This window comes from Somniosus microcephalus, chromosome 12 (assembly GCF_052327205.1).
Source record: "Somniosus microcephalus isolate GS21.2 chromosome 12, FLI_Smic_1.0, whole genome shotgun sequence".
Classification (NCBI taxonomy): Eukaryota; Metazoa; Chordata; class Chondrichthyes; order Squaliformes; family Somniosidae; genus Somniosus; species Somniosus microcephalus.
In genome coordinates this window covers 137,486,787-137,630,965 of record NC_140998.1, presented here as the reverse complement: position 1 = coordinate 137,630,965, position 144,179 = coordinate 137,486,787, and the positions used below count along the sequence as shown (strand labels likewise).

Below are 144,179 nucleotides of genomic sequence, written 5' to 3'. Positions count from 1 at the left end.
TGCACAGCCCATGTGGGCCGCGGGGAGCGCAAATTAAAGGGCACTTCCCCTGCACTATAAAGGGCAGCCTTTTTGCAGCACTCACTCTTGTGAGACGGATTTTTGGATAGAGACCAAGGTAGAGAGCTTACTGCTTTGGCCCAACACTAGGACAGGTATTTCTGGCTTCAGGCCACAGCTTTGCAATTCTCTTTTCCTTCATTGATATCTCATTGTTTGCCAGCATATTATGGGGGCTGTCAACGCTGGCTTGCAGCATTACGTCCAAAGGGCTCACAGACGCCGTGAGAGAGTGGCAGCCCTGGCTAGACGCAGAGGGGGCAACAGGCGTCGGCAAGGGAGGCCTTACCCACTCAAGGTATACCGCCAGCAGTTCTCCTATGTCAACATGTCTGACGAGCAGTGTGTTAGGAGGCTGCGATTCAGAAGGGAGGTGGTCACAGAGATCTGCCAGCTGCTTCAGAGAGATCTGCAGCCACAGCTGAGGTGCAGGACGTCTCTGTCGGTGGCAGTGAAGGTGACGGTGGCTCTGAACTTCTATGCCACCAGCTCCTTCCAATCCGCTGCTGGGGACATTGCTAACATCTCCCAGTTCGCCGTGCATTGCTGCATCCGCCAGGTGACCAATGCCCTTTTCAGAAGGAGACGTCAATTCATCTCCTTCCCCATGACCCTGGAGAAGCAGCAGCAGCGTGCAATGGGATTTGCAAGAATAGCGGCCTTCCCCATGGTGCAGGGCGCCATTGACTGCACGCATGTGGCTTTGCGGGCACCTCTGGAGAATGCCGAGGATTACCGCAACCGGAGGGGCTACCATTCCCTCAACGTACAGCTGGTGTGTGACCACAGGCAGCGCATCCTAGCTGTCAATGCCTGCTTTCCAGGCAGCAGTCACGATGCCTTTATCCTGCGACAGACAACTGTGGCTGACATGTTCCAGGCACAGCCTCACCCAAGAGGATGGCTTATCGGGGACAAAGGCTATCCTTTGTGTACCTGGCTCATGACCCCGCTCCGCGCGCCCAGGACCCCCGCTGAAGAGCGATACAACGAGAGGCATCAAGCGACCAGGAACATAATCGAACAAACAATTGGCGTGCTGAAGCAACGGTTCCGCTGCCTGGATCGTTCTGGCGGAGCCCTGCAGTATTCGCCGGAGCGAGTCTCCCATTTCGTCGTCGTTTGCTGCATGCTGCACAACCTGGCTATCCGCAGGACTCAGGCACTGCCACCTCAGGTTGGAGCACCACCTCAGGAGGAGGAGCAGGAGGAGCAGGAGGAGGAGGAGGAGGAGGAGGAGGAGGAGGACCAGCACAGGAGGGAGGCACAAGGTGCAAGGGCCACCCGTCGGCGGCTTATTGAACGTAGGTTCTAGGCCCCCTGTCAGGAAATGGCTTGTGCCAATGAAAGAACATGAATGCAGCCGCTCCGCAAGCCCTCAGCCGGTTAAGGCAACCAAAAATTATAAGTTCAAACATGGACAATCTGAATAAAGAAAATGGTTTATTCCACAAACTCAGTGCCCTTCCCGCATGAAAAACAAAAACAGAAGAAACCCCCAAAAAACAGTCAGACACATTACTCGCTCCCACAACCTGGGGAGGATTAACAAAACAGTGCAACAAAAATGGCCGTCATCCTCGGCCTTCGTCCAAAACAAACATCACATCCTCGGCCTTCAAAAAACAAACACAACTGCCCACACATTCTACTTGTCAGGCCGCGAGGGCGATGCCTTGGGCATCTTTGTGTGGCCCCTGCCCGCCCTACTGCTCCTCCTCAAAGTGAGCCCAGTGGCTGCAGCAAGGCAGGGGGAAGGCTCCTGAGGGGCACATGGCGTGACGGCAGATGCCCTTGGGGGTTGGCCTAGGCGAGCTCTGGCCCTCGAGGGGCCGGCTGGTGACTGCTGCAGCTGTGGCTGGGCAGCATCAGTCTGTCCAGCAGCTCGTGGCAGCTCCACTGGGGGAGTGGCAGTGGCGGCTGCAGGAATGGGGGCAAGCTGGCTGATGGCAGGCGCTCGCTGGTCGCCTGAGACACTGGCACTCGCCCGGGCCAGCACTGCAGCATGCGCAGCAATCTGCTGAAGGACAGACCGCTGTGCTGCTGCAGCGCGGCGGGTGCCCTGGCGATGCCTGGCTGACGCAGCGAGTGTGGCAGCAGTTAGTGCCCGTGTTGCCCTGGTCTGTGACCGCATCAGACCAGCCAGTGACTGGACGGCACCACTGATCATTTGGCTACTAGCTGCCTGAGCTGCCCCGACTTCCTGCAGACTCCTGGCCTGTGATGCCCCGAATTCCTTGACACTCTTAGCCAAGGACTCTATGGCGTCAGGCATCCATGCCACTACCCCCATGAGCTCCGTGTGCCTGCGCTCCGAGTCGACGGCCATTTCCTCGAGGAGGCGCACCTCCTCTGCGCTGACCGTCGCCGGACTGGAGGCCGCACTCACCCTCTGGGGAGAAGGCCGATGAGCTTCCTCACCCCTCCCGCGTTGCTGCAGGCCGCTGGGCCCAGGAAGTGGACTCCCCTCCGACCCTTCCCCCCGGCTCCCCTCCAGCGAAGACGTGTCCCCTACATCGCCATGGGTTGGCGCGGCTGAGGGTGCCACTGATGGGCCGCCTTCCTCTTCCTCCTCCTCCTCCTCCTCTTCCGAGGGGCTGACACTGGCAGCTTCAGGGTCCTCCTCCTCACCTGGCGCATCACCATCTGAAAGCAGGAAGGCACAAGAGTAGCTTTTGAGTGAGGACAGGGCGTCAGCGAGGGAGGCATGAGTGGTGCCATTCCCCGCATTGGTCGGACAGTGGCAAAGGATGTGGGTCTGATACGCAAGTGGAACGAGAGAGGTCCAAAAGGTCATGTCTTTACCATTGGTGCCCAGAACAGGGTCGGCATCTCCAGTGGCAACGGGGCCAATGACACGGACTCCCATGATGCGCTCCACGCGCTGGTCTAGGTCGGTGAGCTCCTGGTGCTGAGGCCCGCCTCCCCCGGTCGCAAGCTGGCTACGCTTGTTGGTAGCCAGCTTGGCCTGCAAGAGAAAGGATGGCCTCTAAGTACGGTGTGTAGCCCTGATCTTGTCTGCACAGCCTCCCATGGTGGAATAGCTTGGACAGTGTGTAAAGTGCAGAATGTGCAATTGATGGTCATGCCAGTCCCATAGCTGCTGGATGAGGGCTGGCCATTAGGGCTTTCAGCTCCCTTTGCCCATAATGTGAGGTGCACATGCAAGGATGAGGAGGACACTGGAAAGGGTACTTACCCTGACAATCCTAGTGAGGTCATTAAACTTCTTCCTGCATTGTACAGGAGTCCTGCCAACCTCACTGTTGGATGTCACCCTGTTGGAGACATCCCTCCAGGCTTTGCGGAAGACGCTGGTCACCGGCTTCTTGCCACTGTCTGGAAACAAAATATGGCGTCTTCGCTCCACAGCGCGAACCAGCAGCCTCAGGTCAGCTTCAGTAAAGCGTTGCGCTCTTTCCCGGGCCTTCTGCATCGTCCTGGTCGCTAAATAGGTGCAGCAGCAGCGCTCAGGCCTAGCTGGAGGGCTGCAGTGTCCAGGGCGTGGCAGCCAAACAACTCGACCCTTCCCCCTTTAAGAGATGGCCGGCGCCAGCGGGTCTGCCGTCAATCAAGAAATGACCGCACCTGCGCTGCGCCCGGCCTCGGCGGGATCGCTCAGCACCGCCGGCTTAGTGCCTAAAGATAGTCGTGCATCGCCAGTTTTAGCGCTGCAGCAACCTCTTAGGGCGATGCTACTGAATATCGGCGAAGTGGCCTCGACTTTGCGCCGGGCGCAAACTTTAGCGGCCGCCCGACTTTACCACCCCAAAAGTGGCTATACTGAATTTCTAGCCCCCATTCTCCTGGGTTTCCCGACCACTTCCTAGTCCCCGCCTCTGCTCCCTACCCACCTCCAAATTAAAATTCTGGCCAATGCCTTTTTCTAGAACACATTTCTTACACAGTTTGTTACACAACATGGCTTTTGCATGAAATAGTCTCCTGTAGACAAGAGGGGATATGAGAATAGAATGGCAGCTAACATAAAAGGTAATCCAAACATCTTCTATATAGTAGGCATATAAAGAGATAGTAAGAGGAGGGGTGGGGCCGATTAGGGAAATTAAAAAGCAGAACCACAAAGGTAATAATCTCTGGATTACTACCTGAGCCACGAGCAAATTTGCATAAGGTAAATAAGATCAGAGAGATGAACATGTGGCTCAAAGACTGGTGTGGGAGAAATGGGTTTAGATTCATGGGGCACTGGCACCAGTACTGGGGTAAGATGGAGCTGTTCCATTGGTACGGGCTTCACTTGAACCATGCTGGGACTAGTGTCCTGGCGAATTGAATAACTAGGGCTGTAGAGAGGGCTTTAAACTAAATAGTGGGTGGGGGGGAGGGTTCAGGTGAGCGGGAATTTAAAAGTCAAAGAGAAAGGAGAAGGCAATAGAGCAGGGTGGCGATGGGGGTATGGTAACCAGAGTGTGACAGGAAGGGACAGAACGTATAAAAATAAGAGTGCATCAGAAAGTGGGATCAAAGCATGGAAAAATAGAAAAAGGACAAAATTAAAAGCTCTTTATCTGAATGCATGCAGCATTCGTAACAAGATAGATGAGTTGATGGCACAAATAGATACAAATGGGTATGATCTGCTAGCCATTACAGAGACGTGGTTGCAAGGTGACCAAGGCTGGGAACTGAATATTCAGGGGTATTTGACATTTTGGAAGGATAGACAGAAAGGGAAAGGAGGTGGGGTAGCTCTGTTAATAAAGGATGAGATCAGTGCTGTAGTGAGAAATTATATTGGCTCAGAAGAGCAAGATGTAGAATCAGTTTGGGTGGAGATAAGAAATAATAAGGGAAAGAAGTCAGTGGTGGGCGTAGTCTTTAGGCCCCCTAACAGTAGCTATACTATTGGACAGAGTATAAATCTAGAAATAATGGAGGCTTGTAAGAAAGGTACAGCAATAATCATGGGCGATTTTAATCTTCATACTGATTGGACAAATCAAATTGGCCAAGGTAGCCTCAAGGAAGAGTTCATAGAGTGTATCCGGGATGGTTTCCTAGAACAATATGTTGTGGAACCAACCAGGGAGCAGGCTATCTTAGATCTGGTACTGTGTAATAAGACAGGATTAATAAATGATCTCACAGTAAAGGATCATCCAGGAAAGAGTGATCATAGCATGGTTGATTTTCAAATTCAATTGGAGGGTGAGAAAGTTGGGTCTCAAACCAGTGTCCTGATCTTAAATAAAGGCAATTACAAAGGTATGAAGGCAGAGTTGGCTAAAGTGGACTGGGAAAATAGATCAAAGGGTAAGACGGTTGATAAGCAATGGCAGACATTTAAGGAGAAATTTCATAACTCTCAACAAAAATATATTCCAGTGAGAAAGAAAGACTTTAAGAGAAGGGAAAACCATCCGTGGCTAACTAAGGAAGTAAAGGATGGTATCAAATTGAAAACAAAGGCATACAATGTTGCCAAGATTAGTGGAAGGCCAGAGGATTGGGAAATTTTTAAAAATCAGCAAAGGATGACTAAAAGAATAATAAATGAGAGAAGATGGATTATGAGAGTAAACTAGCAAGAAATATAAAAACAGATAGTAAGAGCTTCTACGGGTATATACAAAAGAAGAGAGTAGCTAAAGTAAATGTTAGTCCCTTAGAGGATGAGGCTGGAGAATTAATAATGGGGAACAGGGAAATGGAGACTTTGAACAAATATTTTGTATCAGCCTTCATGGTAGAGGACACTAAAAGCATCCCAATAACATATAATCAAGGGGCTATAGGGAGGGGAGAACTTAAAACAATCACTATCACTAAAGAAAAAGTACTCGGTAGAATAATGGGACTAAATGTGGACAAGTCCCCATGACCTGATGGCCTACATCCTACAGTCTTAAAAGAATGACTGCAGAGATAGTGGATGTAATCTACCAAAATTCCCTGGATTCTGGGGAGGTCCCAGCGGATTGGAAAACCGCAAATGTAACGCCCCTATTTAAGAAGGGAGGGAGACAGAAAGCAGGAAACTATAGATCAGTTTGCCTAACATCTGTCATTAGGAAAATGCTGGAGTCCATTATTAAGGAAGCAGTAGCAGGACATTTAGAAAATCATAATACAGTCAAGCAGAGTCAGCATGGTTTTATGAAAGGGAAATCATGTTTGACAAATTTGCTGGAGTTCTTTGAGGATGTAACGAGCAGGGTGGATAAAGGGGAACCAGTGGATGTGGTGTATTTGGATTTCCAGAAGGCATTTGATAAGGTGCCACATAAAAGGTTACTGCACAAGATAAGAGCTCATGGGGTTGGGACTAAAAGTTGATAAATCCCAAGGACCGGATGAGCTACATCCTAGGGTTTTGAAAGAGGTGGCCATTGGGATAGTAGACGCATTGGTTGTCATCTTCCAAAATTCTATAGATTCTGGAACGGTTCCTGCAGATTGGAGGATAGCAAATGTAACCCCGCTATTTAAGAAAGGAGGGAGAGAGAAAACGGGGAACTACAGACCTGTTAGCCTCACATCAGTAGTTGGGAAAATGCTGGAATCTATTATAAAGGATGCAATAACTGGGCACTTAGAAACTAATAGTGAGATTGGGCAGAGTCAACATGGATTTATGAAAGGGAAATCCTGTTTAACAAATCTATTGGAGTTCTTTGAGGATGTAACTAATGGAGTAGACAGAGGGGAACCGGTAAATGTGGTGTATTTAGATTTTCAGAAGGCCTTCGATAAGGTCCCACACAAGAGGTTAGTGAACAAAATTAGGGCACATGGAATTGGGGGTAATATACTAGCATGGATTGAGAATTGGTTAACAGACAGAAAACAAAGAGTAGGGATAAACGGGTCTTTTTCAGGATGGCAGGCTGTGACTAGTGGGGTACCGCAAGGATTGGTGCTTGGGCCCCAGCTATTCATAATCTATATCAATGATTTGGATGAGGGGACTAAATGTAACATTTCCAAATTTGCTGATGATACAAAGCTAGGTGGCAGTGTCAGTTGCGAAGAGGATGTGAAGAGGCTTCAAGGGGATCTCGACAGGCTCAGTGAGTGGGCGAGAACATGGCAGATGGAATATAATGTGGATAAATGTGAAGTTATCCACTTTGGTAGAAAAAACAGAAAGGCAGAGTATTTCCTAAATGGTGAAAGATTGGGGAATGCAGATACTCAAAGGGACCTGGGTGTCCTTGTACATGAGTCACTGAAAGTGAATGTGCAGGTGCAGCAAACTATTAGGAAGGCAAATGGTATGCTGGCCTTCATTACAAGAGGATTTGAGTACAGGAGTAAAGAAGTCTTACTCCAATTATATAGGGTCTTGGTGAGACCACACCTGGATTACTGTGTACAATTTTGGTTTCCTTACCTAAGGAAGGATATACTTGCCATAGAGGGAGTGCAACGAAGGTTCACGAGGTTGATTCCTGGGATGGCGGGACTATCGTATGAAAAGAGATTGAGTAAGCTAGGCCTGTATTCTCTTGAATTCAGAAGAATGAGAGGGGATCTCATTGAAGCATACAAAATTATTATAGGGCTTGATAGGGTGGATGCTGGGAGAATGTTTCCCTTGGCTGGGGAGTCTAGAACCAGAGGCCACAGCCTCAGGATAAAGGGTAGGCCATTCAGGACTGAGATGAGAAGAAATTTCTTCACACAGAGAGGGTGGTGAATCTTTGGAATTTTCTACCCCAGAGGGCTGTGGAAGCTCAGTCATTGGGTATATTCAAAACAGAAGTCAATAGATTTCTGACTAGCAAGGGCATCAAGGGATATGGCGATAGGGCGGTGAATGGAATTGAGGCAGAAGATCAGCCATGATCTCATTGAATGGCGGAGCAGGCTCGAAGGGCTGAATGGCCTACTCCTGCTCCTATTTCTTATGTTCTTATGTTTTAATATACTAGCATGGATAGAGGATTGGCTAACTAACAGAAAACAGAAAGTCGGGATAAATGGGTCATTTGCCGGTTGGCAAACGGTAACTAGTGGGGTGCCACAGGGATCAGTGCTGCGGTTTCAACTATTTACAATCTATATTAATGACTTGCATGAAGGGACTGAGTGTAATGTAACCAAATTTGCTGATTGAAACAAAGATAGGTGGGAAAGCAAGTTGTGAAGAGGACACAAAGGGTTGGATTTTGCCAGCTCCGAGGAGGCGGGTTTGAAGGTGGGTCAGGTGGAAAAGTTGCACAAAATGGCGGTGGGTTCTGATCCAGCCTTCAACCCGCCTCTGCGCAACTTTCCCGAATGCGGGCTTACAGACTCCGTTTCGGTCCCACCTCCAAGCGGCAGGGTAGGCCCTTAAAGCACTTAACTGCTACTTAACAACCTCTATAATCACATTTTGAGAGGCCTTTCAAAGTTTACCACATTTCCAGCATGCTGCATGTCTCTCCTGGAACATGCCAGCTAATCCTGTCGGGTTCACAAGTGGTTGGCTTCCTAACAGCTACAGCTCCACCATAAAAATGGAGTTTTCAACAAGGATCATTTGCAGGTGGCAGAACTTTCTTTTCTCAGGTCTTGGAGAAGTTTTTGCAGGTATACTGATTTTGGAAGTGTTGAAGCTGAGATCCATTTCTACTGTGACCTCCTGGGAAAACCCTCTCCCCATCTTGACTGAACGCTTCCTCAACTGAGGTATCTACCAGCAGCATGGGAACCATTTATTTCCTTTCCTCCTTGACCTCAGATTTGGACGAAGACCAGCCGTGGCAGCAGCAGAACCCTGAACAACAGCAGCAGCAACAACAGGAGCGCCAACTTGCTGCTCACCCACCTGAAGCTGCACAGGTCAGAAGGCGCCAGCGCAGGGAAGGACGTCGCCGCAGGAGATACCCCCAAAACAGGGTTTACAGACAGAGGATGAGCTACCTCAACATGACTGAGCAGCAGTGACAAAGGAGGCTGAGACTTTTGCGAGAGGTAGTGGGTGACATCTGCGTAATACTGCACCAACACCTGGAGCACAGAGGAGCGGGTGGACACCCCTTACCAGTGGCCGTAAAAGTCACCAGCACACTCAACTTTTTTGCTTCAGGCTCATTCCAGGGATCAACAGCAGACATCAGTGGCATCTCCCAGTCGGCCACACACACTTGCATCATGCAGGTAACCGATGGCCTCTTTGCAAAGGCGTACAATTACTTCAACTTCTCCAAGGATCAAGCAAGTATAACCGTGCGTGTGGTTGGATTTGCAAATATGGCAGGCTTGCCAAGGGTGCAGAGCGTCGTAGACTGCACACATGTGGCCCTTAAGGCGCCCCATCACATTCCAGCTCTTTTTGTCAATGGCAAGGGCTTCCACTCCCTCAACGTGCATCTGGTGTGTAACCACAAGAAGGAAATTTTGCATGTTTGCGCCAACTCCCTGGCAGTTGCCATGACTCCTTCATCCTGCGCCAGACTAGTGTGCCTCCGCTCTTCAGTCCGCCAAACCAACTTTGCGGATGGCTACTTGGAGACAAGGGCTATCCCCTGAAGACGTGGCTAATGATGCCATTCAGGAGGCCATCCAACGAAGCTGAGGCCTGCTTCAACTCCAGCCACATTTCGACCAGATCCATTATCGAGCAAACCATTGGCTTGCTGAAGATGCGATTCAGATGCCTTGATAGATCAGGTGGAGCCCTGCAGTACTCAGCAGCCAGGGTCTCCAGAATCGTCGTGGTCTGCTGTGCATTTCACAACTTGGCACAGCACCATGGCTTGCAGCTGCCTGAGGGACAAGTGGCTCAGTGCACAGCCTCCTCAGATGAGGATGAGGATGAGGAGGAGGAGGATGATGAGGAGGAGGAGAGCGAGAACGAAGACCTTGCGGAGGTGCATCAATCCGCAGCAGCAGCACGTGAGAACATTGCTGCCCGGGATGCAAGGGATGCACTCATCTTGGCCAGATTTGCTTAGGCTGCCCAATCAAACACATTTGGCTTGCACCTACTTACCACACCATAGACAATAGACAAGAACCCGTGGCTTCCTATCACTCTGACCACCATCATGACAAATCCAATTCGCCCTGAGCCCTCAATGTGGAACTTCCATTTGCGAAATGACACAGCCCAGAACTTCAGTGCGTCGGCGGGAATCTCGAGCGGCAGAGCGGGGCTATAAAAGGCCCCAGAGACCCAGGTAAGGCCTCAGTGTGTCGGCAGGAATCTCGAGCGGCAGAGCGGGGCTATAAAAGGCCCCAGAGACCCAGGTAAGGCCTCACAGCGTCGGCGGGAATCTGGAGCGGCAGAGCGGGGCTATAAAAGCCCCAGAGACCAGGTAAGGCCTCACAGCGTTGGCGGGAATCTCGAGCGGCAGAGCGGGGCTATAAAAAGGCCCCAGAGACCAGGTAAGGCCTCACAGCGTCGGCGGGAAACTCGAGTGGCAGAGCAGGGCTATAAAAGCCACAGAGACCAGGTAAGGCCTCACAGCGTCGGCGGGACACTCGAGTGGCAGAGCGGGGCTATAAAAGGCCCCAGAGACCAGGTAAGGCCTCACAGCGTCGGCGGGAAACTCGAGCGGCAGAGCGGGGCTATAAAAGGCCCCAGAGACCAGGTAAGGTTTACCAGTCTCCAGTCTGGGAACTCGGAGGGAAGGAGAGAGGTAAAAAGTAATCCAAGTGTGACGTCACCAGAAAGCGGGTAAGTGGTTGCTGAGTATTTCTCCCTTTTTAAGCTTAAATCTCTTTGGTTTATAGTTTCTAAAGTGTGATATTCACCATCTAGAATCGGGGCAGAGGGTATTTAAGAATAATATTAATAAATTTAATTAATTACATAGAATGGGAGATCAGGTGATGTGTTGCTGCTGCAATATGTGGGAGCTGGTGGACACCATTGATGCTCACGGTGATCACATTTGCAGTAAGTGTTGGCTGCTCGAGGAATTCCGGCTCCGTGTTGAAGAGCTGGAGTCCGAGCTTCAAACACTGAGACACATCAGGGAGGGGGAGAGTTACCTGGACTCTGTGTATCACGAGGTATTCACACCAATTAGATTAATTAATTCAGATGTAGTCCGTGGCCAGGGTCAGGATGGTGTGACTAGAAGTGAGGCAGGTACGGGGATCCAGGAGGTAGTGTTGGAGGAGCCGCAGCCCTTGCACTTGTCCAACAGGTTCGAGGCTCTTACTCCCTGTGAGGATGGGAACAGGGACTGCGGGGAGGATGAGCAACCTGGCCACAGCACCGTGGAGTGGGGGGCCATTCAAGTGGGGGGAGTTAAAAGAAATGTTGTAGTGGTAGGGGATAGTATCGTTAGGGGGATAGATAGAGTTCTTTGCAGCCGAGAGCGAGAGTCCTGAAGGCTGTGTTGCCTGCCCGGTGCCAGGGTTAAGGACATCTCCTCTGGACTGGAGAGAAACTTGGAGTGGGAGGGGGAGGATCCAGTTGTCGTGGTCCATGTTGGTACCAACGACATAGATAGGACAAGGAAGGAGGTTCTGCTGAGGGAGTTTGAGCAGCTAGGGGCCAAATTAAAAAGCAGAACCACAAGGGTAATAATCTCTGGATTATTACCTGAGCCACGAGCGAATTTGGCTAGGACAAATAAAATTAGAGAGTTAAATGCGTGGCTCAAAGACTGGTGTGGGAGAAATGGGTTTTGCTTCCTGGGACACTGGCACCAGTACTGGGGCAGGAGGGAGCTGTTCCGTTGGGACGGGCTTCACTTGGCCAGTGCTGGGACTAGAGTCCTGGCGGATCATATAACTAGGGCTGTAGAGAGGGCTTTAAACTAACTAGTGGGGGGGAGGTTCCTTGAGAGCAAATAATAAAAATGACAACAGAGAAGGTCATAGACTTAGGTAGCATTGGGGAAATTAAAAACCAGAGCATGTCAGGAAGGGGCAGAAGGTATGGAGTAAAAGGTAAAGTAATAAAAAGGGGAAAAGCAGGAACTAAGTGTCACAAAACATATTTGAAAGTTCTCTATCTGAATGCACGTAGCATTCGTAACAAAATAGACGAGTTAATGGCACAAATAACTACATATGGGTATGATCTTGTGGCCATTACAGAAACATGGCTGCAGGGTGACAATGCCTGGGAATTAAACATACCAGGTTATTTAATGATCAGGAAGGACAGGCAGGAAGGAAGGGGAGGTGGGGTGGCTATGATAATAAAGGAAGGAATCACTGTAATACAGAGAAATGATATTGGGTCAAAAGATCAGGATAATGAAACAGTTTGGGTGGAGGTAAGGAATAATAAGGGGAAAAAAACACTAGTGGGTGATGTAAGAAAAAGGAGTCTTACCATCAAGTAACTTTAAAGTAAGCTTTAAGTAACTTATAAACACACTATATACAAGAGAGGTCTTTACCATGCCTCTGGTAGAAGCCTCTTACAATACTGAACAGACCAGTATTTATACCAGTCCAACAGGGAGTGACATATGACAGGAAGTGAGGTATGTACACAGTTCATAGTTCATAGTTCACAGTTCACAGGAAGTGATGACATAACTTCCCGGAAGTTATTATTATTATCACATTCTTCCCTCCTGCAGGATTAGGAGGCTGTGGTCTACCTTTTGGTCCGCAGCCGCCGAACAAGGAAGAGTCGCACCCGTTTGGATTCCCGTCGTAGAGGGTCGCTGGTCCGCTTACATGCGGTTGGCCATTGGTCAGAGTCTGTGTGGCCTGGATTGCCCTGTGAAGGGTCGGGGAGATCATGGCTTCGAGTACGAGCCCCAATAGGTTCAAAGTCGGACTACCTCTGTTCAGAGGGAGGTGCAGAGCTGGTCTGTGGCGAATCAGTACTTTCATGCGCGGTACTGGGAGGGTCGCAACCTTGAGTACGGGGTTCTACCGGCACCAAGCTAGTTGGTGTCCGATCAGGATCCTGGAGAGGGGTACCCGATAGGTCCCAAGAGTTTCCTGGTGAAATGCCATCACCCGATGTCCCACTAGGTCCTGGTGGGCAGGGAGCCAGATCCCGTAATGATACGGTAGATTCTCGGCCGTCGGAATATCGTATGTTTGCATAGGTGGGGTTGGCATCGGTTAGTTCGACCTCGTCTACGAGAGGGTCATTTTTAGACGTCCGAACGTATCTTCGGAGTAATACAGGTCCAGGAGTAGTTAGCCATGACGGGAGTGATGTCCCATGAGATGAGCGATGCTGGAATCCAAAGAACCGCTCATGAGGTGTAGTATTTGTGGCTGTAGAAAGCAGGGACCGTATAGAGTGCAATGCATCCGGAAGCACTGTTTCCCATTGCTGGTCTGGTAGGCCCCGAGATCTTAAAGCGAGACGTACGGAATTCCAGATGATACCGTTATACCTCTCTACCTGCCCATTTCCGATGGGATGGTATGGTGTTGTTTTGCTTGTAGCAATTCCCCGTTCTGAGAGGTAGTCCTTGAGTTCCCTTGACATAAAGGATGGACCCCGATCTGAGTGAATATAAGCCGGCATGCCACAGAGAGAAAATACCTGCTCAAGGCAGCAGATTACTGTGGACGCCAGCATATTGGAGCAGGGGAAGGCAAACGGAAAACGTGAATATTCGTCGATCATGGTGAGCAAATATGTGTTCCGAGTTGAAGAGGGCACTGGGCCCTTAAAATCGACGCTAAGTCATTGCATCGGTTGGGTTGCATGTATGAGTATACCATCTGAGGGACGGAAGAACTGAGGTTTTAATTCCGCACAAAGCCGGCATTCTGAGCATATTTTCTTTACATCTCCAGTGGAAAAAGGGAGATTCCGTGATCGTACGAAATGTAGCATGCGCGTAACGCCAGGATGACACAATCCATTGTGGACATCCATGAGAGTAGAGGATGACATAGTGGAGCAGAATGCCCGTGTGAGGGTGTCCGGGGCCACATTCTCCTTGCCAGGCCGATAGAGAATGGTATAACCAAAAGAGGCCAGTTCCATCCTCCAAAGTTGTATTTTATTATTCTTAATTTTGGTTCGTTTTCGATTATCGAGCATGAAGGCGACTGATCGTTGGTCCGTGATCAATGTAAAGTGCTGGCGAGCTAGAAAATGGTTCCACTTCCGTACAGCCTCTATGATGGCTGTGGCTTCTTTCTCAACCGGAGGATAATGTAGCTCGGCATCTTGTAAGGTCCTGGACATAAATGCTACAGGACGACCTTCCTGATTCAGAGTAGCCGAGATCGCCACCTCCGAGGCATCACATTCAACCACGAAAGGGAGATTCTCATCGATGGAGTGAAGAGACACTTTCTCCAACTGTTTTTTGAGAAGGTTAAAGGCTGCAACAGCCGCTGTTCCCAGTGGAAATGATCTAGCATGCAGCAAGGGTTGGATTTTGTCCGAAAAATGAGGAATCCATTTAGCGTAGTATGCAAACAGACCGAGAGCCCGACGTAAAGAAGCCGGATTCTTAGGTGACGGGAGCTCTTGGAGCGGGCGAAGTCTTTCTGGGTCTGGCTTAATGATACCATTGCCTACGCAGTAGCCAAGGATGTTGATGGTCGGTTGCGACTCAACAGATTTGGATTCATTCAGGGTCAAATTACGGCAATGGAGGGCATCCCGAAATTTTTGGAGGTTGGCGTCGTGTTCCTGTTGATCGTGACCTGCAATGGTAATGTTATCAAGATAGGGAAAAGTGTTCCTTAGGTTTTCCTGCTTAACCAGGCCATCCATTGCCTGTTGGAAGACAGCCACTCCATTAGTAACCCCGAATGGGAGGCGACAAAATTGGTACAGCCGTCCATTAGCCTCAAAGGCCGTGTACTGCTTATCTGAGACCTTCAAGGGTACCTGATGATAGGCACTTTTTAAATCGTAAGTTGAGAACACTTTGTATTTGGCCAGTTTATTAACCATATCATCAATGCATGGCAATGGGTAGGCGTCCAAGTCGGTATATTGATTGATGGTTTGCGAATAATCGATGCATAGTCGCTGTTTGTGAGGTTTTAGAGGGTTCTTGACAATGACGACTTGAGCCCGCCAGGGCGACGAACATGGTTCGATGATATCCTCTGCTAGAAGTCGAGAGATTTCAGCCGCAATAAAAGATTGGTCTTCCTGATTAAAGCGCCGCGATTTCGTTATTATTGGTTTGCATCGAGGCGGAATACTGGCAAATAATGAGGGTTCATCAAGTGAAGCTGCTGACAATGCACAAAACGATAATTTAGACGGTATATTAGAAATAGTAAGTGCGGGTTTGGATCCACCAAACTCAATGGTGAGTTTCTTATGCTGTTTTTGGAAGTCCAGCCCTAAGAGGAGATCACTACATAAGTCCTTGAGCACCGAAAGTCGGGTGGAGGGATACATACGACCATGAAGTGTCATATCAACAACACAAAAGCCGGAGATTCTGGTATTAAGTGATGACTGAGCCATTGCAATTGCCTGGTCCGATGGGAAGACATGTAATTTCAATTTCGCAACAATCTGTTCCTTAATGAAACTATCAGTACTTCCTGAGTCAATTAAGGCATCTAAGGTATGCCCTATAATTGAAATTTTTGTGGCTGCATGAGACAGGTTCTGTGGGAAAGCAGCTGTAATTGGTGTCGTTGCACAGAGAGTGGCTAAAACTCTCGGTGTGCTTCTTCAGGAGAGAGCTCGAGAGGAAGCTTGATAGGTCCTAGCTGGAGCATCTTGATAGGCCCTAATTGGGGCAGTTCGGTAGGCCTTAGCTGGATTGGCCCTCGTAGAGGCCCTTGATAGGCAAACTTTAGCAAAGTGTCCTTTTTTTTTGCAATAACTGCAGATTGCATTGCGAGCAGGGCCGGTTTTCCTAGGGTGAAAAGCATCTCCACAAAAGAAGCATTCCTTCCTAGATTGCCAAGAGGCTGCTAAAGTGGGGTCATCCTCCTCTTCTTCATCAGAATTATCAGAATTAGATTCCCCCATGATAGGGTTCACCTGAGACCGCTTGAATTGTCTGGTTGCAGCTACAGCAGCAGATCGAGATCTGGGCAGCTGATAGAGGTCTGCATTTCTCTTTGCCAAATCCAGAGAACAAGCTAGGTCAAAAGCTTTTTGTAGCTCAAGTGTTTTACTTTCTAGTAGACGCTGGCGTATAAATGGAGAGGCAATCCCGCAGATGAAAGCATCACAAATCATTTCTTCGCGGTACAGCTCAGCTGAGGCTGCCTGAAAGTTACAATCTATGCTGAGCCTGCGAAGTTCTTGCAGGAATTCATTAATTGATTCCCCTGGCCCTTGTTGGGCTGTGGCCAGTAGATGTCTAGCATAGACCTCATTTGGAGTCTTGGCATACAGTTTCTTAAGGGCCCAAATCACCTCATCGTAATCCCATTCATCAACATATTCGAACACTTTTGGGGTCACATAGTTGATAAGTATCCTCAATCTAGCAGGAGCATCCGCTTTACATTCATCCAGAAAATTCTCAAAAGTACAGTACCAATGCTTCCATACCCTGCCAGCTGCTGGTGTATTCGGGTCCAAGTCCAGACGAATAGGTCTAAGGACTCTCTCCATGATGGGTGGTTCCCTGGATCCTTAACTCCGAGTTTGTCCGAAGGTCTAGTATTTGTGAGTGTAAATACTAAGTTACTTAAATTGATGTAAGAAAAAAGGAGTCTTACCATCAAGTAACTTTAAAGTAAGCTTTAAGTAACTTATAAACACACTATATACAAGAGAGGTCTTTACCATGCCTCTGGTAGAAGCCTCTTACAATACTGAACAGACCAGTATTTATACCAGTCCAACAGGAAGTGACATATGACAGGAAGTGAGGTATGTACACAGTTCATAGTTCATAGTTCACAGTTCACAGGAAGTGATGACATAACTTCCCGGAAGTTATTATTATTATCACAGTGGGCGTAGTCTATAGGCCTCCGAACAGTGGCAACTCTGTTGGACGGAGTATCAATCAGGAAGTAGTTGAGGCTTGTAATAAGGGAACATCTATAATTATGGGGGATTTTAACTATCATATTAATTGGACAAATCAAATTGGGCAGGGCTGCCTTGAGGATGAGTTCATTGAGTGTATTAGGGATGGGTTTCTTGAGCAGTATGTAACTGAACCGACCAGGGGGCAAGCAACCTTAGATCTGGTCCTGTGTAACGAGACAGGATTAATTAAAAATGTCCTAGTAAAGGATCCCCTTGGAATGAGTGACCATAACATGGTTGAATTCCATATTCAATTAGAGGGTGAGAAGGTTGGATCTCAAACAAGCGTGCTAAGCTTGAATAAAGGAGACTATGAAGGTATGAGAGCGGAATTGAGTAGAGTGGATTGAGAAAATAGATTAAAGGGTAAGATGATACATGATCAGTGGTGTACATTTAAGGAGTTATTTTACAACTTCCAAAAAATATATATTCCACTGAGAAGAAAAGGGTGTAAAAGAAAAGACAGCCATCCGTGGCTAAGTAAAGAAATTAAGGATAGTATTCGACTAAAAACAAGGGCATATAAGGTAGCCAAATCTAGTGGGAGGATAGAGGATTGGGAAAACTTTAAAAGACAGCAAAAAAATAACAAAAAGATTGATTAAGAAAGGGAAGATAGATTATGAAAGTAAATTAGCAAAGAATATGAAAACAGATAGTAAGAGTTTTTATAGTTATATAAAAAGAAAAAGGAGGCTAAAGTAAATGTTGGTCCCTTAGAGGATGAGACCGGGAAATTAATGGTGGGAAATATGGAGATGGCAAAAACACTGAATGAATATTTTATATCAGTCTTTACAGCAGAAGACACTAAGAATATCCCAACACTGGACAAACAGGGGGCTAAAGGGGGGGAGGAGCTAAACACGATCAAAATCACTAAGGAAGTGGTACTCGGTAAAATAATGGGACTCAAGGTGGATAAATCACCTGGACCTGATGGCTTACATCCTAGGGTCTTGAGGGAAGTGGCAGTAGGGATTGTGGATGCATTGGTAATAATTTTCCAAAACTCCCTGGACTCGGCAAAGGTCCCGGCAGACTGGAAAACTGCTAATGTAACACCCTTATTTAAAAAGGGCAGTAGACAGAAGGCTGGAAACTATAGACCGGTTAGCCTAACATCTGTGGTAGGTAAAATATTGGAGTCCATTATTAAGGAGACAGTAACAGGACATTTGGATAATCATAATTTAATAGGAAAAAGTCAGCATGGTTTTATGAAGGGGAAGTCATGTTTGACAAATTTGCTGGAGTTCTTTGAGGAAGTAACATATAGGGTGGATAAAGGGGAACCAGTGGACGTAGTGTATTTAGACTTCCAAAAGGCATTTGACAAGGTGCCACACAGAAGATTATTGCTTAAGATAAAAAATCACGGGATTGGGGGTAATATTCTGGCATGGATAGAGGATTGGCTATCTAACAGAAGGCAGAGAGTTGGGATAAATGGTTCATTCTCAGACTGGCAATCAGTAACTAGTGGTGTTCCGCAGGGGTCAGTGCTGGGTCCCCAACTCTTTACAATCTATATTAACGATTTGGAGGAGGGGACCGAGTGTAACATATCAAAGTTTGCAGATGATACTAAGATGGGAGGGAAAGTAGTGAGTGAGGAGGACATAAAAAACCTGCAAGGGGACATAGACAGGCTAAGTAAGTGGGCAGAGATTTGGCAGATGGAATACAATACTGGAAAGTGTGAGGTTATGCACTTTGGCAGGAAAAATCGTAGAGCAAGTTATTATCTTAATGGCAAGAAACTGGAAAGTACTGAAGTACAAAGGGATCTGGGGGTCTTGGTGCACGAAACTCAAAAGGTTAGTATGCAGGTGCAGCAAGTGATTAAGAAGGCCAATGGAATGTTGACTTTCATTGCTAGGGGGATAGAATATAAAAATAGGGAGGTATTGCTTCAGTTGTACAAGGTATTTGTGAGACCGCACCTGGAATACTGCGTACAGTTTTGGTGTCCATACTTAAGAAAGGACATACTTGCTCTCGAGTCAGTACAAAGAAGGTTCACTCGGTTAATCCCGGGGATGAGGGGATGGACATATGAGGAGAGGTTGAGTAGATTGGGACTCTACTCATTGGAGTTCAGAAGAATGAGAGGCGATCTTATTGAAACATATAAGATTGTGAAGGGGTTGGATCGGGTGGATGCGGGGAGGATGTTCCCGATGATGGGTGAAACTAGAACTAGGGGGCATAGTCTTAGAATAAGGGGCTGCTCTTTCAAAACTGAGATGAGGAGGAACTACTTCACTCAGAGGGTGGTAGGTCCATGGAATATGTTGCCCCAAAAAGCTGTAGAAGCTACATCGTTACATAAATTTAAAACAGAAATAGACAGTTTCCTAGAAGTAAAGGGAATTAAGGGTTACGGGGAGCGGGCAGGAATTTGGACATGAGTCTAGGTTCGGATCGGTCATGGCCCTGTGGGTAGCGGAGCGGGCGCAGGGGCCGTGTAGCCTGATCCTGCTCCTATTTCGTGTGTCTAATTCTGTTAGATTCAGGAGATGGTTCTGTGATAGTGGATTGGCGGTTAGGATCAGATCAACCATGATCTCATTGAATGGCGGAGGAGGCTCGAGGGGCCGATTGGCCTACTCCTGCTCCTATTTCTTATGTTCTTATGTTCAACAGTTTGCCATCACTTCATTTTATAACATTCAGTAAAGGATGGCATTTCACAATTAAACACAACAGAACACCCAAGTGACTACCCTTGTGACTACTTGTGCTTTATCTTCCTCTTACGCGTGCTCCTATATGGTGCTTCCCTTGTGGCTTCAGCAGATGTGGCGGCCCCTTGCTCACTTTCATGCTGCTCCTGCCTCGACACTTTTGGCGGGTGTCCTCTGGGGTTGCAAGCCTGTGAGGGCTCGCCAACAGTCTGCTGCTCCTGCGGCTGTGCAGGAGATGAGGTGCCCATGTGGGTGAGGACTCTGGTGGGGCTCTGACCAAGGGCTCCGCAGTGGCATGGGAGTGTGAGCACTTGGAGAGGAGCCCCCACTTCCTTGTTGTCTGCCACCAACATCCCTCCCATGGGTTAGCCCCACATCAGAGCTAGCAAGCGGCTTGACAGCACCTTGCTGCTCTTCAGGGGGGCCATGAGGACACGTTTCTGCATTGGCAGTCCTCCTCCAGAGGACTTCCATGAAGCTCTCGTTGCTCTGCTCAATAGCTGCCCATCGCTCCTCCAGAGATGTCAGTCTATTCTGAACAATGACCATGTTTTCCACACTCTGGCGACTTAGCACCTCCATGGCCATAGCCATCCTCTCCTCTACCGTAGCCATCCTTTCCACGGAGATTGCCATCCTTTCCGTGGTGATGCGTTCATGCACAAATGCCTCCACAGAGGCTCTGCTCATGTTAGCGATGGACTCCTCCATCCTCTCCACACTCGCAGTGACCCTGGAGACAAAATTTGCCAGAGACTCCTGCGCCTCTTCCTGGAGTTCCATCATCGCTCTCCTTCTGGATGGACCCGGAGGCACAGGGTCGACATGCAGCTGAGCCGAGCTAGGAGCGCCCTGCGGCCTCCGACGAGGACTCTCCACTGCTGTCCCTATCTCCACCATCTGCTGATGCCCACTTGTGAGCTGTGATACACCAGGTGACAACACTACTCTATGTCCCAAAGGCCCCACCGAGGTGTGAGTGTCTGCACTGGTGCTGGGTGCACTTAATTCTGCTGACGCTGCGCCCTCAGAGGTTGCAGCTTCCTCTGAGGAGTCTTCTGGCTCAGGCTCTTCCTCCTGGACAGTGGGGAGGGGGGCTGTCGATGGTCCTGTGGGGAAGTAAAGGAAAGAGTTAGACATGTGATATAAGCGTTGCATGCACATGGAATTGTGCAGATGATCATAAGTCAATCTGTTGGAGCATCAGAATCAATATCAGTCACTCATGCAATGTCAATGAGAGAGATACAAAACTATTCTGTCACCAGCTTGCTCTGATGCACCCGTCTGTCTGTCCCCCACTTGCACATCCTCCTCGGCTCCCACGATCTCGAGGGCCGCCTCCTCAGCCCTTTCCCTCAGCCCTTTCCCTCTTATTGTGGGCTCTCTTTTCCTGCAATGAGGGACACAAGTGGAGTTTGAGTGAGAATGATGGAGTGAGTGTAGAGAATCACACAAAGATGGAGTGAGGTCCCAAGACCAAGCGCCCTCCCTGTGTGTTGTAAGTTGTTTTCATAGCATAACAGTGATTGGGAGTGTGAGGGCAGCATAGTCGAATAGTTAAGTGAATGTGTACATAGCACGGTGGCATAGTGGTTAGCACTGTTGCCTCACAGCGCCAGGGACCCGGGTTCGAATCTGGCTTCGGGTGACTGTCTGTGTGGAGTTTGCACATTCTCCCCGTGTTTGCGTGGGTTTCCTCCGGGTGCTCCGGTTTCCTCCCACAGTCCAAAGATGTGCAGGTTAGGTTGATTGGCTATGATAAATGAACCCTTAATGTTAGGGGGATTAAAATGTGTGGGGTTACGGAGATAGGGTGGGATATGTGTTGGTGTAGGGGTTACGGGGATCGGGTGGGATATGTGTCGGTGCAGGCTCGATGGGCCGAAATGGCCTCTATCTGCACTGTTGTGATTCTGTGATAGAGAGAGAGAGCGATGGTTAAGGGTGCAGGGATGTAAGGGTAAAGTTGGATGTGGAGGAGGAGGTTGACAATACAGAGTGGAGGTGATGAGGAGCAGAATGAGGGTAAAGGTGATGCTATACTCACTTTTCCTGTGTGGAGAAGGTCATTGAACCTCTTTCGGCACTGCAGCCAGGTTCTGCTGCACATTGACCTGGAGCTGACCTCCTGAGCAAGTTGCAGCCACACAGCTTTGGTCTGTTGGGGAGATTTTTTCCTCCCAGATGAAGGAAAGAGCACCTCCTTCTGAGCTCTGGCTCCCTCCAACAGAGCATGGAGGGAGTCCTCATCAAACTGTGGTGAGGCCTTGGGCCTTGAAGTAGACATATCAGGAGCACAAATCCGTTAGAAGAATCGCAAATAGAAGTTCTGAGGCAGAAAATGAACCAAGGCTGCTTGCAGCCCTTAAATGCAGCTGCATAAATGACGTCATCAGAGGCGAGTTTCAGGGCTAAAAGACACGCTGGGAATCAATTGCCCAATTAGGGCAAAATCACTAAATTATTCCGCCTGACATCGGAGGCAGGAGCAGGAACCGCCAACCACCTGACCCGCCCCCAACCCGCCACCAATGGCAAAATCCAGCCCAAAGAATCTGCAAAGGGATATAGATAGGCTAAGTGAGTGGACAAACATTTGGCAGATGGAGTATAATGTGGGAAAGTGTGAGGTTATCCACTTTGTAAGAAAAATAAAAAAGCAAATTATTATTTAAATGGAGAGAGATTACAAAATGCTACAGTACAGAGGGATCTGGGGGTCCTTGTGCATGAAACACAAAAAGTTAGCATGCAGGTACAGCAAGTAACCAGGAAGGGAAATGGAATGTTGGCCTTTATTGCAAGGGGGTTGGAGTATAAAAGCAGGGAAGTCCTGCTACAACTGTACAGGATATTGGTGAGACCACACCTGGTGTACTGCATACAGTTTTGGTCTCCTTATTTGAGGAGGGATATACTTGCATTGGAGGCAGTTCAGAGAAAGTTCACGAGGTTGGTTCCTGAGATGAGGGGGTTGACTTATGAAGAAAAGTTGAGCAGGTTGGGTCTATACTCATTGGAGTTTAGAAGAATGAGAGGTGATCTTATTGAAACATATAAGATACTGAGGGGGCTTGACAGGGTAGATGCAGAGAAGATGTTTCCCCTCATGGGGAATCTAGAACTAGGAGGCATAGTTTCAGCATAAGGGTTTGTCCATTTAAAACTGAGATGAGGAGGAATTTCTTCTCTCAGAGGGTCGTAAATCTATGGAATTCTCTGCCCCAGAGAGCTGTGGAGGCTGGGTCATTGAATGTATTTAAGGTGGAGATAGTCATATTTTTGAACAATAAAGGAGTGATTAGGGTTATGGGGAGCAGGCAGGGAAATGGAGCTGAGCCCAAGATGAGATTAGCCATGTGTGTTCCCCAGGGGTCAGTTCTAGGACCAGTGCTTTTCTTGATATACATTAGTGACTTGGATGTGGTTGTCCAGGGCACAATTTCAAAATTTGCAGGTGACACAAAACTTGGAAGTATAGTGAACAGTGAGGAGGATAGTGATAGACTTCAAGAGGACAAGTGGTCCAACCGTGGCTAACAAGAGAAGTTAAAAATAGTATTAGATCAAAGGAAGAGGCTAAAATTTTGCCAAAAAGAGTAGTAAGCCTGAGGATTGGGAAGATTTTACAATTCAGCAAATAGGGAACCAACTAGGGAACAGGCTATTTTAGATCTAGTATTGCGCAATGAGAAAGGGTTAATTAATAACCTTGTAGTAAAGGGGTCTTTAGGGAACAGTGGCCATAATATGATAACATTTTATACTGAGTTTGAAAGTGATTTAGTTAAATCCGAAACTATAGTCTTAAATCTAAACAAAGCAAACTACATAGTTATGAGGGGCGAGTTGGCTAAGGTAGATTGGGAAACTACATTAAAAGGTATGACGGCAGACAAACAATGGCTAGCATTTGAAGAATCAATACATAATTTATAACAAATAAACATTCCATAAACAGAAACCCCACAGGAAAAGCGGTCCAACCGTGGCTAACAAGAGAAGTTAAAGATCGTATTAGATCAAAGGAAGAGGCTTATAATGTTGCCAAAAAGAGTAGTAAGCCTGAGGTTTGGGAGGATTTTAGAATTCAGCAAAGGAGGACCAACGAATTGATAAAGAAAGGGAAAATAGAATATGAGAGTAAACTAGCGAGAGACATAAAAACAGACCGTAAAAGCTTTTATGGTATGCAAAAAGGAAAAGATTAGTGAAAGTAAATGTGGGTCCCTTACAGGCTGAGACAGGAGAAATTATAATGGGGAATAAGGAAATGGCAGAGAAATTAAACAAATACTTTGTGTCTGTTGTCACAGAAGAAGACACAAAAGACCTCTCGGAAATAATAGAGAACCAAGGGTCTAGCGAGAATGTAGAACTGAAAGAAATTAGTATTAGTAAAAAAATAGTACTGGAGAAATTAATGGGACTGAAAGCCAATAAATCCCCTGTACCTGATGGCTTACATCCTAGGGTTTTGAAAGAGGTGGCTTTAGAGATAGTGGGTGCATTAGTTGTCATTTTCCAAAACTCCATAGGTTCTAGAATGGTTCCCATGGATTGGAAGGTAGTAAATGTAACCCCACTATTTAAGAAAGGAGGGAGGGAGAGGAGGGGAACTACAGACCAGTTAGCCCGACATCAGTAGTAGGGAAACTGCTAGAGTCTATTATTAAGGACGTGGTAACAGGGCACTTAGAAAATAATAATCGGATTGGGCAGAGTCAACACGGATTTATGAAAGGAAAATCATGTTTGATAAATCTATTAGAGTTTTTTGAGGTTGTAACTTGCAGAATAGATAAGGGGGAACCAGTGGATAGGGTGTATTTGGATTTTCAAAAGGCATTTGATAAGGTGCCACACAAGAGGTTATTAAACAAAATTAGGGCTCATGGGATTGGGGGTAATATTCTAGCATGGACAGAGGATTGGTTCACAGACAGAAAACAGAGAGTAGGAATAAACGGGTCAATTTTGGATTGGCAGGCTGTAACTAGTGGGGTACCACAAGGATCAGTGCTTGGGCCTCAGCTATTCACAATCTACATCAATGATTTGGATGAGGGGACCAAATGTAATCTATCCAAGTTTGCAGATGATACAAAGCTGGATGGGAATGTAAGTTGTGAGGAGGATGCAAGGAGGCTTCAAGGGGATATAGATAGGCTAATTGAGTGGGCAAGACCATGGCAAATGGAATATAATGTGGAGAAATGTGAAGTTATCCACTTTGGTAGGAAAAATAGAAAAGCAGTAAGTAGCCAAAAATGAAGGGTAAAAATAATTTGGAGGGCAAAACCAGTGGGTATAACAAGTGATGGAGCAATGCAGGAACCAAACCCACCACCCCCTTTTGATAGATGCTGAAGCATAGGAGCTTTTGCCTAAGGTGGGTATAAGACTTATTGTCTTGTTCGGCATGTCAAGGTATCTGTTCCGAAGAAAGCAGTGTAGCATATCTGGCAGGGGTGGTGGCCAAGGTCATTCTTATGTATTGTACTCAAAGGTTTGGAAGAAAATTAAAGACTTTACGAAGGCTGTCAAGATAAATTTGCCCAATAACACCATATAGCATGTATATGCCCCAATTATGCAGGCTACAAAATATAGACTGGAAACCGGCTACACATTTCCTGCTGGTCCATGCAAAGGCATCAGACTACCTTAGAGCTCCTTCATTGCTTATCACCCATCACCCAGCAAGGTACACATTCATGCTGCAACCTGCAGTTAAAACTTACGGCATGCTGGCATCTTAAAAGCGATTCACAGAGTAAATCATTCTAACACAACTTAATTGTATAGTGTATGGTTTATTTACTGATACACACACACACACACTGGGATGTAGGATGGGAACTTGGGTGTTACTGTAAATAGTTATGGAACTTTTAAAGTCTTAATAATGCTGCTCTGTTTGGAAGGTGCTTTAGCTCATAACATGAGGGAAAATGCATGTCAGGAGGACCCAGAAATTTCAATCGTTTGACTCCCATTGATGAGACCATGCTGGACATCATTGGCAATGAGAACATTGAGGGGGTGGGAAAGAGTACAGCTGAAGACATCCGCCCAAGCTCTGGGCTCGTACCATGCTGCTTTTTCCTCCCTCTCCTCCCTCACTCCACCCTGTCATTTGTTTTGTAAGGAATTTTTACCCCAAAATGCTTTGGCCGGTGTCATGTGGCAAATGTACAAAGAAATATTAGGGCAAATTGAAGGTGTGAAGTCAGAGTGTGAACACAACAAGATAAAAAGAGACCATCGGCCAGGTATTGAAAGAAAAAGTAACAAGGGCAAGCTTATGCCTGACTCAGAAAACAAGTTGTATTGATTGATTGATCAGAACTGTTGCTCTTAAAGAAAGAAAGAAAGACTTGCTTTTATATAGCGCCTTTCATGACCACCGGCTGTCTCAAAGCACTTTACATCCAATGAAGTACTTTTGAAGTGGAGTCACTGTTGTAATGTGGGAAACACGGCAGCCAATTTGCACACAGCAAGGTCCCACAAGTAGCAATGTGATAATGACCAGATAATCTGTTTTTGTTATGTTGGTTGAGGGATAAATATTGGCCAGGACACCGGGGAATACTCCCCTGCTCTTAAAACATAGAAACATAGAAGATAGGAGCAGGAGTAGGCCATTCGGCCCCTTGAGCCTGCTCCGCCATTCAATGAGATCATGGCTGATCATCCAAATTCAGTACCCTGTCCCTGCTTTCCCCCCAGATCCCTTGATCCCTTTAGCCTTAAGAAATATATCTAACTCCTTCTTGAATATATTCTAACTCCTTCTTTTTCGAAATAGTGCCATGGGATCTTTTATGTCCACCTGAGAGAGCAGATGGGGCCTCAGTTTAACGTCTCATTCGAAAGAGGGCACCTCCAACAGTGCAGCACTCCCTCAGCACTGCACTGGAGTGTCAGCCTAGCTTTATGTGCTCAAGTCTCTGGAGTGGGACTATGAACCCACAACCTTCTGACTCAGAGGCGAGTGTGCTACCAACTGAGCCACAGCTTACACTTACAAGGAAACCCACAGAAATAATGGAGATCTAACGTATGTGGGTCTCCCCTATTTCTTTGGGGGCTTCACTGGTCTCCCGCCAATGTTATAGCAGGAGACCAGTCGAATCCCAGACCAAAAGGCCTCTGTATGAAAAGCTGTCAATCAATTAAGTTCAAAGACATAATAATAGGAGACATTGACCTTCCATGCACACAAGCAAGTTGACTGTTGCCCAAGTCTTACTAATTTTTTTAATGTGTATAATTTAAACATCTTCTAGGACAAAGTCCTCTGATAGTTCAGTCATTTATAATTGTTACAATTCCAGGTCTGCTGTAGATACCTTCTAGAGTTCAGTGGTGTCAGTGAATTCCCTCTCTAAACCTCTCCAGCTCTCTCCTCCTTTAAGATGCACCTTAAAACCTACCTCTTTGACCCTCACCTGTCTTAATGTCTCCTTACATGGCTCGGTGTTAAAGTTTACTTGTGTGAAGCGTCTTGGGATGTTTTACTATGTTAAAGGCGCTGTATAAATGGAAGTTGTTGTTGTTGTCAGTCACTCCCATACAAGGCTCTCATGGCCCTTATATGCCAGAGTAGACTTACATTAACCAATATCTGTTTGTACAATAGCATAATCTAGGGGTGTAACAATAGGACTTCCTTGTGATCTGAACTGGATGTTGTGTTTTTCACATGTACCCACAGGAAGCCTCTCTAAGCTTTATGAAGGTGGACCGAGTAAACACCTCATACGATGAGGCCAAATACAAATCGTTAAGCTGCTTTATTTCACAGCAAGTTAGGATCAAACTCACTTAATTCAATGAGTACAACTTGTTTTCTGAGTCTGGCAAAAACCTGCCCTCCCTTGCAGCTTTCTCTTTCAAAGCCTTCGGGCTCGATTTTGCCAGTGCTGAGGGGACGGGGTTGGAGGCGGATCAGGTAGTAAATTTGAAAAAAATGCCGGCGGGTTCTGATCCTGCCGTCAACCCGCCTCCGTCCAACTTTTCCGAAGGCGGGCTTGCAGACTCCCTGTCGGTCCCGCCACCAAGCGGCGGGATAGGTCCTTAAGGCAGTTAACTGCTTGTTAACTGCCTGTGTAATCCTAATTTGCCTGGCCTTTTAAATTTTACCACATTTTCAGCGTGTTCCACGTCGTTACCAAACCACGCCAGCTAAGTGTGGCGGGTTGACAAGTGGCTGGCTTCCTGACAGCTGCAGCTCCAGCACAAAAACAAAACTTGCAACAAGGATCCGATGTAGGTGGCAGAACTTTGATTTTTCAGGTCTTGGAGAACTTTTTACAAGCCTACTGATTTTGGAAGTGTAAAGTCTGTGGGTTGTACAGTTAATAACGACACAGACTTCAGGAATAACAAACAAACAGGTCTTTACTATTCGAAGGTCAGGGCGAATCTGCCCAAGGAATCATGCCACAACACTTATATACCGGTGTGGTCACCGTCGGTATTACAGTATACAGAAGCCAAACAAGTAGTGCCACACCTAAAGTAGTTCTCTTAAAGGTGAACGGTTACATACAATAGTTCTCTTAAAGGTAGACGGGTACATACACTACAATCCTCCCTTTTTAGCTTATTACATACAGAGTCCCCATTAAACATAACATATCTTCAACTTCATATAAAACAATTTACAGACATAGTCTCGGTGGGAAACAGTTCACAGGTTCAGTCTCTGCGGGAACAGTCTCTGATCTTGACTCGGTCCGAACAACATCTCTTTGGTGTAGATGGTTCACATTGCTAGCGTGACTCCTCCATATCCTTTTCTTGACGTAACAGCTTGAACTTTCGTCCTGCTGAACCAGCAGTGCTGACTTTTACAACAACTGGGTTGCCTTGATATTTTCCTACTTCCCAACTGATTTAACTCCTTTCGTAGGGTCCACGCATGATCTGGTAGAAGCGATAATATTTGCAATAGTTATCATCTTCTGCTTCTTCTTTTTCTTTTCTGCTTTTTGGAGACTCTCGGGGCTCCCTTATCAGCTGCCAGCAGTAGCGCCACCAACTCTCTATGTTCCTTCGACTTTAAGTGCTTCATCCTGATTTCGGCACTTTGGGAGTTTTCATCACAAACTGGGCAGACCACATCCTCGTAATATTCAGTGTCACTCAACAGGTCATGGTAATATTCGGGTTCGTCCTGAGTTAGGCCAGCGAGAGGGCCTTCTACTTCCTCCTTACCCATCTGGACGTTAGCTGACTGTGGTTCCTTCCCTAGACATCTTTCTTGAAAAGACTTCTTCATGCATTCATCTTCATCCCGCTCTTCCTGGGTTTCCTGCAAATCCTTCACTAATGACCTCATTTGTGATTTCAACACTTCCCCTTCCCTCGGGGATTGATTGATCGGGCTATTCAATCCTTCTACTGGAGCAGCTGTTTCAACATTCTGTTGTTCACATAGACGTGATTCAGCGTACTTTTGGCATCCCAGTAAAGTCTGTTTTGCAACGTCAGCTATTTCCCAAACTTTTGAGAGCTCTGAACTCCTTCCCGTTGAAGATTGAAGCTCGTGTTCAGATTGTTCCCATTGCAGAGTCTTTTCCCTCAGCATATGAAGGAGTTGGCTGACCGTTAACTCTTCCACGGGAACACTGTGGATCAGAGTCTTCTCCATTTCATCCACCTTTTCCTCCAATGCTTCCACCTTCTGTTCCTCTTGTACTTTGGCTTTCAGCGCTCGGAAAAGTTGCGCCCTGATGCTCTCTAGCTCATGTTCAGGGACCATTCTTACAGTCTCTGTGTTTCTTACAGTTTCCTTTTCTTCCACTGAAAGGATTCCCAGTTGAATCTGTTCTTCAAGTTGTTGAACCTCGGTCATTGCCGCCTCATATTTGTCTTGGGTTTCCTTCAATATTTTTATGAGTTCTTGGACATCTTGTCTTTCATGTTCTGCCATGTCTTTCACCTCTAATTTCTCATCTATGGATGGAACTTCTACCGATGAGTCTGTCTTGGCCTTGAGCTCATCAAGAATTTCCTGCAGCCTTTGGACTTCTTGCTCATGTTCAACCTTTAGTTGTTCATATGTTTCTACTGAAACTAGCTTTTCGGAGGTTGCCGAGTTAACCCCCTCCAGAATTGTAGCCTGGGCCTGTTCATACTGTTCTTTCAACTTCTCACACTCTGCTTGTAAGGAGTCGTAGAGAAGAACTGGAATAACATCCTGGCTTCCTGAAGATTCCTCTTCATTTGCTTCTTTCGCAATTTCCTGTTGGAGTCCAGCCAAGGCTGCTATGCTATCTGCCTCTCGAAGTCTCACTGCCATCAAATCTTCTTTATTCTTGCAGTCTATCTCAGCCATTTTCCGTTTACTTTCATTTAACTGAGTGAGTAGTCCCTTATTCTGGGCTGAGAGATATTGCACCTTCTCATGTAGACCATAGCACTCCTTCTCTGCTCGACATAGCTGGTTACTGCTGATTTAGTTCTGTGTTTCAAGTTCCAACATCCTTTGCTTAGCTTCTTTCAGTTTCGCCCCTATAAGCTCCTCTTGCAACATGGCCACATTAATCACATCAAGTAAAGAAGCGTTTCTCTTTTCCATGTCCAAGATTTTTTTCTGCATATCTTTAAGTGCACACTGCGATTCAGCTTCTCTTAACCTTGTTGTGTATGTAATATGTGTGCTACTTTAAACCTATGGACAGGACTGCACTACTTGTAGGGCGTAGTGATACGCAGTACCACTCCTGGCCATAGGGGTATAAATAGTACTGTGGGTACTGATCTCCCCTCAGTTCCCGCCTGTGGGCATGAAGTAAAGACCTACGTGTAGTCCCTACCTCCAACCAGTAAAGACCTGTTTGAGTTATACGTTTAAGTCTTTGTGTTAATTGTTCAATACAATACACATACTTAACACTGGCGACGAGTCAGATTCTTACCCTGCGGCAGTTATTCCACGGCGGCTTCGTCCACAGACAGGACGTTGAAGAGAGGTTTCAAACCGCACCACCCCACTGGAAGCGACAGGCATTAGGACCCTGAAGCCTCCATCAGCGACTGAAAACTGGAGGACAGAAGACATCCTGCAGCTTCTTTTTCAACCTCGGTGGTGGGTAAGCCGAGCAGCGTTGGCTGCAAAGACAGGGCTGGGGGAAGTCGGAGGTACAAGGGCGATCGCGATCGGGAGATAAGGGCCATCAATCGCAATCCCTGATAAGGGCCGCACTCGGGCTGAAAGGCGCAGCGTCGGCAGACACTGAAGGCGCGAGAGCCACGGTGAAAAGCGCGGGCCATTGATCGCGGCGGAGATAAGGGCCGCACTCGGGGCTGAAGGGAGACGGCGGCGGAGGACGACGGCAAGAGCGGGAAGCTGCCATCTTTGATAACAAGTAAAGAAAATAAAATCTGAGAAATTGCAAATCTACAATGCCTAAACATGGGAATATTAGCACCTTTGATAGTGACCTCGAAGATTGGGCCATATATGTTGAAAGAGTAAAAAATTATTGTAAGGCCAATAAAATTTGTGACCAAGATAAAGCTCTAACATTATTAAATTTAATGAGTGCGAAGACATACGGGCAATTGAAACACCTGTTATCACCAGATGAACCGGCGGATAAGACGTTCGATGAGATTGTTACTGTCCTGAAAGATCATCTAAACCCCACGCCGCTGATGCTAGCGGAACGATTTAAATTTTATGACAGAAGGCAGCTACAGCATGAAAGCAATGCTGAATATTTGCTGGAATTGCGTAAATTAGCGAAATATTGCCAGTTTGGAACGGGACTGACAGATGCACTACGAGACAAATTTGTGTGTGGTTTATTTAAACAGGATACACAAAAGCGACTGCTCGAGGAGAATGAGCTGACGCTTGAGAAGGTGGTCACTATGGCAGCAGCACACGAAGCCGCAGCGAGAGGCACGGCAGTAATGCAGCTACGGTCACCGGAGCTCAGTGCACACAAATTGGGTGTGAGTTCTGGCAAATGTTATCGTTGTGGAAAGACAACGCATGATCAGAACCAGTGTTGGTTTAAAAACCAAGAATGTAGAACTTGTGGTAGGCTTGGACACATAGCTAGAGTGTGCAGGTCAGGGAAGAAGACCAGCAACAAGAAGTCGCCGCAAGGAAAATACGCAAAAGTACACAAGGTGGCCGAACAGGAGTCCGATTCAGACGCTAGCAGTAATGAACTGGCTGGCTTAAGCAGTATTGAACTGGCTAGCTTAAGGGTACTCAACGTGGGTAAGGGTGCAGACCTCCAGACAATTTGGGTCACTCTTCAGATAGAAGGAGTCCAAGTAAAACTGGAATTGGACACTGGATCGGTATTGACGGTCATAAATAAGAAAGATTATGGAAGGTTATTCCAACATAATCCCCTACAGGATACGGAGCTCATATTGAAAACATACACGGGGCAAAGAGTGTACCCCATCGGGAAAATTGAGGTCACAGTGGTCCACAAGGGCGAAGAAAGTCAAATAATGGACTTATATGTGATATCTGAAGGAGGTCCTCCACTATTAGGACGGGAGTGGATTAGGAAAATGAATATCGACTGGCATTTCCTACAAACAATAACGAGTGAGAACTCGGTGAACATAATCAACGCAGACTCTGGAACTGATGATGGTAAGACCAACCCGTGTGCAAAAGACAAAGTTTCAGCACAGAATTCCACTGAGATAGAGAATTCTGAGTCTGTCCAGTCTACTGACATGCACATTTCTGAGGGACACTGGGCTAGAACTAAACTCCATTTCAAACTGCAACAGCAATTAGAACAAATGATTCGCCGTTTTGAGCAAGAGATGAACGCGACGAAAGAGTTCTTTGATATAGAGTGGGAACATCTGGAAAGACAACAGAAGCAGCTGCTGGAGCAAATGGAGCAGGAGCACACAAAACGTCTGATGTCAGAGGAGTTAACGGTCAGCCAACTCCTGCATATGCTGAAGGACAGGACTCTGAAATGGGAAAAACTTGAACACGAACTTCAATATTCAAACGAAAGGGGTTCGGAGCTCTCAAAGGTTATTGTAAGAGCTGAGGTGGCAACACAGACTGAGATGACTGCAACAGAGCAGCCCTTGGATGCCAAAAGTACGCTGACTCACGTCAACGTAGAACAACAGACCGCTGAAACAGCTGCTACGGTAGAGGGATTGAATAGTCCGATCAATCAATCTCCAAAAGAAGTTGAAGTAGTAAAATCTCAAATGAGGTCATTAGTAAACGACTTGCTGAAAGCCCAGAAAAAGCTGGATGAAGAGGTACGCATGAAGAAGTCTCTTCAGGAAAGATGTCTGGACTTGGAACAAAAGCTGGCTAATGCCCAGCTGGGTATGGAGGAAATAGAAGACCCTCTCGCTGGCCTAGATCAGGACGACACCGAATATTACCATGACCTATTGAGTGACACTGAATATTATAGTGACCTGGTCTGCCCAGCTTGTGATGAAAACTCCCAAAGTGCAGAAATCGGGATGAATCACTGAAAGTCTAAGGAACATAGGGAGATGGTGGCGCTACAGCTGGCAGCTGACAGGGGAGCCCAGAGAGTCTCTAAGAAGCAGAAAAGGAAAAGACGAAGCAGAAGATGATAACCATCTGAACCATTATCACCCCTACCAGATCACACACGTGGTCCCTCTGAACGGAGCCAAATCAGTTCGGAAGTTCAAGCTGTTAAATCCATGGAAGGACTATTGAATGAGTCACTCCAGCAACGTGAACCGACTACACCACAGAGACTGAATCTGTGAACTATTTTCCGCAGAGATTGAATCTGTGAACTGTTTTCCGCAGAGACTGATTCTGTGATCTGTTTTGACATGAAGTTATCTATGTATCTATGTTATTCTGTTATGTAAACCTGAAGTTATATATGTATATATGTTATTACGTTATGTTAAATGGGGAGATGACTGTAAAGCTAAGAAGGGAGGAATGTTGTGTATGTAATATGTGTGCTACTTTAAACCTATGGACAGGACTGCACTACTTGTAGGGCGTAGTGATACGCAGTACCACTCCTGGCCATAGGGGTATAAATAGTACTGTGGGTACTGATCTCCCCTCAGTTCCCGCCTGTGGGCATGAAGTAAAGACCTACGTGTAGTCCCTACCTCCAACCAGTAAAGACCTGTTTGAGATATACGTTTAAGTCTTTGTGTTAATTGTTCAATACAATACACATACTTAACAAACCTTGCCTGCACTAGCTCCGTCTCCAATTGCAGAACAAAATCCTCAGTGTAGCGTGGTTTGCCTTTATGCTGTATCTCTAGATCATGCAAATATTCTAACTCCTGAACATCATAAGGGAGATGTGATCGGTACTTGGTCACGATGGCTCTATGGTCGCTCTTTGCTTGAGCTAGCTGCCTCTGCTGTCTTTCCAGGTTCTCCCATTCGGTGTCCCAGAACTTTTCCATTGTTTTCATCTCTTGTACGAGATGGTAACTCAACTGTTCTAATTGTTGTCGTACTTTGAAATAAGTTTGAGTCCGAGTTCGGTGTTCTTCCGTCGTGGATAAGTCCTTAACTTGAACAGGCTCAGAATTCTCTGTCAAACTGGAGTTCTGCTCTGAAGCTTTATTCTTCTCGGTAGCATAAGCCTTTATGCATGTCTTCGTTTTCTCCACCATAGTCGGCAAGTTCATTTTAGCCTTGTCTTCCATATTTGAGTTGGTCTTATCGTCATCCGTTTCAGAATCTGAGCTGATAGCTTGCACCGAGTCCTCACTCATTATGGCTTTTAGATAGTGCCATTCCATGTCTATTTTCTTGATCCACTCTCGTCCTAGAAGTGGTGGTCCTCCCTCAGATAATACGTACAAGTTCATTCTTGGGTGTTCTTTACCCCTATCTCTCACCTTGACTCTTATCTTCCCCATGGGGTATACCTTATGCCCCGTGTATGTCTGCAATACGAACTTGGTATTTCTTAAGGGTATGTGAGAGAATAGCCGGTGGTAGTCCCTTCGATTTATGACTGATAGAGCTGATCCAGTGTCCAACTCCATTCTTACTTGGACTCCAGCTATTTTTAGTATGACCCAGATAGTTTGTAGGTCAGCTTCCTTACTCACATTGTGAATTCTCAGACTACCCAGCTCCTGGCTGTTTGAGTCTGAGTCTGAATTCTGTTCGTCTGAACTCTTCTCAGCCACCTTGTGTACCTTGTTGTACTTTTCTTGTGGTGGCTTCCTTTGGTTGTTGGTCTTCTTCCCTGACCGGCATACCTTAGCGATGTGACCCAGTTTGCCACATTTCCTACATTCTTGGTTCTTAAACCAGCATTGATTCTGGTCGTGTGTTGTCTTCCCACAACGATAGCATTTTGTTGTACTTGAGGTAATTTGGTCCACCCCGAGTGCCGCTGCCTTTAGCTGCATTTCCGCCGTTCCTTTCGCTGCGGCTTCGTGCGATGCGGCTATAAGGACAGCCCTGTCAAGTATGAGGTCGTTCTCTTCGAGTAGTCGCTTTTGCGTCCCTTCCTTGGACAATCCGCATACGAACTTGTCTCGCAGTGCCTCTGTCAGATTCCCTCCGAACTGGCAGCATTTCGCTAGCCTACGCAGTTCGACCAAATATTCCGCGTTGCTTTCGTCTTTCCGTTGCGTTCTTGCATAGAATTTGAATCCTTCAGCCAACATCAACGGTGTGGGGTTCAAGTGGTCCTTCAGAACAGCCACAATCTCTTCGAAAGTCTGATCCGCCGGTTTAGCTGGTGCTAGTAGATGCTTCAAGAGCCCGTATGTCTTTGCGCCCATCGAGTTTAGCAATGTTATCACTTTGTCGTCTTCCTCTATTTTGTTGGCTTCACAATAGATCTCGATGCGTTCCACGTACGTGGCCCAGTCTTCTATCTCAGAATTAAAATCGTTAATATTCCCTCGCTTAGGCATCTTCCTTCCTTGGGAGCAGCACAAGTATTTCTTTAAATTCTTATTTATTATTTATTTATTTCTAAGATGGCGGTTTTTCCCGCGAAAATGGCGGTTTCCCGCTCTTTCCTTCTCTCCCCGCCCCTTCAATGGCGGTTTCCCGCGTCTGTCGTCTTCTCCGCCTAATGGCGGCTTCCCGCGTTTCTTCCCTGGTGGGAGGGGTACGCTTTCCCCACAGCGGACAGGTTCAGCCGCTGGGCTGGCTTCCGCACAGCTCCCCTTACTCGGCTCTGTCTTTCTCTCCCGCTCGCACGGCTCTACCGGCGCTGGGTACCCCGTTCACGGAGAACAGATCAGCCGCTGGACTGGCTCTCGCGCAGTCTCTCTCCCCTTGCTCGGCTCTGTCTCTCTCTCCCCCACGTTCGGCTCTACCGGCGCTGGGTACCCCGTTGGTGGAGAACAGTTCAGCCGCTGGACTGGCTCTCGCGCAGCCTCCTTTGGTTGGCTCTGCCTCTCCCACACGCCCGGCTCCCGTTCGCCTCCCAGCCCTCACGCAGTCCGGTGCTTCCCTCCCCGGCTGCGGCTGAGTTTCTCTCTTCCCGCGCCAGCTCCCGGTCTCAGCGCTTTGTGGCTTCGGTCGCTGCCCGGCTTTTTCCCGCCGATCGCGGTCCGGCTGTCTCACGACGCCGTTGGACCCGACTTTCTGACCGGCTCCACTCCCCCTCGACCGTGGTCAAGTGCACAGCCCTTATCCTCCGGATATTCTTTACACTTTCCCCTACTCACAGTCTCCGCGGCCGCCTTGTTTCCTGCTGATCGGCTCACTCCGCACCGTGGTAGAAGGGTAGTCAGTGCCTGTTGCTGATGGAAGCTTTTGTTGCTAAAGTCTTCCTCCTTTCGATTGCTGCGGCCTCGTGTTTTCTTCCAGCAGAACGACGAGGGCGGTTGCCTCTCTTCGACGCTCTTTAGTTGCTTTGGTAGTCTTGCCGCAGGGTACGATCGGACTCGTCGCCGCTGTAAAGTCTGTGGGTTGTACAGTTAATAACGACACAGGCTTCAGGAATAACAAACAAACAGGTCTTTACTATTTGAAGGTCAGGGCGAATCTGCCCAAGGAATCATGCCACAACACTTATATACCGGTGTGGTCACCGTCGGTATTACAGTATACAGAAGCCAAACAAGTAGTGCCACACCTAAAGTAGTTCTCTTAAAGGTGAATGGTTACATACAATAGTTCTCTTAAAGGTAGATGGGTACATACACTACAGGAAGTGGTGAATGTTATGTTCATAAATAAATAGACATGATCATTATGAACAGCTAGCTTGAGCTAGTTATTTTATTCAGCCATGTGGACTTCGTGTGCAGGCATCCATCTTGACTACTGCCTTGTGGGTAGTCTAGTGCATCGTGGGTAGCCCCACTCTTATATACATAAAGCTCCACCTAGTGTACCATTCTAGAATGACATGATCATTACATCCCCCTTTCTTTGAGGTTAAACAAAATCAATATCAATCAACTTTCAAGAAACACGATAAAGATGATATCAGTAACACTTTTGTTAGTGCTCTATAAACAAAAACATTTTCACAACAGTCAACACATTTTCAAAGCTTTACTTTATACTCAAAGATTAAGTCTATCAGGCTTTTTTACTTCACGTGTCGATCTTCTCAGCACAGGTAAGTCTGATGTGTTTTCATGAGAGCCTGTATGTGTGTTTGTGTTAGATTGTTTTGGTGGTGAGTGACAAGATTCAGTTGCGGCATTGTCATCGATCTGCTCTTGGATAGTTTCTTGTTTCTTCAGGAGGGAACGGCGGTTCCTCCTGAGAATCTGTCCTTCCTCAGTTCTAACAGTGTATGACCTTGGTCCTACTTCCTCAAGAACTGTAGCTTTCCTGTTCCATGCATCTGGATCCTCAATCCTGACAACATCATCCCTTGTCAATGGTTTCAGAGTTTTGGATGACTTGTCATAGTGTGATTTCTGTTTCAGCTTTAACAGTTGAAGTCTCTGTCTCAGTTCCTTACTCTGCTTTTCTTTTGCACAGCAGGGTAGCATGGTACGCAACTTGTGACCCATTAGGAGTTCAGCAGGTGAAGAACCAGAGTCTATAGGTGAGGCTCGGTAGCTCAGCAGGGCGAGATAAGGATCAGACTTGCTTTCTGATGCTTTCTTCAGTAGCTGTTTGAGAACTTGAACACCTTTCTCTGCCTTACCATTCGACTGAGCATACAGAGGACTGGATGTGATGTGTTGAAAGTCATAATGTGCTGCAAACTGTTGCCACTCCTTACAGTTGAAGCATGGACCATTGTCGCTAACGGCAAACCTGGGAATTCCATGTCTGGCGAAGATAGATTTAACATGCACTATGACACTGCTTGCTGATGTGCTTGAGAGCAGCGCCATCTCAGGATAGTTAGAATAGTAGTCAATCACTATTAGATAGTCTTTACCATTCAAATGAAAGAGGTCCATACCAACCTTTTGCCATGTTGCTGTTGGTAAGTCAGCTACTATCATTGGTTCCTTTGCTTGTTTGTTTTGGTGTTTCTGACATGTCTCACATTTGCCTATCATGTTCTCAATGTCCTTATTTATGCCAGGCCAATAAACAGTGTCTCTTGCTCTCCTTTTGCATTTTTCAATTCCGAGGTGTCCCTTATGAATCCTTTTGAGCATGCCTTGATGTAGAGCCTGTGGAATGACTATTCTGTTCTGTTTTAGTAATAGTCCACTTGCGACACTCAACTCTGACCTTATGTGAAAGTACTTTGGACAGGAACCTTTTGGCCAACCATGATGAATGTTCTCTATTACTGTTTGTAACACTGTATCTTTTACTGTTTCTTCTGCTATTTGCTTTGATTTTGTGTCTGACACGGGCAGCGCAGCAGTGACCATACTCACATGAACATCCACGTCTTCCTCAGTAGAGCTCACATGACTCATTTGGGTGCTCGGGATAGTGCATCTGCTAACACTATGGCCCCGATTTTCGGCTTGTGTGGGGAATGGTCGGATTTCCCCGAATGTGGGGTTTCTGACACACTTAAAAAAGTGTCAGCCAGCTCCACGCAATCTTCCCTCAAGTGGGCAATTAATTCCCAGCATGTGGGAAGCCTTGCTAATTGTCCAATTCGAGTCAGAAATCCCCACACTATGATGTCATCATTCGTGGTGCTTTCAAAGTGTCCAGCAAGCTTCTCCACCTCTGCAGGCTTCTCAACCCTCTTGCACAATGGCAGAGGAGCCTGCACCAGCTGCTGCCAGCGGCAGAGGCCGAGCTGCCTTCAAATTCGACGAGGCTTCACTGCAGGCATTATTGGATGGGGTTGGGGCCCACAGGGAGGTCCTCTTCCCTAGGTCAGGGAGGAAGAGGCCTCCCACTGAGACCAATGCTGCATGGATGCAGGTGTCAGCAGATGCCAACTCACTGGGAGTCACCAGAAGAACCTTAGCATTACATCTCTATCTCCTTCCTTTACTCACCCACAGTACCATCCAGAGCCCCCGTCCTCACTGTGGAGGAGGAAGAGGCTGTGCAGCCAGACTCCTCAGAGGAAGCTCCAACCTCTGAGGGCACAGCATCAGCAGAAGTAAGCGCACCCAGCACCAGCGCAGACACTCACACCTCGGGGGGACCTTCGGGACATAGAGTAGTGTTGTCACCTGGTGTTTCACAGCTCACAAGTGAGCCTCAGCAGATTCTGGAGACAGGGACAGCAGTGGAGAGTCCTTGTCGGAGGGCGCAGTACTCTACCAGCTCAGCTCAGCTGTGCTGCATGACGACCCTCTGCCTCTGGGTCCATCCGCAAGAGAAGAGGTGATGGATCTCCATGCACAGATGCAGGAGTCTCTGGCAGGTTTTGTCTCCAGGGTCGCTGCGAGTGCTGAGCAAATGGAGGAGTCCATAGCGACCATGAGCAGAGCCTTTGTGGAGTCATTGGCGCATGAACGCATCACCATGGAAAGGTTGGCAACCTCCATGCAGGAGATAACTCGCCAGGGTACGGAAAACATGGTGAGTGCTCATAAGAGAATGACATCTCTTGAAGAGCGTTGGCCATCTGTTGAACAGAGAAACCAGATCTTCATGGAAGTCCTTCTGAGTAGGACTGCCAGTGCAGAAACGGGTCCCACTGGCCCCCTAAAGCGCAGCAAGGTGCTCTCAAGCCACTTCCAAGCGCTGGCCCCTTCTGGCTTGTGCAGCTTCAGGTGAGTGAGCAGCAGCCTGGTGCTCCTGGTAATCATCCTACTGTTCCTGGTTCTGCTGCTGCCACCTCTGCCGTTGGAGATCCTCTAATGCCAGGAAGGGAAGGTGCCAAAGGCCTCCCATGCTTCTAGCAGATGCCTCGGTTGAGGAGGTCCTGAGTTAGTGTGGTGAGAGGGGCTTCCCAGGAGCTCACACTGAAGAAGTGTGTGAGGCTCCAACTTTCTGCAGCTGCTCCTCAGGCTTCAAATAGTTCCCCCAAGCCTTGATCAACAAGGCCCTGCAGCCTGCAAATGCTGCCTCTTTAAATCTCTTCAGCCCTCAGCGACCTGCTGCTGCAAGCAAGCAAGCCAGCTGTTTTCACGCCAGCTCTCATCGGCGGGGTTCCCCGCAGGCAGGTTTCAGGTGGGGAAAGCCCCAAAGTCGCAACGGCACGGGAAAATCGTCCTTAACAAGGTGATCATTGGTGATTAGTGCTCCGACGAGCAGTCCCGCCAGCGGCGGGCGGGACTGAAGCGGGGCGCGTGGAAACGGCGGTCCGAAAGTCGGACGGGGCAGGGAATCAGGCGGAGGGGGCCCCGACAGGCTGTCTTGGCTGACAAGTTAGGAATGAACTTTCCAATGAAGTTTATCTTCCCCATGATGCGTAGCACTCCTTTTTTGTCAGTGGGTCGGGGCATGTTGAGTATGGCGTTTTCTTTTTCCATATCTGGCTCTATTCCTTTACCAGATAGATTATCTCCTAGGAAAGTGACTTCCTGGACGCCAAACTGACACTTGGCTTTGCTGAGCTTCAGTCCATTCCGGCGTATGCTCTGTAGCACTTTAGTCAGTCTCTCATTGTGTTCTTTCAGTGTGGAGCCCCAGATGATGATGTCATCAACATAGACCCGAACTCCTTCCAGACCTTCAATTATGTGTTCCATCCCTCTATGAAAGATTTCAGATGCAGATATTATCCCGAAAGGCATTCTGAGGAAACAATACCTGCCAAATGGTGTGTTGAAGGTACAGTATTTGGTGCTCTCTTCATCCAGTTTTAGTTGCCAAAATCCTTGTGAGGCATCGAGCTTTGTGAAGTATCTGGCACCTGACATTTCACTGGTGATTTCTTCTCGCTTGGGAATCTGGTAGTGTTCACGTTTTATGTTTGCATTTAAGTCCTTTGGATCCATGCATATTCTTAGATCATTGTTCTTTTTCTTTACACATACCATGGAGTTAACCCAATCTGTTGGCTCTTCGACTTTCCTGATGACACCTAGTGTGGTCATTCTGTCCAGTTCTTTCTTGAGCCGGTCACGCAGGGGTGCTGGAACTCTCCGTGGAGCATGTACCACTGGCTGAGCATCCTCCTTTAGCTGGATCTTGTAAGTGAATGGTAGAACTCCAAATCCTTTGAACACATCCTGGAAATTACTCACTACAGAATCCACCGAGTCATCTGGTCTACTTATGGCACAGTTGATACAGTAGACTCTCTTGACCAGTTCTAAGTCCTCACAAGCTTTGTCACCTAGTAGTGAATCAAGCCCTTCAGCCGCAATAGAAAACATGAGATGATGCACTTTGTCTTTGACTGTCACTTTAAGTCTGCATACACCTAAGCTATCTATTTTCTGTCCATTATAGTTCTTCAGTAGTACTGACTTTTTCTGTATTTTGGGCTTTTCTTTCATATTTTTAATGTCACTCATACTGATTAAGTTTGCTTTTGCCCCAGTGTCTAGTTTCAATGTAACTAATGCTCCATTTACCTGCAGTGACATTATCCATTTGTCCTCTTTTACTGCATTAACTTTATGTTCAGCATTGTCCATTCCTGAGGGCTGCACATTTTCTGTATCCTTTTCTATATTGTCACATGACACCATTCCTACAGAAAATGTCTCACTTAAATCGGTGTCCTCATTCACATTGACTTGTTGCCCTTTCTTTGTTTTTACTTTTGAAAAGCATTGTTTGGCAAAGTGATTCTTTCCATGACATTTTGTCCACATTTTTCCAAACGCTGGGCATTGTCGTGACTGGTGTTTGTAACCACAGCATTTACAATTAAAAATTCCTTCCTCCGATTCCTTTTCATTTCTGTTCTGCCCACGTTTCTTCCCTTTGTAGGACACAGCACCGACAGCAGCACTATCACTTACTACAATTGCATTATTATTAATTTCACTGAAAGTCTTCGCGTGCTTTTGAGCTAGCTCACTGGCTTGGCATATTTTCACAGCATTTTCCAATGTTAGTTCGGTTTCTCTCAACAGACGTTCCCTGACCTTTTTATCATGAATACCAAACACAATCTGGTCACGAATCATAGATGATTTCAGTTCAGAGAAATTACATGTCTGTGCTTTCAGTTTCAGATCGGTCACAAAGCTATCAAAAATCTCATTTTGCTGCTGTGTCCATGAACGGAACACATATCTCTCATAGGTCTCATTCTTTTTGGGAGAACAATGTGTATCAAATTTCTTTAGCACATCGTCCAGTTTTTCTCTGTCCTCCTCTTGATCAAATACAAATGTATTAAATACCTCTATCACCTGCGGGCCTGCAACCATGAGCAGTAACGCTATTTTCCTTGCGTCTGGCTTCGTACCGAACCTGATGGCAGCAATGTAGAGTTCAAATTGTTGTTTGAAAGTCCGCCAATTGCAGTCGACATTCCCCATGAGTTTCAAACCCTCTGGTGGCTTCAAATTCTCCATGTCGCGTTTCACAATATTCAGCAGATTTTACCCCACTCCTGGTACCATGTTATGTTCATAAATAAATAGACATTTTCATTATGAACAGCTAGCTTGAGCTAGTCACTTTATTCAGCCATGTGGACTTCATGTGCAGGCATCCATCTTGACTACTGCCTTGTGGGTAGCCTAGTGCATTGTGGGTAGCCCCAACTCTTATATACATACAGCTCCACCTAGTGTACCATTCTAGAATGACATGTTACTGATCATTACAGTGAAGATGAGATCCATCTCCATTGTGGCCTCCTGGGAAAACCCTCTCCCCATATTGACTGAACGCTTCCTCAACTGAGGTATCTACCAGCATCAAGGGAATCATTTATTTCCTTTCATCCTGGTCCTCAGATTCTTTTTTTTTATTCATTGATGGGATGTAGACGTCACTGGCTAGGCCTGCATTTAGTGCCCATCCCTAATTGCCCTTGAGAAGATGGTGGTGAGCTGCCTTCTTGAACCGCTGCAGTCCATATGGTGTAGGTACACCCACAATGCTGTTAGGAAGGGAGTTCCAGGATTTTGGCCCAGCGACAGTGAAGGAACGGCGATACAGGTCCAAGTCAGGATGGTGTGTAGCTTGGAGGGGAACTTGTAGGTGGTGATGTTCCCATGCATCTGCTGCCCTTGTCCTTCTGAGAGGTAGAGGTTGCGGGTTCAGAAGGTGCTGTTGAAGGAGCTTTGGCGAGTTGCTGTAGTGCATCTTGTAGATGGTACACACTGCAGCCACAGTGCGCCGGTGGTGGAGGGAGTGAATGTTGAAGGTGGTGGATGGAGTGCCAATCAAGCGGGCTGCTTTATCCTGAATGGTGTCAAGCTTCTTGAGTGTTGTTGGAGCTGCACCCATCCAGGCAAGTGGAGAGTATTCCATCACACTCCTGACTTGTGCCTTGTAGATGGTGGAAAGGCTTTGGGGAGTCAGAAGGTGAGACTCTTGCCGCAGAATTCCCAGCCTCTGGCCTGCTCTTGTAGCCACAGTATTTATATGGCTGGTCCAGTTCAGTTTCTGATCAATGGTAACCCCCAGGATGTTGATAGTGGGGGATTCAGCAATGGTAATGCCATTGAAAGTCAAGGGGAGATGGTTAGAGTCTCGCTTGTTGGAGATGGTCATTGCCTGGCACTTGTGTGGTACGAATGTTACTTGCCACTTGTCAGCCTAAGTCTGAATGTTGTCCAGGTCTTGCTGCATATGGACATGGACTGCGTCAGTATCTGATGAGGCTCGAATGGTGCTGAACAGTGTGCAATCATCAGCGAACATCCCCACTTCTGACCTTATGATGGAGGGAAGGTCATTGGTGAAACAGCTGAAGATGGTTGGGCCTAGGACACTGCCCTGAGGAACTCCTGCAGTGATGTCATGTGATTGAGATGAATGACCTCCAACAACCACAGCCAACTTCCTTTGTGCTAGGTATGATTCCAGCCAATGGAGAGTTTTCCCCTTGATTCCCATTGACTTCAGTTTTGCTAGGGCTCCTTGATGCCACACTCGATCAAATGCTGCCTTGACGTCAAGGGCAGTCACTCTCACCTCACCTCTTGAGTTCAGCTCTTTTGTCCATGTTTGGACCAAGGCTGTAATGAGGTCAGGAGCTGAGTGGCCCTGGCGGAACCCAAACTGGGCGTCAGTTAGCAGCTTATTGCTGAGTAAGTGCCGCTTGATAGCACTGTCGACGACACCTTCCATCACTTTGCTGATGATTGAGTGTAGACTGATGGGGCAGTAATTGGCTGGGTCGGATTTGTCCTGCTTTTTGTAGACAGGACATACTTGGGCAATTTTCCACATTGCCGGGTAGATGCCAGTGTTGTAGCTGTACTGGAACAGCTTGGCTAAGGGCGCAGCTAGTTCTGGAGCACAAGTCTTCGGATGAAGAGCAGCTGAGGCAGCAGCAGAACCAGAAACAACAGCAACAGCAGCAGCAACAGCAGGAGTGGCAACCTGCTGCTCACCCACCTGATGGTGCACAGGGCAGAAGGCATCAGCACAGGGAAGCACGTCGCCGCAGGCGATACCCCCAACACAGGGTTTACAGGCCGAGGAGCAGCTTCCTCAACATGAGTGAGCAGCCATGCCAAAGGAGGCTGAGACTTTTGCGAGAGGTAGTCTCTGACATCTGTGTAATGCTGCACCAACACCTGCAGCCCGTAGGAGCGGGTGGATACCCCCTACCAGTGGCTGTCAAAGTCACCACCGCACTCAATTTCTTTGCTTCTGGTTCCTTCCAGGGATCATCAGCAGACATCAGCAACATCTCCCAGTCGTCCGCACATACTTGCATCATGCAAGTAACCAATGCCCTCTTTGCCAAGGCGCACAATTACATCCACTTCTCGACGGATCAAGCCACTTGGCTTTGCAAATATGGCACCCCATCACAACCCAGCTGTTTTTGTCAACCGCAAGGGCTTCCACTCCCTCAGTGTACAGCTGGTGTGTAACCACAGGAAGGACATTTTGCATGTTTGTGCAAAGTACCCTTGCAGTTGCCATGACTTGTTCATCCTTCGGCAGTCTAGTGTACCTCCGCTGTTCAATCCGCCAAACCAACTTTCTGGGTGGCTACTTGGAGACAAGGGCTATCTCCTGAAGACGTGGCTAATGACGCCATTGAGGAGGACATTGAATGAAGCTGAGGAGCGCTACAATGCCAGCCACATTTTGACCAGATCCATCATTGAGCAAACCATCAGCTTGCTGAAGATACGATTCAGATGCCTTGACAGATCAGGTGGAGCCCTTCAGTATTCAGCAGCCAGGGTCTCCAGAATTGTCGTGGTCTGCTGTGCACTGCACAACATCGTACAGCATCGTGGCTTGTAGCTGCCTGAGGAACAAGTGGCTCAGCACATAGCCTCCTCAGATGAGGAGGCTGAGGAGGAGGAGGAGGAGGAGGATGAGGAGGAGGAGGAAAACCTTACGGAGGCGGGTAAGCCAGCTGCTGCCACACAGCTTTGGTTTGCTGGGGAGGTTTTTTCCTCCCAGAGGAAGGAAAGAGCACCTCCTTTTGAACTCTGGCTCCCTCCACTAAAGCATGGAGGGAGTCATCATCGAAACATGGTGAGGCCTTGGCCCTTGAGCTCGACATTTCAGCAGTAGCACACACTTTAAGCAGTTGTCACTCTGGAAGAACATAGGCACAAAATGAAGCAATGCTGCTTGGAGGCCTTAAATGCAGCTGAATAAAGGACGTCAGCAGAGGTGAGTTTCAGACCCAAAAGACTAATTGGGCCAGGGGAGCGCACACACAGGGAATCAATTGCCTAATTGGGGCAAAATCGCAATTTTATCCCGCCCGACAGTGGAGGTGGGACCGGGACCCGCCAACTACTTGACACGCTCCCAACCCACCACCAATGGTAAAATCGAGCCCTTTGTCTCGGTCTCTTTCTTTTTATCTTCCTGTGTTCACATTCTGAGAAGAGGGTCTCTGCTAGACAACCACTGTTGAGATTCGGGGATCAGGCACTGCTCATCACAATGGGTGTGAGCTGTTTATCGATTGCCAAGACAGGATAACAAATTGTTTATTGTTTTTACTCTTTGGGGAAACAATATCATTGCTTTGGGGAAACAATATCATTACAGCAGTGACTACACTTCAAAAAAGTACTTCATTGGCTGTAAAGCGCTTTGAGACATCCGGTGGTCATGAAAGGCGCTATATAAATGTAAGTCTGTCTTTCTTTCTTTCTTAGCTCATTACATTTTAACCACCTTTTGTCTCATTGCTTTTGTGACTACAATGATGTATTCTACTTTTTTTTAGGAATCTCCCTTTGTCACCACTGCAATTACTCCAGTATTGCGAGAGGCGTTTGGCTACTTTTGTGGCACAAAAAGATCCTGGAACTCAGGTGGATCTTCGCTCATGACAGTTTGATCCTGAGAAGGACTTGCTGCATCTCTGTAGCTCCTGCCTGGGCAGCCTGGTCTTTCTTGCTTCCAATGTTCCACTTGTTAGTTGCTCTGAAGGGATAGGCTGGACGCCTGGTATTTGCTGTTCTGTGAAACGAAAACCTTGTTATGTAATTACCGTCCAGGTACAACTAACCCATCTGGGACAGTTTACATATATTACAGTGAATGGAGATTGTACAATGTGTGCAGGACTCCTTTCTTATCCAGTATGTAAAAAGCCCAACAAGGGAGGGAGCACTGCTGGATCTAGTAATGAAAAATGAACCCGAATAGATAAGAGAAGTAAGCATAAGGGAACATCTAGGCAATAGCAATCACAACATAATAAGGTTTAAGATAAAGATTGAGCAGGTCATAAGTAAGACAAAGATCAAAGTAATAAATTGGATGAGAATGGAACTGGAGAAAATAAACTGGAAAAATTTACTGACGAAAAAAGTAATAGATCAGTAGTGGGAACCATTTAAACAGTACAGTCCAGAAGAAATATATCCCACTAAAAAGCAAGAACAATGTAATGATACACCATGGATGAATAAAGAAATAAGGGCAAAATTGTAACTGAAGAAAAAGCCATACACTAAGTAAACAGACAAAAAAGGAGAGGATGACAAAAGGGAATATGAAAAGGTTAGGAAAGAAGCCAAAACAAATTAGGAAGACAAAGCGAATCTATGAAATTAAATTATCAAGGAATATGAAAAGAAATAGTAAAGTACTCTACAGACACATAAATAACAAAATAAAAATCAGGATAGGAATAAGCCATTAAGTTATACACATGATAAACTCACAAGTAATGATAGCGAAATGGCAGAAATATTAAATAATTACTTTGCCTCAGTTTTTATCAGACTAACAGGGTAGGCATGACATCAGAAGAAGAGATCAAAAAGGATATAAAGACATTTAAAGATAGAAAGAGGGGCGATAATTGATAAACTAATCAAACTTAGAGAGGATAAAACCCCTGGTCCGGATGAATTCACGCGTATTAAAAGAAGTTAGGGAAGAGATAGCAGAGGCACTATTACATATATATATATCACAGAAATCACAGAAACCCCACAGTGCAGATAGAGGCCATTTCGGCCCATCGAGCCTGCACCGACACATATCCCACCCGATCCCCGTAACCCCTACACCAACACATATCCCACCCTATCCCCGTAACCCCACGTATTTAATCCCCCTAACACTAAGGGTCAATTTATCATAGCCAATCAACCTAACCCGCACATCTTTGGACTGTGGGAGGAAACCGGAGCACCCGGAGGAAACCCACGCAAACACGGGGAGAATGTGCAAACTCCACACAGACAGTCACCCGAGGCCGGATTCGAACCCGGGTCCCTGACGCTGTGAGGCAACAGTGCTAACCACTATATAGAGAATAGTGCCAGAGGAATGGCAGGCAGCTAATGTAATTCCTATATTTAAAAAGGGAGATAGAACAAGTCCAGTGAAATATAGACCAATTAGCTTAACGTCATTGGTAGGAAAGACAATGGAATCCTTACATAGAGATGTAATAGAAAACATCTAGAAATTGAAAATATAATAACCAGTAGTCAGCACGGATTTCAAAAGGGAAGGTCATGCTTGACCAACCTTATTGAATTATTTGAAGAATTCACATGCCGGATAGACAAGGGTAATGTAGTAGAAAGACCTTAGATAAGGTACCACATACTCATTGGAAAATAAGTGTCTAAATGTGATAGAGGAGCAGAGGGATCTGAGTACAGATAAACAAATCACTAAAAGTAGCAACACAGAGGCCATGAAAATGCAACTAAGGTACTGAGGTTCATTTCTAGAGGTATAGAATTAAAAGGTAGAGAAGTTATGTTAAACTTGTATCAAACCTTGGTTAGACCACACTTGGAGTACTGTGCACAGTGCTGGTGTCCATATTATAAAAAGGATGTAGAGGCAGTGGAGAATGTGCAAAAAAGATTTACTAGGATGATACCAGTACTGAGAGGTTATACCTATCAGGAAATATTGAACAGGATGGAGCTCTTTCCTCTAGAAAAGAGAAGACTGATGGGTGACCTGATAGAAGTCTTTAAGATTATGAAGGGGTTTGATAGAGTAGGCGTAGAGAAGATGTTTCCACTTGTGGGGGAGACCAGAACTAGGGGCCATAACTATCAAATAGTCACTAATAAATCCAATAGGGAATTTAGGAGAAACATCTTTACCCGGAGAATGGTTAGAATGTGGAACTCACTACCACAAGGAGTAGTTGAGGTGACTAGCATAGAAGCATTTAAGAGGAAGCTAGATAAACAAATGAGGGAGAAAGTAATAGAAGGATATGTTGATGGGGTTAGATGAAGAAGGGTGGGAGGAAGCTCATGTGGAGTATAAACACTGGCAAGGACCTGTTGGGCTGAATGGCCTGTTTCTGAGCTGTAAATACTATGTAATGCTATTTAACTATGTAATACTTCACTGAAGTCAGTAACAGACTTGTCTGGCGTGTTTATTTGGTTTTGATGTGACTCAGGAACGGAAGGAGATTACAGCCTAGAAAATGAATCACCTATTTTTCAGGCAGAAAAAAGCTGCTGAAATCCCCAATATGTTGGGCGGTGTGTGCGTGATCATTCCGTGCTGGTTATGCAATGCACGCTATATTGGTTAGGGTGTCTTGTAGTCATTGAGGGTGATCGCCTGAAATAGGCGCTTCCTACCTTGCCTGTACAAATCAGGTGCCTAATGCCTATTTCAGGCAACTTTCCGATATTGGTGACTGACTGTGACATCCACAGGTGACCAGTAGTCAAACCAATATTTATTAAATGGACTGCTGGAGGCTGCCACTGAAAAAGTTTTAAAATATTTTACTTACCTGAATGTGGAGCCAGAAGGAGCAGGAGTGCTCCTTCTAACTCCATGTTACAACTGCAGGAAGCTCACTCCCCTCCCAATCTCCTCCCCACAGCCCGCCCCCCCTCCCCACCTCTATCTCCAGCACCCCCTCCCCCCCTTCCTGACTCATGGAATGCCCGGTGCTGGTGTTCTCCTAGACCAATCTTCATTGTCTTTGTGACCGGCATACTGCCTCTTGGGGCACGACTGGCATCCCCAACACACCAGTTGCGTCCTGATGACTTATAAGGACCAATTTTACATGGTCCTCTTCCTCATCAGTTTTGGCACAGTGGTTCATGAAGGCTGGTGAGTTCCCACCTGAAGTCCGTCATGAACCAATTTCCAGACCAAAGCCTCTAGGTTCTTTTACTTCTGAGTTTGTTTATAATCAGCATAACATTATAAACAACTTTCTGCTTGCTTTCCTCTGGAGAGATCCTGGGCCTTTACCTCTGAATGGCCGGTCAACTTTTCTATCCCTCGCCCAGTTTAACGTTTCTTTGGCATTCCTGATCGGCCACTGGCTCTTCTTTTCTGACAACAGCAATTTCACCTATTTTCTTTGGACTTTTATAACCCACTTGTTTACGACCAGTTTTCTTCCTTATCATATTTTTAGCCGTCTCAAAGTCTTTTTCCAATTTTGTTTTTAGCCAGCGTCAAGCTTACTACTTATGAACCGTTCATTACTGTCAGTCTTATTGAAGCTATTACAGCTGTGACCCACATTTTTCCTTTGCAGGTACATATACTTTTCTTTCCTTTAGCATGATATTTAACCCTTTCCATCTTGTTCAATTTCTACTTAATTTTAGTTACCATAGTGCAATGATTTATAATAAACACACATATATAATGATAATACAAGAGCTTCATGCAGGTTGACTCCAGTCGGTGTCCATCTACAGGACCCTAGATCTGTTACTAAGGAGTGGGATAGCTGGTCAGACATCTCCGGAAACCCGAGACAGTAGCCTGTATCCTAGCCCCAAGTAGCTGAAAGACACTTGTGTCTAATCTGTCCCCTACTGCCTTCAGGGTTGCAGTTTGTGCTTCTATGGAGGAGGAAGCACTGACTGAATCCCGGGCCATTTTTGAGGTGGGGTATATACCCTCAGCAACTAACCTCAATTACACATAGGTGTAATGTTCCTCAAACATCCTTCTTTTCAGGGAGTGCTCATGAGATCTGAGTCCCATGGTCAGCTGGCACATCCTCACCCGCTCCCCACCTCTTCAACTCCCTCATGTTCTGTGAATCACCTGGTGCCACATCCTCACCTTGCTCTGAGCTAGTGCGCGAAGTAAGAAAGCAACTGATGATATCGGGGCTGTTGGGCAGAGGGACATGGAGTAGGATCTTGGTCAAGGGATTCTTGTGTGTCCTGCTGTTTATGAAGCTCATCTTCCTCATCATAGGCATCATTATGGTCTATGAGGAAGATATTTCTCCTGTGCTACTCCTCCTCCTCCCCGTTGCTGCACTCTGCACCAATCTTGCCATTTTCCATGGCTAGAACGGTGTATCTCCCCAACAGCTCTATCACCTGATCCGCATAAGAAGTCTACACACTAATGTCTATGTATGTACCCTCCTGTCCCCTGCCTTTCACAGGCATTATGTGCAAATTTCTCCTGTGAAAGGATTGTGGGCATTAGGTGAGGGCTCTCATCTGAAGAGTGTCACCTAGGTGGCATCAGACAGCTGATGTAGTCGACCCTCCAGTAGCACCATGCTAAATTGGAAGAAGGATTTTTAAACCATGGCATACAAGTCATTCTTGCAAGCAGAGTTAGACATCGAAGATACAGAGTTAGTGAACCCTGTAGCAAAATGTCTTTTGCTGATTAAGATTGGCTGTCATTATGCTTGACTGAAATTTTAATGGACCAGCGTGCCTTAAGAGACTGAAGGCCGTGTTGCTGGGCAAATTCCATATTAACAGAACTGCTGCAGTTGCAAGCTATTTACAGATAAGGAAGAAGACAATGAGGTGTTGCAAGGCAAACATAATTAAACAATGACAGGGAACGTCTGGAGGACCCCTGACCGAATGAAGTAAGCCAATGTGTGCGACAAACTTAATTAAACAATGGAACTGTCTTCAGGACCCCTGACTGAATGAAGTAAACTGACGTGTGCAAAAGGTCGTCTGGTGGAAAAGTACCAGAACCAACCAACAGATTTCGACACATGCCAAGAAAAGCATATAAAAGGGGAGAGTTAACAACCAGAAGGGGCTGCAGTCGGAAAAAGGTGGCCTGGCCAGCCATCTCGCCTACGAGGACCTGCTGCAGTCGGAAGAGGGGTGTGATTTAATCGGTCGGCCCAAGGAACCTACAATCAACACAAACTGACCATCCGTGGGTGATCGTATGTCTATCCTATCCACAACATATGTTAGTGGTGATTTGCATTGTATTGCAATAAGTTTAGTTTTGACATTGTATTGTAACCCTTGATCTCTGACATCTCAATAAAGTTGAGTTAATTCGGTATCTGCGTTTGTGTCAATTACTCACTTATAATTCTTGGGTCAGAAACTTAAACCTGTGATGTCCTGAAAGAAAACATCTTACAACGCTGAACCACAATGCAGTGAGGAGGACAGCTTTGGCAGCAAGTCATACTACAGGGTGACCAGTGTGATGGTGTCCATAGTGCCCAAAAAAGAGAAAGGACAATGGCATCTACGTCACCTTGCCGCATCGCTGAACTTTTTCCAACACTGGTCTGCAGTTCTGGAGTTGAGACAGGTGGAACTCAGTGCACAGTTTAATGGACCCTGTGTCTGGGTTGAGTCAGGGGCTGTGTGATTCAGTTTAACTCTGATCACTGACAGAGCACCAGGACATATAGGAGTCAAAGATCAGGAGAGGGGAGGGATAAAACACCAAATGATGTGGCAGATGAATGAGATGACAGAGTATTAAAGCACTATGGTTATAGGCACAGTATTATCTGGGGTAATAATGTCAACAACAATAAACACAGAGCTGATCTGTGATATTCAGTGCAGTCTTGGATATGCTTCCCACAATACTTTGGATACAGTGGGCTGGATTTTTACTCGGAGGCGGGAAGGGAGTGAGGGAACTGGATTGAAGTTGGGAAACCCGGAAGAACGGGTGTGCTCAGTTCTTCAGTGCAGATTCACCACGCATTATAATATTTAAATTGACATCCCGCCCCCTGGCAGCGGGTTGGCTCCCGGCCCCCTGTAAGATTAGGATCACAGGCCACACACAGATTACCCAAAAGGTTTTAGGAGTTGCAAGGCTTTATTAAAGAGCTACAGTCTTAAAGCATAATCAGATATTACATATGGTTTAAGCTGAGTATAATAGACATACAACCCGTGACAGTAGAGAGCAATCTACGACTCCCGAATCGGAATGCCATGACCGGAAGGACGGGGAGGCAGTATGGTGGTCTCAGATTGGGTGGATTCCTGCAGTCTGCTACAGCGGTCAGTTCTGTTGGGTCATCCCTCGAGCTGTTGGAGGTGTTAGGCCGTCAGCCACCTCAGAGGCTAAACTTGACCAAGGTGTTAGGCTGTAGACACCTCGGGGAAGCCTTCGCCCCTGACTGCCTGATTTCCTCTCTCGGTCGTCTATATTTATAGTTATTTCGGTGGGCTGGTAATCACCTGGTGTCAATCATTTGATCCCCCATCCTATTGTCCAATTGTGAAGCAGGAAGGCATCCCTCGCTGTCCCTTTCTGCATGACTGACAAGGCCTCCCTCTTATCTTTCTGAGGAATGTTTTGTTATGTTTCTTTAAGGACATTTTATGACTTTTCAGCTTCATTTTTGTCTATTATCCCACCACCCTGTGTTGTTTTGCATTTTACGATTCCCTTATCACTTCTATTTGTCTTTTGATGCTTGCTATTCGACCTTGCTGGCATTTCTGCTATCTGTTCCCGGCTGCATGTTGTCAGTCTCTGTTCTAAGAATTAAAACCCATCTTTGAATCTAACAGCTATTTCTTACACCCCGTCCCGCCTCTGTTAAAACCGGAAGGGTTCAGGTCGGGAATCCTATTTTTAACAATTTAACCCCCACTTAAAATACAACACCAAATATGTTTGATTTTTTTACCTATGTATCAGATGATGATTGATGAGCATTTTATTTACTGAACATGATTATAAAATGTTTTGCACTACAGTGAATTCCATTTATAACAGAAGTGATTTGCCTGCCCAAAAACTAAATGAACTAACAGTAATGGATGTTCTGTCCAGACAGGGATTGTCTGAACGTTTCTTCGCTTTAACTTGATTGTAGTTCACCAGAATTGACATAACTTTGAGTGCACCCTAAACAACTTACAGACTGCCGGAGCTACACAAGAATGTTTGCACAACCCAAGGTTTGTTTGTTGGCATGTTGCTGTTGGTGTTCGACACAGTCCAATCAGCAGCTTCCACTGTTCTCAACCTCCGCAGACCATTTCTGTTTGGTTGCACCATATTGAGGAAAGGGTGAGAAGAAAAGCTATCTGAATGGTTTTAACTTGTTTTGAGCACAATAATGATCTCATGTAATAAAAACAGAAAATGCTGGAAATACTCAGCAGGTCAGGCAGCATCTGTGGAGAGAGAAACAGAGTTAATGTTTCCGTTAACCCTGTTTCTCTCTCCACGGATGCTGCCTGACCTGCTGAGTATTTCCAGCATTTTCTGTTTTTATCTCAGATTTCCAGCATCCGCAGTATTTTGCTTTTGTATTAATGATCTCATGTAAATGGCTGATATTTCTACAAGCTTCGGTTTAGTCTAAAAAACACTTTTATTCAGCTGCACCGATAAAAGCTGTGGCGAGGTCCTCGGGCTGTGCTCTTCTGGTGGAAAGTTGTTGGGACTTAAAGTGGAAGGGGAAAGAAGTAACTTAATTTGCCATATTAATGAACTAAATACAGGAAACTTTTTTTTATCCGGCACCGACGGGACTGACGTGGTGCCGGTTCATCAAAAATTCCGGATAACCGAAAGCTATAGTAAAAGACACGGAGCGGAGAGCTCCGTATAAAGCAACAAACTCTGTTGCTCAGGTTCAGAACAATGGCCACAATTTCCAAGCATCTCTGTAGCTTAGCAACAGCTGCAGCCACACCCTTGCACAGCAACAGATCGAGGAAGGCAAGTAATAAAACTTACCTGAACCTACTCCTGAATTTTGCCGGTTAACCGAGATTTCCGGTTATTTAGGTGCCGGTAAATCGAAAGTTTCCTGTAACAAATGCCCTGACTTATTACTACATGGTTGCATTTAAAATGCCTCTTCGGTCTGAGGGCTTTGTCCCTCACTGGTGGAGTAATGATCAATCAGTCGATCCGCCTCCCTCCACCCAGACAGCAGGGCTCCATGGGTGGTGCTGTGGTAGCTCCGATGTGTTGCTTCCCCAGCAAATAAAACCTGCAACATCTGGAATCAGAGGAAAGTGATTACAGTAATCTGCTGGGGAGTGCAGGGGCAAACAGTTTTTAAGTGTGGGAAATGATCACTCATCAAAGACAGAAGGAATTTGCATTTCTATCGCACCTTTCACAACCTTAGGATGCCCCAAAGTGCTTTAAAGCAAATGAAGTGTAGTCACTGTTGTAACGTAAGAAACAAGAGCGGCAAACTTGGGCACAGCAATGTCCCACAAACAGCAATGAAATACATGGCCAGTTAATCTGTTTTAGTGATGTTTGTTGAAGGATAAATATTGGCCAGGATACAAGGGAGAACTCCCCTGCTCTTCTTTGCACTGTACCGTGGGATCTTTTACGTCCACAAGAGAAGTTAAACATCTCATCCAAAAGACGACACTTCTAACAGTGCAGTGCTCCCTCAGTACAGCACTGGAGTATCAGCCTAGATTTTGTGCGCAGGTCTCTAGAGTGGGACTTGAACCCACAACCTTCTGACACAGAGACAAGAGTGCTATCACTGAGCCAAGGCTGAAATCTAAGGTGAAGGAAAGGCAGTGCTGGAAGATTTTTCTGCTTTTACTTTTCACCAAACCAAACAACCTCAAGTTAGGTGGGTGGGTACAGAACTTATCTGCAATGTCTTGGGAATGTAGCAGTACCCCAACACTTGAAAAAAGTCTTATTTACTTTGCCCATGTGTTCAGTACTGTAATAGTAATTTTACAAGTGGATATAGGCTTAGAGACCTTTAGAAATCAGGTTTTACCCAAATTCCACTGATAAATTGTCAGTGGAAATCTGGAACTCTCGCCCCCAAAAAGCTGTTGACACTGGGGGGGTCAGCTGAAAATTTAATAACTGAAATTAATAGATTTTAGTTAGGCAAGGGTATTGAGGGTTACAGAACCAAGGAGGGTAGATTGAGTTAAGATACGGATCATCTATGATCTCATTGAATGGCGGAACAGGCTCGAAGGGCTGAATGGCCTACTCCAGTTCCTGTGTTCCTATTTTTTAAACTTGGTGGATAGGTCAAAAACAGGTTCATTTCTGACCTGCAAAAGGAAGGATTACACGTGTATCCGGTGTCTGCTGATCTCCCACCGAAGTTATGCAGCTGATTGGGAGAATCTCTGAGGAAATTCCCAGTGAGTGCCACTTTTTCAGCTGCAGCTTGCAGAAGCCAATTTTTGAATCACATTTGCCCTGTCTATCTAAAACCATATAAAACAAAATGCCAACATTTTCCTTATTTGATACACAACAAAAAGTTTGCTTTTGAATTCCTGTCTAAGGTGTTTTAGTGAGCCGTTAATCTGTTTATTTAAATAAGTTAACAACTCTATTAAATAGTGCAGGCTAGAATTTAATGTGAATTAACCAGTTCATTAGGTACACTGTATAGAGGACATTAAACCACAATACATTTAAAGATGGCTAAGTCACAAGTTGCACCAACATCTCCAGAGATAAATGTATTGCCACAGGAAATCCTTGCTGCTAATTTTTTGTTTTCAAACTGCACAAAGATGTGGTTTGGAGCAGAGGCTGAACATTGTGAAGTGTACACTCAATACCGGCCCAGCCTCCCTGTTGTTTAAACCTTGCAGCTTAAACAGAATCCATACTGGTTGGTCCAGTTAAATGCAGCAGTCAATCACAACACTTAGAACCCTTTATCTTATCAAAATTGACCTCAAGTACAGTTCCTGTCCTTATGGTATAAAAATATTCATTCTCATGACTGAATTTAGCTTGCCCCTTTTACAAAATGGGAATGTCACCTCCCGTTGGCATGAAGCCTGCCCTTTGATACAGAATGTTACAGCACTGGTTGCCTTCACTTACCCTGCGAGGATATCCATCCCCTCCTTCCTGTGGTAGAGGTTCAGCCAACGTGTCAATCATATCTCCAGTTGAATTGATGGATATATGGGAGTAGGAGCCCCGAGTGTAAGGGTTACTGAACCATTTTGTTACAAAAACATTTTTAGGCTGTGGCACAGGTTTCCCTAGAGACAAAGCCAGTGGTGGTTAGAAACTAACAATGGGGAAGGAAGATTATCCAGTTGCTAATTTTTTTTACAGTAAAGTTGGTGTAAGTATAGAATGCAATTTTTTCAATCATGCCTGCAGTGACTGCTAAGACAGGAAATTTAACAAAAAAGCTCGTTTTATTACATGAAACAATCTCCACCTCCAATGTATATCAATTTTTAATTTCTTCATCAACCTCATCAGATGAGGCTGTTTTTATAGCAAATTAAAAAAATCTGGTAGAGATATGCACAATGTGTAGCCAATCTATAAGAGACCACCCGACTCTAAAATAATATTAAAAAAATAAGGAAAGTCTTTTATGTTCAAAGCATTTTTGTTTTCAGGACATAATCCAATAAAAAAAGTTTTTTGTCCTGTTGTTGTTTTTCAATGGTAGCATAGCCCCTGTGAAGATGCTGCTGGTAATTTGGAGGATTTTCTTCTTTACAATGGGAGGAAGATTATAGCGTACAACACACAAAGGGGTAGAATTTCTTCTGCTATAGTTCCATAGCATTCCACGTAAAGGATGATGTCTCAAAGTACTTCAGTCTGAAGAGCAAAATAAATGACTTTGAGCAGGAGGGAAAAAGGAAAAGGCAGAGACGGTGACTAGGTTGGGGGACTGTGGGATTGATGGAAGCTGGTTTGGAGGCTTTCTAACAGGACGTGGTGGGAAAGATGGGAGAATAGTGAAAGATAACAACATATTCCAATACTTTAAGGAAGAAAATGTTGGAGATAGGGTGGTAGTTAGAGTGAACGGTGGGTCTGAGATTTTTTAGGAGGGATGATAATGGTGGTTTTGCAGAAGATAGGGAGAGTGCCAATTAGACACACGTTGATAATGTTGGTGAGCTTGTGACTGAGGACACGAAGATGACCAGGAGCTGGGATGGGAAGGGAATCACAGGAGCAGGTGGCGGGCTTTATGGACAAAATGAATGTAACGAGGGTAGGAGATGATAGGGAAGAAGCCGAGCAGTGTGAAATAGGTGAGGGCTCTACTAGAAGGTGGGAATATAGAGCTGGAATTTGGGATGAGAGAAAAGAGAGATAGAAGCAACTGTGTGTATGGTCTCAATTGTAGACTTGAAAAAGATTACGATTTGCTCGTATTATGAGTTTGAAGTGAGGACGGTGTGAAGGAATAAGGTCAGAAGAGGAGTTTGGAGTTGGTTCTGCACTCCAGGATGTTACTGGACTAGTAAGAAGACTTGGCAATGGAAGGGGAGTGATGGTAAAACTTGAGGTGGTTATAAGCTGATCTAGTAGTGGACTGCCAGGTCAGTTGCTCACCGTGTTTAAGCTTACCCCCAAGAAGCGGGGATTGTGGAGGTGGTTGCGGGGTGGGGGTGGGGGGAACAAGGGCATTAACAGTAGATGTGAGACAGTTGTGGAGCAGATCAACTGAGGTGTCAATGTTGTCATGGCTGGCAGAGGGAAGTCAGAGTTTGAGCGGGTGCTTGAGAGACAGTTGAGGGTAATTTTCTCCAGGGTGGGAAGATTTGAGGGAGACAGGGGCATGTAAGGGAGATAAGGAAATGGTTGAAAGTAGCCCTGTCAGTGATAGAGACCTTGGCAGTCTCAAGACCATGTATGATATTGAGATCAAGAGGGTGGCCACGTGTGCGATTGCACAACATATGCATCCCATAAATTTACATTGCCTTCATGCACAGCTTCCTACTGGGAGCACAGCATCAGCGGACCTACCCTAAGAATTCTTACCAGTGAATTGCCTTAGAACCCTGGTGATGTTTGATGCTAGTTCCTCTTCACTGAGTGTTTCCATAAACTCTGCTTCTCTCCCTGAGGTCCAGCCAAAAATGATGTGCCCATATCTGCCAAACAGATCAAACATCAGCCATTACCCTAATCTACCAAATAAATAACAAATGTCAGGCAATCCTCAAACTTGCCAAAAAGAAATGTATAATATTTAAGGATTAGATATCCAATTGAGAAAGTGCTGTTGATCTATTTCTATCTCCTCAGTAGCCCTTCATTGCGCAAGAATCCCCAGTTTCTATTATGATTCAGTGTATTTCTCCAGAAAAGGTGAAATTAAATGTAGTTCTAAATGTGGGGTCCCATTGTATCCTGTCAGCATGACCCTTCCTTGTTTTCCTCAACGTTCACATCAATCTGCCCACCTACAACCCCTCTACCACCATATCCACTCCCAGAAAAAAATGACCTCTTCAGCTCCCTATTGAAAACCCCCTCAAGCTTCCAACTTCCTGTCCTTTGGCCCTCCATTGTTACAACATTATTGCTGCTCATGACCTGTTCTGCAGCTCGCTTGCTTCTAAGTTCAACGCTCGTCCCATCTGACCTCCTCAGTCCCCACTGGTGCCAGTTGCCATGGTACAATTCCTACCTCCTCATTCTTAAATCTGAGGCCCACAGACTTGAGTGCGTGATCTGGCATATGACTGGACTGGCTATTCACCATCAGCTCTGGCCAGATCACCTTAAGTAATACCTTCCTTTCCATGACCACAACCTCTGGGATGGTAAGGATAATCCCAAAGTCCTCAATGACACCTCCCCCCGCCCGAACCTGCTCTCACCCTCATCCTCTGCTCCTCCTATTATTTTTGGTATCAAGTGTGAGGGCCACGTGGAGTTTTTTCATCTCAATGACTGAGACAATCCGTTCAGCTGCCTCAGTCTCCTTCTCCTTACTATGTCAAAAGCATCATAGAGTGAGAAAGAGAGAAAACTAGTATTTATATAGCTGTTTATCACATCTTCAATTGTTCCCTTACTATTCAATACCTTTCTGCTGGTTGGAGCACATCAAGACTTTGCATGCGTCGCCACCATTCAGCTAGGTTTGGTTTTAGGCCAGACAATGGAGTTTCATCTTCCCAAACGAATCCAATCTGATATTCTGGACCAATATCTTGGTCCCAGAATGGAACCTCATACTCCAGGTAAACCTTATCTGTTGTGCCAAAGCCCATGTTTTTGATTGCGTGCAACTTCTCTTCTGGAAGACTTGGATGGAACAATGCCTTCGCTTCTGCTTTCAGATAGCCTAGTGAGCAAATACAGGGTAAGTCTTAATGTATTGATCATAATTTAAGAACACAGTGTTTTTAAGTTAATTAGAGTTCTTATAGATTTTACTACCTATAGACATTCTCTTCACTCCTGTTAAATGGAAAAATTAGAATTGCAAATTATTATTAAGTGAACAGTTCTTCAAGTTTTCATTTATTTACAGCAAGCATTTCAGACAGCCACATTGTACATTTTGTCTCAAATAGTTGCTCCGTAAATATGTTTTCACTTTTCATCATTATGTAGTGAGCTAATTGTTTTTTTTAACATTTTGTTGATTGTATTTAAGGAACTTAACACACTACAACAACAGCTTGCATTTATATAGCACCTTAAACATAGAAAAATGTTCCAAGGTACTTCACAGGAGCGTAATCAGACAAAACTGGACACCAACCAAAGAAGGAGATATTAGGAGGGGTGACTAAAAGCTTGGTCAAAGAGGTGGGTTTTAAGCAGGATCTTAAAGGAGGAGAGAGCTGGTGGTGGTTACGGGGTCGGGGGGGGGTGCGGGGGCGGGGGGTGGATGTGGAGAGGTTGAGGCCATGAAGGGATTTCAACATGAGGATCAGAATTGAACATTTGATACGTTGGGGGACTAGAACCCAATGTAAGTCAGCGAGCACAGGGGTAATGGGTGAGGAGGACTTGGTGCGGGATAAAATACAGGCAGCAGATTTTGAGATGAGATTAAGTTTATGGAGAATGGGAGGCTGGCCAGGAGAGCATTGGAATAGTTGTGTAGAGGTGATAAATGCACCGATGAGGGTTGTAGCTGCAGATGGGCTGAGGTAGGGACAGAGGTGGGCGATGTTATGGAGGTGGACTGGGCGGTCTTTGTGATGGAGAGGATATAGGGTCAGAAGTTCAACTCGAGGTCAAATAGACCATCAATCTGATTGAACCTGAGACAGTATCCGGCGGGAGGGGTGGGGGTGTTGTTGGAGGAGTCAGTGACAAGGGTACAGAGGTTTGTGGCAGGGACTGAAGACGATTACTTTGGTCTTCCCAATGGAAAGTAATATAACATGAATATTACACTTTTCTTTTGTATATCATCTTTGAGGTTATACTACTCACTGTTAGTACAATCCCTTTCCTATAAACCCCCACCCACTTCCTCAGCTCTGCCTTCCTGCAGCAGCACAACCCAGATCTGGAAATCAGCAGAGAGGGGGCAATCAAACCTGCATCCTACAGCCCTGCGGCACCACACATATTGCTCAAAGCAACCATAATGATTTGCCTGTGGGGGCATTCTCCCAATATATTGAATGACCACTCCGTCACCATGAGTTTCTAATAAAGCTGCTGTGCTTCCAAGTGATTTTTATTCTAACGCAGCCAAAATTTCCTACTTCAAAAATGTTCAGTTTTCAAACTCCTTTAACTGCAAAGTTGGTTATATTTGTCTTTATAGAGATTGGACCCAATTCTGTGTAAGCGGTTTTGATCCTAGCCCAATTGGTAGACGGATGGTTCGAATCACACTCGCCTTACGAAAGTTCTATACCCGGGAATTATTATTCAGAGTGTAAATGGAATAAGTCACGGGCAGGAATGCTTCGGTGAAAAATCATACTTATATTTATTTGGTCTAACATACACTGGCTAAAACATGCACTACTAAACGAAATCACTGTCTCTGTGGAGAATAAGATCCAGGTTACAAACAACATACATAGAGTACACAACTGGGGACTATAACATGCAGTAATTCCCTTGTTGCTATGGTGGACTCTAACTCCACCCCTACCAATGAATTACCCAGCCGCATAAGCCCCTTCGCCTGGCTGAATCAAACGAAGCTTCCACCCCGGAATAGCCCAAAAAAGCTTCACTTCTGAGAAAAACCTTGAGCCATTACACCTCACCCAGCTTGCCTGGGATATCTGGTTACCAGCTTGGGACACTCGAGACCATGCTTACCACCACACACAGTCGGTCTCGATCGCTCTGCTCAGCTGTGGGAAGTCACTGCCCGGAAGCCGTTCCCTGTGAGGGGTTTGTGGTTCTCAGTCTCAGCGGCTTCTTCCTCTGGTACTTCTTGTTAGGCCAATCTTGGTGGAGCGAGAGCGAGAGAGAGAGAATGGTGGAAAAGGATCTATCTTTATAGGAAATAACAACAGAAAATGCTGGAAAAACTCAGCAAGTCAAGCAACATCCGTGTGAGGAATTTGAGTTGACGTTTCAGGTTTCGACCTGAAACGTCAACTCAAATTTCTCTCCACGGATGTTGCCTGACCTGCTGAGTTTTTCCAGCATTTTCTGTTGTTACTTTGGATTTCCAACATCTGCAGTATTTTGTTATCGTATCTTTATAGGAGTCTTGCTACCACTATCTTTCCTGCCAATCTTTAAAATCCTTTTGTATCTAAGCACTCTGGTGCATAGTCAGTGATGGGCCATCCTCAGACCCATGAGTATTCCGTGATTGGACTAATGGCCCTAAGTCTGGGACATATCTTGGTCTTTGTGTTGGGAAAAACTGGCTCCTCTTCGGCTGGCTAGGTAAGTGGGTTCATTGTTCTGCTTCTCTTCTGAGATGGAGGTGAGAAGTGCTTTTGCATATTAGAGTGGCTTTCTAATAGGTTCAAGTTAACGGGTGCCTCAGGGTCCTCAGCCCCTTCGTCAATGGCCCCCCCTTCCTTTTTCCAGGACTGTCGGGCGAACCCATACATTCTGGATGACTGACAGTTCTTTTGTCACAGCCAACTGCCATGCGTTCTCTGGAGTTTTAACAAACCAGTTTTTCACATATCTGCACAGGGCGATCCCATCACAGGGAAAATACCCTCAGGAAAATCCCATAAAGTCCATAAAATATTCTCGACTGAGCCCATTCTTCAAACAGAGACTTTGCGATCTCTTCATCTGTTTTCACATCTGATTAATTTGAATAATGTTATTGCATGGTTATTTTATGAAGTTTTCAATATTTAGACTACTTTGAACATTAAGTTATCATTTAAAGCAGACACTTAAATGAGGTGTTGCTGCTTTTACCCAGTGAAACTGTCACAATGACGTGATCAGCGAGAATGTGATCTCCATCTTCACACACCACTCTGACTGGATACAGTGAGCCGTCCTCCGATTCAAAACTTCCATTCCACAGGATCTGTTTAACAGGCTTCTCCAGCAGCAGCTTCTCCCTCGGGATAACTTCCACCAGCTTTGAGATTAATTTGAGGAATACTCTGGAACAGCACAAGATTTACTTGCTAGCAAAATCTTAACTAAAATCAGGCCATGTGAATGACTCTAAATCAGTTGAATGTGAATTGACCTAGTGAATGCATCCATCAAGTATGATAGGTCCATTTAAATACCACCCAATTACTATGATGTTATCTATTGAAGACTACTTCTTGAATATCATAAAATTCATTCTACACTATCCATTACCTGTCCTGGAAAAAAATTAATGCTGTCTAATGAATAGAATAATATTATCTACTGAATAGAATAGGACATATTAAGTGTGATAGCACTTAGATTATCCCGTGAAAGTGGATCTGTCACCAATGTGATACAATATCTCATCCGGTAATTCTGCAATGTGGTTGACTCTGAAATGGCCTAGCAAGCCACTCAGTTGTATAAGGTGGCTCACCACCACCTTCTCAAGGACAATTAGGGATGGGCAATAGATACTGGCCTTGCTGGCGACGCCCACATCCCATGAATGAATAAAAAAAATAAGAATGGCATTTGTCTGGCCATATTGGCTCTACCAAAGCGAGTACCTCATGATGAGCATTATTTAAAAAATAATGACATATCTAAAGTGCTGCACTTTCTCATGGCATAAATTTATTATTGAAAACTCATCTCTATCACATAAATGTCTATTACCCAAGACATTTTGAATAATTTTCTTGTATAATTAGTATAATCAATCAGTACCCATGTGGTACACATTTTCACAGCCTAACATCTGATATATATATATATTATAATAAAATACACACAATTGTGACCTGGCTTGTAAAGGCTCCAGTTGCATGTATCACCCATTGAAACATTATCACAATAGGCGATAGATGATAGGAACCAGTCAATATGATGGAACCTCCTGACTATGAAAGAACCCATTAAACATTATCTACTACACAGTAATAGACATGTGCCCATCCTGTTTGATGGCTGAATGAAAGGAGGGTTGCTCAGTTTTGCACTCAAGGACATTCTTCCTAAAAGGATAGCAGTGCGCCATCCCTGGCAGGAGGTGGTGGCCAGGGTCAATGCCGTGTACTCTGCCAGGGAACAAATATAGGAGAAAACAGTTACCGAATTTGTATTTTCCATGTAAAATTTACTTGTTGCGCAAAGTACTGTAATCATCTATGAATAGCCTGTGGAATAGCTTAATTGAATCTTGTACAAGTACATAAATGTAAGACAAACAACAGACAGGTTACAGATCTATTACTAACCCTGGAGAATTGCGGTCGCCACCTTCAATATATTCATATTCAGTGAATTCCTGCAGTGACACACCGTCGAGGTCATATGATGCCATATCTATACAATCTCCCTTCATCATCATATTGAGGAAACCGAGCTTTTGGCTCCTGAGGTTAGTAGAGTCACCAGTCCAGTTTGTGATGAGCTTCTTTATTTCTTCCAAGTAGACACTACCAATGCTTTTAGCCTGTGTGAATCCCTTTTCTTGAGAATAAATATAAGTGCGGCTCAATATATAATTAAATAGATTCTTCATTTGTTCAATGAAGTCAGGGTCTAGCTGTTTCTGTGTGCTTGTGAAGATTGACCATTCATTGTCTGACGTATTGTGTGCTTGCTCCAGAAGGCCATGTTCTTTGGCCAGTTGAAAAATGGGGTTCTTCATGCTCGCCCCGTGAATGTACTGGGCTCCTTCATCAACCACTGATTTGCCTAAATGTAAAACAAAAGAAAAAGAATCTGCAAGGACTTATTTTACTTTAGAGGTAACTGTCAAACACTAGTAAGATTATCTTCCTAATGGGAAATTCAGTGTGACCAGGGGCTAAGTTTAATGCTGGATATTTCACCTATCACCAACTGCTGTGGGGTTCTTCATTCTCGCCCCGTGAATGTACTGGGCTCCTTCATCAACCACTGATTTGCCTAAATATATTTGAGAGAAAAACTTTAATTCAGATGTAATTACTGCGCCAAATGATTCCTTAAAAAAAATCACTGAAGGAAATATCAATGTGGATTTCCCAAGTCTTATTTTGTAATATTAAAAATAGACTATTTGGAAAGATCATAAATCTATACTCAGTAGCTGTGATTACTTTCTGCAAATGATCAAAACACCAGAGTTAGGCAGAGACTAGGGAAAGTGGTGTAATCAATGGCAAATGGTGCTGTTAATGTAAACTGCAGACCTCTGGTGGCTTTAAAGTGGAGCTGAAATCTTTGGGCTTTAGTTTCCTGGAGTACCTCAACAGTAGAAGTGTGGTGGAACTAGATCAGTTAGCATGACATCAGTAGTTGGGAAAATGTTAGAATCTATTATTAAGGATGTGGTAACAGGGCACTTAGAAAATAATAATAGGATTGGACAGAGTCAAAACGGAAAGGGAAATCATGTTTGACAAATCTGTTAGAATTTTTTGAGCTTGTAACTAGCAGAATAGATAAGGGGGAACCAGTGGATGTGGTGTATTCAGATTTTCAGAAGGCATTCGACAAGAGGATATTAAACAAAATTAGATGGGTTTGGGGGTAATATACTAGCATGGAGGATTGGTTAACAGAGAGAAAACAGGGAGTAGGAATAAACTAGTCATTTTCGGGTTGGCAGGCTGTAACTAGTGGGGTACCGCAAGGATCAGTGCTTGGGCCACAGCTATTTCCAATCTACATCAATGATTTGGATGAGGGACCAAATGTAATGGGCCAGAAATTCAGGTCGGGGGCTTCCCGCGGGTGCAAGCCTCCGACCTGCACTTACCTAGCACGCCGGCCGTTGTGCTGTGGGCCCGCGTGGGATTCCGATCCTGGGCCTCCTCCAGCTGCCAGCGCGCAGTGCTTGCGTATCCCAGGGGTGCAGTTAGTTCGAAGCGTCCCCTGGGATCACGTGGGCCATGGAGAGCCAATCGTAGCAGGGAATCTCTATTCATAGATTTGACAGGAAGACCTGTCAAATCTATGAAATAGAGATCGGCCCCAAAACATAACTAAAATTTCAAATAATTTTTTTTTAAATCACATTTTAAAAATAACTATAAATTACATTAAATAACTATTTTAAACAATAATTTAAATTTTTGAAAAAATTAATTACAGTTTTTAACGGGGCTAAAAATAAACTTACCTTTCTTTAAAGTATTTAAAAATAATAAACCTGTGGAAAAATGTTTTAATTTTACTTAATTCACCACTTACCTTGTTAAAAGCGTAGCTGCTGGAGACTTACCCTCCCGGAGAAACCTGCAAAAAAAATGAAAGTTCCAGGCATACGCTCTGCCTCTCCGGTGCATGCGTTCAACCTGTGAACCCCTTCTTTCAAGGGAACGGAAGTTCCGGTTTCCCGCACATGTGCAGTGCATGCACGAAACCGGCACTTTCGTTGGCCCTACGTGCGAGTACCCAGCATGTAGTCACCTGTGGGGACCCGAATTTCTGGCCGAATGTATCCAAGTTTGCTGATGATACAAAGCTGGGTGGGAATGTAAGTTGTGAGGAGGATGCAAGGAGGCTTCAAGGGGATATAGACAGGCTAAGTGAGTGGGCAGGAACATGGCAAATGGAATATAATGTCGAGAAATGTGAAGTTATCCACTTTGGTAGGAAAAATAGAAAAGCAGAGTATTTTTAAATGGTGAGAGATTGGGAAATGTTGGTGTTCAGAGACTTGCGTGTCCTTGTACATGAATCACTGAAAGTTAACATGCAGGTATAGCAAGCAATTAGGAAAGCAAATGGTATGTTGGCCTTTATTACAAGAGGATTTGAGTATAAGAGTAAAGGGGGGAAAAATTCAGTTGTTTGCGCCTCCCGTTAGCGCCGTAAGAGGGTGCCAAGTGGGGCGCAAAGCAACTAGCGCCCGGGCGCAGCAATGTTTGCGCCGCTCGCGAAATTAACTAGACATTTTGCGGCGGCGCTAAACACTACCGCCACGATCTCCAGCGCCGGCAGATCGTGACATTAGTCGAGTGCGCAACGCCCCGGTAGCGTCCCGGACCGGAAATTGAGTGGCGCCCCCTACCTTACCGCCTGCCACTAGCAACGACAGGTTGAGGGGAGCGTTATGCTGTCAGAAAGGGACTAGGGGAGCGCTATTTAAAGGCGACCACTTCCTGCCTTTTTTTGTCGGTGACATTTTTGCACCATGCATTCTGAGAGAGAGAGATTTCTGGAGAGTTTCAACACTGTGTGAAGGAATTTTGGGTACTGAGCAGCACTTTGCAGGTTGGTTTTGATTTGCCCTTCCTTGTATTGATTTAGAAGAGACTAGGGGGTCTGCACTCTGAGCTCTTCCCCTGGTTCTCTCCATTGCTCTTTCCAGCAGATTTGATGTACAGGTCTCTCCAGGCTGAGATTCAGGCCGAGATTCAAGGCTACAATGAGCAGGATGCGGATGGAAAGCAAGATCAACCCTCCCCTTTAAGATAAAAACAGAAAATGCAGGAGAAACTCAGCAGGTCAAGCAGCATCTGTGAAGAGAGAAACAGATTTAACATTTCAGGTCGATGACCATTCGTCAGAACTCCCCTTTAAGAATTGGATGGTGCCAGTGTGTCTGTGTTCCATTGCTGACTGAAATCACATGAGCTTCGCCAGTGCTGTGAGGTAACGCCTCGCTCCTCGGCCTTAGCGCCTTAAGAGAGGTGTGTAGCGCCTGATTTAGCGCTCCAATCACCTCCAGGGGCGATAAAAGCCAAGTTTGCTGTCGGAGGCGATAATTAGCGCCAGGTGCTAAACTTTGCGCTCCGCCAATAATTGCGCCCCAAATGGGGCGAGACTGAATTTTTCCCCCAAGATGTCTTACTGCAATTATATAGGGCCCTGCTAAGACCACACCTGGAGTATTGTGTACAGTTTTGGTCTCCTTACCTAAGGAAGGATATACTTGCCATAGTGGGAGTGCAACGAAGGTTCACCAGACTGATTCCTGGGATGGGGGGATTGTCCTATGAGGAGAGATTGAATAGACTAGGCCTATATTCTCTAGAGTTTAGAAGAATGAGAGGTGATCTTATTGAAACATACAAAATTCTTACAGGGCTTGACAGGGTAGATGCTGGGAGGATGTTTCCCCTGGCTGGGGAGTCTAGAACCAGGATTCACAGTCTCAGACTGAGGGGTTGGCCATTTAGGACTGAGATGAGGAGAATTGTCTTCACTCAGAGGGTGGTGAATCTTTGGAATTCTCGACCTCAGAGGACTGTGGAGGCTCAGTCGTTGAGTATATTCAAGACAGAGATCGATAGATTTTTGAATATTAAGGGAATCAAGGGATATGGGGATAGTGCAGGAAAGTGGAGATGAGGTAGAAGATCAGCCATGATCTTATTGAATGGCGGAGCAGGCTCGAAGGGCCAAATGGCCTACTCCTGCTCCTACTTCTTAGTTCTTATGTTCTTATGACTCCAGTCTGCCCTGCAGTAGACCACAGACCTCATTCCCAAATAACAGAGATGGGGTCCTTTACATGGTTGGGGAAGGCCACCAGTGCCTGCAAGGACACTTCAGCAGTGCCTACCCCAATCCACCACTGTAAGGCAGAGTGATCCACAGTCAGGCCATCTGAGGTGCCCTGAGGTCCTTCCAGGCTGCATTAATAATAGCTGCATAAGTTTTGAGCTCAAATATGCCTCTAGACAAAAGGTAATCAATCCTCTGCAGAGGAAAGCTAAACAGCGTAAGCAGCATGCTATAGGCAGAGCTAAGCAATTCCACAACCAACGGATCAGATCAAACCTCTGCAATACTACCACATCCAGTGGTGATGGGCAATTAAGCAATTAACGGGAGGAGCAAGCTTCGTCAACATCTCCATCCTCAATGAATGGTGGATCCAAGCATATCAGTGTGAAAGACAAGGCTGAAGCGTTTGCAACCATCTTCAGTCAGAAGTGCCGAGTGAATGATCCTTCTCGGCCTCCTCCTGAGGTCCCCACCATCACAGATGCCAGTCTTCAGCCAGTTAAGAAATGGTTCAGTGCACTGGGCACATCAAAGACTATGGACCCCGTCAACATTCATATTGTCCTGCTGAAGGCCTGTTTTCCAGAACTAGCCGCACCTCTAGTCAAGCTGTTCCAGTACAGCTACAATAAAAGCATCTACCCGACAATGTGGAAAACTGTCCACAAAAAGTATGACAAATCCAATTCGGCCAAATATCAACCTCGGCACTGGCTACAGACACGACAATGGCACACCCAGCCCAATCGACCCAGCAAAGTTCTCCTCACCAACATCTGGGGACTTGTGCCAAAATTGGGAGAGCTGTTCCACAGACTAGTCAAGCAACAGCCTGACATAGCCATACTCACAGGATCATACCTTTCAGTCAATCTCCCAGACTCTTCCATCACCATCTCTGGGTATGCCCTGTCCCACCGGCAGGATTGACCCACAGGGGTGGTGGCACAGTGGTATACAGTCAGGAAGGAGTGGCCCTGGGAGTCTTCAGCATTGACTCCGGACTCAGGTCAAGCATGAGCAAGGAAACTTCCTGCTGATTATCACCTACTGCCCTCTCTCTGCTGATGAATCAGTACTCCTCCATGTTGAACACCACTTGGAAGAAGCACTGAGAGTAGCAAGGGCATAGAATGTACTCTGGGTGGGGATTTCAATGTCCATCACCAAGAGTGGCTCGGTAGCACCACTACTGACCGGGCTGGCCGAGTGGTAGTGAGAGAACCAATACAAGGAAAAAACCTACTTGACCTCGTCCTCATTTTACCGAGTGTGGCATCAAGGAGCCCTAGTAAAACTTGGAATTGGGGGGGGTGGGGGAAATCTCTCCACTGGCTGGAGTGATACCTAGCACAAAATAAGATGGTTGTAGTGGCTGAAGATCAATCATCTCAGCCCCAGGACATCGCTGCAGGAGTTCCTCAGGGCAGTGTCCTGGGCCCAACCATCTTCAGCAATCCATGCCCGCATGCAACAAGACCTGGATGAGGTTCAGGCTTGGGCTGATAAGTGGCAGGTAACATTCGCACCACACAAATGCCAGGCAATGACTGCCTCCAACAAGCGAGCATCTAACCACTGCCCCTTGACATTCAAAGGCATTACTATCGCCGAATCCCCCACCATCAATATCCTGGGGGTCACCATTGACCAGAAACTTAACTGGACCAGCCACATAAATACTGTGGCAACAAAAGTCGGTCAGAGGCTGGGTATTCTGCGGCGAGTGTCTCACCTCCTGACTCCCCAAAGCCTTTCCACCATCTACAAATCAGGAGTATGATGGAATACACTCCACTTGCCTGGATGAGTGCAGCTCCAACAACACTCAAGAAGCTCGACACCATCCAGTCTCTAAGGGACCAATGCTTACTTTTGTTACTCTCTTCCTTTTTACATACTTGTAGAAGCTCTTATATTCTGTTTTTTATATTTCTTACTAGTTTACTCTCATATTCTATTTTCTCCCTTTTTATCAATTTTTTGGCCATCCTTTGCTGGTTTCTAAAGCTCTCCCAATCCTCAAGTTTACTACTATTCTTCACAACATTATAAGCCTTTTCTTTTAATCTAATACTATCCTTAACTTCTTTAGTTAGCCACGGATGGATCACTTTTCCCATGGAGATTTTATTTCTCAATAGAATGTATATTCGTTGAGAATTTTGGAATATTTCTTTATATGTGTGCCACTGCTTATCTACCATCATAACTTTTAATCTAATTTCCCAATCTACCTTAGGCACCTTGCCCCTCATACCTATGTAATTGGCTTTATTTAAATTTAAGACTCTAGTTTCGGATTTAAGTATTTTACTCTCAAACTCAATGTGAAATACTATCATTGTGATCACATTTTCCAAAGGATCCTTTACAATGAGATTATTAATTTACCCTGTTTCATTACACAATACAAGATCTAAAATAACCTGTTCCCTGGTTGGTTCCACATATTGTTCCAGAAAACTGACTCAAATGCATTCCATGAACTCATCCTCCAGACTACCTTTGCCAATTTGATTTGACCAGTCTTTATAAAGATTAAAGTCCCGCACGATTATGGAGCCTTGGTTACAAGCTCCTATTGTTTGTTGATTAATACACTGTCCAATGTTATAGCTACTATTAGGGGGCCTATAAATTATGCCCACCAGTGTTTTCTGCCCCTTGTTATTTCTTATCCCCACCCATGCTGATTCTACTTCCTGATCTTCAGCACCAAGATAATTTCTCACTACTGTCCTTACATCATCCTTTGTTATCAGAGCTACCCCCCCCCCAATTTTCCATTCTGCCTGTCTTTTTGAAACGTCAAGTACCCTAGAATATTTAGTTCCCAACCTTGGTCACCTTGCAACCACGCCTCTGTAATGCCTATTAGATCGAACCCATTTATCTCTATTTGTGCCACTAATTAATCTATCTTGTTATGAATGCTTTGTGCATTTAGATATAGAGCCTTTAATTTTAACTTTTTACCATTATTCTCTGCTTTCACCTTATTCACTATTACCATTAAACTTTCTGTCCCTTCCTGTCACACTCTGCTTATCTTTACCCAAATTGCTACACTGCTCCATTGCCTTGACTTTTCTCTTTAGATTTCTAAATTTCCCCTCACTTGACTCCTCCCCCCCCCTTTGTAGTTTAAAGTCCTATCTACAGCCCTAGTTATTCAATTCACCAGGACACTGGCCCCAGCCCAGTTTAAGTGGAGCCTGTCACAGCAGAACAGCTCCCTCATTCCCCAGTACTGGTGCCAGTGCCCCATGAATTGAAACACCTTCCTCCCACACCATTGTTTGAGCCACGCATTCAACTCTCTAATCTGTTTGTCCCTATGCCAATTTGTGCGTGGCTCAGGTAACAATCCAGAGATGATTAGCTTTGAGGTTCTACGTTTGAATTTGGACCCCAGCTCCTCAAACTCTCTCAGCAGGATCTCATTCCTAGTTCTATCTATGTCATTGGTTCCTGCATGACAACTGGTTCCTCCCCCTCCCACTCCAAATTCTTCTCCAGCCACAAAGAGATACCCTTAACCCTGGCACCGGGCAGGCAACACAGCCTTCGGAACTCCCAGTCGCAGCTGCAGAGAACAGTATCTATCCCTCTGACTATACTATCCCCTACCACAACTACATTCCTTTTCACTCTCCCCACTTGAATGGCCTCCTGTACCACAGTGCCATGGTCAGTTTGCTCATCCACCCTTCAGACTTTCCCCTCATCCACACAGGCAGCAAGAATCTCATACCTGTTGGATAAAGGAAATAGCCGACGCTCCTCTAGCACTGCACCTGGGGTCCTCTTACCTGCCAGAGTCACAGTCATACCCTCCTGTCCCTCACCACTAGCCAGACCTGTACCACTACCTAATACGCTCCATGCAGTCACTTCCACTGAAGGTGTGGAGTGTGCTGGCTGACATGTTTCAAGCTGGCTCAGGGACCGAGTGAGAGGGCACACAGCTCCTTGGATGTGACACTGGAGGTCCTGGTGGAGGAGGTCCAGAGGAGGATGGATGTCCTGTACCACAGGGGGGAGGAATCCACCTCGCCCTCCTGTCCCTCTCTCGTGCAGCAGCTGGCGTTGCTTTGTCTGGTCGCAAGTCCTCCTCCCATTCCTCCTGCAGACCAAGGGGCACCCCTAGCAAGGTGCCAATGACCAAGCACTCCTTTCTCCTGGTGACTCCTATAAGGTGTCCAATTAGGTAGAGTAGCCCAGCACTCACTCTGTTCAGGTGAAGTCCTCAGAGAATTTCTGGAATAAATGTTGAGTGTTGGTGAAGTCTTGACAAAGTGTCCCAGAAAGTCCCCTGATGTGTTTCAAAAGTCCTCTTCAAACCTCCAGCAGCAAGTGAACAGTAAAATGTGATAGACCTTTAAGTGGTGCTCAAAATCCTCAGCAACAACTAGTTTACTCCTATTCAGCTGGTCGCTGTTGAGCGAAGGTGTTATTTCAAGCGCTAGCCACCAAAATGCCATGCAACCTTCTTAATGAACACTAGCAGGCAATTTAAGTGACAATCAGCCCCTTAACAATCCTCTGGGCGGCTGTTACTAGTGCAAGCTTCAACTCCTTTACCAAGATGGCGTCTGTAGTGTATGTGCCTTTAAGACAGAACTACTTTTACAGCTCCTGTATACTGTAGTACCGACAGTGACCACACCTGTATATAAGCTTTGCGCATGCCTCTGTACCCCCCAGTCTTGAGACTACCCTCCTCCAGTAAAGACCTGTTTATTGTTAAGTTACAGCATCCATGTGGTTATTGAATAACAGCATACCCTCAGAATCACGGATCTAACAATGGCGACGAGTGTCGATTCGAATCTACCTGCAACTAAAAAAAAAAAGTCGAGGCCAGGAACACGGGCGTTGACCACGAGCAACCGCCCAGTCATCAGGCAGAGAGTGAACATCGCAGGGGAGGCTGTGGAGAGCCGGGCTTGGTTCCCTAGCCATGACGATCAGCAAGAGATTGACGACAGGTCCAGCGCAGACACTTCCCGGGCAACGGCGGCTGGAGCCGACCGACGGCGGAGAGAAAGCCGAGCAGCGTCGACGGGGTAAGACAGAGGGTGAAGCGCACAGGGCGCAGCCGGGGGTTGAACACCGAGCGGCGTCGAGAAAAAAAACAAACAAACAAACCAGAGAGAGAGAGGGTAAAGAAACAGCCGGGTTCAAGACCGAGCGGCGTCAAAAAAAAAAATAAAATAAAAAGAAGAACGCGCAGAGCACAGCCAGGGCTCACGGGCTGAACAGGGTCCACGGGGAGAAGAAGGGAGAGCGCGGGAGATGCCATTGAGCCGCGGAGAAGAAGGACGAGTGCGGGAGATGCCATTCTTAGAAGCCGCAGCGGAGAAGAAGGGCGAGCGCGGGAAGGAAGGAAAGCGTGGGAGACGCCATTTTGTGCCAGCGGAGAAGAAGGGGAAGCGCAGGAGATGCCATTTTTGACAGTTAACTCACACCCAGGGATGCCGAAGAGTGGCAGTATCTCTACGTTCGACAATGAAATCGAAGATTGGGCGACATATGTGGAACGTATTGAGGCGTACTGCAGGGCGAATGAAGTGCCAGATGCTAATAAAGCACTGGTTTTGTTAAATTCCATGGGTGCAAAAACTTATGGGTTACTGTGAAATCTAATAACCCCAGAGAAGCCGGTGAACATAATTTCGAAAGCATAGTAGAAATCCTACAGGACCACTTAAACCCCACACCGCTGCTGATAGCAGAACGATTTAAGTTCCATAAAAGGAACCAACACAAAGACGAAAGCAATGCTGAGTACCTAACGGAACTGCGCAAGCTATCGAAACACTGCCAGTTTGGAGCGGGACTAGCAGATACGTTAAGGGACAAGTTTGTGTGTGGGCTACAAAGTGAAGGAACCCAGAAACGGCTTCTATCAGAAAAGGATCTTACGCTGGACAAAGCTTTCAGTATGGCAGTATCACATGAAGCAGCCGCAAGGGGCGCTGCAGAGATACAACGGAGACCGCAAGAATATGGCACCAATGAAATGTCCAATGGAACAGGGAAGTGCTATCGCTGCGGCAGAACAACACATGACCAGAAGGATTGTTGGTTCAAGGACCAAGTGTGCAGACAGTGTGGGAAAGCAGGACACATAGCAAGAGTCTGCAGGTCTGGGAAGAAAACCAACAGCAAGAAATCTCCACAGGAGAAGTACAAAAAGGTACACCAGGTGATGGACAGTGGTTCAGACGAACAGAAAAGTGACACAGACTCCGGAAGCAAGGAGCTGGGTTGTCTGAAACTACATAAGGTAACCAAAATGGAGGATCACCAGACTATCTGGGTTACACTCAAGATAGACGGAGTCCAAGTGAAAATGGAATTGGACACAGGATCAGCCCTAACAGTCATAAACCAAAGGGACTACAAGCGGCTATTTTCACATATACCCTTGAAAGCTACAGAGATTGTTTTGAAGACGTATACGGGGCAAAAAAGTCTACCCCAAAGGAAAAATAAGGGTGAAAGTGATATATAAAGGCCAAGAAATACCTAAAATGGATATATATGTATTGCCAGATGGAGGACCACCACTGCTAGGACGTGAATAGATCCGGAAGATACAATTAGATTGGCATTCCATACAGGCACTGAAGGTTGAGGCCAAAAAGGATGACGACGTCACACCTGGACGACTGTCAAAAATGCTAACTGACGCAAAAGAAGTGTTCCAGGAGGGACTAGGAACACTAAAAGGCATAACAGCAATGATTAAAATAGAGGAAAATGCAAGCCCAAAGTTTCTTAAGGCCAGACCAGTGCCTTATGCGATCAGACCAGCTGTCGAAGCAGAGCTGGAAGGGTTGGAACATTCAGGAGTACTGTCCAAAGTGGACTGGAGCGAGTGGGCTACACCCATCGTTCCTGTAATGAAGAGGTCGTTGAGTAATACGCCTGGGGAACCAAAGAAGGTCCGCATCTGTGGGGATTTTAAGGTGACAGTGAACCCAGTCCTTCACACGGTACAATATCTGCTTCCACGAATTGAGGATATTTTTGCCTCGCTATCTGGAGGTAAACGCTTCACCAAAATTGATCTAGCCCAGGCGTACTTGCAAATGGAGGTAGAAGAAGCTTCAAAACAATACCTTACGATTAACACTCATAAAGGTCTCTATCAATACAACCGGCTGGTTTTCGGAGTAGCCTCGGCTCCGGCTATCTGGCAAAGGGCGATGGATCAGGTCCTGCAAGGGATTCCAGGGACCCAGTGTTATTTGGACGACATCTTGGTCACGGGCGAAAATGACAGTGATCACCTCGCCAATTTGGAGAAGGTGCTCACCAGATTAAAGGAGTATGGGCTACGAGCTAATCGCCACAAGTGCGAGTTTTTCCAGAAACAGATCTCATATTGTGGCCACGTCATCATTGAAGAGGGGTTACATAAGTCCCCTGACAAGATTGAGGCAGTAGTCAAGGCTCCAGCACCGGAAAATGTGTCACAACTGAGGTCGTTCCTCGGGCTGGTAAACTACTACCACAAGTTCTTACCAAATTTGTCCATGGTATTACACCTGCTGAACACCCTACTGCAAACAGGGGTACCATGGAAGTGGGATGACGAACGTAGACGAGCTTTCCAGAAGTGTAAAGAATTGATCACATCAAAAGAGGTGTTGGCCCATTTTAACCCAGCACAACCAATTCGTTTGGCATGTGATGCATCACCCTATGGTATTGGAGCGGTGCTGTCGCACAAATTTCCAGACGGGTTGGAGAGGCCAGTAGCCTTTGCATCTCGGTCACTAACCTCAGCCGAGCATAACTACGCCCAGATTGACAGGGAGGCCCTCAGCCTAGTATGGGGAGTAAAAAAATTCAACCACTATCTGCATGGGCAGAAGTTCACCTTGCTGACTGACCACCAACCACTTGTCTCCATCTTTAATCCTAAGAAGGGCGTTCCAGTGATGACTGCACAACGGTTACAAAGATGGTCCCTGTTTTTAGGGGCGAATCAATATGAAATAGAATATAAAGGCACGAAACAGCATGGGAACGCTGATGGGCTATCGCGCCTGCCACTGCCTACCGTGGAGGAAGCACCAGCAGTGGACCCTATCGAGATATTTTATTCGTCAATAATTGAACGATTGCCAGTAACGAACGCGGATATAGAGAAGGAGACCCGCAATGATCCGACGCTGTCTCGGGTATATGATTTGACGGTGAGGGGATGGCCAACACATGGCGACTCACTGTTGCCAGCATTCTCATCCAGAAGAGAACAGCTGTCAGTATGCCAGGGGACAGTGATATGTGGATCCAGAGTGGTGATTCCACCCAAGTTAAGGGAGAGAGTGCTAAATGAGCTACATGAAGGTCATCTGGGGGGAGTGAAAATGAAAAGCCTTGCTAGGGCTTATGTGTGGTGGCCGGGAATCGATCAACAAATCGAAGACCTAACTAAGAGCTGCTTAGGATGCCAGAAGGTCCAAAATGCATCACCACATGACCCTCTACACCCATGGGAGTGGCCCTCCTCTCCATGGCAATGGGTGCATATTGATTTCGCTGGTCCATTCATGGACTCAATGTTCTTAATAGCAGTGGATGCTCATTCAAAGTGGCCTGAGGTGATAAAAATGTCTTCAACCACTACAGAGAAAACGATTGCAGTCCTACAGACCATATTTGCCAGAAACAGTTTGCCAGAGCAGATTTGCTCTGATAATGGACCACAGTTTGTGTCCGACGAGTTTCAAAAATTTATGAGAAGGAATGGGGTAAGGCATTACACATCCACCCCGTATCATCCAGCCACGAATGGATTGGCTGAGAGGTTCGTACAAACCTTTAAAAAGGCGATAAAGGCCATGTGCGATGATGAAATTCCACTACAGCATAAGATTGACAATTTCTTATTAGCCTACCGGAACGCGACACATGCAGTTACCAACCAGACCCCGGCCATGATGTTCTTTAACCGGAGGTTGAGATCTCGTCTGGACTTCCTCAGACCAAATGTGCGAAGAAATGTTGAGGACAAACAATTCCAGCACATCAATGAGAAGCTGACAAGGAGCTTCAATGTAGGGCAACCAGTCTTGGCCCATGACTATCAAACAGAGAAATGGCAACCCGGAATGATATGCACGAGGCACATTGTGAGACGCCACGTCGATCAGATCTTAGCGTCACAGGAACGTGTCAACCCCATGTCTCGAGTACCTGGGGATGAACTCGACATACCGGTAGCATCTACCTCAGAACCAGTAGCAGTGGAACCCGATGAACTACCCGATGAAAAGGGGTCAGAATCGCCTCTGCACCAAGAACAAGAACCTCAGGAAAGGCGCTATCCCGAAAGGGTCAGGAAGCCGCCTCAAAGACTGAATCTATAAATGAACTATTGTTGTTTAATGTACATGTTAAAGTGTTCATTGTTATTTGAATATTAGGGGTACTACTCATCTAAAAGGGGAGGAATTGTAGTGTATGTGCCTTTAAGACAGAACTACTTTTACAGCTCCTGTATACTGTAGTACCGACAGTAACCACACCTGTATATAAGCTTTGCGCATGCCTCTATACCCCCCAGTCTTGAGACTACCCTCCTCCAGTAAAGACCTGTTTATTGTTAAGTTACAGTATCCGTGTGGTTATTGAATAACAGCATACCCTCAGAATCACGGATCTAACAGCGTCTTGCGCAAAACATAGGCTAAACTGGATTGATAAGTGACAAGTAACAGTTGCACTACACAAGTGCCAGGCAATGACCATCTCCAACAACAAGGGAAGCTAGATAAGCACATAATGAAGAGAGGAATAGAAGGATATGTTGATAGGGTGAGGTGAAGTAAATAGAATGCGAGAAAGCTCATGTGGAGCATAGATTGGTTGGGCCGAGTGGCCTGTTTCTCTGCTATAAATTCTATGTAATTCTATGTAAGAGAGTGTCTAACCACCTCCCCATGAGACTTAATGGCATTAACATCGCCAAGTCCACCACCATCAACATCCTGGAAGACACTTTGACCAGAAACTCAACTGAACCAGCCACAAAAATGACATGGCTTCTACAGCAGGTTAGAGGCCGGGTATTCTGTAGTGAATGGCTTACCTCTTGACTTCCCAAAGCCTCTCCACCACCTAAAAGGCACAAGTCAGGACTGTGATGGAATACGCTCCACTTCTCTGGAAGGATGAAGCTGCAACGACACTCAAGAAGCTCGATACTATCCAGGACAATGCAGTCCACTTGATCGGCAGGCCATCTACTAGCTTAAGCATCCATCCCTTTGTAATGATATCAGCAAATAGAGATGGTATTTGCCTGTTCGGTTATGATGCCTTAATAGCATGTTTGCATGTATTGATTGCTTGTGCCTGACCAGCAGAGGGCATGTGACCGAGAGAAGCAAGGCAGTTAGTTTTAGTTTCAGTTTCATTCTAGATGCATCACAAGCATCGTGTCTCCTGTAAAAGCTGTATAAAAGAGTTGAACAAACTTTAGATTAAAAGTCATTCTCTTTCATAAATGTCTCATCATTGAACCCACAAAGAAATCAATACATGGTGTCAGAAGTGGCTGAAAGAGATGAAGAGAAAAAATCTGAAGTTAAATCAGTTCTCCACAGATTAGCAAGCCAAAAGAGAACATCGTTACTTACCATTAGAGAATAGCTAACGAAGTGAAAAATGGAAGGTTTACTCCCACCGGCGACGCTTCAGTTGACAGGTAATGTGGCTGAAAATTGGAGGAGATTCAAACAACGTTTAGAGTTGTATTTAGCGGCAATCGGAGCTGACGAGAAAAGTAATAAAAGGAAATCGTCACTGTTCTTACATGTCGTGGGTGATGAAGCGCTGGAGGTGTATAATAACTTCACATTCATTGCTAATGGAGACAAAATGAAACTAGATAAAATAATGGAACAGTTTGAGGCCTACTGCATACCTAAACGTAACGTGATGTTTGAGAGGCACAGATTTTTCACATGTGTTCAGAAAACGGGTGAGACTATTGATCAGTATGTGACTGAACTGAGAAACAGAAGCAAATCGTGTGAATTTGGGGGACTGACAGACTCACTGATAAAAGACAGACTGGTGTGTGGTATTCCAGATAATGGTCTAAGGGAAAGACTGCTAAGAGAGCAAGATCTAGACCTGGGAAAAGCCATAGCACTGTGTAGGGCTACAGAGACTGTGAAGTTGCAGGCAAAGGAGCTGTTCAGTGACAATAGCTGCAACGTGGATGCAGTGAGAAAGAACGGATACAAACCGTTTAACAAAAAGAGAGCCAATGTGAAAATAGAGGCGTGGCCAGCGAACGAAAATGAAAGGGACAATCGAAAGACATGTAGTCGATGCGGTACACAGCATCCACCAAGAAAGTGTCCAGCATATGGTAAAACATGCAATAGTTGCAACAAGAACAACCATTATGCCCGTTGCTGTAAGAACCAAATGCAACAAAGCAAGGTCCATGCAGTAGATGAAAGCGACATAGAGGAGTTCTATGTAGATGTTGTGTCTGAAAACAAAAAAGAAGAAAGAGACTGGATGTTGACACTAAAAGTGAATGACATACACATTCCATTTAAATTGGATACTGGAGCACAAGTTAATGTGATATCAGAGACTGATTTTAAGAAAATTAGACCCAGACCAAAGATACATGGAATCAAAGTGAAAGTGACAGGATACTCAGGTACTGAAATACCAGTGAAAGGAAGATGCATTGTCAAAGTAACACACAAGGACAGAGAGCACACGCTAGCATTAATCGTGGTGCCAAAGGATGTGCAAGCCATACTAGGTTTAAAAGCCTGTGAGAGACTGAACCTGGTAAAGAGAGTCCTCGTTGTGGAAAGCGAAGGAGAGACAGTCTATGATGAACTGAATGTTGCGTACACACCGGGTAAGCTGATGTATACAGCAGACACGTTGTCCAGAGCTGTTGACCCAGGAGAGCCCGCAAACACAGTGAAAAGACTGATGTACAAGGCAAAAGACAGTGGAACTGACTTCTACCAGAGCATGCTTGTATACCGCACAACGCCGCTCGAGTGTGCTAAGTCACCAGCCCAACTCCTTATGGGACGTCGGCTAAGGTCAAACCTACCCATCCCGGAGAACCTCCTGAAAACAAAAGAGGGGGAGAAAGTGAGGAAGTTCAACGAACAACAGAAAGAAAAGCAAAAGTACTACTATGACAGAGGAACACAAAACCTACCTGAACTCCACACTGGTGACCAAGTAAGGTTGAAAGACAAAACAAACACATGGACTCAGAAGGGAACTGTCCTGAGTGAAGTTCAACCAAGATCATACACCATTCAGACAGATGAGGGTGCTGTTCTGAGAAGAAATCGTCGAGATCTTCTCATGGGACCAGCCACAGCAGGTCAAGAGACTGATACTGTTGAACAACCTGATCACACAGCTGAGAACCGATCATCTGAGGCAACAACTCAGATTCAAGGACAATCAATCAGAAAATCCTCAAGATACGTGAAGCCTCCTGAGAGACTCATTGAGCAAATTTAAGGACTATTGTTATAGAAGGAAGTAATGTTATCGTATTCTTTCTTCAAGTTCTAGTGTATTGACATATTTCATGTGAACACACAAAGCAAGGTTAAAAAACATTAATGATAATGTAAGTTCATTAAGTGTTACAGTTAAAATGCAGATTAATACAAAGAAAACATGTTGTTAGTTAAAAATAAAATACTTTTGTTTTAAGAAAAGGAGATGTAATGATATCAGCAAATAGAGATGGTATTTGCCTGTTCGATTATGATGCCTTAATAGCATGTTTGCATGTATTGATTGCTTGTGCCTGACCAGCAGAGGGCATGTGACCGAGAGAAGCAAGGCAGTTAGTTTTAGTTTCAGTTTCATTCTAGATGCATCACAAGCATCGTGTCTCCTGTAAAAGCTGTATAAAAGAGTTGAACAAACTTTAGATTAAAAGTCATTCTCTTTCATAAATGTCTCGTCATTGAACCCACAAAGAAATCAATACACCCTTCACCAGCGGTGCACTGTAGCTGCAGTGTGTACTATCTACAGGATGGACTGCAGTAACTTGCCAAGGCTTCTTCTGCAGCACCTCTCAAACCAGAAAACTTCATCACCTAGAAGGACAAGGGTAGCACGTGCATGGGAACACCATCAGCTCCAAGTTCCCCTCCAAGTCACACGCCATCCTGACTTGGATATGAATCACCATTCCTTCATTGTCGCTGGGTTAAAATCCTGGTCTCCCTCCCTAACAGCACGGTGAGAGTACCTTCAGCACATGGACTGCAGCGATTCAAGAAGAAGACTCACCACCACCTTCTCAAGGGCACCCAGGGATGCGCAATAAATACTGGCCTTGCCAGTGATGCACATATCCTGAGAATGATTTTTTTTAAGCCTAGAGGTATGGTGTTTCTCTGCAAACTTTCCTTTGTCTTGACTTTCCTGATCCTAGCCTTGCAAATCATTTTCTGGCCCTGGTATCATCTGGCACTGGAGGGAATTGGATCCACTTCCACTTGAGCTATGAATCATTTTCTCTGTCGAGGTGGAAAATTACAAGTGGAATGTGGAGTGTGTACATAATGATCCTATCCTACATTAGTTTAATTTCAGCCTATAATTAAGCTAATTTGCTTACTTGCACTTCACTGCACAGTAGATTTTTACACAAGTCTAAACAGAAAGATGCTTAGAACTACATAAACACATATTTTATTTACTTACATTTTTGTGCTGGCTTAATGGGATATTTGTCAATGCTGGCTGCCGCATCCTATTTCAGTGATTTACCAAGATATCTTTATTTGGGAGTGTGCCTCTTCATGTAATGTGTTCTCGCAGCAGCAGCAGCATCCCAGCCCAACCTGAATTGAGATTGCACTAAATGTCTTTGGCATCTCCACTCTATTTGACTGGCAATGAAATACATGAAGTACCAATGGAGAGAGGCAACTAACAGAGTGCATTTAATGCCAAAGAACCAGAATCAATAAATATTTCTGTTTTTGTAAATCTTTGTGGAGAGATTCAGATTAAATCACACACATTAATCACATTTCTTTCAAAGTACTATTCATTTTACGAGGTCGCTGGTGTATATACAATTTGCTTTCTATGTTTCCATAGCTTTTCCATTGCATTGCACTTACCAAACGGAAAGCCTCTGATCCGTCCTCCAGGCTGACACGATGCCTCAATAATCTGTATGTCAGTGAATCCCTGCTTCAGCAGTTTTCCAGCAGCTCCCACTCCAGCTATCCCCGCTCCGATGATGACAATCTTTGGAGTTTTATTTGTGGGTTGGTTAAAATCCACACTTTGGAATGAGTAGAGCACATAGTGAGTAACAATGTTGTGTTATAATGTGGCTTATGAGTGGCTATCAGTCACAGAGCAGTAGATAGTGATCAGAAAACACATCAGTCAGAAAGATCATTTTTATTGTTAATTTCAAACAGATGAGGAAATAACAATTTTATGCAGCAAAGTCAGACACTTTCAGATGAAAAGAATAACAATATGGAGTAAGCGGGTCCAAAAATCAGTGGCCCCAACAGCAGTCTTGGGCTGCGAGTCAGGCGCAGGAGGCCCAACAAGAGTGGCAATTAAAAACAAGGGACAGGAGGAACCTTTAAGGCTTGGATACCCTAAGAGTTAATCTCAAGACCCTTGTTATTTTTTCTGTTGAAAAAATGTACTATTGGTCACAAAAAATACACTGATGGGACCAGGGAACACCACTTCTCAACCTATTTCCTGCCCACCTATAGTGGCGTGGGCGCCTGCTGGCAGTATTGAAATCACGTGATCCCACCATACTCCTGTATGCTCCAGCAGAGATAGGGGTAGAGGTCACTGGTGCCCACTCTGTTGCACTTTTTCCAGCAGATCAGTGTATTTTTGTGACCAATAGTACATTTTTTCATCAGAAAAAATAACAAGGGTCTTAAGACTAACTCCTAGGGTTATAAGTTCCTCCTGTTCCGTGTTTTTAATCCAGTGTCATACTTTATCCCTATTTCATTACTCCTTACCTAAGCCATTAGTTGCCAATGAGAAACCTTATCAAATGCTTTCTGAAAATCCAAAATATAATAACAAATGTTCACCACGTCAGTAATATCTTTGAAACACTCTATCAGGTTAGTTTGTCAGGAACCCCACTCTCTTAGATATCTCAAGATCACTTCAAAGACTTTCCCTACAAGAGATACTGGTCCGGATTTTGCTGTAGAAATAACGGTGAGGCTATCAGCGATCACCGTTATTGATGAATAAATCGGACAGAAACTTTCAGTGTCTGTGCATGCGCAGTTAAACGCAAAAATCAAGAAGTTGCTGTCTGTGTTGCCCTGCTCCTCAAGAACATCAACAACAACATGTATTTATATAGCACCTTCAACATAATAAAATGTCCCAAGGCGCTTCACGGGAGCGTTATAAAACAAAATTTGACACCGAGCCACAAAAGGAGATAGTACGGCAGTTAAAGTAGGTTTTAAGGAGCGTCTTAAAGGAGGAAAGAAAAAGAAGTAAAGAGGCGGAGAGATTTAGGGAGGGAATTCTAGAGTTTAAGGCCTTGGCAGCTGAAAGCATGGTCACCAATGGTGGAGCGATTAAAATCGGGGATGTGTAAGAGGCCAGAATTAGAGGAGCGCAGATATCTCGAAGGGTTGTGGGTCTGGAGGAGAATACTGAGATAGGGAGGGGTGAGGCCATGGAGGGATTTGAAAACAAGGATGTCAATTTTAAAATTGAGGCGATGCTTAACCGGGAGCCAATGTAGGTCAGCGAGCACAGGGGTGATGGGCGACTGGGACTTTGTGCGAGATAAGATATGGGTAGCAGAGTTTTGAATGACCTCAAGTTTACAGAGGGTAGAATGTGGGAGGCTGGCCAGGAATGCATTGAAATAGTCAAGTCTAGAGGTAACAAAGGCATGGATGAGGGTTTCAGCAGCAGATGAGCTCAGGCCGAGCTGAGGCGGGGCGGAGTCGGGCGATGTTCCGGAGTTAGAAATAGGCAGACTTAGTGATGGCGTGGATATGTGGTCGGAAGCTCATTTCGGTGTCAGATATGACAGCAAGGTTGCGAACAGTCAGGTTCACCCTCAGACAGTTGCCAGGGAGAGGGCTGGAGTCAGTGGCTAGGGAACGAAGATTGCAGCGGGGAACGAAGACAATGGCTTCGGCTTTCCCAATAGTTATTTGGAGGAAATTTCTGCTCATCCAGTACTGGATGTCGGATAAGCAGTCTGACAATTTAGAGACAGTGGAGGGGTCGAGAGAGGTGGTGGTGAGGTGGAGCTGGGTGTTGTCAGCGTATCTGTGGAAACTGGCGCTGTGTTTTCAAATGATGTTGTCGAGGGGCAGCATGTAGATGAGAAATAGGAGGGGGCCAAAGATAGATCCTTGGGGGACACCAGAGATAATAGTGCGGAAGCAGCAAGAGAAGGCATTGAAGGTGATTCTCTGGCTACGATTAGATACATAAGAAATGGAAGCAGGCGAGTGTAGTCCCACCCAGCTGGACGACAGTGGAGAGACATTGGAGGAGAATGGAGTGGTCAACCATGTCAAAGGCTGAAGACAGGTCGAGAAGGACGAGGAGGGATAGTTTACCTTTGTCACAGTCACATAAGATGTCATTTGTTACTTTGATATGAGCCATTTTGAAGGTGAGGGGGACAGTACCTGAGAAGAGAGAACCGTTAACAATATCAGTTAACATGGGAGCCAGGAACGGAAGTTGGGTGGTCAGCAGTTTAGTGGGAATAGGGTCGAGGGAGCAGGAAGTGGGTCTCGTGGACCAGATGAGCTCGGAGAGGGCATGAGGGGAGATCGGAGAGAAGCTGGAGAAAGATGCAAGTTCAGGGCTAGGTTATGGGGGAGCAAGTTTCACTCTAATAGTATCTCACAGAGAGACTCGGCATTCACACACCTGGGAGGGCATGAATTTGCAGTACTTACGCACTCAATGCCAGAAAAAGTTAGAGCTTGTCCATTCAAGTGTAAGTGAATTTTTAATGGTGTGATAAGCAATGTTCCCTCTAAAATTTTTTTGTGCGTGCAGTACCTTTAAATCTGCTGCGCCATACATGGCTTTATCTTACAGGGAGCAGCTTGTGAGCGGCCTTCGTGGTTCCTTCCAGATTGCTGTGTGGCCGCGCATGTGCACAGTTTAGAGGGAGCATTGGTGTTAAGCCTTAATTACTACCAAACAACTTCTCTGGCACTGAAAATGTACTTTTAAAAATGTGGAGTCTCATTCCTTCAGATTTTAATTGTTGTTGGAGATCTAAAAAAAAAATAACAATTTTTAAAACCTTTTCTTTCTGTCTTTTTTATCTCACTCTGCTAATCCAATCTTTCTATCCCACTCGTTATTTTGCTTTCTGTACATGATTTGACATTGAATCAACTATTCTAACCTATACATCCTGGTTTAGACTCTGCCGGCTTGAAATTTGTCTCAGACGGTGGCACGAAATGGGCATTATCGGATCGGCTGCCCGTTATATGCCTGATATTCAGCTCCGTTGACTGCAATGGAACTGAATATCAGGCACTGCGTATAACAGACCGCCAACCCATTACCGCCTGTTTTGTGCCACTGCCCAAGATGAATTTCTAGCCCAGTGTGTCTCGCAATGGATTCTTCAATCTGATTGGTTAAGGAGACAGACCGTTCTTTGCCCTGTTCACACAGGTCCCAGATACCTGTTTTGACTCTCTAATAACCGTAAGTCAGAGTGCAAAAGCCCACAGAAATTCTGTGGGCAAGTAAGTGTAATGAAGGGCTAGCACTGTTCATTCGCCACTGACCGCAAAACCCGGGCCATTAAACTTAGCAGTTTTCAGAGTTTTCAGGTATGTCTCTTCACCCTATTAGCTACATTGCAATTCTCAGAAATTTCTTATAAATGTTAGTGTTTAGACATATAATGAAATGGCCTTTAGATACATCCTAGTACATGATGAGCCATGTTTATAATGGCTTCACATTGACTCATCAACAAATAGTCAACACTTACAACAAACCTTTCTTTTCTTTTTCGACTTTTACTAATAGACTTCTTCTCCGTGTCTGTGGCGGCGCCCTACCTCAGTGGGTCCAGTGCGGCCGGGGTCGGTGGCGGGTCCCGACCTCGCTGCTGTCTCCAGCCCGCTGTGCAAAGTGAGTTTATGTTGATTGGGCTTGTTAAGCCCGCCCAGCGCATTTGCCGGCCAATTAAAGGAAGCGGGTCTAATGATGTCACTTGATGACGCATCATCAGCCGGTTTCCTTAAAGGGACCATGCACAAATTTACTTTGACGGTTGTGCTGTCAGTGTTCTGCAGCATTGAGGTGTTGCAAACACTGACAAGCACTGCACTGAGGTGCACGGCTGCACCCAGGCTCTCCCATGACTCCCTCCATATGCTTCTGGAGGGAGTCACAGTACACAGGGAGGTCCTCTTCCCTTCCCATGGGTGGAAGAGACCTCCCCAGGATACCAACGCAGCCTGGTTGCACATTGCACAGGAGGACACAAGCAGGGATATCATCAGGAGGACCAGCCTGCAGTGGCGCAAACCTTTCAATGATCTCAGTAGATCACGAAATGTTACTGCAAAACCACACTCAGCCTCAACCTGCTGTGCCACTCATCACATCCCCATCACTCTGTCTTCCCTACTCTACTCCTGCACATCCTTACTCACACCAATTTACTTTGCACCTCCACCCATCCCTCTCTATCTACATTATCACTTCCCCATCTCACTAGCCACCCCTCACACTCACCCTTATCCTAGTTCAATCATACCAACTAACAACACACAAGGGTAGGCACTTGTGTGTTTTAGCCAATGTTCATGTGGAGTTTCTGTTAATATGGTGTCAAACATTGAAATCTTTATTTTCAACACTGCGTTATTGGACAGATTTGTGTGCACCTTTGGAAGTGGCTTAGTGAGTTGCAGTGAATGGTGAAACAAAGCGGTACCCCTGCAATGGTGATGAGTGTGAAAGGAATGGGTTGGGCATTGTAGGGATGCTTTATGGTGCTGGTGTGGGGTGGTGCCAACCTGGTGCATCATGTGGCAGCCATGGTGTACAGCGTCAAGTGAAGTAAATCTGGCTATGGTGAGGCCATCCTTGGCATCAATGTGGTTGGGTGCTGATGCTCTGTGTCCTGTGTAGCATCAGTTGATTGCGGAGAAGGTTAGTGTTGTTGTTGGTGCAGCTGGTGTGCCTGGTGCTGCTGGTGTTGGGGCTGATCATAGTGGGATTCTGAGGACCAAGGTGAGACCAAGGCTCTTTTGCCGACACCCCGATCCCTGGTGGCCCAGCTGGGCCCTGGGTCGTGCTGCGCATGGCCCCTCCCCTTTAATAAGGGATGGAAGGCCTGCAGTACTGCGGCGCAACATGCCGCAATATTCCCTGGTTGCACCCCAAGAGGGAGGGGGAGCGCTTCCAGTACTGCCCCACCTCCCCCTCGGGATGCTACCAGTGAATTTCAGGCATGGGGGCGCGAACCTTTAGTGCCCCGGTGAAGTTAGTGCCCCAAAGGGGCCGCGACCAAATTTTTGCCCCGAAATCTCTCTGCTTGTCCGCAGTTCCTAGCTTCTGATCTATCTTTCTTAGGTCCAAAGTGGATAATCTCACACATTTCCATATTGCCTCAGTTTTGCCCACTCACTTAATCTATAATGTCCCTTTGCTCTAAAGTGGCTACTCAACGGTTAAAACAAGCCCAGTGATTTTGATAAAAAAGCCCAGCAAAAGACATGACATGGTTTGTCCTGAACCCCCAACCTAACTTGAATGATTCTGTGCCGTGTGCTTTATTCTGAGTGGAGCTTGTATGGTCCTGCCAAACATGCAATGTGAATTGACCCAAATCCCTGATTTGACTGATCTGAAGTGTGTACGGAAATTTCATTGAAATGTGTGTCATACCAATGCAGCCCAGAATTGAAAGGCGTGATCCAACCCCAACTCCCAACTCCTGTTTGCCCATCTCCCAGAGAATCATGACTGTGAATAATAGAAGACTGGATAATTGGAGATCTAGTGTAAATGTAGGATATGCAGAAAGGTGTATATGATAAAGGGATGTCCATTAGCCACAGAGGAAAATTAATAGGATTCCAATGTGATTACTGATCATTGCTGAAAACTATTTCCTGAAAGTATCCAGTCAGTTAATAAGAAAACTAATCATGTACTGGCATACATCTCAGTGGCACCGAATTAGAAACTGAATCTTATGCCGATGGACCATCCCACTTTGAGTTTGATTCCACATCACAGGTTTCTCCCTTTGTTTTTCTGTAAATAAATGGAATGAATAGCTGCTCACATCCCTTTCCAAACTGCCTTCATTATCCTTTATGGTAAAATTTCTCAGCCTTGTCATAGGAATCATTACAAAAAAACAGGACATTGATCTCAACTAGTCCATATCCTCATTTACCCTCCAAGTGAGCAAATAGTCCTAATCACATTTACCCATCCTATTCTCATATCCCTTCATCCCCTATTTCTTCATCTACCTATCCAATCTACTCTTGAATGTTGAATCAGGAACAGATTCAACTCTTTTATCTGAAGCAATATTTCCCTCCTCCATTCAACGTTTAACTGGAATCGTCTCTGTTTATTGCTGATCCTGCCTAGTGTCGCTTAATTTGTACAAGCTTTTCAGTCACACGTTCAATTTGAGAGTACTCGTCATGCCGCCTTTGAAATGGATCGCAAGTTCGGGATTTCCACAAACACTTGCGCATGCGCTAAATCCCAAACTTGCGATCTGTCAAGTTACGAAAGTTATGAAAATGTTAAGGCTGGTGCAGACAGGCGTGGTATAAGGGGATTAGATAGAGACAGTTACACATTCTATTAGCTCTGGAGTACGATGTAATGGCCCAGTAATTCCTCTCCCAACGCGTGAGTATGGACGGGGTACTCACGCGTGTGCCCGGAGAAATTGCCGGTTTTCAGCATGCACAGCGCATGTGCTGAAAACCGGCATTTCCTCTCCTCTGACCCAAGGGGTTAAGAGGCAGAACGCGTGTGACTTGTGAAGCAGCGCGTGCGCAGTGAAATTCCTTTTTTTTTCCAGAGTTGCCCGAGTGTAAAGGCCTCCAGTTTTTACGCGTGGAAAAACCAGACGTAAGTACTTAGTTTTACAGGTAAGTGGTCTATTAGTACAATTTAGAATTTTTTTTTCCACAGGTTTATTATTTTTAAAGAATTTACTGTAAAGTAAGTTTAGTTTTAGACCCTACTTTTAAAAAAAATTTTTTTTTCAAAAATTTGATTAATTGTTTAAAATATTTTTTTAAACTTATTTATAGTTAATTTAATCAGTGGGATGTTTTTTAAAATTTTATTTAAAGTTTAAGTAGTGTTTTGGGCCCCTTAGTTTTCATGAGTTTGACAGCTATTACTATCAAACTCATGAATGAAGTTTCCCCTCCCCTGATTGGCTGCACAGTGCTCACCTGATCCCAGCTGGCACATCGAACTAAGTACGCCGCTGGATCAGGTCAGCACAGCGCGCCGACATCTGAAATAACAACAGAAAATGCTGGAAAAACTCAGCAGGTCAGGCAACATCCGTGGAGAGAAATTTGAGTTGACGTTTTGGGTCGAACCCTCTTCAAAACTGGGGTCAGTACGCCAAACAACAACAGCACCACCCTTGTCAGCGGGTTTAGTGACAATGTCAGGGTTGGATCTAAGAGAATGGAGTGCTGCAAGTTCAGAGGGAGGTAGGTTGGAGTGAGTGAGGGGAGCAGAGAAATGGAGACGGCCGATGTCACGGCGGCAGTTAGCGATGAAAAGATCTAGAGAGGGTAAGAGGCTGGGGGAGGGGTCCAGGTAGAACGGGAATTCTGCAAGCGGGAGAAAGGGTCAGTTGTGCGGGGGGAAGACTCCTGGCCAGAGAAGTGGGCACGGAGACGAAGGTGGCGGAAAAAGAGCTCAACATCGTGCTGAGCTCGAAATTCATTGAGGTGGGGGTGTAAGGGGATGAAGCTCAGGCCTTTGCTGAGGACTGATCGTTCAGGGTCAGAGAGTGGAAGGTCAGAGGGGATAATGGAAACGTGGCAGGGGGTGAGATTGGGAGAAGGGGGGTCAGAGGAAAGTGAAGGGGAAGATGGTTCCGGAGGGGCGTTGGTGTCCAAGAGTTGATGAAGCTTGCGATCCTTGACATCGGAAAGGAAGAAGAAAAGTTTTTTGTTGAAGCGTTGGATGAGTCGAAGGATGAAATGGAACTGTGGACCCGGACAGCTTTGAGATAGAGTGCGCCGGTGTTGCTGAAGAGAGAAGTCGAGTGTGTTCATGTGGCGCCGCATGGCGTTGAGCGTGGATCTCAGGATGCGGCGAGAGCAGTAGTTCGAGGAACGATGAATATCTTGGAGATATTTGTAATCCTGGGTGGATCCGAAGCACGAAGGGTGGAAGTTTAGTTGGAATCCACGTGGAATAAGCCGGAACCGGAGACAGTTGCTGAGGAAAATGATATGGCTGTGAAACCGAGTCTTGGCAGATACCTGATCAAACACGAGAAGGGAAACTGAAAGTAATGAAGATGAACAAGGTTGAAGAGCCAAACGGAGATCCCGTCGAAGAGAAGAGCAGAACTTCTTCAAGGTAGGCATTCCTAGAAGAGGTGTGGCAGTGAACCAAACACTAGTACGATAGCAAAATACTGCAGATGTTGGAAATCCGAAATAACAACAGAAAATGCTGGAAAAACTCAGCAGGTCAGGCAACATCCGTGGAGAGAAATTTGAGTTGACGTTTCGGGTCGAACCCTTCTTCAAAACCCAGTTTCTCTCCACGGATGTTGCCTGACCTGCTGAGTTTTTCCAGCATTTTCTGTTGTTATTTCGGATTTCCAACACCTGCAGTATTTTGCTATCGCGCCAACATCTGAACCGGGCCAGTCACAGGAAATGCAAGCAGGCCCAGGCTTCAGATGTCGGCGCGCCGGGTGAGTGCACATCAGGGGCTTGCACGCGCGGCAAGCTCCCGATCCTAATTTCAGGGCCAATGAATTGTAAAACTCTCCGAAACTCCTCCAATGATTAATGTACAGATTTTTCAGATTCAGGCTACTATCACGACCATATTACTAGAATATCAGCGCAGATTGTTATAACATCAGCGCAGAACACTGCAATCATTGTTTCTGTGTTTTCACAATAACTAATCCCACATCTTCAGATCTTTGTTTGGGCTCTGTTGTATTTATGTTTTTACCACCTGTCCATGTTAATAGTGTCAGATATCTCTGCTTCTTATAGATGTATTGTATATGAAATTTCACAGAGCTTGAACGATTTATCAGAACTCTAATTTCTAAATTAGCTTAAAGAATTCCCAAATAATTTTTTAGGCGGGTCTATGTGTGTGTGTGTGAGAGAGAGGGAGAGAGGGTCATTTTGGAACTATTTATTCTCCTAGTCCTTATAAATATTCTAAAAATACATCCAAAGTGAGAAACGCAAAGCAGCATATTTTTAATTTGCGGTCAGTTCCAGGCCATTAGCCCCTCTGTCTGTTGATATAACCTGCTCTTCAATTACAAAAAACGTAATAGGAAACTCGGCACTTCCACTGACTGGAGCACCAGGCCCACATGATCCCAGGTATGCTTCTGTACACGCTGCGCCCCTGGGATCCGTGGGCCATTACGCTGCCCTTGAGTACGCAGCATCAAGTTTTCCTTGCTCTCTGTTCTAAATCTCTGACATTAATCTTGTATCTACGGCCCTTCATTCTGGACCCCTTAACTACTGGAAACACTCGGCTTCTATCTACCCTGTTCCATCCTCATAGAATCATAGAATGGTTACAGCACATAGAAACATAGAAACATAGAAGATAGGAGCAGGAGTAGGCCATTCGGCCCTTCGACCCTGCTCCGCCATTCAATGAGATCATGGCTGATCATCCAAATTCAGTACCCTGTCCCTGCCTTCTCCCCATATCCCTTGATCCCTTTAGCCTCAAGAAATATATCCAACTCTTTCTTGAATATATTTAATGAACTGGCCTCCACCGCCCTCTGTGGCAGAGAATTCCACAGGTTCACCACTCTCTGGGTGAAGAAATTCCTCCTCATTTCAGTCCTAAATGGCTTACCCCTTATCCTTAGACTATGACCCCAGGTTCTGGACTTCCCAGCCATCAGAAACATCCTTTCTGCATCTAGTCTGTCCAGACCTGACAGAATTTTATAGGTTTCGATGAGATCCCCTCTCAATCTTCTAAACTCCAGTGAGTATAAGCCCAATCGACACAACCTCTCCTCGTACGTCATTCCTGCCATCCCAGGTATCAGCCTGGTGAATCTTCGCTGCACTCCCTCCATGGCAAGAACGTCCTTCCTCAGGTAAGGTGACCAAAACTGCACACAATACTCAAGGTGCGGTCTCACCAAGGCCCTGTACAACTGCAGCAAGACATCCTTGTTCTTGTACTCGAACCCTCTTGCTACGAATTCCAACATGCCATTTGCCTTCTTAACCGCCTGCTGCACCTGCATGCTTACCTTCAGCGACTGGTGCACAATAACACCCAGGTCTCTTTGCACTTCCCCTTCTCCCAATCTATTGTCATTCAAATAATAATCTGCCTTCCTGTTTTTGCCACCAAAGTGGATAACCTCACATTTATCCACATTATAGTGCATTTGCCATGTTTCTGCCCAACCACCCAACCTGTCCAAATCGTACTAGAGTTTCACGACATCCTCCTCACAGCTTACCCTCCCACCCAGCTTTGTGTCGTCTGCAAATTTGGAGATATTACATCCAATTCCCTCGTCCAGATCATTAATATATATTGTGAACAGCTGGGGTCCTAGGACCGATCCTTGCGGTACCCCACTAGTCACTGCCTGCCACTCGGAATACAACCCGTTTATTCCAACACTTTCCTTTCTGTCCGCCAACCAGTTCTCTATCCAAGTCAATACCTTGCCCCCAATCCCATGTGCCTTAATTTTGCACGCTAATCTCTTATGTGGGACCTTATCGAAAGCCTTCTGAAAGTCCAAATACACCACATCCACTGGTTCTCCCTTATCTATTTTACCAGTTACATCCTCAAAAATTTCCAGTAGATTAGTCAAGCACGATTTACCTTTTGTAAATCCATGTTGACTTTGTCCGATCCTGTCACTGCTTTCCAAGTGCTCTGCTATTACAACTTTTATAATAGACTCTAGCATTTTCTCCACTACCGATGTCAGGCTTACCGGTCTATAATTCCCCACTTTTTCTCTACCACCTTTTTTGAATAGTGGGGTAACATTAGCTACCCTCCAATCCATGGGTACTGTTCCAGAGTCTATCGAGTTCTGGAAGATGACCAGCAATGAATCTACTATCTTTAGGGACACTTCCTTAAGTACCCTGGGATGTAGACCATCAGGCCCTGGGGATTTATCAGCCTTCAGTCCCATCAATTTTCCTAACACCATTTCCCTACAAATACTGATTTCTTTCAGTTCCTCCCTCTCATTAGACCTTATGTTCCCTGGCATCTCTGGGAGGTTATTTGTGTCCTCCTTTGTGAAGACAGAACCAAAGTATGTATTTAGTTGGTCTGCCATTTCCTTGTTTCCCATTATAAATTCCCCTGATTCTGACTGTAAGGGACCTACGCTTGACTTCACCAATCTTTTTCTCTTCACATATCTATAAAAGCTTTTGCAGTCAGTTTTTATGTTCCCTGAAAGCTTACTCTCATATTCTATTTTCCCTTTCTTAATTAATCCCTTTGTCCTCCTTTGTTGACTCCTAAACTGCTCCCAATCCTCAAGATTATTGCTTTTTCTAGCCAATTTATATGTCCTCTCCTTGGATCTTATGCTATCTCTAATTTCCCTTGTTAGCCACGGTTGAGTCACCTTTTTTGTTTTATTTTTATGCCAAACTGGGGTGAACAAATTCTGTAGCTCATCCATTCGGTCTTTGAATGTTTGCCATTGCCTATCCACCATCAAGCCTTTGAGTGCCATTCCCCAATCAATCCTACCCAACTCCAGTTCGGACCAGGGAGCGAGGTGAGGCGGAGCCCGGTATAAAAACCGGCGCGAGCACCGAGGCCCGACCAGTTCGGACCAGGGAACAAGGTGAGGCGGAGCCCGGTATAAAAACCGGCGCGAGCACCGAGGCCCGACCAGTTCGGACCAGGGAGCGAGGTGAGGCTTACCAACTCAGCAGCGGGGAGAGAGGTAAAAAGTAATCAGCGTGTGACGTCACCAGGGAGCAGGTAAGTGATTGGTTGGTGAGTATTTCTCTTTTTTAAACTTTAACTCTGTAGTTTATAGTTGCTAAGGTCTTTCTGGTATAGCGGGGACTGTTGGTAAACCATACAAGCGCCTTAGAGTTTATCTTTAATTGGTGATAGTGAATTCATTTAAATTAATTAAAGGGTAAGTCATGCCAGGAGAACCCAGCCCTGTGTTATGCTCCTCTTGCTCTATGTGGGAATTCAGGGACACTGCCAGTGTCCTTGATGACCATGTGTGCCAGAAATGCATCCAGCTGCGGTTACTAGCAGACTGCATTGTGGCACTGGAGCTGCGGATGGATGGGCTTTGGAGCATTCACGATGCTGAGAGGGTCGTGGATAACACGTTTGATGAGGTGGTCACACCGCAGGTAAGGGCTGCACAGGCAGAAGGGAAATGGGTGACCATCAGGCAGAGCAGTAGAGGCAGGCAGGTAGTGCAGGGGACCCCTGTGGCCATCCCCCTCTCAAACAGGTATACCGATTTGGATACTGTTGAGGGGGATGACTTACCAGAGGAAGGCAGCAGCAGCCAACTTCCCGGCACCAGGGGTGCTTCTGCTGCTCAGGAAGGGAGGAAAAAGAGTGGGAGAGCAATAGTGGTAGGGGATTCTATCATAAGGGGAACAGATAGGCGTTTCTGTGGCCGTAGACGTGACTCCAGGATGGTTTGTTGCCTCCCTGGTGTCAGGGTCAAGGATGTCACTGAACGGCTGCAGGGCATTCTGAAGGGGGAGGGTGAACAGTCGGAGGTCGTGGTTCACATTGGGACCAATGACATGGGTAGTGTTGAATCCGTGTGTTAATGGAGACACGGAATGCAGGAGTTGATTTAACAAGTGTTTACTGAACAAAGTCTGGAGGTGAACTACCTATACAAGACGCTACACAGGCTTATATACCCGAGTGGTCACTACCGGTACTAAAGTACACAGGGGCTTCAAAAAAACATAGTTCCTCTTAAAGGTACATACACTACAATTCCTCCCCTTTTAGATAAATAGTACATTGTTGAGATACCGTGGCAAACGTGGGAGTCGAGACCAGAGTTGGTGAAACACAACTGCTTTAATCAACCTCATGACAAAGAGAAACTGGAAAAGCCCGCGCAACCACTTAAATACTCCCCAGACAGGAAGTGCTCCCGGCAGCCTGTCCCTGCGGGAAACAAGTTGCTGGAGGAAAGGGCCCCTGGCTGGGGGCATCTGCTTAAACTGTCCGTGCCGCCGTGAGCGGATTATGTCCAGTGGTGGCGTGTTGCCACAGAGCTCCCCCCAGAATCCGCTTAGGAGGAGTGGACGAGTCGTGACGGTGGTCTAATGGTTCTGCCGGAGCGGCTCTGAGTGGTCGCCGGTCTAGTTGGTGGGGCCGGGCGGTTCGCCGCCGGCTGTGCTGGCTTGCTGGTGGGACGGCCTCTAGTTGGATGTCGGGCCACGGGGACCTGTTCCCCTGGTTCTGTGTGTGCTGGTTTGAGCCGGTCGATGGAGACTGTGTCGACCCTGTCGCCGAGTCGCAGCTTGAAGACCTTGTCCCCGGTTTGTAGTACCTCGTACTGTCCATCGTACGGGGGTCGCAGGGGTCCGCGGTGCACGTCGTGTCGCACGAAGACGAAGCGTGCCTGCTGTAAGTTTGGCGGGACGTGAGGTGCGAGTTCGCCGTGTCGGTTGACCGGAAGTGGGGCGAACTGTTGAGCGGAAGAGAAAGAGTTGAGCCGCTGCTGTTCGGCCAACCAAGGCGTGGTAGCCTCCAGGAGGAATTCGCCTGGTACGTGCAGCGGTTGTCCGTAGACTAACTCCGCTGCCGAGGACTGGAGGTCTTCCTTGACCGCGGTGCGTAGGCCTAGTAGCACCCACGGTACGCAGTCAGTCCAGGTACTGTCCTGCAGGCCGGCGCGGAGTGAGGCCTTGAGTGACCTGTGGAAGCGTTCACACAGCCCATTGGCCTGCGGGTGGTATGCCGTGGTTCGGTGGAGCGTCACCCTGAGGTTGCGTGCTGTGGCCGTCCAGAGTTCGGAGGTGAACTGGGCGCCTCTGTCGGAGGTTATGTCGGCTGGTACGTTGAACCTTGCGACCCAGGTGTTAACGAACGCCCTGGCGATGTCGGCTGTGGTGGTGGAGGTCAGCGGCACTGCCTCAGGCCAGCGTGTGTAGCGGTCGACCATCGTGAGGAGATAAGTTTGGCCTTGCGATGGCGGCAGAGGACCGACGATGTCGACGTGTACGTGGTCGAAGCGGCGGCTGGGTACCTCGAAGTCTCCCAGGGGTGCGTTTGTGTGCAGCTGTACCTTAGCCCGTTGGCAGGCGAGGCAGGAGGTGGCCCAAGTCCGAACACCTTTGCTGAGGTCGCGCCAGACGAAGCGCTGGGAGAGGAGTGTGACGGATGCGCGGGAACCCGGATGGGAGAGCCCGTGTAGCGCGTCGAAGGTGCGGCGGCGCCAGGTTGCAGGGACGACTGGCCTGGGTTGGCCAAGTGAGACGTCGCAAGTGACTGCCGTGGCTTCGGGCCCGTGTGCGACCTTGGCTAGGCGTAGCCCTGGCAGGCTGGTAGCCGCCGAGAGGAGGTCTGGGTCCGTGAGCTGGGCCGCTGCTAGTTGCGCGTAGTCGACCGCGAGGTGATTCGCGCAGATGGCGGGACGGGAAAGGCAGTCGGCGACAACGTTGTCTCTACCGGAGATGTGCTGAATGTTCGTGGGGTGTACGGGGACTTGGTGCTAACCGCGCACCAGATCGACCTTGGAAAAGACGGTTTGTCCGGCCAGTCGGGCCGAGAAGTCCTGGATGTGCGGCACCGGGTATCGGTCGGGGGTGGTGGCGTCATTGAGGCGGCGGTAGTCCCCGCAGGGGCGCCAGCCTCCGCCGGGCTTGGGGGCGATGTGGAGGGACGAGGCCCAAGGGCTGCTGGAGTGGCGGATGATGCCGAGTTGCTCCATGGTGGTGAACTCGGGCCGCGCGATTTCCAGCTTGGCCAGGTTGAGTCTGCGGGCGTGGGCAGAAACCGGGGGGCCGGTGGTGGGGATATAGTGCTCCACACCGTGTTTGGCAGCTTTGGCCGAAAAGGTCGGGTTAGTGAGGGCGGGAAACTCGGCTAGACGTGCTGAGTAGTCGTCCGTGGCTCTGGCGAGGCAGTAGGTCGTCAGGCCGGCCGAACGGGCCGGGGTGAATGCGCCAGTGATGGGGGCCATAGTATTGATGTCGACGAGGCGCTGCCTCGGAATGTCGACAAGGAGGCCGTGGGCGCGTAGGAAGTCAGCGCCGATGAGTGGGCAGAGGACCCTGGCTGGTGAGGAACTCCCAGCGGTAGCGGCGGCCTGCGAGGTCGAGGGTGACCATGCGGGTGCCGTATGTGCGGATGTCAGAGCCATTGGCTGCAGCCAGCGTGATACCCCGTGCGCCGTGTTGGATTTCGAGGGCGGAGGCGGGGGTGATGCTGTGCTGGGCCCCTGTGTCGCACAGAAAGCGGCGGTTGGTGCTGTCGTCGGTGACGTACAGTAGAGGCCCCTTTTGCCCCGCGGCCATCGTGGGGGCCGGTGCGGGGCGGGGTTTGAAAGTGCACGGTGGCGTGCAGCGTTGGGCCCTAGTGCCAAAATGGGTGTGGTAGTAGCAGTGACCCGGAGTGGTAGGGCGGTCGGGCCTAGTGGGCCGGGGAGACCGCGTGGTTGTTGCCGTGAGGTTGGGCGCGACGTCGCGGGCGGTTTGCGCAGAGAGCAGCCGGTCGGCCTTTGCGGCTATCTCATTCAGGTCCGTGGAGCCAGACTCCACAATGAGCGGGCGGATGCTGGCGGGGAGCTGCCGAATGAAAAGCTTGCGAAAGAGGGCGACGGGGTTTTTGTCGTCCGAGAGGGACAGCATGTGGGAAAGCAGATCCGACAGTGAAGCGTCACCAAGGCCGGGGAGGCCGAGGAGTTGGCAGTTGCGCTGGTAAGAGGACGCTTGAAATTTTTTAAGGAGCGCGGCCTTCAGATGTTCGTACTTGCCTTCCACTGGTGGATCCTGCAGCGCTGCCCAAACCTTGGAGACTGTGGCGTAGGTGAGAGAGGCGACGAGGTAGTCGTACTTCGTGGCGTCGACTGTAATGTTTTTCAGCCGGAATCTGGACTCGGCTTGAACGAACCAGGCCTCGGCCAGGTTCTCCCAAAAGTCCGGTAGTTTAACCGTGACTGCGTTTGTATCCGCCCTGCTAGCTTAGGATTCGTCCTGAGCATCGGGGTCACCAGTGTTGAGATACCGCGGCAAACGTGGGAGTCGAGACCAGAGTTGGTGAAACACAACTGCTTTAATCAACCTCATGGCAAAGAGAAACTGGAAAAGCCCGCGCAACCATTTAAAAACTCCCCAGACAGGAAGTGCTCCCGGCAGCCTGTCCCTGCGGGAAACAAGTTGCTGGAGGAAAGGGCCCCCGGCTAGGGGCGTCTGCTTAAACTGTCCGTGCCGCCATGAGCGGATTATGTCCAGTGGTGGCGTGTCGCCACAACATAACATTTTAATTAATCATTAAATAACATTTTTACAAGAACAATAATCTACACATTTGCTGAAGTTAATCAATTACAAATTCAGTCTCTCTGGAGGCTTCCTGACTCGGTCCAGATAACGCCTCGGTGGTGTAGTAGGTTTCGGTGGTGTAGTAGGTTCTTTTGGCAAGGTCGATTCGGCTTGAATGCCAGTGTCGGGTTCATCTGGTTCCAGTATCACTGGATCGGAGGTAGATACGATGGGTATCTCTGCTTCATCACTAGGCGTATAGAGTTGTGGTGTAGGTTGTCCCTTTTCGGATGACTCTATGATCTGGTCAGCATGGCGCCTTATTATGCTTTCTCCAATGTCCACGGTATACATCAGCGGTCCTAGTCATGTGCAAATAGTTCCAGGCTGCCATTTCTCGTTACGGTAGTCCCGGGCCAAAACTTGTTGACCTATCTGGAAGGTTCTAGTTGGCCTTTCATTCATGCTTTGAAATTGCCGGTTCTCTACGTCCCTTCTGATGTTTGGCTTGATCAAATCCAGCCGGCATCTTAGTCTTCTATTGAAAAACATCATGGCGGGGGTTTGGTTTGTAACCACATGTGTTGCATTCCTGTACGCAAACAAGAAGTTATCTACCTTATGTTGTAGATTTATGTCTTCATTACCCATGGCCTTTATGGCCTTCGTGAAGGTCTGGACAAACCTTTCAGCTAATCCATTGGTGGCGGGATGGTATGGGGCGGACGTGTAGTGCTTAACCCCATTGTTTTTTAAGAACTTCCTGAATTCTTCGGATACAAATTGCAGTCCATTATCAGAACAGATCTGTTCAGGCAGCCCATTCCTGGCGAATATGGTCCTTAATACTGTGATGGTTTTTCCCGTGGTGGTGGAGGACATCTTTATTACCTCCGGCCACTTGGAGTGTGCATCAACTGCGATTAAGAACATTGAGTCCATAAATGGACCAGCAAAGTCGATATGTACCCTTTGCCATGGAGATGAGGGCCACTCCCATGGATGTAGAGGGGCTTGTGGTGGGGCGTTTTGGACCTTCTGGCATCCTTGACAGCTCTTGGTCATTTTTTCGATGTCTCCATCGATACCTGGCCACCACACAAACGCTCTGGCTAAGGTCTTCATTTTCACTCCACCCAGATGCCCCTCGTGAAGCTCGCTTAGCACTTTATCCTGGAGTTTGGGTGGAATCACCACTCTGGATCCACACATCAAGGTTCCTCGGCACACTGACAGCTGTTCTCTTCTTTGCAAGAATGCAGGCAACAGTGGTTCACCATGTGCTGGCCATCCCTTCACCGTTAAATCATAGACTCGTGAGAGAGTCGGGTCATTTCACGTTTCCTTTTCAATGGTAGAATTTGTCACTGGTAGACACTCCACTATGGTCGAGTGGAACATCTCCACTGGGTCCACTGTAGGCGCCTCTTCTACCATTGGCAACGGTAGGCGCGATAACCCGTCAGCATTCCCATGCTGTTTTGTTCCTTTGTATTCTATGTCATATTGGTGTGCCCCTAGGAAAAGGGACCACCTCTGTAGCTTTTGCGCTGTCATAATGGGAACGCCCTTTTTAGGGTTGAATATGGAGACGAGGGGTTGATGGTCAGTCAACAAGGTAAATTTGTGTCCGTGTAGGTAATGGTTGAAGTTCTTCACCCCCCACACCAGGCTGAGTGCCTCCCTGTCGATCTGGGCATAGTTACGCTCAGCTGAGTTCAATGAGCGTGACGCAAAAGCTATCGGCCGCTCCGAGCCATCAGGGAATCTATGCGATAATACCGCTCCCACGCCGTAAGGGGATGCATCGCACGCCGGTCTGATTGGCAGTGATGGGTTGTAATGAGCCAACACTTCCTTGGATGTGATCAAGCCTTTGCATTTATGGAAGGCATGTTTACAGTCTTCGCTCCATTTCCAAATTACTCCCGTTTGTAGCAGTGCATTAAGAGCGTGCAGAACCGTTGACAAGTTCGGTAAAAATTTATGATAGTAATTTATTAATCCCAGGAACAACCTTAATTGTGAGACATTTTCAGGCGCTGGGGCTTTTACGACCGCTTCAATTTTTTCAGGTGACTTATGCAACCCTTCTTCGTTAATGACATGGCCACAATATGATATTTGTTTCTGGAAAAATTCGCACTTGGGGCGATTTGTTCATAGGCCCCGTTCTCTCAGCCTCGTGAGCACCTTCTCCAAATTGGCACGGTGCTCGTTGTCGTTTTCTCCTGTTACAAGGATGTCGTCTAGGTAGCATTGAGTCCCCAGAATCCCTTGCAGGACTTGCTCCATAGCTCTTTGCCAGATAGCTGGAGCTGCTGCTACTCCGAAAACCAGTCGATTGTACTGGTACAGGCCTTTGTGTGTGTTTATCGTGAGATACTTTTTAGAGGCCTCCTCAACCTCCATCTGTAGATATGCCTGTGCCAAGTCAATTTTGGTGAAACGTTTCCCTCCGGATAGTGAGGCGAAAATATCTTCTATCCTCGGAAGAGGATACTGTACCGTGTGAAGAACCGGGTTTACAGTCACCTTGAAGTCCCCACAGATGCAAATTTTTCTCTGTTCTTCAGATTTATCATTAGTCAATGTTTTCTTCATGACCGGGACGATGGGTGTTGCCCACTCACTCCAATCTACCTTGGATAACACGCCTGCTTTTTCCAAATTCTCCAGCTCTGCCTCAACTGCTGGACGAATTGCGTATGACACCGGCCTTGCCTTAAAAAACTTGGGAATTGCCGCATCTTCCACTTTTATTGAGGTGGTGGTGCCTTTCAGGGTTCCTAGTTCCTGTTGAAACACTTCTTTGGCGTTAGCCAAGATTTCTTTTAATCGTCCAGGTATGACGTCATCATCATTTTTTTTCTTACTGGTCACCGTCAGTGCCTGAATGGAGTGCCAGTCTAAACGTATCTTTCTGATCCATTCCCGTCCCAACAACGGTGGACCACCATCTTGCAGAACGTATAAATACAACTTCTGTATTTCCTTGCCGTTGTATACAACAGGCACCCTTATTTTCCCTCTGGGGTATACTTTCTGCCCCGTATATGTCTTCAAGATAATGGACGTGTCTTTCAAAGGTATATGCGGAAATAGCCGCTCGTAATCCCGTCGATTTATGACGGTCAGAGTTGATCCTGTATCGAGCTCCATTTTAACTGGGGACCCCGCTATCGTGAGGGTAACCCAAATGGTCTGGTAATCTTCTTTGGCAATTACATTATGTAATTTGAGACAGCTTAGTCTCTTGTTTCCGGAGTCTCTATCGCTCTTCTGGTCTTCAGAGCTACTGTCCGTCATCATTTGTACCTTTCTATACTTTTCCTTATTGACCTTTTAACTGTCAGCGGATTTTTTTCCAGATCTGCATACACGTGCAATGTGTCCCATCTTTCCGCATTGCCTGCATGCTTTGTCCTTGAACCAGCAGTCCCTCTGGTCATGGGTGGATCTGCTGCAGTGATAATATCTCTCGAAAGTCCGTGTCATTTCATGGGTGCCGAAGTCCTGTGGCTTTTGCTGTATCTCTGCAGCTCCTCTTGCTGCTGCTTCGTATGATACAGCCACACTGAAAGCCTTGTCCAGTGTCAAATCTTTCTCAGAAATTAGTCTTTTCTGTGTTCCTTCGCTTAGGAAACTGCAGACAAATTTGTCTCGTAGAGAATCTGCCAGTCCTGCCCCGAATTGGCAGTGCTTTGACAGCTTTCGTAATTTGGTGAGGTAATCAGCGTTACTTTCATTCATGTGCTGATTCCTCCTGAAGAATTTGAATCGTTCCGCTATCAGCAGCGGTGTTGGGTTTAAGTGCTCCTGTAGGGTATCAACGATCTCCTTAAAATTCTTGTCCATCGGTTTGGCTGGAGTGATCAAGTTTCGTAACAGCCCGTATGTCCTTGCGCCCATCAGATTTAGAAGTACCGATGCCTTTTTATCATCCACTACTTCATTCGCCTTGCAATATACCTCCACTCTTTCCACATATGTGGTCCAATCCTCTATATCACTATCAAAAGCAGTAATATTGCCAGTCTTAGGCATCCTGAAAATCAAAAATGGCGCCTCCCGCGCTTTTCCTTCTTCCCTGCTGAGTCAAGATGGCGCCTCCCGCGCTTTCCCGTCGCTGCCGCTGCTGCCAATGCTGTTCTCCGCTGTATTTCTATTTTTTTTAATTTTTTTTTATTTACACATATATTTTAAACAGTTTCTCCGTCACTTGGAGAATCGTACCCGTCGGACTCTCTGGGACTTTCCCCTCGCTCTGCTCGGTCCGAACGCCGACCTGCTTTGCAGCGCCGGCCGTCTCCTGAGTGCTCCACCCTCTGTCTCTGTTTGCTTCTGCTTTCCGACTCGCTGTCCGGCTCCGCTGCAGAGCCACCCGATCGAGCCACAGCCCGCCGTCCAGGAAGGACCAGTGCACTACCTGCCACCAGCCCGTTAAGCTGGTGAAACCACAGTTTTTTTTGTTGTTTTTTTTCTTTGACCTTCGTCTGAGGAATCGATCTCATTGAGGTGCTGCCGAATTGCAGGTTAGTTCGTTTCTAACTCGTCGCCACTGTTGAATCCGTGTGTTAATGGAGACACGGAATGCAGGAGTTGATTTAACAAGTGTTTACTGAACAAAGTCTGGAGGTGAACTAACTATACAAGACGCTATACAGGCTTATATACCCGAGTGGTCACTACCAGTACTACAGTACACAGGGGCTTCAAAAAAACATAGTTCCTCTTAAAGGTACATACACTACAGGTAGGAAGAGGGATGAGGTCCTGCAGCAAGAATTTAGGGAGCTAGGTAGCAGATTAAAGAGCAGGACCTCAAAGGTTGTAATCTCTGGATTACTCCCAATGCCACATGCTAGTGAGTATAGGAATAGGAGGATAGAGCAGATGAATGCATGGCTAAAGAGTTGGTGCAGGAGGGAGGGCTTTAGTTTCCTGGATCACTGGGCCTGCTTCTGGGGAAGGTGGGACTTGTACAAGTCGGACGGGTTGCACCTGAACCAGAGCAGGATAAATATCCTTGCGGGGAGGTTTGCTAGCACTGTTCGGGGGGGTTTAAACTAAAATGGCAGGGGGTTGGGAACCTGAGCAGGGAGCCAGAGGAAAGGAAAACAGGGATAAAAGCAAAAGATAGGAAGGAGAAAAACAAAAGTGGCAGTCAGAGAAATCAACAGTTTAAATCAAACGTGGCCACAGTAAATAATAATTCTAATAGGTCTAAGAGCATTAAAAAAACAAGCCTGAAGGCTTTGTGTCTTAATGCGAGGAGCATTTGTAATAAGGTGGACGAATTGGCTGCGCAAATAGAGGTAAACAAATATGATTTGGTTGGGATTACGGAAACGTGGCTCAAGGATGGCCAAGACTGGGAACTCAACATCCAGGGGTATTCGATATTCAGGAAAGATAGGCGAAAAGGAAAGGGAGATGGGGTAGCATTACTGGTTAAAGAAGGGATTAATACAATTGTAATGAAGGATATTAGCTCTGATGATGTGGAATCTGTATGGGTAGAATTGAGAAATACTAAGGAGAAAAAAACATTAGTGGGAGTGGTATATAGACCTCCCAACAGTAAGGCAGAGGTTGGGGATGGCATTAAAAGGGAAATTAAAGAAGCGTGCAATAAGGGCACAGCAGTCATCATGGGTGACTTTAATCTACATATAGATTGGGCCAACCAAATTAGTAACAACACTGTGGAGGAGGAATTCCTGGAGTGTGTATGGGATGGTTTCCTGGACCAATATGTCGAGGAACCAACCAGAGATCAGGCCATCTTAGACTGGGTATTATGTAACGAGAAAGGATTAATTAGCAATCTTGTTGTACGAGGCCCCTTGGGTCTGAGCGATCATAATATGATCAAAATCTTCATTAAGATGGAGAATGAAGTAGTTGACTCAGAGACAAGGGTCCTCAATTTAAATAAAGGAAACTACGATGGTCTGAGGAGTGAGTTGGGTAGGATTGATTGGGGAATGGTACTCAAAGGGTTGACGGTGGATAGGCAATGGCAAACATTCAAAGACCGAATGGATGAGCTACAGAATTTGTTCATCCCAGTTTGGCATAAAAATAAAACAAAAAAGGTGACTCAACCATGGCTAACAAGGGAAATTAGGGATAGCATAAGATCCAAGGAGACAACATATAAATTGGCCAGAAAAAGCAATAATCCTGAGGATTGGGAGCAGTTTAGGATTCAACAAAGGAGGACAAAGGGATTAATTAAGAAAGGGAAAATAGAATATGAGAGTAAGCTATCAGGGAACATAAAAACTGACACTAAAAGCTTTTATAGATATGTGAAGAGAAAAAGATTGGTGAAGTCAAGCGTAGGTCCCTTACAGTCAGAATCAGGGGAATTTATAATGGGAAACAAAGAAATGGCAGACCAACTAAATTCATACTTTGGTTCTGTCTTCACAAAGGAGGACACAAATAACCTCCCAGAGATGCCGGGGAACATAGGGCCTGATGAAAGGGTGGAACTGAAAGAAATCAGTATTTGTAGGGAAATGGTGTTAGGAAAATTGATGGGACTGAAGGCCGATAAATCCCCAGGGCCTGATAATCTACATCCCAGGGTACTTAAGGAAGTGGCCCTAGAAATAGTAGATGCATTGCTGGTCATCTTCCAGAACTCGATAGACTCTGGAACATTACCCATGGATTGGAGGGTAGCTAATGTTACCCCACTATTCAAAAAAGGTGGTAGAGAAAAAGCGGGGAATTATAGACCGGTAAGCCTGACATCGGTAGTGGGGAAAATGTTAGAATCTATTATAAAAGATGTAATAGCAGAGCACTTGGAAAGCAGTGACAGGATCGGACACAGTCAACATGGATTTACAAAAGGTAAACCATGTTTGACTAATCTACTGGAATTTTTTGAGGATGTAACTGATAAAATAGATAAGGGAGAACCAGTGGATGTGGTGTATTTGGACTTTCAGAAGGCTTTCGTTAAGGTCCCACATAAGAGATTAGCGTGCAAAATTAAGGCACATGGGATTGGGGGCAAGGTATTGACTTGGATAGGGAACTGGTTGGCGGACAGAAAGCAAAGAGTTGGAATAAACGGGTCGTTTTCCGAGTGGCAGGCAGTGACTAGTGGGATACCGCAAGGATCAGTCCTAGGACCCCAGCTGTTCACAATATATAGTAATGATCTGGCCGAGGGAATTGGATGTAATATCTCCAAATTTGCAGACGACACAAAGCTGGGTGGGAGGGTAAGCTGTGAGGAGGATGTCGTGAAACTCCAGTCCGATTTGGACAGATTGGGTGATTGGGCAGAAACATGGCAAATGCACTATAATGTGGATAAATGTGAGGTTATCCACTTTGGTGGCAAAAACAGGAAGGCAGATTATTATTTGAATGGCAATAGATTGGGAGAAGGGGAAGTGCAGAGAGACCTGGGTGTTCTTGTGCACCAGTCGCTGAAGGTAAGCATGCAGGTGCAGCAGGCGGTTAAGAAGGCAAATGGTATGTTGGCCTTCGTAGCAAGAGGGTTCGAGTACAGGAACAAGGATGTCTTGCTGCAGTTGTACAGGGCCTTGGTGAGACCGCACCTTGAGTATTCTGTGCAGTTTTGGTCACCTTACCTGAGGAAGGACGTTCTTGCCATGGAAGGAGTGCAGCGAAGATTCACCAGGCTGATACCTGGGATGGCAGGAATGACGTATGAGGAGAGATTGTGTCGATTGGGATTATACTCACTGGAGTTTAGAAGATTGAGAGGGGATCTCATTGAAACCTATAAAATTCTGTCAGGCCTGGACAGCCTAGATGCAGGAAGGATATTTATGATGGCCGGGGAGTCCAGAACCAGGGGTCATAGTCTAAGGATAAGGGGTAAGCCATTTAGGACTGAAATGAGGAGGAATTTCTTCACCCAGAGAGTAGTGAACCTGTGGAATTCTTTGCCACAGAGGGCGGTGGAGGCCAGTTCATTAAATATATTCAAAAAAGAGTTGGATATATTTCTTAAGGCTAAAGGGATCAACGGATATGGGGAGAAGGCAGGGACAGGGTACTGAATTTGGATGATCAGCCATGATCTCATTGAATGGCGGAGCAGGCTCGAAGGGCCGAATGGCCTACTCCTGCTCCTATCTTCTATGTTTCTATGTTAACTCGCTCCTCAGACCATCGTAGTTTCCTTTATTTAAATTGAGGACCTTTGTCTCTGAGTCAACTACTTCATTCTCCATCTTAATGAAGAATTTGATCATATTATGATCGCTCCGACCCAAGGGGCCTCGTACAACAAGATTGCTAATTAATCCTTTCTCGTTACATAATACCCAGTCTAAGATGGCCTGATCTCTGGTTGGTTCCTCGACATAATGGTCCAGGAAACCATCCCGTAAACACTCCAGGAATTCCTCCTCCATAGTATTTTTACTAATTTGGTTGGCCCAATCTATATGTAGATTAAAGTCACCCATGATGACTGCTGTGCCCTTATTGCACGCTTCTTTAATTTCCCTTTTAATGCCATCCCCAACCTCCGCCTTACCTTTTGAAGGTCTATATACCACTCCCACTAATGTTTTTTCCCCCTTAGTATTTCTCAATTCTACCCATACAGATTCCACATCATCAGAGCTAATATACTTCATTACAATTGTATTAATCCCTTCTTTAACCAGTAATGCTACCCCACCTCCCTTTCCTTTTTGCCTATCTTTCCTGAATATCAAATACCCGTGGATGTTGAGTTCCCAGTCTTGGCCATCCTTGAGCCACGTTTCCGTAATCCCATCCAAATCATATTTGTTTACCTGTATTTGCGCAGCCAATTCATCCACCTTATTACAAATGCTCCTCGCATTAAGACACAAAGCCTTCAGGCTTGTTTTTTTAACGCTCTTAGACCTATTAGAATTATTATTTACTGCGGCCATGTTTGATTTAAGCCATTGATTTCTCTGACTGCCACTTTTGTTTTTCTCCTTCCTATCTTTTGCTTTTATCCCTGTTTTCCTTTCCTCTGGCTCCCTGCTCAGGTTCCCAACCCCCTGCCATTTTAGTTTAAACCCCCCCGAACAGTGCTAGCAAACCTCCCCACAAGGATATTTGTCCCGCTCTGGTTCAGGTGCAACCCGTCCGACTTGTACAAGTCCCACCTTCCCCAAAAGCAGGCCCAGTGATCCAGGAAACTAAAGCCCTCCCTCCTGCACCAACTCATTAGCCACGCATTCATCTGCTCTATCCTCCTATTCCTATACTCACTAGCACGTGGCACCGGGAGTAATCCAGAGATTACAACCTTTGAGGTCCTGCTCTTTAATCTGCTACCTAGCTCCCTAAATTCTTGCTGCAGGACCTCATCCCTCTTCCTACCTATGTCACTGGTCCCAATGTGAACCACGACCTCTGCCTGTTCACCCTCCCCCTTCAGGATGCCCTGCAGCCGTTCAGTGACATCCTTGACCCTGGCACCAGGGAGGCAACAAACCATCCTGGAGTCACGTCTACGGCCACAGAAACGCCTATCTGTTCCCCTTACGATAGAATCCCCTACCACTATTGCTCTCCCACTCTTTTTCCTCCCTTCCTGAGCAGCAGAAGCACCCCTGGTGCCAGGAAGTTGGCTGCTGCTGCCTTCCCCTGGTGAGTCATCCCCCTCAACAGTATCCAAACTGGTATACCTGTTTGAAAGGGGGATGGCCACAGGGGTCCCCTGCACTACCTGCCTGCTTCTATTGCTCCGCCTGGTGGTCACCCATTTCCTTTCTGCTTGTGCAGCCCTACCCTGCGGCATGACCAACTCATCAAACGTGTAATCCATGACCCTCTCAGCATCATGAATGCTCCACAACCCATCCACCCGCAGCTCTAGCGTCTCCATACGGCCCGTTAGTAGCTGCAGCTGGATGCATTTCTGGCACACATGGTCATCAGGGACACTGGCAGCGTCCCTGAATTCCCACATAGAGCAAGAGGAGCATAACATGGGGCTGGGCTCTCCTGGCATGACTTACCCCTTTAATTAATTTTAATTAATTCAATGCCACCAGTTAAAGATATACTCTAGGGCGCTTATTTACCAACTGTCCCCACCATACCACAGAGACCCAAGAAAATATAAACCGCAGAATTTAAGCTTGTAATATAAAGGAGAAAGAAAGAAATACTCACCAACCAATCACTTACCTGCTTCCTGGTGACGTCACACTTGGATTACTTTTTACCTCTCTCCCCTGCTGCTGAATTGGTCGGGCCTCGCCTCGCTGAATCAGCCGCCAGTTTTAAACTCCTCAGCTGCTCACTGCTCCCTTGCAGGTCTGCTCTGGTCGGGCCTCGCCTCGCTGAATCAGCCGCCGGTTTTAAACTCCTCAGCTGCTCACTGCTCCCTCGCAGGTCCGCTCTGGTCGGGCCTCGCCTCGCTGAATCAGCCGCCGGTTTTAAACTCCTCAGCTGCTCACTGCTCCCTCGCAGGTCCGCTCTGGTCGGGCCTCGCCTCGCTGAATCAGCCGCTGGTTTTAAACTCCTCAGCTGCTCACTGCTCCCTCGCAGGTCCGCTCTGGTCAGAAGGAAGCCATTTGGCCAGTCGAACCCGTGCCGGCTCTCTGCAAGAGCACTTCAGCTAGCCCCACTCCCCCGCCCTTTCCCCGTAGCCCTGCAAATTTTTACTTCAGGTACTTATCCAATTCCCTTTTGAAAGCCACGATTGAATCTGCCTGCACCACCCTTTCAGGCAGTGCATTCTCGACCCTAACCACTCGCTGCATAAAAAAGTTTTTCCTCGTATCGCCTTTGGACCTTCTGCTAATCATCTAAAATCTGTGTCCACTGGTTCTCGACCCTTCCACCAATGGGAACAGATTCTCTCTATCTACTCTGTCTTGACCCCTCTATCAAATCTCTTCTCAATCTTCTTTGCTCTAAGGAGAACAACCCCAGTTTCTCCAGTCTATCCATGTAACTGAAGTCCCTCATCCCTGGAACCATTCTTATGAATCTTTTCTGCACCCTCTCTAAAGCCTTCACACCCTTCCAAAAATGCAGTGCCCAGAACTGGACACAATGGCCCAGAAATTCGGGTCTCCACGGGTGAGTACGCATGGGGTGCTCACCCGTAAGCCCAATGGAAGTGCTGGTTTTGTGCATGCACTGCGCATGCGCGGGAAACCGGCACTTCCGTTCCCCTGAAAGAAGGGGTTAAGAGGTGGAACGCGTGCGCGGGAGAGGCAGCACGTGCGCATTGAACTTACGTTTTTTTTGCAGGTTTTCCCAGGAAGGTAAGTCTCCAGAAGTTAAACATGTAAAAAGCAGGTGCAAGGCCTGCTTTTTACAAGGTAAGTGGTGAATTAATTAAAATTAAAACATTTTTTCCACAGGTTTATTATTTTTAAATACTTTAAAGAAAGGTAAGTTTATTTTTAGCCCCGTTAGAAAATAAAATTATTTTTTTCAAAAATTTAAATTATTGTTTAAAATAGTTATTTCATGTAATTTATAGTTTATTTTAAAAATGTGATTTAAAAAAAATTTATTTGAAGATTTATTGATGTTTTGGGGCTTATAGTATTTATAGGTTTGACAGGTCTTCCTGTGAAACTTATGAATGAAGCATTCCCTGCTACCATTGGCTCTCCATGGCCCATGTGATCCCAGGGGAACGCATCGAACTAACTGTGCCCCTGGGATACGAAATCACTGCGCGCCGGCAGTTGGAGGAGGCCCGGGATCGGAATACCACGGGGGCCCACAGCTCAACGGCAGGCGTGCAAGGTAAGTGCAGGTCGGGGGCTTGCACCCGCAGGAAGCCCCTGACCCAAATTTCTGGGCCAATACTCCAGTTGTGACCGAACCAGTGTTTTATAAAGGTTCATCATAACTTCCTTGTTTTTGTACTCTATGCCTCTATTTATAAAGCCCAGGATCCCTTATCCTTTTTTAATCACTTTCTCAACAAAGATTGTGCACATATACCCCCAAGTCTCTCTGTTCCTGCACCCCCTTTAGAATTGTATCCTTTAGTTTATATTGCCTCTCCTCGTTCTTCCTACCAAAATGTATCACTTCACACTTTTCTGCATTAAACTTCATCTGCCACGTGTCCGCCCATTCCACCATCCTGTCTATGTTCTCTTGAAGTCTATCTCTATCCTCCTCACTGTTCACTATACTTTCAAGTTTTGTGTCTTCTGCAAATTTTGAAATAGTGCTCTGTACACCTAAGTCCAAATCATTAATATATATCAAGAAAAGCTGTTGTCCTAGTTCCCTGGGGAACACCGCTGTATACCGGGCCAGCTCCGTTCTCAACCCACTGAAATTGGAGCTCCTCCAGTTAAGTATTTTGACTCTAGATTGCTCTTTGTCCTTTTCCATGGCTAACCTAAACCTTATGATACTGTGATCACTGTTCCCTAAATGTTCCCCTACTGAAACTTGATCCATCTGACCCACCTCATTCCACAGAACCAGATCTAGCAATGCCTCCTGATATGCCTATCAATTAGTCCAATAAAAGGCGACGAGTTAAGAACGTAACTGAAGGTTTTTATTGGCTAAATAACAGAGCCCACCCTCGTGGGTGATCCGATCCAACAGGGAGGAATACTAGCCAGTCAGCTACCTTTATACCTGGGCAGGTAATGGGCGGAGTCGGAGGTGGTCAGCCCAGGTATAACAGTGCGACAAGAGGCGACCTCGTGTAGTGATGTGACAGTGAGAACAGTGAGAACAATATACAGTGATAACTATAACAGTGGTTTACCACATTCACCCCTTGTTTAGATTAGAGTCCGGCGGGGTGAAGTGTATTACCAGCTCTGGTATGTCAGTCTGTCCGGAGGCTTCGTTAGCCTCTCCGATCGTCGCAGCGGCGGTGTTACATTATCCGGTGTTAAAGCTGGTGTCTGCGTAGTCGGCAAAGGCTCGTGGGGTTCCGGCATGCCGTCTACCTCGGCTGGACTCGGGGGGTTGGGAGGGGGGGGTGAGGGTGCGAGGTCTCGTAAGGAGACAGTGTCCTCCCGTCCGTCTGGGTAAGCCACATAGGCGTACTGGGGGTTGGCGTGCAGGAGGTTCACCTTCTCGACCAGGGGGTCCGTTTTATGGGCCCTCACGTGCTTTCGCAGCAAGACGGGTCCCGGAGAGGTCAGCCAGGTTGGTAGGGTGGTTCCCGTAGTCGACTTCCTGGGGAAGACAAACATTCGAGCATGGGGGGTGGTGTTAATGGCAGTGCAAAGTAGTGACCGGATGGAGTGCAGCGCAATCGGGAGGACCTCTTGCCAGCGGGAGGTTGGGAGGCCCTTAGACTTTAAGGCTAAGAGGGTGGCCTTCCATACCGTCGCGTTCTCTCTTTCCACCTGGCCGTTCCCTCGGGGGTTGTAGCTGGTGGTCCTGCTTGCTGCAATACCCCTCTCCAATAGGAACTGACGGAGTTCCTCGCTCATGAAGGAGGCGCCCCGGTCACTATGTATATAGTTCGGGAACCCGAACAAGGCGAAGAGTTTGTTCAGGCATTTAATGACCGTGTTACTGGTCATGTCTGGGCAGGGGAAGGCAAAGGGGAAACGGGAGTACTCATCAACGATGTTGAGGAAGTACACATTACGGTCGGATGACGGTAGGGGCCCCTTGAAGTCGATGCTCAGACGCTCGAAGGGGCGGGTGGCCTTGATCAGGCTTGCTCTGTCCGGCTTATAGAAGTGCGGTTTGCACTCAGCACAGATCTGGCAGTTCCTGGTCATGGTCCTGACCTCCTCGATGGAGTATGGCAGGTTGCGGGCCTTAATGAAATGGTAGAGTCTGGTGACTCCGGGGTGGCAGAGGTCATTGTGGAGGGTCTGAAGTCTATCACTTTGCGCGCTGGCGCATGTAATGCGTGAAAGAGCATCAGGGGGGTCGTTCAGTTTACCGGGCCGGTACAAGATCTCATAATCATAGGTGGAAAGCTCGATTCTCCACCTCAAGATTTTGTCGTTCTTGATCTTGCCCCTCAGCTTGTTATTAAACATGAAGGCAACCGAGCGTTGGTCGGTGAGGAGGGTAAATCGTTTGCCTGCCAAGTAGTGCCTCCAGCGCCGTACTGCCTCCACAATTGCCTGGGCTTCCTTCTCGACCGACGAGTGTCGGGTCTCGGGGCCCTGTAGGGTCCTTGAGAAGAAGGCTACCGGCCTACCCTCCTGGTTAAGGGTAGCGGCTAGGGCGAAGTCGGATGCATCGCTCTCCACTTGGAAGGGGATTGACTCATCCACTGCGTGCATTGTGGCCTTGGCTATGTCTCCCTTAATGAGGGAGAAGGCCGCGCACGCCTCTTCCGTGAGGGGGAAGGATGTGGTTTTCAGGAGGGGTCTGGCTTTGTCCGCATAATTGGGTACCCATTGGGCATAGTAGGCGAAAAGCCCCAGGGTTCTCCTAAGTGCTTTTGGACAGTGGGGGAGGGGTAGCTCCATGAGGGGGCGCATTCTTTCGGGGTCGGGGCCGATGACTCCGTTCTCTACTACACAGCCAAGGATGGCAAGGCGCGCTGTGTTAAACACGCATTTCTCCTTATTGTAGGTGAGGTTCAGCCGTTGGGCCGTACGGAGGAATTTCTCCAGATTCACGTCATGGTCCTGCCGGTTGCGGCCGCAGATGGTGACGTTATCGAGATAGGGGAAAGTGGCCTGTAGTCCGTTCTGGTCAACCATCCGGTCCATCTCCCGTTGGAAAACCGAGACCCCGTTGGTGACACCAAAGGGGACCCTAAGGAATTGGTAGAGGCGGCCATTCGCCTCGAAGGCGGTGTACTGGCTGTCCTCCGGGCTGATGGGGAGTTGGTGGTAGGCCGACTTGAGGTCGATGGTCGAGAATACGCGGTATTGTGCAATCTCATTGACCATGTCCGATATGCGGGGGAGGGGGTATGCGTCCAGCTGGGTGTATCTGTTTATGGTCTGGCTGTAGTCGATAACCAGGCGATTTTTGTCGCCGGTCTTGACTACCACCACCTGGGCACGCCAGGGGCTGCTGCTCCCCTCAATAATGCCCTCTTTCAGGAGTCGCTGCACCTCAGAGCTAATGAAGGCTCTGTCCCCAGCGCTGTACCGCCTGCTCTTAGTAGCGACAGGTTTGCAGTCGGGGGTGAGGTTAGCGAACAGGGAAGGTGGCGGTACCTTGAGGGTGGATAGGCTGCAGGTGTTACGCGGTGGGCGGTTTAACTTTCGCTGGTTGTCGACTGTGAGTGGGGGGAGGGGTCCACCGTATGCTAGGGTTACACTTTGGAGGTGGGATTGGAAGTCCAGCCCTAGTATGACGGCAGCGCACAGCTGGGGGAGTACGAGGAGTTTAAAATTTTTATACTCTGTCCCTTTAACCGACAATGTCACGACACAGTAGCCGCTGATGTCTGTGGCGTGCGACCTCGATGCCATCGAGATGCGGCTGCGCGTTGGCAGGACGGGGAGGGAGTAGTGGCTCACCGTGTCTGGGTGGATGAAGCTCTCCGTGCTTCCGCTGTCGAACAGGCAGGTCGTGGCGTGGCCGTTGACTTTGATGTCCATCATTGAGCTGGCCAGGTGGTGCGGGCGGGCTTGATCCAGGGTCACGGAAGCTAGGGTGTAGATGAGCGCGTCGTTGTCATGACAATATGGCGGCGAAGATGGCGGCCCCCGTAGTTCACATGAGGCTCTGTTTAAATCGTTTGCCCCGCACAAAGATGGCCGCCCCTGCTGTTCCCATGAGGCTCTGCAGGCTTCGGCTGCCCCGCACAAAGATGGCCGCCCCTGGTTTTCCCATGAGGCTCTGCAGGCTTCGGCTGCCCCGCACAAAGATGGCCGCCCCCAGGGTTCGCATGAGGCACTGCTGGCTTCTGAGGATTTGCTTCTGCAGGCCTTGGAGAAGTGGCCTTTCTTGAGGCAGGTTTTGCAGGTCGAGTTTTTGGCTGGGCAGCGCGACCTCGGATGCTTCTCCTGGCCGCAAAAGAAGCAGCCAGCGGCCCGATCGGGGTTGCCTGATGTCGGGGCCGGTACCGGGGCTAGCGGGCCCGGTCGGATCCGTGATGCAGACGCTGAGGTAGGTCCCGGGGGCAGCGCTGTGAAGGGTGGTGGGGTGGGGGTCGGGCCCGAGTCCCAGGGTCGCGAATAGTACCTGGCAAACGCTTCCTGGTCTTGCTGGGTGGCCTCTAGGGTGAGGGCGAGGGCTTCGGCCTTGTCCAGGTCTATGTCCTTAGCTTCAAGCAGTCTTTGCCGTGTGTAGTCGGAACGTAGGCCTCTCACCAAGGCGTCGCGGACATTGTCTTCCATGTTCGCAGTAGCCGTCACCGCTTTAAAGTCACAGTTCCTGCCGAGTTGTCTCAGCGCTCGTGAAAATTCAGCTATCGATTCTCCTGGCTGTTGCTGGCGAGATCTTAAGAGATGCCTAGTGTACATGTAGTTTACCGGGCTCCGGTACTGCTGTTTCAGTAGGTTGATGGCGTCGTCGTACGTAGTCATGTCCTGGATGAGTGTATATACTCTCGGGCTCGCTTGGGCTTTCAGGACTCTTAGTTTGGATCTCTGAGGGACGACGGCTTCCTCCAGGTACGATTCGAAGCAGTCCAGCCAGTGTTTGAAGTCGTTGGCTGAGTTTGGTGCCTGTGGGTTTAGATCCAGGTATGGTGGTTTCAAGGCTTGCAGCCAAGCCGGCTGGTGTGGCCCGTTGTCTGGAGGCTGCTGTTGCTGTGCTGCTGGGTGAGCTCCTTGCTGTTGCTGTTCATTATCAGACATCTTTAAAATTTAGCCAATAAAATTGATATGCCTATCAATTAGTCCAATAAAAGGCGACGAGTTAAGAACGTAACTGAAGGTTTTTATTGGCTAAATAACAGAGCCCACCCTCGTGGGTGATCCGATCCAACAGGGAGGAATACTAGCCAGTCAGCTACCTTTATACCTGGGCAGGTAATGGGCGGAGTCGGAGGTGGTCAGCCCAGGTATAACAGTGCGACAAGAGGCGACCTCGTGTAGTGATGTGACAGTGAGAACAGTGAGAACAATATACAGTGATAACTATAACAGTGGTTTACCACACCTCCTTCCTCATCGGGCTGGAAACGTACTGATCAAGAAAGTTCTCCTGAACACACTTCAGAAATTCTTCCCCTCTCTGCCCTTTACACTATTACTATCCTAGACTATATTAGGATAATTGAAGTCCCCCATTATCACTACTCTATAGTTCTTGCATCTTTCTGTAATTTCCCTGCAAATTTGCTCCTCTATATCCTTCTCGCTAGTAGGTGGCCTATAGAATACACCTAGTAGTGTAATGGCACATCTATTGTTTCTTAACTCTAACCAAATAGATTTTATCCTTGATCCCTCCAGGACATCCACTCTCTCCAGCACTGTAATATTCTCCTTATTCAATACTGCCACCCCACCTCCTTTCTTTCTTTCCCTATCTTTCCTGACACCTTGGGGTAGATTTTGCCGAACCTGTCGGGAAGAAAGCGGGACTTCCCCTTTCGGGTTTTGACCCGCCTACTTCGACGTCCGGCCAATCCACGTGATTTTCCCTTGATTGACCTTGTTGAGCCCACCCAGCGGGCTCAGCAGGCCAATTAAGGGCCACTCGGCAACAGGTGACGTCACAGACTGCAATTTCATCTGTCAAGAGTTCTTGACAGATGAAATATCAGTGTCTCACAGCTGTTTGAAGCTGTGAAACACCGACACTCTGAGTTCTGACATGAGTCATTCTGCATAGACTCAGTTAGAACTCTTACCGGCACTCAAAGCTGAAGGCTGTCACTTTTGACAGATCGCAGCTGTTCAGCTTTAAGTGCCGGGTGAGCGATGCAGCTCCCGACGGCTACAGGAAGAAAGGCTGTTAAGGTAAGTACAGGTAAGTAAAAGTTCTTTACACACTTTAGACACACCAAACACACTTACCTTTGCACTCATGCACCCATCACTCACCTGAGTGCTGACATCGCGACCCCTCCAACTCCTACAACCCGACGGCCCGCCGAACCAACCTGGCGTGGTTTGGAGCCGTCGGGAAACCCACACGAAACCCCTCAAAATAGGGATTAGGCTAAAAACTGCCTGTTAACTACCTGTTAACAGGCAGTTAATTGGCACTAATCCCTTCCTGCCTGGTTTCGGCGGGTCCCAGTGCAGGGCGGGTACCCGCCGCCCCTGAAACTTACGTGGGGTGGGGTTTTGGGCGGGATGGTGTCGGGACCCCCGAATTTGGGATTTCCCCCCCCCCCCACATGCCTGAAACCCCGCCTGACGGCTGCCCAAAAATCTAGCCCCATATATCGAGGAATATTTAGTACCCAATCTTACCCTTTTTTGAGCCAGGTTTCCGTTATCACCACAACATCATATTCCCATGTGGCTATTTACGCCTGCAGCTCACCAACCTTATTTACCACTAGGGTTGCGAAGGGGTGGAAAGTTTCCGGTAAATTTCCAGAAATTTTCCACGGGAAGTTTAGCTTGGGAATTTTGGAAATTTTACCCAAAAAAGCACATGCTAGCATAATATTGTTTTTTATTGTATTTCTTTCATTTTTTTTCCACAGGTCCTCTCTTAAAATTACTGACAGAGATGGAATCTTAATTATTAAGGAATTTCTTAATCAATATATGTTTATCTTCTTACTTGGCTTGTTTTAATAATTACAAGTTTTGTGTGTGATTGTGAACAAATGTGTCCTGATTGGTTGGATGAGTGGATGAGCAATTAGCTCCCTCTATTGGTGATGTAGCATCATGCATGCACAGATTATGCTTCCATCACATGGAGCATCAGGAAATATTTACTCACCCTGTTGCAATCGTGCTGATCGACCGCAGTGCGACACAGAGATGAATGCCCTTTATTTCTCTGCATAGAACAATGCCACGGTTACCGTCAGATGTGTGGAAGCATTTTACCCCGGCATTAAAGATGGAAAGACTGTGTACATGTGCAAACGCTGTACAAAGCCATATGTAAAGAATGCCACAAAGATGCAGCAGCATTTATCCAAATGCAACAACTTCCACTCAAAGCTCACAGCAGTCAGCCCAGAGTTCCTCTGCTTCCATTCAAGAAGATGATGGTTCACATTCAGCATCAGGCTCCTTATCATCAGCAACTCCTGGCCCACTTGGAAGGTTCTTTGATACAATGGATAACCATAGCCAGAAGAATGCAGATGAGTGCCTTGCTCGAGCTGTATATGCTCACAGCCAATGTGTACTGAAAGAGATTTTTCAATATTATTCGCCCTGCATACTGTCCTCCCACCAGACATGCTTTGTCTACTTATTTGCTGGAGGCTGAGTATAACAGAGACCAAGGAAAGCTCAAAGAAACAATAGAAATGACAGACTGTGTTGCAGTTATCTCAGATGGGTGGTCAAATGTATGAGGGGAAGGCATCATAAACTACATCGTCTCCACTCTTCTCCCAGTGTTCTTCAAGAGCACAGACACGAAGGACAACAGACACAGAGGCACATACATTGCTGATGAGCTGAAAGCAGTCATCAACGATCTTGGATCACAAAAGGTCTTTGCAGTAGTTACTGACAATGCTGCGAATATGAAGGCTGCTTGGGCTCAAGTGGAGGAGGCCTACCCTCATATTACGTCTATTGGGTGCGCAGCTCATGGGTTCAACCTGCTCCTCAAGGACATCATGGGTTTGAGAACCAGGGAAACACTGTACAAGAGAGCCAAGCAAGTTGTTAAGTATGTCAGGGGAAAACAGGTAGTTGCAGCAACCTACAACTCCAAGCAAACAACAAAGAACAAGAACACCACACTGAAGCTGCCCAGCAACACTAGATGGGGTGGCGTTGTCATAATGTACAACAGCCTTCTGGAGGGTAAGGAGTCGCTGCAAGAAATGGCAATATCCCAGTCTGGGGCTATGGAAACCACCATCAAGAAAATACTGCTGGATGATGTGTTTTGGGAGAGACTGGTTAGCAGCCTTAAACTGCTCTCACCAGTAGCATCTGCAATTGCTCAGATTGAAGGAGATGACGCTGTCTTGTCAGATGTTCCCAGGCTTTTTGCTGATTTAAAAGAACAAATCAGCATTGCCCTACCCACATCCCTGCTGCTCAAAGCAGAGGAGAAGGCAATTGTTCAATTCATACAGACGCGTCAAGAATTTTGTGTCAAGCCGATTCATGCTGCAGCATACATGCTGGATCCAAAGCATGTTGGGAGACCAATACTTTCTGGAGAACAGATCAACAGCGCTTACAGTGGCCCAGAAATTCGGGTCCCCATGCGTGAGTACGCATGCGTAGGCCTAACGAAAGTGCCGGTTTTGTGCATGCACTGTGCATGCGCGGGAAACCAGAACTTCCGTTCCCTTGAAAAACGGGGTTGACAGGTGGAACGCATACGCCAGAGAGGCAGCGCGTGCGCATCGAACTTAGGTTTTTTTTGCAGGGTTCTCCGGGAGGGTAAGTCTCCAACAGTTACACTTTTAAAAAGCAGCCGCAAGGCTTGCTTTTAACAAGGTAAGTGGTGAATTAATTAAAATGAAAACATTTTTTCCACAGGTTTATTATTTTTAAATACTTTAAAGAAAGGTAAGTTTATTTTTATCCCCGTTAGAAAATGTAATTAATTTTTCAAAAATTTAAATTATTGTTTAAAATAGTTATTTCATGTAATTTATAGTTATTTTTAAAATGTGATTTAAAAAAAAAAATTATTTGAAGTTTTAGTTATGTTTTGGGGCTTATAGTATTTATAGGTTTGACAGCTCTTCCTGTCAAACTTATGAATGCAGCATTCCCTGCTACCATTGGGTCTCCATGGCCCACGTGATCCCAGGGGACGCTTCGAACTAACTGCGTCCCTGGGATACACAAGCACTGCGCACCGGCAGTTGGAGGAGGCCTAGGATTGGAATCCCACACGGGCCCACAGCACAACGGCCGGTGCACTAGGTAAGTGCAGGTCGGAGGCTTGCACCCGTGGGAAGCCTCCGACCCGAGTTTCTGGGCCATTGTGATTTCTACCCTCTCACGCCACCTCAATCTGGACGTGGGCAAAGTTCTGGGAAGTCTGGCAAAGTTCTCTACCAAGCAAGGTCTTTGGAATGGGGACGGGATATGGGAATCATGCAAGCATATCAGTGCACATACCTGACGGAAGGGACTTTGTGCATCTGAGGCCCTGTCACCCATTGCGTCGGTGATACTCCAAATCCCACCTTCATCAGCGGCCTCTGAACGAAACTGGTCACTTTTTGGGAATACGCATACAAAGGTGCGCAACAGGCTGACTAATAAGAGAATGGAGAAACTGGTGGCTATCCGGGCAAACCTACAACTTATTGAGCCAGATACAGAAGTATCCACCACACAGCTAGACAGTGACACAGAGGAGGAAATGGACACGTCAGAGCCAGAGTCAGAGAATCAGCAGGAGCAATGATGAGTGTAGTGATCAATAACATGTCATTCTGTGGTGGACACTAGGTGGAGCCGTAGAGCTGTATATAGCTGTATGTATATAATAAGACTACACTACCCAGCTGTATGTACATTGGGACTACATTGCCCATGAGGCACTAGGCTACCCACAAGGCAGCAGTCAAGGTGGAAGCCTCTACAGATACAGTACCTAGTCCACATGTGCTCAATAAAGTAACTAGCAAAAGCTAGCTGTGTTCATAATAAGAATGTCTATTTATTAATGAACATAAGAATGAGTAGACGACTCAGAAGACTCATGAGTAGGAGACTCAAAGGGACAAAATAAGGACAAATTGCAGACTAAATTAGGTGACACTCTTTTTATTTTATTTTAGATGGGTCTTTTTTGTGGGGTTCAATAAAGTTCAAAATTATAACCTAAATAAAGTACTGAAAGCCTGTTTTTATTTGTATGGAACAGTATGTCTATTTTGATGACAAAGATAATATAAGGGTCAGAGACAAAAACCATCAGTGTGCAAAAAAACTCTAAATTCCCCAAAATTCCCAAAAATTCCCATGGAAAGTTTCCTCTTTTAAAAATTCCTGGAATTTTGCAACCCTATTTACCACGCTTCGCGTGTTTACACACATGCACTGTAAACCTATCTTAGACCTTCTTGTATTCTCTCTTAGTCTGACCCCACCTAATACCGTACTATTTCTTACTCTCGTGCTATCTGTATCTCCCACTCTTTTGTGCACCATGTTTCTCCTTTCTAATGCTACATCCTGGTGCCCATCCCCCTGCCAAATTAGTTTAAACCCTCCCCAACAGCACTAGCATTCCATTCCCAATTTAAAAATCTTTCATCATATTGTTCCATAATCTGCATTGTTCGAATGAAAGCTTTAATTTTTCACTTCCACTCAATAATTGGTCCCTCCAACTGTGCATCGCTTGGTACGGATTTATACAAAAGATTGGAGATGGTAAGGATTTACCACAGGTCTAAGCAGCTCCACAAGAATACAATTTCAAGTATTTCGGTGATTTCTTTTGGACAAAACTATCCAATAGTTCACATACCCTCTGCTGTCAACCTAACTAAAATTGTTTTCAAATACGTAGTTTGCATTTCTGTTGTTCTCTGGAAACATTGATTACATTGATCACAGAGGAATGTGTTAACACACACTAAGAAAGTGATAAAATTGAATGTGTGACTGAAAAGCTTGTACAAATTAAGCGACAATAGGCAGGATCAGCAATAAACAGAGACGATTCCAGTTAAACGTTGAATGGAAATATTGCTTTGGATAAAAGAGCTGAATCTGCTCCTGAATTCATTCCTTTGTAACCTGCACTAGACAGTAACGCTCGGCATTTCCAAAGGGGAATGGGGTGGTTCAGTTCTCCCAATCAGGCACTGTAACTTCATCGGAAATCCCACATAAACCATTTAAAAGGGGTTTCCACCAAAGTTATGCCACCTGATTGGGAGAAACCCTAAAGAAATTTGAAGGGTAATGGTTTTCACACAGACACTCTTGCTTTGCTTACACACTTAACACAGATAGTACATATGTTTGACTTTCCTAAAGTAAACCAGGAAGGAAAAAGGAAGCTAAATTTAAGGATGTTAATCCATAACAAAGACACACTTACGGCACTGCTATAGAATACTCTCCCAGGATCAGTGCTGTCAGCACTAAGGCAATGGAAGAACAAATGATGGATACGTTCCCCATAGCTCAGTATTAATGTGCGAAAAAGCAACAGGTCGTGGTGATACTTCAGGTGGTAGCCCAGATGTGTCCAAATTTTTCTTTGTGGAAAGATGAGTATGAGAAGAGTTTCTGTAGAGTTAATCTTCTGTACTTTGACTGAATAATTATTCAGTAACCTTTATGTAAATATTCAGGACATGCACTGAACTTTAGAATATTTGCCTGCTTTGGCAATAGGTTTGATTCACATGAGCCAAAGGCACAAGCAGATACATAGGGGGAGAAATTCGGTTGTTAGTGCCACCGATTAACGCCTAAGGAGGCCGAGAAGTGGGGCGCTAGCCAATTTCCGGGCGGGCGCAGGGCGCCTAGCGCCTCGCCCCATATTGAGCATGCATTTAGCGCCGGCGCTAAATCGTAGCGCCCGCTCATGGGCGCAGGCTGATTATGACGTCATTTGAGTGTGCAACGCCTTTTGGGCGCCCCGGACCGGAAATTCAGTGGCGCCCCCCTCCGTAGCACCTGGCACTAATAGTGACAGCTTACCTGGAACCTTACCAAGTCGCTCTCGGGCTGGAGGAGCGTTATTTAAAGGGGACTGGTGTGGTTTAAAAGCGGCAGCCATTTTTGGAGCACAACTTCCTCGAGAGCTACAAAGAGTTGCTGAGCTGCACACTGAGAGCCATTTGACCACTGAGCCAGCGCAGGCAGACGATCTTCAGCCTTCTGACCATCACTTTGCTGTTGGTGAGCCTTGACAACGGGGAACCTTCCTGTGGGCACTTATTATGGGGGCTGCATTGGAGGGGAACGTCCTGCTGCTGAATCATCTGGAAAGGGCACTGAGACGCTGGGAGAGGGGGGCGGGCATGGCCAGACGGAGGAGGGCCAACAGACGTCGCCACAGCAGACCTTACGCTGGCAGGGTTTTCCGACAGCAGTTTTCCTACATGAACATGCCGGAGGAGTGTAATGATATCAGCAAATAGTGATGGTATTTGCCTGTTTGATTATTTATGCCTTACCAGCATGTTTGCCTGATTGATTACTTATGCCTGACCAGCAGAGGGCATGTGAGAGAGACAAGCAGTTTAGTTTTAGTTTCGTTTTAGATGGATTTCTAGCATGGTGTCTCCTGTAAGGCTGTTAACCAGAGTTGAACAAACTTTAGATTAAAAGACATTCTCTTTCATAAATGTCTCGTCATTGAACCCACAAAGAAATCAATACATGGTGTCAGAAGTGATTGAAAGAGATGAAGAGGAAAAATCTGAAGTTAAATCAGCTCTCCACATATTAGCAAGCCAAAAGAGAACATCGTTACTTACCTTTGAAGAATAGCTAACGAAGTGAAAAATGGAAGGTTTACACCCACCGGCGAAGCTTCAGTTGACAGGTAATGTGGCTGAAAATTGGAGGAGATTCAAACAACGTTTGGAGTTGTATTTATCAGTAATCGGAGCTGACGAGAAAAGTGATAAAATGAAAGCGTCACTGTTCTTACATGTCGTGGGTGATGAAGCGCTGGAGGTGTATAATAACTTCACATTCGCTGCTGATGGAGACAAAATGAAGTTGGATAAAATAATGGAACAGTTTGAGGCCTACTGCATACCTAAACGTAGCGTGACATTTGAGAGGCACAGGTTTTTCACATGTGTACAGAAAACGGGAGAGACTATTGATCAGTATGTGACTGAACTGAGAAACCGAAGCAAAACGTGTGAATTTGGGGGACTGACAGGCTCGCTGATAAAAGACAGACTGGTGTGTGGTATTCCAGATAATGGTCTAAGGGAAAGACTGCTAAGAGAGCAAAATCTAGACCTGGGAAAAGCCATAGCACTGTGTAGGGCTACAGAGACTGTGAAGTCGCAGGCAAAGGAGCTGTTCAGTGACAGTAGCTGCAACGTGGATGCAGTGAGTAAGGACGGACACAAACCGTTTAACAAAAAGAGCGCCAATGTGAAAAAAGAGGCGTGGCCAGCGAACAAAAATGAAAGGGACAATCGAAAGTCATGTAGTCGATGCGGTACACAGCATCCACCAAAAAAGTGTCCAGCATATGGTAAAACATGCAATAGTTGCAACAAAAACAACCATTATGCCCGTTGCTGCAAGAACCAACTGCAACAAAGCAAGGTCCATGCAGTAGATGAAAGCGAGATAGAGGAGTTCTATGTAGATGTTGTGTCTGAAAACAAAAAAGAAAAAAGAAACTGGATGTTGACACTAAAAGTGAATGACATACACATTCCATTTAAATTGGATACTGGAGCACAAGTTAATGTGATATCAGAGACTGATTTTAAGAAAATTAGACCCAGACCAAAATACATGGAATAAAAGTGAAAGTGACAGGATACTCAGGTACTGATATACCAGTGAAAGGAAGATGCATTGTCAAAGTAACACACAAAGACAGAGAGCACACGCTAGCATTAATCGTGGTGCCAAAGGATGTGCAAGCCATACTAGGTTTAAAAGCCTGTGAGAGACTGAACCTGGTAAAGAGAGTCCTCATTGTGGAAAGCGAAGGAGAGACAGTCTATGATGAACTCATGAAAGAGTACAACGACCTATTTCAGGGTCTAGGCTGCCTTCCAGGAGAACACACGATCAGAGTAGATAAAAGTATGCCAACGGTCATACATCCATGCAGAAAAGTTCTGTTTGCTCTTCAAAAGCAACTGAAGGCAGAGTTGGACAGGATGGAAAGCCTGAACATGATTCAGAAGATAGATGAGCCAACTGAGTGGGTGAGTTCACTCGTCGTTGTGGACAAAAAGAATGGAAAGCTCAGAATTTGCCTGGATCCAAGAGATCTAAACAGAGCAATAAAGAGAGAGCACTTCAAGCTTCCTACACGTGAGGAAATCATGTCACAGTTTGCAAATGTAAGGTATTTCAGCAAGTTAGATGCACCATCAGGATTTTGGCAGAGGAAACTGGATGAAGCAAGTTCAAGACTGTGCACATTCAATAGTCCATTTGGCAGATACAGATTCCTAAGGTTACCATTTGGCATTGCCTCAGCTCCTGAAGTGTATCACAAAACTATCCATATGATTTATGAGCACCTGGAGGGAGTTGATACATCAATGGATGACATCATAGTATGGGGAACCACGAGAACTGAGCATGACGAGAGACTGAAAAAAGTGCTGGAAGCAACAAGGAAAACAAACCTGAAGCTGAATAAAGAGAAATGCCAGCTCGGGGTGACAGAACTGACATTCGTGGGAGATATCCTTAGCAGTGAGGGCATCAGACCAGATCCCAGAAAGGTGTCCGCCATTGAGAATATGCCAAAGCCACAATGCAAAAAGGACGTGCAGAGGTTTAATGGAATGATCAACTACATGGGTAAATTCATATCCAACCTCTCAGAAAAGATGGCGCCACTGAGAAGACTAACTGAAAAGAACATAGAATGGGAATGGAATCATGAGCATGAGAAGTCATGGAGCGATCTAAAGAAACTGCTCACAGAGGAACCAGTTCTGATGTTTTATGACCCAGCGAGACCCATCAAGATATCATCAGATGCATCACAGAGTGGGCTCGGTGCCATTCTTCTGCAAAAATATGACTACTGGCAACCCATTGCATATGCATCGTGCTCAATGACAGACGCGGAGACGCGATATGCTCAAATAGAAAAGGAGCTGCTCAGCATCACATACGCCTGTGAAAGATTTCACCAGTTTGTGGCAGGACAAGCAATCAGTGTAGAGACTGACCATAAGCCCTTGATTGCATTGTTCCAAGAGCCACTAAATAGCTGTCTGCTTAGAATACAAAGAATGATGATCAGGCTGCAACGCTATACACTGAATGTTGCGTACACACCGGGTAAGCTGATGTATACAGCAGACACGTTGTCCAGAGCTGTAGACCCAGGAGAGCCCGCAAACACCAAAATGGATGAAAAAGTGAATGCCTACGTGGACATGATCACAAGTGCACTGCCCATAGCAGATGCAAAAATGGAGCTCATAAAGAATGAGACAAACAAAGATGAAACAATGAGATGACTGAGGAAAAGCATCTTGGATGGATGGCCCAACATGAAGCAAGACTGCTCACCTGACATGGCAGAGTACTGGAACTGCAGGGCGGAACTATCAGTGGTCGAAGACATAATCTACAAAGGAAGTAAAATAGTTATCCCAAAGAGTCTGAGAAAAGAGATGCTAAAAAGGATCCATGGAGGACATCTGGGTATCGAAAAGTGTAAGAAAAGAGCACGAGAGGTGATGTACTGGCCACGAGTCAACCAAGATGTGACAAATGAGGTGTCAAACTGCACAATATGCCTGAAATATCGAGCAAGCAATCAGGTAAAACCACTAAAGCCACACCCAGCGCCAGACAGACCTTACCAGAAGGTAGGCGCTGACCTATTCGTATGTCAAGGGAAGGACTATCTTGTAGTCACAGACTATTACTCCCTGTATCCAGAGGTTGGTAGACTGTACACCACCACTGCAGATGCTGTGATAACATGTATGAAAGCCATATTCTCCAGACATGGCGTGGCAAGCGAGGTCTTCACAGACAACGGACCCCAGTTTTACAATGCAAGTTTCCGACACTTTGCCAAAGAGTGGGACTTTGTCCACACAACGTCAAGTCCTCACTTTCCACAGTCCAATGGACTAGTGGAAAAATCGGTCCAGACAGTGAAAAGACTGATGTACAAGGCAAAAGACAGTGGAACTGACTTCTACCAGAGCATGCTTGTATACCGCACAATGCCGCTCGAGTGTGGTAAGTCACCAGCCCAACTCCTTATGGGACGTCGGCTAAGGTCAAACCTACCCATCCCGGAGAACCTCCTGAAAACAAAAGAGGGGGAGAAAGTGAGGAAGTTCAAAGAGCAACAGAAAGAAAAGCAAAAGTACTACTATGACAGAGGAACACAAAACCTACCTGAACTCCACACTGGTGACCAAGTAAGGTTCAAAGACAAAACAAACATATGGGCTCAGAAGGGAACTGTCCTGAGTGAAGTTCAACCAAGATCATACACCATTCAGACAGATGAGGGTGCTGTTCTGCGAAGAAATCGTCGGGATCTTCTCATGGGACCAGCCACAGCAGGTCAAAAGACTGATACTGTTGAACAACCTGATCACACAGCAGGTCAAAAGACTGATACTGTTGAACAACCTGATCACACAGCTGAGAAACCATCATCGGAGGCAACAACTCAGATTCAAGGACAATCAATCAGAAAATCCTCAAGACATGTGAAGCCTCCTGAGAGACTCATTGAGCAAATTTAAGGACTATTGTTATAGAAGGAAGTAATGTTATCTTATTCTTTCTTCAAGTTTTAGTGTATTTACATATTTCATGTGGACACACAAAACAAGGTTAAACAACCTTGATCATGATAATGAAAGTTCATTAAGTGTTACAGTTAAAATGCAGATTAATACAAAGAAAACATGTTGTTAGTTAAAAGTAAAATACTTTTGTTTTAAGAAAGGGAGATGTAATGATATCAGCAAATAGTGATGGTATTTGCCTGTTTGATTATTTATGCCTTACCAGCATGTTTGCCTGATTGATTACTTATGCCTGACCAGCAGAGGGCATGTGAGAGAGACAAGCAGTTTAGTTTTAGTTTCGTTTTAGATGGATTTCTAGCATGGTGTCTCCTGTAAGGCTGTTAACCAGAGTTGAACAAACTTTAGATTAAAAGACATTCTCTTTCATAAATGTCTCGTCATTGAACCCACAAAGAAATCAATACAAGGAGCAGTGTGTCAGAAGGCTGCGATTTAGAAAGGAGGTGGTGACTGAGCTGTGCCAGCTGCTTCAGCCAGATCTGCAGCCTCAGATAAGGTGCAGGACATCTCTGTCGGTGGCTGAGAAGATGCCTGCTGGCCTGAACTTCTACGCGAGCGGCTCTTCTCAGGCTGCGCATCAGAGGCTGATCAGAAGTAGCTTCTAGGCCCCTCTCACGGAATGCTTGCTGCCATTCCAAGAACAGGAATGGAACCGGTCTGATACACCCAAGCCTGTGAAGGGCAAGATGCATGTAAATAGCAGGCATGGCCATTGTAAATGAAGAAAGTGTTTCATTACACAAAATGTGGTTCCTTCAAAATGAGAAAGCTATGGCAACAGAAAGCAAAACTAATACACTGACACATAACTGCCTCTCACACCCGGGAAACTGTCCAAAACATAAATCACATTCCGACCATCTTCCTTGGCCTTGATTCCACTGCGCCAACCAAAGCATCCAATGCCCCATCAGTGAGGCGTTCCGCCCTCTGCCTCACCCTTTCCATGTCTTGCTAGGCTGTTGCGCCACAGGTAGGCTCCCACCGCTTTGAATGCCTACAAGGCAGTGAGTGTGTCTGGTGATGCCAATTGACCTGCCCCTTTAAGAGCTGGCCGGCGCCAGTGTGTCTCAGGGAAAGTGATTATTGACAGCACCTTCGCTGTGCCCCGCCGCCGCGAAATTGGGTTGCGCTGCCGGGTTAGCGCCTTAAGAGTAGCGTGCAGCGCCTGATTTAGCGCCGCAATCACCTTTAGGGGCGCTGCAACCCAATATCGCGCTAGGTGGTGCTAAATTGCGCCTGGCGCTAAACTTTGCGCATCGCCAGGACTAGCGCCCCAAACGCGGCTATACCGAATTTCTAGGCCATATAGTTTTTTTATATACACTCCTTTCAGAGTACCCCCTCCTGCCCACATCCTCACCCATTCAAGGGAAGTGCGAGAATAAATGTGCTTGGGGAGGGCTGAGGGCATGCTGTCCAGAATTTATAAGAACATAAGAAATAGGAGCAGGAGTAGGGCATTCGGCCCCTCGAGCCTGCTCCACTATTCAATAAGATCATGGCTGACCTTCCACCTCATCTCCACTTTCCTGCACTAACCCCATATCCCTTGATTCCCTTAATATCCAAAAATCTATCGATCTCTGTCTTGAATATACTCAACGACTGAGCCTCCATAGCCCTCTGGGGTAGAGAATTCCAAAGATTCACCAGATTCTGAGTGAAGAAATTTCTCCTCATCTCAGTCCTAAATGGCCGACCCCGTATTCTGAGACTGTGACCCCTAGTTCTAGACTTCCCAGCCAGGGGAAACATCCTCCCTGCATCTACCCTGTCAAGTCCCTTAAGAATTTTATACGTTTCAATGAGGTCATCTCTCGTTCTTCTAAACTCTAGGGAATATAGGCCTAGTCTATTCAATCTCTCCTCATAGGACAATCCCCCCATCCCAGGAATCAATTTAGTGAACCTTCATTGCACTCCCTCTAAGGCAAGCGTATCCTTCCTTAGGTAAGGAGACCAAAACTGTACACAGTACTCCAGGTTTGGTCTCACCAAGGTCCTATATAATTGCAGTAAGATGTCTTTACTCTAATACTCCAATGCTTTTGCAGTAAAGGCTAACATACCATTTGCTTTCTTCATTGCTTGTTGTATCTGCTTGTTAACTTCCTGTGATTCATGAACAAGGACACCCAGGTCCCTCTGAATACCCACATCTCCCAATCTCACCATTTAAAAAATATTGTCCTTTTCTATTTTTCCTACCAAAGTGGATAACTTCACATTTCTCCACATTATATTCCATCTGCCATGTTCATGCCCACTCACTAAACCTGTCTATATACCTTTGCAGCCTCTTTGCATCCGCTTCACAACTTTCTTCCCCACCTAATTTTGTTTTGTTAGCAAACTTGGATACATTGCACTCGGTCCCCTCATCTAATTCATTAATATAGATTGTAAATAGCTGAGGCCCAAGCACTGATCCTTGCAGTATCCCACTAATTACAGCCTGCCAACCTGAAAATAACCCTTTTATTCCTACTTTCTGTTTTCTGTCATTAACCAATGCTCAATCCATGCTAATATATTACCCCCAATCCCACGATCCCTAACTTTATGTAATAACATGTGTGGCACCTTATCGAATGCTTTTTGAAAATTCAAATTTACTGCATCCATTGGTTCCCCCTTATCTACTCTGCTAGTTACAACCTCAAAAAACTCTAACAGATTCATCTAAAACAATTTCCCTTCAATAAATCCATGTTGACTCTGCCCAATAAATTATGATTTTCTAAGTGCCCTGTTACCATGTCCCTAATAATAGATTCAAGCATTTTCCCAACTATTGATGTCAGGCTAACTGGCCTGTAGTTCCCCGTTTTCTCTCTCCCTCCTTTCTTGAATAGTGGTGTTACATTTGCTACCTTCCAATCCATGGGGACCGTTCTAGAATCTAGGGAATTCTGGAAGATCAAAACCAATGCATCCACTATCTCTATAGCCACCTCTTTCAAAACCCTAGGATGTAAGCCATCAGGTCCAGGGAATTTGTCAGCTTTTAGTCCCATTAATTTCTGCAGTACTATTTCTTTACTAATACTAATGTCTTTAAGTTCCTCATTCTCAGTAGGCCCTTGGTTCCCCACTATTTCCAGCATTCTTTTGTGCCTTCTTCCCTGAAGACCAATACAAAGAATTTGTTTAATGTCTCTGCCATTTGCTTATTCCCCATTATTTTGAGTTTTATATTAAAAATAATTTATTCTGGTTAATGTTAGAATACGTTTTTTTAACTTCATATGTGATAGATTTTCAGTGGGGGGAGTGCAGCTTTTCTGTCAGTTTATATATAAGGTCGGTCACTCCAGTTAATCCAACATGCGGTGTTAGAGCAGAGAAGGCTAAGAGGAGATTTGATCGAAGTTTCTAAAATCATGAAGGGTTTAGATAGAGTAAATAAAGAGAAACTGTTTTCAATGGCTGAAGGGTCAATAACCAGAGTCACATATTTACAGTGATTGGCAAAAGAACCAGAAGCGACATGAAGGAAAAAAAAATTACGCAACGAGTGGTTAGGATTTGGAATTCACTGCCTGATAGGGTGGTGGGTGACATGAATCTTGTCATTCATGTGAAAATGACTTATGTAATAATACTGGGCAGCCTGCTGGTGGCGCTGTCCAGGGAGAGTATAAATACTCGGGCATGGGCCCAGCTTGTGCAGGACATTCTTTAACAGGAACTAGTGAAGGACACAACTAGATCTCCATGTTGAAAAACAGTTGATTAAAGCCTTGTTTAATACTCAGACCAAGTGCCTAGTAGTTTTCTTACGTCTGTGGGTACAGATTCAATAGTAGCTTTCAAAAGGGAGTTGGATAAATACTCGAAGGAGAAAAAATTGCAAAGATGTGGGGAGAGAGTGGGGGAGTGGGACTAACTGGATTGCTCATCGAAAGAGCCGGTGCAGACTCGATGGGCCAAATGGCCTTCTTCTGTGCTGTGCTATTCTATGATTCCAAGATCCTATGTTATAAGGACAGAATTCATCATTTTATACTGTGCGAGTTCATCACTTTTGAATTCAATCCATTTTTAGAATAATTTGTAACAAATCCATCAGTATTTGACTGTAAAATCCCCAATATTGGTATTTGAGAAGTGCATTTGTTGCATCCCCCAACACATAAAATTTCACTCCTTATAATTTGAAACATGTAATGCCATCAAATTAAATTCTTATGTCTTCTAGAGACTGCTGCCCACTCCAGTAAAATGCCGTTGCACAAAAATCTTTGTGTGAGTGCAAATCTGACTCATGACAGCTGCACACATTAGCAGCTGGTATCATTCAATGTAACTGCCCTTTTTAACAGGCCAGCCCACAGTAAATCCATCCCAGTATGGAGTTCCCCCCTGTCCCCCCGCCCACAGTAAGTCCATCCCAGTACAGAGTCTCCCCAACAAATCCATCCCAGTAGATCTCCCCAACAAATCCATCCCAGTACAGCGTCTCCCCAACAAATTCATCCCAGTACAGAGTCTCCCCAACAAATCCATCCAAGTAGAGTCTCCCCAACAAATCCATCCCAGTACAGAGTCTCCCCAACAAATCCATCCCAGTACAGAGTCTCCCCAAAAAATTCATCCCAGTACAGAGTCTCCCCAATAAATCCATCCCAGTACAGAGTCTCCCCAGTAGAGTTTGACCCAACAAATCCATCCCAGTACAGAGTCTCCCCAACAAATCCATCCCAGTACAGAGTCTCCCCAACAAATCCATCCCAGTAGAGTCTCCCCAACAAATCCACCCCAGTACAGCATCTCCCCAACAAATTCATCCCAGTAGTCTCCCCAACAAATCCATCCCAGTAGAGTCTCCCCAACAAATCCGTCCCAGTACAGTCTCCCCAACAAATCCATCCCAGTACAGAGTCTCCCCAGTAGAGTCTGACCCAACAAATCCATCCCAGTACAGAGTCTCCCCAACAAATCCATCCCAGTACAGAGTCTCCCCAAAAAATTCATCCCAGTACAGAGTCTCCCCAATAAATCCATCCCAGTACAGAGTCTCCCCAGTAGAGTCTGACCCAACAAATCCATCCCAGTACAGAGTCTCCCCAACAAATCCATCCCAGTACAGAGTCTCCCCAACAAATCCATCCCAATACAGAGTCTCCCCAACAAATCCATCCCAGTACAGAGCCTCCCCAATAAACCCATCCCAGTACAGAGTCTCCCCAACAAATCCATCCCAATACAGTCTCCCCCAACAAATCCATCCCAGTAGAGTCTCCCCCAACAAATCCATCCCAGTACAGAGCCTCCCCAATAAACCCATCCCAGTACAGAGTCTCCCCAACAAATCCATCCCAATACTGTCTCCCCCAACAAATCTATCCAAGTAGAGTGTCCCCCAACAAATCCATCCTAGTACAGAGTCTCCCCAACAAATCCATCCCAGTACAGAGTCTCCCCAACAAATCCATCCCAGTACAGAGTCTCCCCAACAAATCCATCCCAGTACAGAGTCTCCCCAACAAATCCATCCCAATACAGAGTCTCCCCCAACAAATCCATCCAAGTAGAGTCTCCCCCAACAAATGCATCCTAGTACAGAATCTCCCCAACAAATCTATCCCAGTACAGAGTCTCCCCAATAAATCTATCCCAGTAAAATCTTCCCCAGCATATACATCCCAGTACAGAAACTTCCCCAGAAGAGTTTGACCCAACAAATCCATCCCAGTAATGAGTCTTCCACAGAAAATCTGTCCCAGTGATGAGTCTCCCACAGAAGTTCCATCCCAGTAATGAGTCTTCCACAGAAAATCCGTCCCAGTAATAAGTCTTCCACAGATGATCCATCCCAATAATGAGTCTTCCACAGAAAATCCATCCCAGTAGTGAGTCTTCCACAGAAAATCCGTCCCAGTAATGAGTCTTCCACAGAAAATCCATCCCAGTAATGAGTCTTCCACAGAAAATCCATCCCAGTACAGAGTCTTGCTCCGGTGAAATGTAAGGAAACAATAAAGAAGCACGAGAGTGATTTCAAACTCTCAACTGTCTAGCCTTTGGCCCTCTGTTCACCATGATATTTCTGCAGCTGTCTACCTGCTCAATCAGTTCCTCACCACCACCCTTGTCCCCAGTAAAACCCCTTGGGCGAGAAATTCATTATTGCCCAGGAATGGGCGCTAACTTTGGAAAAGTTTGTGATTTAGCGCCAGGCGCTAATGAATCTCGCTGCATGCTAAATTAATTGTCATCGCTCAAAGAAAGGATGGGAGCGCTAAATCAACCGCTAACGGCCTAGCTCAGTGGCGTTACACTCAAAGCGCTAACCAATATCAGGTGCAGTCTAATTGCAAGTCATCACTGCCACAGGCTCTTTCCAGTTCTTAAAGGGGAGGTTCATTCATGCTGCAGAACCTCATTCTCAGCATTGCTGACTGTGAACCAGTGTCAGCAAGCAGGAGCAGGCCAAGCTCAAGGAGCCGGACGACTCAAACAGGTTTCATGATGGCAGATCCACGTCCCAGGGAGAGAGCTGGCAGATTTTCAGACCAAGCATTGGAGGAGTTGGTGTCCGCTGTGGAGAGATGGAGGGCGGTGCTCTACCAGGCAGGTGGCAGGAGGCCCTCACCGCAAGTCTTCCGTGCCATGTGGAGGGAGGTTGCCCAGCAGGTCTCGGGCAGTACTGTGGTCTCCAGGATCCATACGCTGTGCAGGAAGAAATTTAATGACCTCACTCGGGTGGTCAGGGTGAGTCAATACCTCAACGAATGCTACATACCACCATCTGAACCACAGTCTGCACACACTGGCCAAAGCACCACACCCCCAGCACTCATCCACCAACAATCTCTACCTACCAACACTCACACCCACATCTCACACCTTGCACACAATGAAAGCTATTCAACTATGGCGGCAGGCACATCACCCAAACACATTGCTCCACACTCACTCACACACTTTCCTTTCTCTTGCAGGCCAAGGTGGCTCACAACAGGAGGGAGCTGGAGCGCACAGGCGGGGAACAAGCCAACACCCAACCACTGTCTGCGCTGGAAAATAGTGTGCTGGAGGTCATTGGGCACCAGGTGGTGGGCGCCAGGTGGCTGAGACTATGCCCCCTTGTCCTAGACTCTTCAGCCAGGGGAAACAACCTCTCAGCATCTACCCTGTCAATCCCCTTCAGAATCTTGTACGTTTCAATGAGATCACCTCTCATTCTTCTAAACTCCAGAGAGTATAGGCCCAATCTACTCAATCTCTCCTCATAGGACAACCCTCTCATCCCAGGGATCAATCTAGTGAACCTTCATTGCAATGCCTTTAAGGCAAGTATATCCTTCTTTAGATAAGGAGACCAAAACTGTACACTGTGCTCCAGATGTGGTCTCACCAAAGCCCTGTACAATTGTAGCAAGACTTTCTTACTCTTCTATTCCAACCCCCTTGCAATAAAGGCCAACATGCCATTTGCCTTCCTACATGCTAATTCTCTGTATTTCTTGTACTAGAACACCTAAATCTCTCTGAACACCAACATTTAATAGTTTCTCACCATTTAAAAAATATACCACCTACCAAAATGAATAACCTCACATTCCCCCACATTATACACCATCTGCTACCTCATTGCCCACTCACTTAACCTGTCTATATCCCTTTGCAGGCTCGTTGTGTCCTCCTCACAGCTTACTTTCCCACCTAGCTTTGTATTGTCCGCAACCCCCTCTCCCTTTACCCCATCATTGGTTGTCATGCCTTCACACTCTGGAATTTCCTCCCTAAATTCCTCCACCTCTCTCTCCTCCTTTAGGACTCTTCTTAAAACCCACCTCTTTGACCAAGCTTTTGGTCATTCCTCCTAATATCTCCTTATTTGGCTGGGTTTTCAATTTTCCTGATTACACCTCTGTGAAATACCTTGGGATGCTTTTGTACATTAAAGGTGTAATATAAATGAAAGATGTGGTTGTTTTCTTAAGATGGACAGTCTGTTGTCACCAGATAAAAACAACTGGAAGAGTGGGCACATATATCACGTGAACAGTATTAAATCACTCTTATATGAACAGTATTTCCTTACAAAATCACTATATAAGACGATTATACAATTGTAGTCTGCCCACATTCATCAACTGGTCAAGGCTGTGGACTTATATTTTTCGAGTATTATGGGTTGGATTTTGACCTTGCTGCCTGGGCAAAGTGACATCAATGGAAATGAAAACCAGGCGGTTTCTATAACGGGTGCTTGAACCGCAACACCAGGTTTATGCCCGGGTGACAAGTTAAATATCTATCCTGTTGTCTTTAAAACTGTTTGTGAAAAATGACACATTTCCATGAGGTTACTTCGCCTACGTGGTTTTATTCACGATTGGAAAAAAAACATTTAAACTGATAAATGAAAATGTAACTTTATGCACATAACTCTGAAAGCTTTTTTTTCCCCTCCTATATATGTTCGATATGAGGGAGAAGATAAAAATAAAATCAATCCACTCATTCAATGTTCAAGGTTTCATTTGTTTAAAGTACAGTAAAAGCTGTGTCAATAGACTGTTGCACTTGGTTAGATTTAGTTTAGAATAATGGCCTGGAATTTGCTGAAAACTTTTGCCATAATAATGGCGCATTTATGGCGTATGTCATTATTCTAGCGCTGAGGTTTCAGGAAATTATGGTTTGCGTGACTTAAGCCATTACTTACACCACACCATAACTTCCTGGGACATTTGCGCCACTCCGTCATTACCACTCCGTCATTATAACAGCTAGCAGGTAATTATCACAGCTCCTCTCCGTAAATATCAAATGCGATCGCGAATTTGTGGAATTTCAGCATTCGTCATGCCACCACCACTTAAGACTGTAGAATAATGACCCTGGAGACATGGCAGCGGTGAGATTTAGGGACTTGTATTTGAGGAAGCAGGTTGTTTTATTTCCTAGGCTTTGAGGGTCCTTGCTCCCGATGTGACTGCTGGATGCCACTCCAGAAGCGTTACAGGTAAGATTGTTAAATGATTTTTGTCAGACCATTCATGCTCCTCAGTGCTCAGAACACTTTGGCAGTTCACCTGTTAGATGCAAATGAGGCCGCACCATCAAAATGGTTCAGGGCCTCTCACTGATGACATGGGTCAGGTTTTGTGATTGCAGGCCAAAGATGAGAATCGAGCCCATTGCTGGAACTTCTCTGACAGTGCAGTCTGTTGACCTGGTAATCTATCTGAAACTTTGTGAAAACAAACAGTCTGAAAATCCAGCCCTGCGTTTTCAAAAGGAAAAATAGTTTAGATCGGATAAATCATGGTTTCTTGTGATATTTGCAAAATGAGGTGTCAGAACTCAAGTAATCTGTGATACTTAATTCAGGTGCCCGCAACTGCTCCTTTACATCTCCTTTTTAGCATTGTACCCAATGTCATATTCTCCTCTACTGCCTCTACACACGCTAAATGAATAAGAATTGCAAATGTTAATTTTAAATGATCATTTTAGTTATCTGAAATCTAATTACAGTCAACTAGCTTTACCCTCAGCCAACTCATTAATATTGCTCCAAGATGGGCTAGAACAGTTTGCTCTGCCGAGGCCTGGTTTGGATCCAAAACCACCACATAACTACTTACAATCTGATGCTAATTAACAATTTTGGGGAATTTTACACATAGAAGCCATTATGGATGGCTTGTGATGTAGTTACCAATCAATAGTCAGAATACAATGGAATAAAATTACAGCACAGGGTGGGGTTTCATTATTCATATCCAAAACCATTCTATTTATAAATTATTGGCTTTGTCCTGATTTCAAAAAAGTAGCATGTAATTTTGCTGTTTAGAAGGACAGTTTGAAAGGAGCGGGAGCTGGAGAGGACAGTTTGAAAGGAGTGGGAGCCGGAGAGGACAGTTTGAAAGGAGCGGGAGCTGGAGAGGACAGTTTGAAAGGAGCGGGAGCCGGAGCGGACAGTTTGAAAGGAGCGGGAGCCGGAGAGGACAGTTTGAAAGGAGCGGGAGCTGGAGAGGACAGTTTGAAAGGAGCGGGAGCCGGAGAGGACAGTTTGAAAGGAGCGGGAGCCGGAGAGGACAGTTTGAAAGGAGCGGGAGCTGGAGAGGACAGTTTGAAAGGAGCGGGAGCCGGAGAGGACAGTTTGAAAGGAGCGGGAGCCGGAGAGGACAGTTTGAAAGGAGCGGGAGCCGGAGAGGGCAGTTTGAAAGGAGCGGGAGCTGGAGAGGACAGTTTGAAAGGAGCGGGAGCTGGAGAGGGAACCCGGTTACCAGGACGCCAAGTGGGACAGCCAGGGGTAATGTGCAGGCCAGGTGTGTGGAGGAGACACGCAGGCTACTAGAGTCACCAGCGCCATGGAGAGGACATTAAAGAGTCGCTGTCGGACAAATAGATGGCGTCCGTACCACGGCGGCTGAAGACTGTCGGGCAGAAGTGCGGGATAGGCGGAGTGAGGCGAGAGCGGACCCTATTGTGATGGTGCTGATGAAGATGGCTGCCGTCCTTGCGGGCTCCGTGCGTACCAGCAGCTAAGTGTCCTTTGCTGCTTGGTGCGCTCGGCTCATTAAGGAAAAAGCACTTCACTGACTGGATTTCACTTGTTGTATTTGGTTATGTGACAAATAAAATTGAAATTGAAATTGAATTGTATGCTTTTTTTGGCGTGCTTGATGTAGAATCAGAAATATTGCAATTCTACTGCCAACAAAATACATAATTTGGAAGAAATGTTTCATTAAATTAATTACAAGTAGCCAATCAATGCTACTGTACCAGGCTACCATTCTTTGGGTGGGTCTACCACTTCTTTAAATTGCTATGGCTGTGCCTATTTGCAGGGTGATTTCTTTATCAGAAAGCTTATGCTGCCATTGCCTCTCTAGTCTGTTGTGGGAGTTGTACCTCATCAATGGCCCAGTGTGTCGTCCAAGACTGGTGATGGATTGTTGTTTACTATTAGCCAGCTAGCAATAAATAAGCAAGATGTATTTATCACTAGAACCTATTTTTGGCAGTTATAGACACTAATTGATGCTTTGACATTTTCACTCACAGATATAGGAATATCCTTGTGGTCTTTGTATCAGAGAAGCAGAGTTCAAGAGTTGGCTTTGAATTTCACCAAACCTCTCAGAAACTTTACTGGTTTGAATGATCATATACATTTTAGAAATGCTAGTAGGTGCATTTACTGCTAAACTTTATTCTAGACAAATGTTTCGATCTATGTCTTTCCTGGAAAAAAAAGTCACTACAATCTTTCAAGACTTTTTAGTGGAATGTCTTTTTATATCCTCGATAACCCAAATCTTCATGCTTGACTAGCCATAGGACTAGATTGGCCATATTGGTCCTCTTATGCTACACACACTACTGGCTGGATTTTGTCAGCCCTGGGGAGGCGGGTTTGGAGGTGGGACTGCCAGGAAAATGGCAGAATTTGGGGGCAGGTGCCCAACCCGCCCCCAACCCGCCTCCATGCCATCTTGCCAGGAGGTGGGTAGCCGACCCGCGCCGGGTCCCACCTCCTCAAGGCGGGAAGGGGATTAATGCCAATTAACTGCCTGTTAACAGGTAGTTAACAGGCAGTTTTTGGCTAATCCCTATTTTGAGCCCTGAAGTGTGGGCTTCCCAACAGCTCCGAACCTCGCCAGGGTCAGCGAGGCGGGCCGTCAGTCTGCGGGGGTCAGAGGGGCTGAGATGTCCGGTGTGCAGGTGAGAAATGGGTGCATGTGTGCAGAGGTAAGTGTGTGAGGTGTGTGTAAAGTGTTTTAATAAGGTTTACTTAACTTTACTTCTTCCTGCAGGCTTCCTCCCTTCAGGTTTCGGAAGTCCCTCAACTCACCGGCACAGAAAGCAGAATGGCCGCTGAACTGTCAAAAGCTGCAGCCTTCTGCTTTCTGGTTAGGAAGGCTTTCTAATTGAGTCTTGAGTAAAGACACAACTTAGAAGACAGATTGTCAGTGTTTGACAGCTTTACAGAGCTGTCAAACGATAACATTTCATCTGTCAAAAGCTCCTAACAGATGAAACGGCACTCGCTGACATCGCCTGTAACTGGCTTTCCCTTAATTGGCCTGCTAAGCCCGCTAGGCGGGCTTAACAAGGTCAATCAAGGGAAAATAGTGTGGGTTGGCCACAAGTCGATGATGGCGGGACTAAAACCCAACAAGTGGGAGTCCCGCCTCCAAAAGCTCCCCATTGTCAAAATTCAGCCCTACAACTCTAGTGTTGATGAAAAATAGTTTTACTTCGCACTGATGGTACATACGAGGTATGCTTTTGATTCCCCGTGCATTGCAAAGAGTCGCACTAGATGGAAAGGCAGGTCACAAAATTGGTCCTGTGATGTTGTAGGCCATTTCCAACCCATGCTGAGTCTGGGCCCAATCTGACATCTGAATGGAGCTGATTATGATTCCCTGGAGGAGGAAATCTCACTCTTCACTTCAGAGTCCATCTGGATTTACACGACTTGGTTTTAGTGAACACCGCTTCACGTCAACATTAAACTTGTACTGTCTCAAATATATGTATTATATATTTGTGAAAGCACATAACAAATGAGCATCCAGATGGTTAATGGATTGTTAGATATACTAAACAACAAGCTCCTTATTGCTGGATCCTGGGAAGGTGTAAGATTCTCAAAATTCAGCAGATTCCCCAAAACCAAGAAGATTACCCTAAAGAAGGGATTTTTGGACTGTTAATAAACCATGTCAGAATGTTATAAGAATATTGGGCCTAAGGGAGATTTAAAATCAAAGACCCTAGGATTTTGGTTTTATTTTTAAAAGCATGTTCGAGCCTGTGGAAGAAAAAAGGGGGCTGCAACAAAGGAATTGGGATTGGCCTCTATAAATGGACAGTTTTGGGTATTGGCATTAACCAAGCTGTCTGGGGACTAGCTAGACTGTCTCAGTCATTTTACATACTGACAATAGACCAACGGAAAAGCGGTTCCCGCCAAAATTACAGAACCATCCAAATCCTTGCATAATGCAAAACATGCCACCAACCAACAAAAGAACCTTGGTCCCCACAGGAAAAGACAACTTTACTGCAATTAAACAAGAGGTTAAACAATCGATGGGACCATCCTAAAACCACTTTCCACATTCTTAAAACAACTTAAGATCGATGGGACCATCCCGAAACCAATTAAGCAATTCACACCAATCAATATTAATGAGCTCGCCAAAACTAACAATAAGCCAGAACTGATTTGGCACGTAGATTAGCAGGCCTCAATTGGTATAATTGAAGGCCTGTTTTCACAGCAGTCAGTTCAAACAGTGGAAGAGTTCAAGAAAGCAGTGCTGGAGGAAGTTTGGTTCATCGTTCATCTCAAATCAAGTCATCAAGTTCAGCCCAGTCCAAGAAGAAGCATCTCGAAGCAGTTCTTCCTCTCAAAGAAGTAACACACCATCGGAGACCTCACGGCAGACCAGGGCCCCGCGAAACAAACAATCAAATATTACCAGCAACCGGGTACTATTGGGCCACCGCGACCAATAAAACCCAACTTGAAAGAAAACCGAAGATCCGCAAGTTTTTCCACTCTACAAACTATCCTGACTTACCCCATGGTAAAATTTTACTGAAAAGACTCTAACCCTACTTCTAACCAAAAGAAATTGGGTACTCACCTGATAGATCCAATACGCACCCGACCGTATCAGCGGACACGCAAAGACTGACCAGCCACGCAGGTGAAGTCCTCTACTGCGTCCGGGGTACAGCAGGCCCCAACCGACACATCTAGAGAACCCTGAAATTGCAAACCTCTACAACTGTCAAAAGAAGTCGTTTTGGTGAGCATTATCCCTGGTCCTCTGGATCCCAACTTAGCTAGTGAAGTGGGATTGGGAGGGGTGAAGTATTCTGTCTATTGTTGTTTTCCCTCGTATATTCCGAAGTGTTCCCCCAATTTAGCGTGTTAAGATTATTGTGTTGTATGTGTTCTTTCTCAGATAAAGATCTTATTCCTTTCACCAAAATTCAGTTGTCTGCTGCACTTTTCATCACAACCCCCAAATAAGTCCCAGGTCTAGAACCAAGGGAGTGGGAGCGATTCGAACCACTCACAAGTCAGAGGTGAAGCTGACCCATACACTACCCCCTACAGAGGGGGAACAAGGAAATATATCATTAAACAATAGAACACCTTTACCCTAACAATGGAAACTGGCTTTTAAGAAACATCCTTTTCTGTAGGATATTTTTTAAAATACAGTAATTATACTGGAAAACCTCTTCCTCAATAAACCTTTCTCATTTATAAAAAAAAGGTTAACCAAGAAACATTTTCTGAGAACTTGTTACATTTTTGAGAATAGAAATGTTTACTAAAACAAACAAAAATCTGCCTATTTTATTTCACTTGTAGTTCTGATGACCACTGGTTATCTTTTCTAAGGAGTCCCTGAGCCAAATAATATTTTCATTACAAAGTGGTTCTATAATTCTTACACCAGAGGCTCCTGTTCCCAGATGTCCATTAATTCAAATGGAAAAATGGTTGACACATTGGCTGAACATATACCACAGGAGGGAGAGGACTGCTCTATTCCAGTAGTGAAAACAATTGGTAGTATAATTTTGTAAGCTGTCTTAGGGACCTTGGGAGATAGCATTCCTCCTTTGTGGAGTGGATAACCAGAATGCAGATTGTGTTCTGACTAAGTGAACAAGGAATATTCTATGATCTCATCAGGCTGAAAATGATGCAAGACTCTTGCCAAAAATGTACTCATGACAACTGCAAAGGTAAATGCTTGGGTAGGAGTGAGCGTCATGTAATTTTTTTAAACGATGTATAAATATTGCATGTACTTTTCAAAGTCTGAGAGAGTGGTCAGTATAAATTTTTATGGTTCAACCCATCTGCCCATTCCTTTCAGAATGGATGGGGGAATTTTAACCCCAAAAAACAGGTAGGTTGGGGGTCAGGTGGGAGATTAAAGAGGCAAGAAACTGAATCCTGAACCCACCTGCCTCCAACCCGCCACTTCCAGTTTTAATGGAGGGGGGACTGGGGCAGGCAGCCAACCGGCTCCCAGGAGACGGGTTGTCCATTTAAATATTATAATGAGGCTGGCATGCCTCATGGTGATCCACCATTACAATTTTAACTCTGGCTGGCCGGGTTTCCCTGGCCTTGCGGAACCCGCCAGCTAAAGGGAGTCGAGGATTGCTGGATCCAGAAGGTAAGTGCCTTTACACTTACCTGCTGGATCCAGCGTCCCTGCCTCACCCACCCCCCATAATCAGACGCCCCTCCGACCCTTTCAATCTCCCCCGACACCCACCCCCCTGAGATCTCCAATCTCACCCGCTGAGGCCTCCAAGCCTCCCCCCTCTGGCCTGTGATCACCTTCCCAGCCTCCCCCCTCTGACCCCAATTGTCCTACGGCCCCCAACCATCCCCCTCCCAATGTTCCTCCGCCCCTCAACCACCCCCCTTTGATGGTCCTCCGGCCCCGATCATCCTCCGGCTCCCGATCACCCCCTCTCCCCGATGCTGCTCCAGCCCCGATCGTTCTCAGGCCTTCAACCATCCACTCCCCAATTCTCCTCCGTCCCCGATCATCCTCCGGCCCCCAACCACCCCCTCCCCACCACCTCCATCCCCACCCCTCAGATGCTCCTCCGGCCTCGATCATCCTCCAGCCACCAACCACTCTCCCCAATCCCTGCCCCCCTCTTCACTGTGGTTTAGTGCCCCAAGTCTACCCCCCCCCCACAGCCAGCCAACCAGCCTCTCCATCTGGTGGGAAACAGAGCTTTCAAATGCTAATCATGCCCTGTCGTTAAATTCGGTTGGGCCTGCGGGAAATCCGTTCTCCGAGGTTTCCTGACCATTTTCTCGCTGCCCTGCTCCCAAGTCGCCTCCAGATTAAAATTCTGGCCTATGTGACGGAAGGATGGGTCTGTTCAGCATCAGAAGGGAGGCCCTGATTAGTTGCAAAGACCACGTAAATAAATATAAGGCTATGGGCTAACTTGGAGAAATGTAGCCTTAAGGGTCTGATCTCAAATTCTTGGCTGACAGTCCAGTAGACTTTTATATTATCAACTGTTCAGTTGAGATGTCAAACTGAGGTTCCACCTGCCTGTTTGGTAATTCATGTGGCCATCAAGAATCCTATGGCAATATTCATAAAAGAGAAGGGGGGTTCTCCTGGCACCAACATACCTCTGTCAACCAATATCAACAAACAAAGATTAAGTGGTCCTTTGTCTTATTTGTAGGATGTTGCTAGCTCAGATGGTTTCCATGTTCCACAAAAAAATAATTAGAAAGGCTAATGGAATGTTGGCCTCTATCTCAAGAGGGCTGGAATACAAAGGGGTGGAAGTTATGTTACAGCTGTAGAGCTCTGGTTAGACCCCATCTGGAGCACGGTGTTCAGTTCTG

General features: G+C 46.3%; 2 protein-coding genes across 2 annotated transcripts; both read right to left on the bottom strand.

Moving 5' to 3' along the window:
• Positions 1-53,951: 53,951 nt before the first annotated feature.
• On the bottom strand, positions 53,952-64,725 carry LOC147109556 (peroxisomal N(1)-acetyl-spermine/spermidine oxidase-like). The gene is made up of 6 exons (XM_086003615.1): positions 64,285-64,725; positions 62,852-63,045; positions 59,558-59,819; positions 58,505-58,617; positions 56,582-56,745; positions 53,952-54,740 (listed from the first exon to the last, which is right to left on the bottom strand). The coding sequence occupies exons 1-6, from the start codon at positions 64,698-64,700 to the stop codon at positions 54,585-54,587; spliced, it is 1,305 nt and encodes a 434-aa protein (XP_085859741.1). The 5' UTR covers positions 64,701-64,725; the 3' UTR covers positions 53,952-54,584.
• Positions 64,726-64,877: 152 nt separating this feature from the next.
• On the bottom strand, positions 64,878-122,534 carry LOC147109555 (spermine oxidase-like). The gene is made up of 3 exons (XM_086003616.1): positions 122,350-122,534; positions 82,672-82,838; positions 64,878-64,960 (listed from the first exon to the last, which is right to left on the bottom strand). The coding sequence occupies exons 1-3, from the start codon at positions 122,430-122,432 to the stop codon at positions 64,881-64,883; spliced, it is 330 nt and encodes a 109-aa protein (XP_085859742.1). The 5' UTR covers positions 122,433-122,534; the 3' UTR covers positions 64,878-64,880.
• Positions 122,535-144,179: the final 21,645 nt, after the last annotated feature.

What these genes read in the sequence shown, in the direction of transcription:
- LOC147109556 (XM_086003615.1), bottom strand. Translation starts at nt 64,700, where the DNA reads ATGAAGAACCCCATTTTTCAACTGGCCAAAGAACATGGCCTTCTGGAG. An exon ending in GGCGACCGCAATTCTCCAGG is followed by an intron (nt 63,046 to 64,284) that starts GTTAGTAATAGA and finishes GTGCTGTTCCAG; the next exon opens with AGTATTCCTCAAATTAATCT. An exon ending in GGGATGGATATCCTCGCAGG is followed by an intron (nt 54,741 to 56,581) that starts GTAAGTGAAGGC and finishes CTCTGATTCCAG; the next exon opens with ATGTTGCAGGTTTTATTTGC.
- LOC147109555 (XM_086003616.1), bottom strand. Translation starts at nt 122,432, where the DNA reads ATGGGGAACGTATCCATCATTTGTTCTTCCATTGCCTTAGTGCTGACA. An exon ending in GAGTATTCTATAGCAGTGCC is followed by an intron (nt 82,839 to 122,349) that starts GTAAGTGTGTCT and finishes CTCATTCCAAAG; the next exon opens with TGTGGATTTTAACCAACCCA. An exon ending in GATCAGAGGCTTTCCGTTTG is followed by an intron (nt 64,961 to 82,671) that starts GTAAGTGCAATG and finishes AAATATATTTAG; the next exon opens with GCAAATCAGTGGTTGATGAA.